Consider the following 144,179-nt stretch of genomic DNA (forward strand, 5'->3'; position numbering starts at 1 on the left):
CGGTCCGGCCTCCCTGGATGACGCTGCAGCTTATGTGACCGCTGCAGCCTGTGATTGGCTGCAGCAGTGGTCACATGGGATGTAACGTCATCTCAAGAGGATGGACTGGACAAAGAAACACAGACTTCTGGGTGAGTATGCTTTTTTTTCTCTTTTTCCTTAGTTGCGATTTTTGTGGCATAATACGCCGCAAAAGTCGCACCACTTGGCTTTCTGTTGCGGGATTTGCATCCCCATTGAATTCCCTGGGGAAAAGTCACAACGGAAAATCCACTAAAACGCAGCATAAATTGACATGCTGCGGATTTAAATTCTGCACCACAGGTCAGTTTATTAACGTTTACACTGCGTTTTTTTTTCCACAGCGTGGGCATGAGATTTACTAAATCTCACCCACTTTGCTGCTACTGTAAATGCTGCAGAATTTCCACACAAAATTCCATTGTGGAAATTCCGCAGCATTTACACTACGTGGAAACTCGGTTTTAAGCTTGACTTAAGCTGCATTGCATCCTATTAATGTAGTGAGGTCCCCATAAGGGACCATGCTTCCCTGCTTATGACGATCCTGTCAGTTTAGCTGATGGTGGGTATCTGTGTTTCTATGAAGATCATAGGAATAAAAAATGTCAATGTTGCTAACCTAATGTGGCAGATTCCCGTCACCAGTGTCCTCTCAGTTAGAGTTAACAGGCTGCCATGAAGACATCTGCAAAAAAATTATCTTCAAAGGGGTTGTCCGGTTTCTAGCAAAAGTATCATAAAGATATTAAACCCCCCAATAGGGGTCTGATAGGGCATTTCGACAGAGGTTGTCTTCATGAGACTATCCCCATTAATATGTACAGTACATTGTGTTCCAGATCTAAAACACTTTTTTACTCTGGTAAAATTTTGTTGTCTGACATCCAAAGAAGAAGTTTCTGCAGCGTGGTCATAGATTACTTTATCTTGTATGTCACTTAACTCTGTTCCCTCCCTGCTGTTTTGTCCTACTGTAATTTGAGGGGCCACTCACTGGGTGGCTTCTATGGGTCCTTATAGATGTCTGTAAGTGTAAATGTATTCTATACATCAAGTCTTAAAGGTATCTCTAACAAAGCAGACACTTTTAGTCATGGGCAACTATTAGAGCAGCTAATGGATGTATTTGAAATCACTAAATGGTTTAAGAACAAGAATCAACAGTGTGCCCAATTTTTCACACCTCCCATTAGCTTCATATGGGCTTGTTCACTGCTGGACTTCATGGATCCTGTATTGTTGTTTGGTTTTATACTTGTGTCAGAACTTTGGATCCTGTGGCCATCTGGTAGGCTGGGCTGACGCTGAAGGTATGTAAGTTGATTCATGGATGCAAACTATATGACTGGGACTCTTTCATTGCTTTATAAACAAAAATACTTCACAATTTGACTGTAACAATGCTGGTTCTCAGATCTGGAATCCAATAGGAGTAGCAAACGATATAGTTTTCAATTATAGTCAGATGTAATGCACAGGGCCGCCATCAGGGGGGTATTAGGGGTAGTGGTGTGAGGGGCCCGGCCAAAACTAATTGAAAGGGGGGCCCGGCAACTGCCTCGACATTCTTTTGGTAGGAAAAAACGGGCCCCTGCAATGGGGCCCGTTTTTTTCACCAAAAGAATGTCGTGAGCTGCTGCTGCTGCTGCTGCGGGCCCCCTCCCCTCGTCATGGGGGGCCGTCAAACAGTCCGCCCGCGCGCGCACCCGATCGCGCGCACAATGAAACTGCCGCGCGTGCGCACTCGCGAGCGCGCATCCACGAACGCCCGCACTGGAGACCGCCCGCGCGCGCACCCGCGATCGACCGCGCGCGCACCCGCAAACGAAGCGCGCGCACCCGCGAACGAAGCGCGCGCAGCCGCGGACACACATGGACAAAACTTACCTGGAGCCTGGCTGGAGGTGAAGGACTGGACGTCTGGACCGAAGACCTCCCCTGGAAGACATCGCCGGAAGAGGACTGGAGTGGGAGCAGCTCTTCTGACACAGTGAGTAAATTATCTCAAAGTGCTGTTTATGTATGGCCCTGTTTACACAGTATTTTGCAGGCAAAAAAAAATCTGCCTCAAAATTCCTTAAAGAATTTTGAGGCAGATTTTGACCTGCCCACACTATCTTGCCGCGTTTTTTTGCTGCGTTTTTTGCTCGCGGCGATTGAGGACAGCAGACAAAAAACGCAGCGAAAAATGCATTTTCTGCCTCCCATTGATTTAGATGGGAGGTCAGAGGCGGAACCGCGGCAAGAAAGGACGTGCTGCTTTTTCTTTTTTCCGCGACTGGCTCCCATTGATTTCAGATTAAATCAATGGGAGGCGGTTTTGGAAGTTGTTTGGTGCTGATTCTGACGCAGTGTCCGAGTCAATATCAAGGCCCAAAAACTCTGTGAACTGGGCCTTATTGTTAGGGCTTATTCAGACGAACGTGTAATACGTCCGTGCAACGTGTGTGATTTTCACGCGCCTCGCACGGACCTATGTTACTCTATGGTGCCGTGCGGACTGTCAGTGATTTTCACGCAGCGTGTGTCCGCTGCGTAAAACTCACGACATGTCCTATATTGGTGCATTGTTCGCGCATCACGCACCCATTGAAGTCAATGGGTGTGTGAAAATCACGCCCAGCACTTCCGCAGCTGTATAAACTATGAATGAAATTAGAAAAGCACCGCGTGCTACAAAAATACAAACAGAGTGTCATAATGATGGCGGCTGCGCGAAAATCATGCAGCCGCGCATCATACGCTGCTGACACACGGAGCTGTTATGGACCTTTTGCATGCGCAAAACGCCACGTTTTTTGCGTGTGCAAAAAGCACACGCTTGTGTAAATCCGGCCTTAGGGTAGGAACACACTAGGCATGAACACTGCGGATTTTATGCAACACATTTTATTGTGGATAATCCGCAGCGTATCACAGTCGCAGCAGAGTGGATGAGATATGAACAAATCTCATTCACACGCTGCAAAAATAATGGACCTGCCGTGTGGCTTTGGCTTTTTAAGTCGCAGCATGTCAATGTATTCTGTGGAATCGCTGCTCCTCTGTTGCGGAAATGCTGCGGTTCTGCCGCAAAAATCACACAAGAGAAGAAAAAAAAGGTACTTTTTTAAATTGATAAAGTTTAGACTTGCCCCGGCCGTAGTCCTGGTGACGCGATCCTCTATTCTTAGCGCAGCCCCGCCTCCTGTCATGACGTTTCATCCCATGTGACTGCTGCAGGTCACATGGTCTACAGCGTCATCCCAGGAGGCGGGGCTACGTTCAGAAGAGAGAGATGCGTCACCAGGACTACGGCCGGGGCAAGTCTAAACTTTTTTTTCCCTGCAGGATTCCCGCAGCGGACACGCCTCACCAAACCTGCGCCACTATTTGGTGCGGTTTTGCTGGCGGAATTCCCTGCGGCTCCCGGGATAAGCTGTGTAGTTTTACTCAGCATATCCGCCTAGTGTGTCCCTTATGATGTCGCTCCTGGAGCTGCTGCCGGTCTCTAAATAGGCAGTTGGTCCAGTAGAATTTGGAATTATTTTTTTTTGTGAACCAGCTTAAAAAAATACAAAACTTTTGTGTTAGGGCCTGTTCACATCACCGTTCGCTTCCGCTCCGGGGTTCCTTCTGAGGTTTCTGTCGGGTGAACCCCGCAACGGAAAGTGAAAGTGATAGCACAGCTTCCGTTTCCATCACCATTAGCGCAGTCGACTGCGCTATTAATTCCATCCAAAAACCAGCCGGAATGGTGACGAACCACCGCTCCGGGGTTCCGTCTGAGGTTTCTGTCGGGTGAACCCCGCAACGGAAAGTGAAAGTGACAGCACAGCTTCCGTTTCAGTCACCATTGATCTCAATGGTGACGGAAACATCGCTAATGGTTTCCGTTCGTCACCATTCCGGCTGGTTTTCGGACGGAATTAATAGCGCAGTCGACTGCGCTAATGGTGATGCAAACGGAAGCTGTGCTATCACTTTTACTTTACGTTGCGGGGTTCACCCGACAGAAACCTCAGAAGGAACCCCGGAGCGGAAGCGAACAGTGATGTGAACAGGCCCTAACACCAAAGTTTTGTATTTTTTTTAAGCTGGTTCACAAAAAAAAATAATTCCAAATTCTACTGGACCAACTGCCTATTTAGAGACCGGCAGCAGCTCCAGGAGCGACATCATAAGGGACACACTAGGCGGATATGCTGAGTAAAACTACACAGCTTATCCCGGGAGCCGCAGGGAATTCCGCCAGCAAAACCGCACCAAATAGTGGCGCAGGTTTCGTGAGGCGTGTCCGCTGCGGGAATCCTGCAGGGAAAAAAAAGTTTAGACTTACCCCGGCCGTAGTTTAAGTGACGCATCTCTCTCTTCTGAACGTAGCCCCGCCTCCTGGGATGACGCTGTAGACCATGTGACCGCTGCAGCAGTCACATGGGATGAAACGTCATGACAGGAGGCGGGGCTACGCTAAGAATAGAGGATCGCGTCACCAGGACTACGGCCGGGGCAAGTCTAAACTTTATCAATTTAAAAAAGTGGCTTTTTTTTTTTTTCTCATTTGTGATTTTTGCGGCAGAACCGCAGCATTTCTGCAACAGAGGAGCGGCGATTCCACAGAATACATTGACATGCGACTTAAAAAGCCAAAAAGCCACACTGCAGGTCCATTATTTTTGCAGCGTGTGGATGAGATTTGTTCTAATCTCACCCCCTCGGCTGCGACTGTGATACGCTGCGGATTTTCCACAATAAAATGTGTTGCATAAAATCCGCAGTGTTCATGCCTAGTGTGTTCCTACCCTAAGGCCGGATTTACACAAGCGTGTGCTTTTTGCGCGCGCAAAAACGTGGCGTTTTGCGCTTGCAAAAGGTCCATAACAGCTCCGTGTGTCAGCAGCGTATGATGCGCGGCTGCGTGATTTTCGCGCAGCCGCCATCATTATGACACTCTGTTTGTATGTTTGTTGCACGTGGTGCTTTTCTGTTTTCATTCATAGTTTATACGGCTGCGGAAGTGCTGGGCGTGATTTTCACGCACCCATTGACTTCAATGGGTGCGTGATGCGCGAACAATGCACAAATATCGGACATGTCGTGAGTTTTACGCAGCGGACTCGCGCTGCGTGAAAATCACTGACAGTCTGCACGGCACCATAGAGTAACATAGGTCTGTGCAAGGCGCGTGAAAATCACACACGTTTCACGGACGTATTACACGTTCGTCTGAATAAGCCCTAACAATAAGGCCCAGTTCAACGTTTTTGGGCCTTGATATTGACTCGGACACTGCGTCAGAATCAGCACCAAAAAACTTCCAAAACCGCCTCCCATTGATTTAATCTGAAATCAATGGGAGCCAGTCGCGGAAAAAAGAAAAAGCAGCACATCCTTTCTTGCCGCGGTTCTGCCTCTGACCTCCCATCTAAATCAATGGGAGGCAGAAAATGCATTTTTCGCTGCGTTTTCTGTCTGCTGTTCTCAATCGCCGCAGGCAAAAAACGCGGCAAGATAGTGTGGGCAGGTCAAAATCTGCCTCAAAATTCGGTGCGCGCTTCCAGGCGGTCGCCGGTGCGCATGCGCGGGAGTTTGCGTGGTGCGCGTGATCGGTCGCACGGGCGGCGGTGTTTGACGGCCCCCATGCTACCCAGGGCCGCCATCAGGGGGGGTATTAGGGGTACTGATGTGAGAAGCCCGGCCAAACCTAATTGAAAGGGGGGCCCGCAGCTCATGACATTCTTTTGGTGAAAAAAACGGGGCCTGTTTTTTTTCTACCAAAGGCAAGTCGCGGCAGTTTGCCGGGCCCCCCTTTCAATTAGGTTTGGCCGGGCCTCTCACATCAGTACCCCTAATACCCCCCCTGATGGCGGCCCTGGGTACCATGATATAGTACTGGACGGAGTACCGTTAACAGGCGGTGCCACGGTAGGGGGGCCCAGAAAATTTAGCTGTAGGGGGCCCTGAAATTCCTGATGGCGGCCCTGGTAATGCAGTGTTCGGTATTCAAGTGGAGAGATTAGCTGTGGTCAGATGTAATGTAGCATTTGGTATACAAGTAGAGAGCTTAGCCATGGTCAGACGTAATGCAGCATTCAGTATACAAGTAGAGAAGTAGAGAGATTAGCCGTGGTCAGATGTAATGCAGGGTTCGGTATTCAAGTGGAGAGATTAGCCATGGTCAGACATAATGCAGCGTTCAGTATACAAGTAGACAGCTTAGCCGTGATCAGATGTAATGCAGGGTTTTTGGTATTCCCGTGGAGAGACTAGCCGTGGTCAGATGTAATGCAGCGTTCAGTATACAAGTAGAGGGATTAGCCGTGGTCAGTTGTAATGCAGGGTTGGGTACACAAATAGAGATTAGTCGTGATCAGACAAAATGCAGGGTCCGGTACACAAGGAGAATTATAGTAAATAAGCATAGGAAAGCTGGATCACTGACAAACCAGAATAATCAGGCACAGGAAGTACTAGGCTATGGGTTAATATAGGGCAGCAATTCCTGTAATTGGCCACAAGTCATGTGCAATCCATAAACAGTGCAGAAAACACATGGTAATAGCTGGCAAAATTGTGCGAACATTGGCCACTGACAGTGAGCGGTGAGGGGGAGTTTGGTTGCATGCACACGCCACTATTCAGGACTCTTTGGAGTCGAGAGATTGCCTGTAAAACGCCTCCATTACGCCTGAAAATAGGTAGTGTGCACATACCCTAAGCGTTTAAGTTTGACTGGGGAGTCCAGGGTTAAAGTCCAGGAAAGTTCAATTCGTGACATTGACTTTCATTACAGAATAATTGACACATCAAAACTAAACTAGAGAGGTTTCTATTTCCTAATGCTCTTCATAGTATGAATTGTAAGGCTTACTTATCATCTATATGTTTCCGGCTTAATGACCATGAATTTCTACCAAAGTGTTTACTCACAAATGGTGTAAGAATTCTCATGATTCATGTGAAGAAAGCAGCAAAAATAATACGACATTTCTCATTATACTGTAAAAAAAAATAAAAAATCCCAATTTAAGTGTTTCCCTTTTTTAATAATGGCCACATAAATGCTTTAGAATTATTGGCTGCTGTTCAGGGAAGGGCATTGGGGAACGATTGTAAGCCTCAACGTCTCACAAAGATCTGCTTGTTCAACGCTCTAAATCTCATCCTAATTCCACTGTGTCTCTTTTATCCTTCCACACAATGACTTATAGAGAGGCACTGATTTCCACAACTTGGAAAATATCCCTGATTGGCCAATGTGTAGAGAAAGGTTGGATTTGCATGTAAAAGAGCTTAATTCTCATTGAAATTCCTCACATGTCCAAAACAGGGAGAAAGCAAGAACTTTGAAGGAATTAGAACATACGCTAGACAAGTTCAACCAACTTCCCATGGGAGAAACTCACTTGGTGTCTAATCCAGTGTCTTGTACTTTATGGAATAAAAAAGAAAATCAATATCAATGTGTTGACATTATTCCTGCTGAAGATCACCTTGCAAGTTTAAAAGTTCCTTTATCCTACAGGTAAATATAGCATTTTGTGTAAGAGATTTCGACATTGCAGATGTTATGTATAGAGTATTATTGGGATGATGTGGAATAAGAACTATGCCATGCACATGTAAAGGTCTTGAAAGTGGAAATTCCACATAACCTGACATTTAAATGAGGGCTATGTTAAGCCATTTAATGCCCGTTGACTTGTAATTTCAGACCCACAGGGCAACATGCATTGGAATATAAAGGAATGTAAAAAAAAAAAAAAAGGGATTTACCGTATTTCATTTTAGGTTCATATATACAGAATATATACTGAATATATTCTCAGTATTGTAAAATCTTAGGAACTGGAATGTAGTACGTTATTTCATGGTTAGTAACAGTCTATGGGTAGTTGTCATTTTGTATTGCCGGTATATGGTACAGCACTGGGGTGTACATGATGTTGACATTTTGCTAGGACTCTTGATAATTCTGAATTACTCTTCTCCTTTCTTTGGGCCTCTCGGTCATCAGCACAGAAATGCAGCACAGTGATTTTAATTGCCAAAACACACAGTTATATGGTAAATGACCTGAATATTTTATCAGTCGGCAAAGTGGTATGATCCTTAGTGAATGATTTCTAATATCAGTAGATTCAGCACTTGCTGTAGAAGAAAATTGGTATAATTTGGAAAAATTTACCGTAGGAAAATAACGTAAGAATTATGCTGAGTATTAGATTTCATCAATAATATAATGTTAAAAAGTGCCAGGCAAGAAAAGTGACAAGTCACTGTACTGAAAGTTTAATTTCAATCCTATGTATTTACTGTCCATCTGCTATAGAAGCACCCCTTTAACGTTAGTTAAAATTGATGGCTATCTATTGTGATATTTATTTTCCATAAAGGGGTTTTTCAGTCCCTAAAAATTGATGGCCTATCCTCAGGATAGGCCATCCATAGATGATGGGTCGCGGTCCAACTCCCGGGATCCCCGGCGATCAGCTGTTTTGAAGGGGTGCAGCGCTCGTACGAGCACTGCTTCGCCTTCTTTTGTACTTGCTCACTGTGAATCGTCGAGAAAGATGTAGCAGTGATTCTCAGGAGCTGCAGCCGCCTTCTGCCATTGAAGTGAATGGGAGAAAAGGCTGCAATACCTGTGAATCACCGCTAAACGTATGTCAACAACTCACAGTAAGCAATTAGAAATGAAGGGGAAGCAGTGCTCGTACGAGCGCTGCACCCTCTTCAAAACACCTGATCAGCGGGGGGTCCCATGAGTCAGACCCCGACCGATCAGCTATTGATGGCGTATCCTGAGGACAGGCCATCAATTTTTAGGGACTGGAAAATCCCTTTAAATCAGCCTTTTTAAAAAATATCTGAATTAAATTTAGGAAAGATAAAGGAAACAGTTCATCTAGACAACTAGATTTTTTTTTACATTTGGACCATTGATCTGAAGGAGTCAGCCCTTCAAACTGCATGCCATGTAATAGGATAGCAATGTAGAACCTGTCATATATAATAGGTGTATAATGTAATGGGAGAGTAATGTAGCACCTGCCATATATAGTATGTGAATAATGTAATGGGACAGTAATGTAGTACTTGCCATATATAGTATGTGTATAATGTAATGGGACAGTAATGTAGTACTTGCCATATATAGTATGTGTATAATATAATGGGACAGTAATGTAGCACATTCCATATATAGTATGTGTATAATGTAATGGGATTATAATGTAGCACTTCCAATATATAGTTTGTGTATAATGTAATGGGATAGTAATGTAGCACCTGCCATATATAGTATGTGTATAATGTAATGGGATTATAATGTAGTACCTGCCATATATAGTATGTGTAGAATGTAATGGGATTATAATGTAGCACCTGCCATATATAGTATGTGTAGAATGTAATGGGATTATAATGTAGCACCTGCCATATATAGTATGTGTAGAATGTAATCGGATTATAATATAGCACCTGCCATGTATAGTATGTGTATAATGTAATAGGATAGTAATGTGGCACCTGTCATATATAGTATATGTATAATGTAATGGGACAGTAATGTGGCACCTGCCATATATAGTATGTGTATAATGTAATGGGATTATAATGTAGCACTTCCCATATATAGTTTGTGTATAATGTAATGGGACAGTAATGTAACACCTGCCATATATAGTATGTGTATAATGTAGTAGGATAGTAATGTCGCACCTGCCATATACTGTATAGTATGTGTATAATTGAATGGAATAGTAATGTAGCACCTGTCATATAGAACATGTATATAATGTAATGGGATAGTAATGTAGCACCTGCCATATATAGTATGTGTATAATGTAATGGGATAGTAATGTAGCACCTGCCATACAGCAGCGTATGTGCACAATATAATGGGTTGGTGATGAGTGCTGTAACAACCAATTTTACAATCTCCCTAACAATATGAATTTCTAGAGTTAATATATATATACAGTGAAGGAAATAAGTATTTGATCCCTTGCTGATTTTGTAAGTTTGACCACTGTCAAAGTCATGAACAGTCTAGAATTTTTAGGCTTGGTTAATTTTACCAGTGAGAGATAGATTATATAAAAAAAAAAAAAAACAGAAAATCACATAGTCAAAATTATATATATTTATTTGCATTGTGCACAGAGAAATAAGTATTTGATCCCCTACCAACCATTAAGAGTTCAGCCTCCTCCAGACCAGTTACACGCTCCAAATCAACTTGGTGCCTGCATTAAAGACAGCTGTCTTACATGGTCACCTGTATAAAAGACTCCTGTCCACAGACTCAATTAATCAGTCTGACTCTAACCTCTACAACATGGGCAAGACCAAAGAGCTTTCTAAGGATGTCAGGGACAAGATCATAGACCTGCACAAGGCTGGAATGGGCTACAAAACCATAAGTAAGACGCTGGGTGAGAAGGAGACAACTGTTGGTGCAATAGTAAGAAAATGGAAGACATACAAAATGACTGTCAATCGACATCGATCTGGGGCTCCATGCAAAATCTCACCTCGTGGGGTATCCTTGATCCTGAGGAAGGTGAGAGCTCAGCCGAAAACTACACGGGGGGAACTTGTTAATGATCTCAAGGCAGGTGGGACCACAGTCACCAAGAAAACCATTGGTAACACATTACGCCGTAATGGATTAAAATCCTGCAGTGCCCGCAAGGTCCCCCTGCTCAAGAAGGCACATGTACAGGCCCGTCTGAAGTTTGCAAATGAACATCTGGATGATTCTGAGAGTGATTGGGAGAAGGTGCTGTGGTCAGATGAGACTAAAATTGAGCTCTTTGGCATTAACTCAACTCGCCGTTTTTGGAGGAAGAGAAATGCTGCCTATGACCCAAAGAACACCGTCCCCACTGTCAAGCATGGAGGTGGAAACATTATGTTTTGGGGGTGTTTCTCTGCTAAGGGCACAGGACTACTTCACCGCATCAATGGGAGAATGGATAGAGCCATGTACCGTCAAATCCTGAGTGACAACCTCCTTCCCTCCACCAGGACATTAAAAATGGCTCGTGGCTGGGTCTTCCAGCACGACAATGACCCGAAACATATAGCCAAGGCAACAAAGGAGTGGCTCAAAAAGAAGCACATTAAAGGGAATGTGTTGCCAGAAAAACATGTTTGTTTTTTTTTAATTAAACATTTAGTGTGTAGGTGATTAAACATTGTTCAAATTTTTTATATTTTTTTCACGAGTCAGGAAATATTATAAATTAGATTCTAATTTATAATATTTCCCATTGCTGGTCACTAGATGGAGCTATTCCCCAAAATTGCAGCATTGCAAAATTGGGTAAAAAGCCCTCGCTCTAGTGAGCTCTCAGCATCCCCCCCCCTCCTTTATCCTGGCTAGTGCCGGGATAAACGAGGGGTTTGAACGGTCTAACCTCCTACACTGTGTGTCGCCATTTTTTGAGCTAACACACAGTGTAGTAGGTTTACATACAGTAGTAAACGTACACAAACACGAACATACATAGAAATCTCTTACCTGCTCCTGCCGCCGCGGCTCCCTCCGGCCCGTCCGCTCCGTCTGCTGCCGCTGGTCCAAGTGCACAAGTCCGGAAGCCGCGACCGGAAGTAGTAATCTTACTGTCCGGCCGCGACTTCCGGTCCACAGGAAAATGGCGCCGGACGGCGCGCATTTCAAATTGGACTGTGTGGGAGCGGCACATGCGCAGTTCCCACACAGACGGCGTACACAGAAGTGGATGGGACGGGACCCGTTCGCAGTCCCTATGGGACTGTGGCTGCCGTATTCCATGTCTGTATGTGTCGTTAATCGACACATACAGAAATGGAACAAAAAATGGCAGCCCCCATAGGGAAGAAAAAGTGTAAAAATAAGAAAAAGTAAAACACAAACACACAAATAAATATAAACGTTTTTAATAAAGCACTAACATCTTTAACATATTTAAAAAAAAATTGTGATGACACTGTTCCTTTAAGGTCATGGAGTGGCCTAGCCAATCTCCAGACCTTAATCCCATCGAAAACTTATGGAGAGAGCTGAAGATCCGAGTTGCCAAGCGACAGCCTCGAAATCTTAATGATTTACAGATAATCTGCAAAGAGGAGTGGGCCAAAATTCCATCTAACATGTGTGCAAACCTCATCATCAACTACAAAAAACGTCTGACTGCTGGGCTTGCCAACAAGGGTTTTGCCACCAAGTATTAAGTCTTGTTTGGCAAAGGGATCAAATACTTATTTCTCTGTGCACAATGCAAATAAATATATATAATTTTGACTATGTGATTTTCTGTGTTTTTTTTAATATAATCTATCTCTCACTGGTAAAATTAACTTAGCCTAAAAATTCTAGACTGTTCATGTCTTTGACAGTGGGCAAACTTACAAAATCAGCAAGGGATCAAATACGTATTTCCTTCACTGTATATATATATATATATATATATATATATATATATAAAAAGCAAAGCAGAAGCAGCACCGTTTTCTTCAGTGTCTGGTGCACAGGTTCTTGTTCAAAATAGAAAGGGTTGGGCCCTTGGTAGTTGGCAGGTCTAATATACAAAATTGAAAACAAATGCCAAAGGCAGAGAGAACCCTATTTCCCAACTACCGTTAAATTTAGTTACTAATCTTTATTAATCTTTATTATGCTATTGCAGCAAACAGACATACAGACAAAAACAACACATAGGGTTAAAATTTTCAATGCATGGATAGGGATAATAGCCCTGCGTGGCTATGCTAGTATGCACGTGTGCCTGCCGTCTGTATCGTTCGTGGTGGTAGCAGTGTACCGTCTGAATGAACAGTAGCTATATCAGTGAACACATATGTCTGTCGTCTGTATTTGCACACAGACAAGTTCAGCGGTCACCGAGAGCAACAACGGATTGCTAGGCAGTTAGATTTTTAAATTATTAAATGGTATTGCCCTAATTCCAGCATGTGTTAAAATAGAACAGAGAGCCCCCCCGACATGTTTCGCTACCTATGTAGCGTCCTCAGGGGTTCATGGGGCTACGTAGCCCCATGAACCCCTGAGGACGCTACATAGGTAGCGAAACATGTCGTGGGGGCTCTCTGTTCTATTTTAACACATGCTGGAATTAGGGCAATACCATTTAATAATTTAAAAATCTAACTGCCTAGCAATCCGTTGTTGCTCTCGGTGACCGCTGAACTTGTCTGTGTGCAAATACAGACGACAGACATATGTGTTCACTGATATAGCTACTGTTCATTCAGACGGTACACTGCTACCACCACGAACGATACAGACGGCAGGCACACGTGCATACTAGCATAGCCACGCAGGGCTATTATCCCTATCCATGCATTGAAAATTTTAACCCTATGTGTTGTTTTTGTCTGTATGTCTGTTTGCTGCAATAGCATAATAAAGATTAATAAAGATTAGTAACTAAATTTAACGGTAGTTGGGAAATAGGGTTCTCTCTGCCTTTGGCATTTGTTTTCAGGTTCTTGTTCAGACACACGACCAGTGTCCCAAATAGCCAGCAAAAAATCCAAAACACAAGACAGCACTCGAAGTTCAGTGAAAAATAGGATCACTTTAATCACCCCTTGCAACGTTTCAGCCCTACTCAATGGGGCCTTTCTCAAGCAATGCAATATATATACATACACATACATACACACTAGTCCTTCTCAATGAATTAGAATAACATCAAAAAGTGAAACTCATATCATCAGTGGCGTAACTACCGCTGCATGAGGGGGTCCGCGCCGCCCGCCGGCACAGGCCCCCCTCCCATGGCCGGAGGCTCCGCTAGCAGCCGCTATGGCTGCTACAGCGCGACGCCACTGAAGGGGTTGTTGCTACAAAAGACATGCATCCCCTATCCACAGGATAGGGGATACATGTGGGATCGCTGGGACGCCCAGCAAAATGGAGAACGGCGGACCGAAAGTCCCCCGATTTTCTCCATGACAAACCTCGGACTTCAGGGGGCTTTCAGCAGCTCTATAGAAATTAATTGTGCACCGGTCGCGCTTGTGCGCATGCGTGACCAGCGCTCCTTTCATTTTTATGACCCCGGAAGTCCGAGGTTTCTCATGGAGAACTTCGGGGGACTTTCGGTCCCCCCGTTCTTCTTAACGCTGCCAGCGATCACACATGTATACATCTCTTTTGTAGGACAAACTATAGTCAGTTTTAGTTTTTTTTAGGGGGGGGGTTGGGGACTGTGTGGTGTTAACTACAGGGGGGTTTAGGACTGTATGGTGTTATCTACAGGGGGGCTGTATGGCGTTATCTACAGGGGGGCTGTATGGCGTTATCTACAGGGGGCTGTATGGCGTTATCTACAGGGGGCTGTATGGCGTTATCTACAGGGGGCTGTATGGCGTTATCTACAGGGGGCTGTATGGCGTTATCTACAGGGGGGACTGTAAGGCGTTATCTACAGGGAGGGACTGTAAGCCGTTATCTACAGGGAGGGACTGTAAGGCGTTATCTACAGGGAGGGACTGTAAGGCGTTATCTAAAGGGAGGGACTGTAAGGCGTTATCTAAAGGGAGGGACTGTAAGGCGTTATCTACAGGGGGCACTGTAAGGCGTTATCTACAGGGGGCACTGTAAGGCGTTATCTACAGGGGGCACTGTAAGGCGTTATCTACAGGGGGCACTGTAAGGCGTTATCTACAGGGGGCACTGTAAGGCGTTATCTACAGGGGGCACTGTAAGGCGTTATCTACAGGGGGCACTGTAAGGCGTTATCTACAGGGGGCACTGTAAGGCGTTATCTACAGGGGGCACTGTAAGGTGTTATCTACAGGGGGGTACTGTAAGGCTTTATCTACAGGGGGGCACTGTAAGGCGTTATCTACAGGGGGGCACTGTAAGGCGTTATCTACAGGGGGGCACTGTAAGGCGTTATCTACAGGGGGGCACTGTAAGGCGTTATCTACAGGGGGGCACTGTAAGGCGTTATCTACATGGGGCTGTGTATGGCGCTATCTACAGGGGGGCTGTATGGTGCTATCTATAAGGGGCGGTATGTGGCATAATCTATAGGGAGGCACTATCTACAAGGCGGGTTGTGTGATACCCAGGGGAGGGGGCCCCAGTCAAAAGTTTGCTATGGAGCCCAGTCTTTCCTAGTTATGCCCCTGCATATTATATAGATTCATTACACACAGAGTGATCTTTTTCCAGAATTTTTTCATTTAATTTTGATGATTATGGCTAACAGTTAATGAAAACCCAAAATTTTGTGTCTCAGAAAATTTGAATATTGGGTAAAAGTAGAAGATTGTAGACTCATGGTGTCACACTCTAATCAGCTAAGGCTTCGTTTACATCTGTGTCAGGACTCCGTTCCGACCCTGACTGACACAAACTAAAACCAAAGTTTTCCGTTTCCATCATCATTCGGCTATGGTATTCATCCTGTCAAAACGACGGAACCCTTGCACAACGGAGACAAACTGAAACCATTGGCACCGGATCCGTCACCATTGAAATCAATGGTGATGGAAACGGAAACCTTCGGTTTCAGTTTGTGTCAGTCAGGGCTCCGTTCCGACGGAACGTCGGAACAGAGCCCAGACGCAGATGTGAACATAGCCTTATCAACACAAAACACATGAAAAGGTTTCCTAACTCTTTAACCCCTTAAGGAAACGGCCAATTTTGGCCTTGAGGACAGAACAATTTTTTTATATCTCCCACTTTGCATCCCGACGCTCATAACTGTTTTATTTTTTGTACAAAGTAGTATGACGTTGTATGAGACTTGGTTTTTGCGGAACGAGTTGTACTTTATGTAGGTACCATCTTTTGGTGCCAATACATTATTGTTTCATTTATATAAAAAACATTTTTTTCCGAAAGTGCAGAAAAAAAAAAGCAGTTTTGCTGCAGTTTTATTATTTATGTTTTTTACACCATATTCCGATCATCATAAATAATGTTATAGATTTGTTGTTTAGGTTGCTACGGTCGTGGCGATAACAAATATGTCTATATTATTTCATGTTTTGGAACTTATATTTGAAAAAGTTTATTTATTGTGAAAAATATGTATTTTTTTACTATTTTTTTTTATTTAACATAAATTATTATTTTTATAATTAATTTAAAGAGGCTCTGTCACCAGATTCTCAAATCCCTATCTCCTATTGCATGGGATCGGCGCTGCAATGTAGATAACAGTAACGTTTTTGGTTTTTTTTAAACTTTCATTTTTGGCCAAGTTATGAGCTATTTTATATATATGCAAATGAGGTTTGAAATCGACAACTGGGCGTTTTTTTTTCATTATGTCCAACTGGGCGTGTATTGTGTTTTTAACTGGGCGTGTTTACGTGTATGAAGCTGACCAATCAGTGACCAGTCAGCATCATACACTCATCTCCATTGATTTACACAGCAGCGATGTGCAGCCACATAAACAGAGATTAACGTTAATCAAGTGTCCTGATAATGAATACACACGACCTCCAGCCTGGACGTCATGTGTATTCAGAATCCTGACACTTCTGAATCTTTTCTGTGAGACTCCGGCAAGGGAAGCGAAATCTCGCGAGATTACGGAGGTAAACGAGATTTCGTTTCACTTGCTAGAAATCTCAAAGAAAAGAGTCAGAAGTGTCAGAATTCTGAATACACATGACGTCCAGGCTGGATGATCATGTATATTCATTATCAGGACACTTGATTAACGTTAATCTCTGTTTATGTGGCTGCACATCGCTGCTGTGTAAATCAATGGAGATGAGTGTATGATGCTGACTGGTCACTCATTGGTCAGCGACATACACGTAAACACGCCCAGTTAAAAACACAATACACACCCAGTTGGACATAACGAAAAAAAAACGCCCAGTTGTCCATTTCAAACCTCATTTGCATATATATAAAATAGCTCATAACTTGGCCAAAAATGAAAGTTTTTAAAAAAACAAAACTTTACTGTTATCTACATTGCAGCGCCGATCCCATGCAATAGGAGATAGGGATTTGAGAATCTGGTGACAGAGCCTCTAACTTTTTCTTTTTATCCCATAAAGAGATTTTTAATTTTGATTTTGATTTTTAAACTGTAATGTACTGGCATATACCTATATTCCAGTACATTAGCCTGTGTACTGATTGTCCTTCAATGGACCCTAGGCTGTCTGGCCATCAAATTTATGGGCTTTGATCGCATCACAGGAATTTTCTGTGACGCGATCAAAGGGCAGCCCCCCCTCCTCTTATTTACTATAAATGCCGCGATCAGCTTTGATCGCGGCATTTGAGAGGTTAACGGTGGAGAGAAGAGTTTCTCTTCTCTACACCGTTAGAGCGGGGCAGCGCCTGTGTATTACAGCCATTGCCCCGCTCCTGATCGCTCACGGACACAGCTGTAACACAGGACGAGAATGCTCGTCCTAATGCGCAAAGTACCTGCCGCGCATGACAAGTATTCTCATCCTGTGTCGGCAACCAGTTAAATGGTCCAACAGACTGGTTCAGTAGGCAACACAATCATGGGGAAGACTGCTGACTTGACAGTTGCCCAGAAGACAGTCATTGACACCCTCCATAAGGAGGGTAAGCCACAAAATGACATTGCTAAAGAAGCTGGCTGTTCACAGAGTGTTGTATAAAAGCATATTAATGGAAAGTTGAGAGGAAGGAAAAAGTGAGGTAGAAAAAGATGCACAAGCAACAGGGATAACAGCAGCCTTGAAAGGATTGTTAAGAAAAGGCCATTCAAGAATCTAGGGGAAACACAAGGAGTGGACTGCGGCTGGAGTGAGTGCTTCAAGAGCCACCACGCACAGACATATCCAGGACATGGGCTACAACTGTCGCATTCCTCGAGACAACATCAGAAGCGTCTTACCTGGGCTAAGGTGAAAAAGGACTGGTCTGTTGTTCAGTGTTCCAAAGTTCTGTTTTCAGATGAAAGTAAATTTTGCATTTCATTTGGAAATCTCGGTCCCGGAGTCTGGAGGAAGAGTTGAGAGGCAACAATCCAAGTTGCTTGCGGTCCAGTATGAAGTTTCCACAGTCAGTGATGGTTTGGGGAAGCCATGTCGTCTGCTAGTGTTGGTCCACTGTGTTATATCAAGTCCAGAGTCAGCGCAGCCGTCTACCAGGGAATTTTAGAGCACTCAATGCTTCCTAATGCTGACAAGCTTTATGGATATGCCAATTTAATTTTGCCCTGATTTAATTTCACCTGCCCACTCTGCCAAAAGTACCAATACCTGGTTTAATAACCACAGTATCACTGGGCTTGATTGGCCAGCAAACTCGCCTGACCTAAACCCCATAGAGAATCTTTGGAGTATTGTCAAGAGGAAGATAAGACACCAGACCCAACAATACAGACGAGCTGAAGGCCGCTATCAAAGCAACCTGGGCTTCCATAACACCTCAGCAGTGCCACAGGCTGATCGCCCTGATGCCACGCCGCATTGATGCAGTAATTCATGCAAAAGGAGCCCCGACCAAGTATTGAGGGCATATACTGTACATACTTTTCAGTAGGCCTACATTTCGGTATTAAACATATTTTTGAAATTTAGCATATTTAAAGGGGTTTTCCCATCAGGGCCATTTATGACATATTCACAGGATATGTCATAAATGTCAGATAGATGCAGGTCCCACCTCTCTGGAATGGGGCCCCCTAAACCCCATTCAGCCGCTCTGTGTTGTGGCTGAATTAGGTGAATTCCGACCATGAAAAAGCTTATATGGTCGTGAGTTACGAAAACACTGAGCTACGCTGTTTCCGTAAGTCCCATAGAAATGAATGGTAGTTACGAAAACAGCGTAGCTCGCATGCTATGCTGCTTCCATAACTGCTTTTTGATGATATTCTAATTCATTGAGAAGGACTAGTGTGTGTATATATATATATATATATATATATATATATATATATATATATACATACACTCTAGAAATTCATATTGTTATATATTTTTTTAATGTCAGACCTGGATTTTCTTCAAAATAGTATTTGAGATTTACTTAGGGGACAGTCTTGATGGCAGCCTTACAAGAGGAGTTTGTAAAATTGGTTGTTACAGCACTCATTGTGGATAATCTTTTTGTTGCCAGGCACTCATGGAACGTATGCAAGGAAGTAAATCAGGATGAGCTGAAGAGCATAATCTTTCTTCTTTATATTTATAGCTGTGACAATTTCCTCTACTGAATCATTTTGAGAACATTTAATTGTATCAACTAATGAACAAAGTCAATAGCTCTACACTTACACATATTCTACGTATGTCGGATACACACAAGGCATTTATGTAACATTTGTCAATTGTGATATATAAAGTATTGCACCAGCCAGATGTTACATGTTATTTCAGATTTATGAATTACCATTCACACTCTCTTATACTGCACTGTGTGTATGATTCTGGTGATTATGTGGTGGTTTTCCCCATTGACTTTAATGGCTAGAAACAGAAACACAAAACCCAACCACATACTGTATGTGTCTTTTGTGTGTGGGACCACTTGCGCTTTATCAATTATAACCAGTTATAGAAACCTTTTTTAATGCTCCGCTTCTTTAAAAAAAAACAAATAACTAGTACACCAATAACCACATGTACTTTATAGGGGTATTCACATCCTAAATGGGTTGTCAAGAATTGAAGTAAATAGGGCTGACAGCAATATCACACACAACCTATGGACTGGTGTGGCACTGTTCTGGAAGAAATCAGTTTTCTTAATCCTGGATAACCCCTTTTTAAAGTAACGGCATATCATTAGGATATACCATCACTTCATAACCACTGTAGGTCCGACCTCTGGGATCCTTGCAGATCCCTAGAACAGAGGGGCAGAAGTCTCTTTAGAAGTTTATCTTCACAGTGCTTTTCACATAGTATAGGGAATGGGATCTGTAGGGCAGCTTTATCTAAGTGACTGCGGCTGTACAGAAGGTAGACAGGAATAGCGTTATGCAGGGAAACACTGTGAAGGAACCGCAGCACCTAAATTGCACTATACGTAGTCCTTTCATTGTGATGATTCTGGGGGTTCCACTACTCATCTCCTTTGCATTGCCCTTCTAATACTTTCAAAACATATTTTTCTGAGGCTCTGGGTCTGATTGTAGACATTTCAGATGTAATTCCAGTTTAGAGTAGATAGTAATCTATGGTACAGGAATCTAACAGCATGGCAAAATATGACTACTAACTACAAAGTGTTCTTATGTGCAGTTATTGGGGCATATTTATGAAGACTACAATACCACTGTGCAAAATGTCAGTCTGAAGAATAAGGGTATGTTCACATGCAAAAAGGGAAAGCAGCCTCCAAAAATGTCTCAAGAAGTGACATGCACTTCTTTTAACTTCTTTTCAAATGGCCGCATAAAAAACACCCTGTTGGAATGAAATGCAGTTTTTCCCATTGAAATCAATGGGCAGATGTTTGGAGGCGTTCAGCTTTCGTTTTTTTCAGCCGAAAAACGTCTGAAAAGAAGCCGTGTGAACATACCATTAGTCTACCATGCACTGTATTCCTCGACTTCGCTGTCTATTGGAGAGCACAGCGCACACTACTGAATAATGCCAGGTTTGTCAGTTCTACAGGGAAAAGTGGCGGTACAACTTAGAAAATCAATCACATTCCATGTAACTTGGAGCCTGGCTGTGCACCTTTTTTGACATAGTTATTGCAGTGTTCAGGGTGGAGGAAGAGTTAATTTCAAGGTTTTTGGTAAGACAAACAAGATACTGCCCACATTTAGCCTTGTACGTCTTACTGGAAACAGAGTGACCCTTAGAAGAATGCTATGCACATTAAAAAAAGAACAGTGCAGTGAAAACATAGTTATGTAGCGTGTGGAGGAAACAATTCTTATGTGGTCTTGTAACATACATTCTAGTAACACGAATCTCATTACTATATTAACCAATTATTATCTGTAGTCGCCAAAACAATATTCATCTCCTATCAACATATTTAATTAATTTCCCCCAATTGGCTGTATGTTAACTGTGATGCTCTCCATCCAATATAGCGTAGTAATAATATTTTCGAACGGCAGGGGGTATAGTGAACCCACCGTGTCATACAGGATTTCTGGTGGCTAGACCTTTTCACCTCAAACCCTTGTATAGGGTCTTGGTCTTCAGGGTCGAGGAATCCACTGATCGCTGAACCCCCAAAATAGTCTCTCGATACAACAGCCGATAAATAACCAATGGAATAAAAGCGACAAATGGCGCACTTGCTATTTAGGTTGTGAGGGTTTAGCATCAGGAGAGGTTGGTACAGCGGTTTCTTAGTAGCCAGAGACAGGGACACCGTGCATTAAAGTTCATAACAGGGCTTTGCCTGTGTTTTATTCTTGTCAAAGAAACAGCCTCTTGTACCACAAGGCAAAATACAAAATAAATACTGCTCGGCTGAGCACTAACTAAACAAGATATTATCTAACTATACCAAGTGCCTTCCTACCAGGCACTGGACACAAAGTAACACAGGTCTTTACTCACATAGAATACAGGCTACTCCAGACTTAGTAGTCTCCGGTCTGAGTGAGGGGTGAGACTGACACACACTGTGTCTGCACCTTTTTATACACAGGCTGCAGGTGCAGCTAATTGAGCAGCAGCCTTGTCCTACAAACAGAGATGGACTAGGGATTGGGGAACCCGCCCTGCTCTATCCCAATCCAACTCCAGGCCCTTTTTCCGGCTTTTCCTTAAGCCGAGATTGGAAAGCTAGAGCTTTCTATTGCAAAAAATACTCATTCCCTGGAGCCTAGGATACATATGACAGGATTCTAGGGGAAATGTACCTTCCCTCAATGACTTTACCTGTCACTGTCTCACAAGGTGTACAGTCTCGAGTGCGGATCCGTAGCGGTAGTTTTAGGCAGTGGTACTGAAGAATAGTAGGGGTCATGTTCCATGGTCGGTAGGTAGGAGGCAAACAAGGATAATCAATAACAGTCCAATAGATCAAAAACCAGCAGGCACACAACTAGGCTCTAAGAGGGAGCAACCTTATTGCCCTGGCAAAAAAAAACTGCGAGTGAGAGCTTTATATAGGAAAGCAACAGGTGCTGAAGATGACCAATTAGTGCATGCTGCTACTCCAGAGCCAAGGACAGCAGGTGTAGAGAGTTAAGTAACTAGTAGTGTGAGCTGTTCTCAGACTGCAGCCTAAAGTAAATGGAACGGTACCGTGAAGAGGTGAGTGTGATTGTAGGAGAGAGAGGTGTGGTGGTGGCCACTACATTAACTATCTGAGTGCCCATTAAAACTCAACTAATGGAAAAAGTGACATGGGACATTCTCTTTGCAGTTACTTCACCAGATATCCAACTGTACATGCTGGACAGGGGTTATACTGTATCTAAGCAGAATTGATGCTGACTATTTAATCTTTTTATTCCATCTTATATTCAATTATGACATTATAAGGATTTTTTTATTATTAAAATTACATCACATCACCGTTCATTTCCGTTCAGGCGATCCTTCAGAGGTTTCCGTCGTGGAACCCTTCAACGGAAAGTCAAACGGAACACAGCTTCCGTTTGCATCACCATTGATATCAATGGTGACGGAAACACTGCTAATGGTTTCTGTTCATCAACATTCCAGCAGGTTTCTGTTTATGTGACGGAATCAATCAACAATCAGTCGACTGCGCTATTAATTCCGTCGGAAAAACGGAAACCTGCCGGAACGGTGACAAACGGAAACCATTAGCAGTGTTTCCGTCACCATTGATATCAATGGTGATACAAACGGATGCTGCGGTTTCCGTTTGACTTTCCGTTGCGAGGTTCCACGACGGAAACCTCTGACGGAACCCATGAACGGAAAGCGAACAGTGATGTGAACAGGCCCTTACTTGTACAGTTATCTTTTTTTCCATTGTCAAATTTTGCTATTGACTTGTATATATCACTGCTGGTCAGTTTTTGATGTAATAAATTTCTGTAACTAGTGGTCTGGTGTCTGTCTTCTAGCTTAACAGAGCTTACATAAAAGCTCATGGTTAAGAGAAAAACGTGGAATATGTATTCCCCTCCATTATAATTATATTTTGTAAGTATATTCACATTTGTGTTTATGATAATAGGAAAGAAAAATATAGATCCGGAGTATATATAAAATATAACTTTTACTTTGTTTCTTTTTAAAAAAAAAAACATATTTGTAAAAACATACCATGTTTACAGAGAAGTTTCATATGCCAATACTGCTTGCGATTTTTCATATATGCATGATGTGCATTTTCATCATAATTTTTTGAGACAGCAAATAGTCCACTTTTGTAGGGTATGTGCACACACACTAATTACGTCCGTAATTGACGGACGTATTTCGGCCGCAAGTACCGGACCGAACACAGTGCAGGGAGCCGGGCTCCTAGCATCATAGTGATGTACGATGTTAGGAGTCCCTGCCTCGCTGCAGGACAACTGGCCCGTAGTGTAATCATGATTACAGTACGGGACAGTAGTTCCACGCAGAGGCAGGGACTCCTAGCGTCGTACATCACTATGATGCTAGGAGCCCGGCCCCCTGCAGTGTGTTCGGTCCGGGTCTTCCGGCCGAAATACGTTCCGTACATTACGGACGTAACATGGTCGTGTGAACCCAGCCTAAGGATTATAAATCTGTACTATTTTCTTATTTCTCTTTTCTAGAGGTTCCCCCACATTTATTTGTTTTCATTATCTTGCATGGATTACATATAGAGGTAATAGGAAAATTTAGGGGCAATTGCCCTCCTACCCCTTTTTTTTGTTGTTAGTAGTCCTCCATCGATTGTGTCCTTATGTCAAAGACGTGGGTAACCTCTTTGAGATAGCAAGTGATAAATGAATGTTCTCCCAACGCGTTCCCTCCTGACCAAATGATTCCTCAGGGGAGATAGGTGTCACGATGCGGGGTGTGGAACCACTGGGCCGTACCGCGTAGCGGGATGGCAGCTGGCCAAACAGGTAAGTATAGAGTTCAATTAGTTCAGCAAGGGTACCTGAGGCAATCGTAGGCAGTCGTCAGGTGAGGCGTAGTAGATCAAGTGTAGACTGTAGCACAGCAAGGCAATAGCACAGCACAGCAATAGCACTAGGTAGCACGGAAACAGGGTACGGGATACAGGATACAGGAGCAAGGTACACTGGGAAACTGGGAGACCATAAGCACGACAAACAATGGGTAATGAACAACGCTCTGGCAAAGAGCAAGGAGGCAGAGCCCTTTTTATAGCCCAGGGCATCCTGGGCTAGATTGCAGAGTTCCTGCAAAAATGCGCGCACTGGCCCTCTAAGGCCGTGCACACGCGGACGAGTGCGCCCGCTGGAGACACTCTGAATCCGGAAGTGAGTGCAGGCGCCTGACAGGAGGACGACGCTGCAACGAGGTAAGCTGTCCATGGCCACGCCCGTCGAGGTTAACGACCGAACGACAGACCGTGGCCATAGACGTTACAGTATCCCCCCTCTTACGCCCGCTTTTCTTGGGACCAGAGCGGGAGAGAAATTTCCTCACGAGGACAGGAGCATCGATGTTCTCCTCTGGCTCCCAAGACCTCTCTTCTGGACCGAACACCTCCAATCCCCTAAATAAAATGTCCTTCCTCCCACCTTCTTGGTAGCCAGAATCTCCTTTACTTCGAAAGTCCCCGATGAGCCGCCAGGGGTCACTGTGGAGCTAGGAGTCCTGGAGTAGCAGTTCAGAACCACGGGTTTCAGCAGGGAGACGTGAAAGGAGTTAGGAATCCTGAGGGTAGGGGGGAACCACAGCTTGTAGGATACCGGGTTGATCTGTAGCAGAATTTCGAAGGGACAAAGGAACCTAGGAGCAAATTTGCACGACGGCACCTTCAGCCGGATATTCCTAGAAGACAGCCAGACTTTAGTCCCTGGAAGGAACTGCGGAGGCGCCCATCTTCTTGTATCTGCCTTTCTCTTCATGTGGTCCACCGCCAACAAGATAGAAGATCGGGTCTGTTGCCATATCTGTAGAAAGTCCCTGAAGGTTGAATCGGCTGCAGGCACCTGGGACATCATAGAAATAGGAAGAGGTATACGAGGATGTTGGCCGTAGACGATGAAGAATGGACTGGAAGTGGTCGACTCACTGGTGTGGTTGTTATAAGAGAACTCTGCCCACGGGAGCAACTGCACCCAATCATCATGGCGCCTGGAAACAAAGTGACGCAGATAGTTCTCCATAATCTGGTTAACTCTCTCGACTTGCCCATTGGACTGGGGATGATAGGCCGAAGAGAAGTCCAATTTTACACCGAGGAGGCCGCACAGTGCTCTCCAAAACTTCGAGGTGAACTGGACACCTCATTCCGAGACAATATGCAGGGGCAAGCTGTGCAGATCGAAGATGTGCTGTATGAAGAGTTCAGCCAATCGCGTAGCAGACGGCAGGGCGGTCAAGGGAATGAAGTGAGCCATTTTGGAAAATCGATCCACCACCACACAGATCACACTGCAACTTGCAGAAGAAGGAAGATCTGTGGCAAAGTCCATAGCGACATGTTGCAATGGGGCAACGGGCTCAGGCAGTGGTTGGAGCAGGCCAGCAGGTCTGGAGTGAGCAACTTTATTTGCTGCACATACTGTGCAAGAGGAGACAAAGTCCATAACATCTTTGGGTAGCGTGGGCCACCAGAACTGACGGGTGATTAGATCTTGGGTCTTACGAGCACCCGCGTGACCTGCCAGCTTAGAACTGTGACCCATGTGAAGAATTCTTCCTCGGTCAGCCAGACGTACAAAAGTCCTACCCGGAGGAATGTCCCTAACTTGTAGGGGATTCACAGAGAAGATGCAGGATGGGTCAATAATATTCTGTGGAGATTCCATGGCGTCTTCGGTTTCAAAAGATCTAGACAAGGCATCGGCCCTCACATTCTTGTCGGCGGGTCGGTAGTGGAGTACGAACCGGAACTGAGCAAAGAACAACGACCACCTGGCTTGACGAGGATTCAACCGCTGGGCCGTCTGTAAGTAGGTCAAATTCTTAAGAACCGTGAAGATCAGGATAGGATAAACCGCGCCCTCCAGTACATGTCTCCACTCCTGCAGAGCCAGCTTGATGGCCAGTAACTCCCGGTCCCCAATCGAGTAGTTGCGCTCTGCGGAAGAAAACAGCTTGGAATAGTAGCCACATACCCCAGCCTTGCCTTTCGATCTTTTCTGGAACAACAGTGCACCAGCACCCACCGAGGAAGCGTCCACCTCTAACGAAAACTGAAGGGATACATCCGGATGGTGCAGAATGGAGGCAGACGTGAAGGCTTTCTTTAATGATTCAAATGCGGCTTCAGTCTCCGGAGTCCACATCTTGGCATTCATACCCTTCTTAGTGAGGGTGGAGATAGGAGCTGTCAAAGATGAGAAGTTGGGGATGAACAGTCGGTAGAAGTTGGCGAATCCTAGGAAGCGTTGTATGGCCCTTAAGCTTGGGGGCGTGGCCACCCCAGGACAGCCTTTACCTTCTTGGGGGTCCATCTTGAGGCCCTGATCGGAGATAATATAGCCCAGGAAGGATATAACTTCTTCTCAAAAACACACTTCTCCAACTTGGCGTAAAGGCGATTCTCTCTTAGACGGAGCAACACCTGGCGGACATGACTTTGATGAGTTACTGGATCTGGGGAAAAAATCAAAATGTCATTGAGATACACCACAACACAAGCATAAAGGAAATCACAAAAAATTTAATTGACAAATTCTTGAAATACTGCGGGGGCGTTACACAGGCCGAAGGGCATAACTAAGTGTTCGTAGTGCCCATCACGAGTATTAAAGGCAGTCTTCCATTCGTCACCTCGACGAATCCGAATCATATTATAGGCCCCCTGCAGGTCCAGTTTAGACATTTTTTTCGCCCCCCGTATGCGATCAAACAGTTCAGAAATCAAAGGCAGAGGGTACCTGTTCTTCACCGTGATCTGGTTTAGGCCTCGGTAGTAAATGCAAGGTCGTAACGATCCATCTTTCTTTTTAACAAAGAAGAACCCCGATTCGGCCGGGGATGAGGATTTACTAATGAAACCCCTCTCCAGGTTCTCCTTAATGTAGGCCGACATGGACTGGGTCTCTGGCAGGGAGAGAGGGTACACTCTACCACGAGGAGGAGACGATTCAGGGCCAAGGTCAATCGGACAGTCATATGCCCGGTGTGGCGGCAAGGTCTCTGCCTCCTTTTTATCGAAGACATCGCAGAACATGGAGAAACAGGAAGGCAACCCTGTGAAAGACTGAAGCGGAGCAGGTTGTGGCGACTGGATATGACCCAGACAGCTGTCAAGACACTTCGGGCCCCACTGGAGGACATCTCCAGAGTTCCAATCCAGGATGGGGGCGTGCAGACGGAGCCAAGGCAAACCCAGCAGCACGGGGTTGATGGCCTTGGACAGGACGAACAGGGAGATGAGTTCAGCATGATGGGCTCCCACTTGGAGTCTCAATGGCTTGGTTACAGACACAACTGGGTCACAGCCTGAACCTTGGCGGGGTACATGAGGAATTCATGAGGAGTGAGGATTTGACCCAAAAATGGAATCTCCTGTACCCCAAACACACATTTTTCGGTTTTGGCAAACAGTTTATTTTCCCGGAGGACCCCCGGACGAAGGCTCCTCCGCCGAAACGCGCGTCGGGTGTGACGCCAGACAGCTGGATAGCACACCATGGGTAAGGTCTTAAACATTTATTTACATGCCCTCTTCCACACTGAGGTGTGGACTGGTTAGGCATTCCTTCACTCCTTATGTTTACAACTATGCACTATGTTTAAAGACCCTATATATTTATTCAGATTGGACTATCTAGTCCCCTCTGGTGCTATCCTATAGAGTATTTTACTCTTATATTAACACATTGTTGTTTATATTTTCTGTCTGGCTTCCAACTGTTGCCACACTGTGGTAGTCATCCTTGATTTTAACATGTGATTTGTTTTTCATGTTTTATGTTCTGTATCAATAAAAGTTATTTTTTATTAAACAAAGCTGTGTATTGACTCCATTCTTTTAGGTTGTTGTTCTAGTTTATTTTCCCGAAGGACCTGGAGCACCTTCCTGACATGCTCAATGTGGGAGGACCAGTCCTTGGAAAACACAAGTATGTCATCAAGGTACACTACCAGAAAAATCCCCAGGTAATTTCTCAAAATCTCATTTATGAAATTCTGGAAGACCGCAGGGGCATTACACAACCCAAAGGGCATGATGAGGTATTCGAAATGGCCTTCGGGCGTGTTAAACGCAGTCTTCCACTCATCCCCCTCTTTGATGCGAATAAGGTTATACGCCCCCCGTAGATCCAATTTAGAAAACCATTGGGCCCCCTGAACCTGATTAAAGAGATCAGGAATCAAAGGAAGGGGATACTGGTTCCTTACCGTGACCTTATTCAGGCTACGGTAGTCAATGCATGGCCTAAGACCACCATCCTTCTTCCCCACGAAGAAGAAGCCAGCACCTACCGGAGAAGAAGAGGGACGAATGTAACCCTTGGCCAGGGATTCCTGGATATACACTCTCATAGCTTCACGTTCGGGACAAGAAAGATTAAATATCCTACCCTTAGGAAGTTTAGCTCCTGGTACCAATTCGATAGCGCAATCGTATTCTCTATGAGGAGGTAACACTTCGGAAGCCTCCCTAGAGAAAACATCAGCGAAGTCCTGAACAAACTTGGGTAGCGTATTCGCCTCCTTAGGGGGAGAAATAGAATTAACAGAAAAACATGACGTACAACATTCATTACCCCATTTGGTTAGCTCCCCAGTATTCCAGTCAAACGTAGGATTATGCAACTGCAACCAGGGAAGACCTAGAACCAAATCGTACGATAATCCCTGCATCAACAGTACAGAGCATTGCTCCAAATGCATCGAGCCAACAAGGAGTTCAAAAACAGGGGTATGCTGTGTAAAATAACCATTAGCAAGAGGAGTGGAGTCAATACCCACAACCGGGACAGGTTTAGGCAAATCAATCAGAGGCATAGCAAGGGACATAGCAAATTCCACAGACATGATATTAGTAGAGGACCCTGAATCCACGAAGGCACTGCCGGTAGCAGACCTACCACCAAAAGAGACCTGAAAGGGAAGCAAGATTTTATTACGTTTTATATTTACGGGAAATACCTGTGCGCCCAAGTGACCTCCCCGATGATCACTTAGACGCAGAAGTTCTCTGGCTGCAATCTTACGCTTAGGACAGTTGTTCACTTGATGCTTGTCGTCCCCACAGTAGAAGCAGAGACCATTCTTCCTGCGGAATTCTCTACGTTGTTGGGGGGACACGGAGGCCCCGAGTTGCATAGGTATCTCTGAATCTTTCGGGGAGGAACGAAGCAACGGAGCTTCGGGAGGCATCATGGGGGAGTCGGAGGAGAAAACACATAAACGTTCACGTTGTCGTTCCCTGAGACGTCGGTCAAGTCATACCGCTAAAGCCATAACCTGGTCTAGGGAGTCAGAAGAGGGATAGCTAACTAGCAGGGCTTTCAGGGCATTCGACAGACCCAACCTAAACTGGCACCTTAAGGCAGGGTCATTCCACCGAGAAGCTACGCACCACTTCCGAAAGTCAGAGCAATACTCCTCAACAGGTCTCTTACCCTGACTTAAGGTCACCAGCTGACTCTCGGCAAAGGCAGTCCTGTCAGTCTCGTCATAAATAAGTCCGAGAGCAGAAAAGAAACAATCAACGGAGGAAAGTTCAGGGGCGTCAGGAGCCAAGGAGAAGGCCCACTCTTGGGGCCCTTCCTGGAGCCGGGACATAATTATACCCACCCGCTGGCTCTCAGAACCTGAGGAATGAGGCTTTAAACGAAAGTAAAGCCTACAACTCTCCCGAAAGGAGAGAAAAGCCCTCCGGTCCCCTGAGAACCGGTCGGGCAACTTGAGGTGGGGTTCAAGAGGTGCGGTGAGGGGAACTACCAGGGTAGCATCAGGCTGGTTGACCCTCTGAGCCAGGGCCTGGACCTGTAGGGAGAGACCCTGCATTTGCTGAGCCAGGGTCTCACGGGGATCCATAGTAGTGTCAGGGACCAGGGGTAGACTAGGTATGGGCTTGTGATTATGTAATGGCAGGGGGTAGGGAGACGGACAAGTGAGCCCTAATCTACCCGCCACTCTGCACTCCCTGCCTACTTGCAACGACCCGCCCTAGGCGACGGGGTACAACTGGACGGCGGTCCCTGCGCTCAGTAAGTGCACGACAAACACGACAAACATACAAAGGAACACAAGCAAGGAAAAGGGGCCGTTGCCCACGGCAACACCGTGAGCAACCAGAGTGGTGAACGAGCCGAGTCAAGCCAGGAGTGTGCGAGATACAAAACGAAAAGCAGAAGAGTAGTCGGTAAGCCAGGGTCTGTATGGAGCAGGATCAAAAATAGCAGGAGCTGTAGCTGGGCCAGGAAACCACAAGGAAAGAATCACAAGCACCGAGGGACAGGAAGTGCAGGCTTAAATAGACCGAGGGCGGGAGCTAGCTGAGTCTGGCCAGGTTACGATAGGCTCTCCCACTCCTAAGCCTGCCAGCCTGAATGGTGGAAGCAGGAGTCAGTCTCAGGGATGTATTCTCAGGTGCTGACTGATTAGTTCTGGGAGTTAACCCCGAAGCTGTGCCTGGCAGATCCTTTACATGCGCCTGCGCTGTTTCTCCTGGACCGATAATTTTAGTCGGTCTACTTGCATCGGGACCTCGGGCAAAGCAATAGAAGCAGGCAAAAGGGGTTGCTGAAAGTTGGGCGCCAGTCTAGGGCACCGACGCTCCTGACGAACCTCGTGAGATCTTTCCCTCAGCCTTATGTCTACCCGAGTGGCAAGCAGAATCAAGTCGTCCAAGGCAGAAGGCAGATCTCGAGCAGCCAGTTCATCCTTGATCTCGGACGACAGGCCATGCCAATAGGATGCCACGAAGGCCTCATTGTTCCAGGATAGCTCTCCTGCCAGAGTCCGGAACTGGATCGTATGCTCGCCCACCGAGGTGTCCTCTTGGCGAAGGTTGAAGATGGCAGTGGCTGCTGATGAGACTCGCCCAGGCTCCTCAAAAACAGTTCGGAATATTCGCATGAACTCCTGGAAATCTCGGGTCTCGGATCCCTGACGTTCCCAGAGAGGATTAACCCATGCCAGGGCCTTGCCAGTCAGGAGGGAGATGATGAATGCAATCTTGGCTCCATCTGACGGAAATGCTCGAGAGTCCAGGGTAAAATGAATGTGGCATTGGTTCAGAAACCCCCGACAAGCACTGGCGTACCCATCGAACCGAGAGGGCAATGGTAGCGAGAACCGAGGGTCCGTACAGGAACTGCCAGGAGGAGTAATAGGAGGATCGGCTTGAAGGACTTGCATAGAGGCAGGAAGAGAAGCAACTAGCGTCCCTAGCTGCTGCGCCATAGAGTCCACTGCCACGAGGAGCTGATCCTGCCTAGCTCGGAGATCCAGCAGATCCGCCTGCATGGCTTGGGAGGGTGCCAAGCCCTTGAATTGACCAGTGGAGTCCATGGCCAGAGCGTACTGTCACGATGCGGGGTGTGGACCTACTGGGCCGTACCGCGTAGCGGGGTGGCAGCTGGCCAAACAGGTAAGTATAGAGTTCAATTAGTTCAGCAAAGGTACCTGAGGCAATCGTAGGCAGTAGTGAGGCCAGCACGTCCAGGACCAGGCGGCGAACAGTCGTCAGGTGAGACGTAGTAGATCAAGTGTAGACTGTAGCACAGCACGGCAATAGCACAGCACGGCAATAGCACTAGGTAGCACGGAAACAGGATATGGGATACAGGATACAGGAGCAAGGTACACTGGGAAACTGAAAGAAACTGGTAGACCATTAGCACGACAAACAATGGGTAACAAACAACGCTCTGGCAAAGAGCAAGGAGACAGAGCCCTTTTTATAGCCCAGGGCATCCTGGGCTAGATTTTAGAGTTCCTGCAAAAATGTGCGCACTGGCCCTTTAAGGCCGTGCATGCGCGGGCGCGCGCGCCCGCCATGGACACTCTGAATCCGGAAGTGAGTGCCGGCGCCTGACAGGAGGACGATGCTGCAACGAGGTAAGTTGTCCATGGCCACGGCCGTCGAGGTTAACGACCGAACGACGGACCGTGGCCATAGACGTTACAATAGGTCAACAGATCAGCTTCATCTAAGTTCATTGGAGGCGGCTTAAAGATTTCTGTGGCTGTCTATTTTATAGAAAGAGGGCTTTCCAGTGAAAGCATATTTGCAGTGGCAAAATATAGACCTTCCCATCCCGGAAGTCAAAAACAGCGCTCGTTTCAAGCGTCCGACGTCACTACACTGGGATATTCCCTGTCCTTTTTATATCCGGTAGCTCCCCCCTCCTCCCTCCCCCTCCACACACCCCTCCCTGTGACGTTTGGGGGAGTGTGCTAGATACAGGCACGGCAACTCGCATTGCGACCGCAGCCAGACCGAGAGCAGACAATAGTCTATCTCCCAGCATGTGCCGCGATCTCGCCGCGAGCCGCCGCCCCCTGCCACAGCAGTATCGTGCGCATCGCTCTCTCTCACTAACGGGAGATGAATGGTGTCTGAAAACAGCGATTGTGGTTGTTCGCTGTTTTGAGATGCGTAGTCTGGGGAACTGGTTAGGTGACGAAGCAGCTGAACATTGGCCGCAACGTTTCACCAACTTCTTACTCATTGGCCGAGTTCCCAGCTTCTCGAACAGGCGCTGCCGAGCTGTGCCAGAGTAGATATGCACAGGTAAAACCTGTCTTTATGAGAGCGATGAGCCCGATCGGCGGGCCAGGGGAGGGGAAGGGAAAGGGGGGGCCTAGAGAAGACGAGACATAGGTATGGTGTATGAAAAGTCGAGGTAAAGATACCTAGACTGACATCCATGCAACCCCCATGTAAAGATAATGTCTTGAAGCCACAGATTGGACTTGTTTATTTTTATAGGAATCTATTATTATATGATAATGTAGATCTGTGTTGAAGATACTTATTGGCAAAATGTCAGACTATAAGGCTGGGTTCACACGACCTATTTTCAGACGTAATGGAGGCGTTTTACGCCTCGAATTACGTCTGAAAAAACGGCTCCAATACGTCGGCAAACATCTGCCCATTGCTTTCAATGGGCTTTACGATGTACTGTGCCGACGACCTGTCATTTTACGCGTGTCGCTGTCAAAAGACGGCGCGTAAAATTACAGCCTTGTCAAAAGAAGTGCAGGACACTTCTTGGGACGTTTTTGGAGCTGTTTTCTCATAGACTCCAATGAAACCAGCTCCAAAAACGGCCATAAAAAACGCAGCAAAAAACGCCACGAAAAACGCGAGTTGCTCAAAAAACGTCTGAAAATCAGGGGCTGTTTTCCCTTGAAAATAGCTCCGTATTTTCAGACGTTTTTTGTTAAGCGTGTGAACATACCCTAAGACTGTCTCAAAAAGCAAGTGTAGGTTGCCAAGGTGGAAAGTTTTGTTTTAATCCGGAAGGGGTCATAACGGGATTATTAGGGAATTAATTTTGAAAAATGGCTACAAAGTTACATAGTTACATAGTTAGTACGGCTGAAAAAAGACACATGTCCATCAAGTCCAACCAAGGGAAGGGAAAAGGGAAGGAAAAATTTCTACACATAGGAGCTAATATTTTTTTGTTCTAGGAAATTATCTAACCCTTTTTTAAAGCCATCTACTGTCCCTGCTGTGACCAGCTCCTGCGGTAGGCTATTCCATAAATTCACCGTTCTTACTGTAAAGAAGCCTTGTCGCCTCTGCAGCTTGAACCTTTTTTTCTCCAGACGGAGGGAGTGCCCCCTTGTTTTTTGAGGGGGTTTTACAAGGAACAGGATATCACCATATTTTCTGTATGTGCCATTAATATATTTATATAAGTTAATCATGTCCCCCCTTAGTCGTCTTTTTTCAAGGCTAAATAGGTTTAATTCTTTCAATCTTTCCTCATAACTTAAATTCTCCATGCCCCTTATTAGCTTCGTTGCTCTTCTTTGTATTTTTTCCAACTCCAGGGCATCCTTTCTATGAACTGGAGCCCAGAACTGAACTGCATATTCTAGATGAGGCCTCACTAATGCTTTGTAAAGTGGCAATATTACATCTCTGTCCCGCGAGTCCATGCCTCTTTTAATACACGACAATATCTTGCTGGCCTTTGAAGCAGCTGATTGACACTGCATGCTGTTATTGAGTTTATGATTTACAAGAACACCCAGATCCTTCTCAACAAGTGAATCCGCCAGTGTAGCTCCCCCTAGGACATATGATGCATGCAGGTTGTTGGTACCCAGATGCATAACTTTACATTTATCTACATTAAACTTCATTTGCCAAGTGGACGCCCAAACACTTAGTTTGTTTAAATCTGCCTGCAATTCACAAACATCTTCCATAGTCTGAACTATATTACATAGCTTGGTGTCATCTGCAAAAATAGAAATAGTGCTATTAATCCCATCCTCTATATCATTAATAAATAAGTTGAATAATAGTGGTCCCAGCACTGAACCCTGGGGTACACCACTTATAACCGGTGACCATTCAGAGAAGGAATCATTGACCACAACTCTCTGGATACGGTCCTTGAGCCAATTCTCAATCCAATTACAAACTATATTTTCTAAACCTATAGTCCGTAATTTACCCATTAGGCGTCTATGGGGGACAGTGTCAAATGCCTTTGCAAAGTCCAAAAACACTAAATCCACAGCGGCCCCTCTGTCTAGACTTCTGCTCACCTCTTCATAAAAACAGATTAGGTTAGTTTGACAACTTCTGTCCTTAGTAAAACCGTGCTGGCTGTCACTTATAATGCTATTTATTGTCACATAATCCTGTATATAGTCCCTCAATAGCCCCTCAAACATTTTCCCCACGATGGATGTTAAGCTTACTGGTCTATAATTACCCGGGGAAGACCTAGAGCCCTTTTTGAAAATAGGCACCACATTTGCCCTGCGCCAGTCCCTTGGCACTATACCAGTCACTAGAGATTCTCTGAATATTATGAAAAGGGGGACAGAAATAACTGAACTAAGCTCTTTAAGAATTCTAGGGTGTAACCCATCTGGTCCCGGAGCCTTGTGCACATTTATTTTATTTAATTTAGCTTGGACCATCTCTACATTCATCCAATTCAGCATATCAGCCGATATATTAACAGCACTGGCACCGGCTACATCAGCTGCTCTTTCTTCAGTTGTATATACAGAGCTAAAGAACCCATTTAGTAACTCTGCCTTCTCTTGATCCCCTGTGATCAACTCCCCATTACCATTATCTAGGGGTCCTACATGTTCAGACCTTGGCTTTTTTGCATTTATATGCTTGAAGAATTTTTTAGGATTTGTTTTACTATCCTTGGCCACCTGCCTTTCATTTTGTATTTTTGCTAATTTTATTACATTTTTACAGATTTTATTAAGCTCTTTATATTTTACAAAGGCTACAGCTGTACCCTCAGATTTGTATTTTTTAAATGCCCTTTTTTTGTCATGTATTGCCCCTTTCACAGAAGGTGTAAGCCATGTGGGGTTTAATTTGAGTCGTTTATACTTATTACCTGTAGGAATAAATTTTGCACTATAATAACTCAAAGTAGATTTGAAAATCTCCCATTTATCATTTGTTCCATTATTTGACATTAGTTCTTCCCAGTCCATATCCTGAATTGCAGCCCTCATCCTGGGGAAATTGGCTTTCTTAAAATTAAATGTTTTTGCCCTCCCAGCCTGCGTTTGTTTTTTACAGTATAGGTAAAATGTAACTATATTGTGATCACTGTTACCGAGGTTTTCACGAACATTGACATTCCCAACAAGATCTGCATTATTAGAAATGACCAGATCCAACAGAGCTTCACCTCTAGTCGGGTCTTCCACAAACTGGCCCATAAAATTTTCCTGCAACAGGTTGAGGAAATGTCTCCCCTTTGCAGTTGAAGCCGAACCATGACACCAATTAATATCCCGGAAATTAAAATCTCCCATTATCACTACAGTACCCGCCTGTGCAGCCCGCTCCATCTCTTTATATAGCTGAACTTCCATCTCCTCAGTTATATTGGGGGGTCTATAGATTACACCAAAAGTAATTTTTTCAGTGTTTACCTCCCTTTCTAGTTCCACCCACAAGGTTTCAACCTCCTCACAGTCTTCACCCACTATTGTCTCTTTCACACTCGCCTTCATATCACTTCTCACATACAGACATACACCACCACCTTTCCTATTTGTCCTGTCTTTACGAAAAAGTGTAAAACCCTGTAGATTTACAGCCCAGTCATGTGAAGAGTCCAGCCATGTTTCAGCAACACCAACTATATCTATATTTTCTTCCAGTATCAAGGCCTCCAGCTCCCCCATTTTACTTGCTAGACTTCTGGCATTTGTGAACATACACTTTAACTTGCCTGTCAGTTTTTCACTTTTATTATCAGAAATGTGATTTGACATTAATCGGTCCTTTTTATTTACACTGATGTTTTGTAACGAAAGGATCTCCTTATCCTGTTGCCTAGTCCTCTCCCCACCGTCTGTTTCTCCCCCCACCAATATAGTCTGACCCCTCTCTAACCTGGCTACCCCTTTTTTTTCTACATTGACCTCCCTCCTCAGCCCTAGTTTAAATACTCCGCCACCCCAGCTAGAATTCTCTCCCCCAGCACAGCGGACCCCCTTCCATTTAGGTGCAAATCATCTGCAGAATACAGTTTGTACCCCAATGAAAAGTCAGCCCAGTGCTCTAGGAACCCAAATCCTTCTCCTCTACACCAAGACTTCAGCCATGCATTTAACTCCCTAAGCTCCCGCTGTCTTTCCTGTGATGCGCATGGCACAGGCAGTATTCCTGAGAATACAACCTTGGAGGTCCTTCCCTTCAGCTTGTAGCCTAGTTTCAGAAAAAGCATGTAAAATCAAGCTGTTCATTGAGCCCATTTGGTACAATTGATCCTAATTTGAAAATCCATTTTGACTCTCTATGCAAAAGTACTCTATCGATGTTTCCACCTCTTATTGATGGTTGCAACCATTCTATTACAGTAAATTTTAGACGACTTGGGTCTCTTTTATGTTTTAGATGAACATGACCGGGTATAGGTTTGTCCCTTTTGTGTAGGATGTCGCCTATGTGCTCAAGGACTCTGTTTTTGAACTCCCTGGAGGTATTCCCGACATAATCTAGAGGGCATGGATAGGTAATTTTGTACACTACATTTTTTGTATTACAGTTGGAGACATTTTTTATGGGGTAACGGATTCTTGTATGAGCGCTATGAAAAACTTTAGTTATCTGTATAAACGTGCATGCTATACAGTTTCCGCATCTGAAGCATCTGTCTAGCCAGCAACCTTCCTTTTTCTTGCTGTCTAAATGACTATGTGTGACTTGGTCCCCTATACTTCTTCCTTTTCTATAGGTTATTTGTGCCCTCGATGTTATTATTTCCTTTAGGTCTGCATCCATATGAAGAATCTTCCAATGCTTTTGTAATATACCCTTTATCGTATGATCTGCCATATCATACGTTCCTATCAACCGTATTGGTTGATTAGTGATTTGATATCAATGGCGATGGAAACACTGCTAATGGTTTCCGTTCGTCACCGTTCCAGAAGGTTTCTGTTTATGTGATGGAATCAATCAAGCAGTCGACTGCGCTATTAATTCTGTTGGAAAAACGGAAACCTGCCGGAATGGTGACAAACGGAAACCATTAGCAGTGTTTCCATCACCGTTGATATCAATGGTGATGCAAACGGAAGCTGCGGTTTCCGTTTAGCTTTCCGTTGCGAGGTTCCACGATGGAAACCTCTGATGGAACCCCTGAACGGAAAGCGAACGGTGATGTGAACAGGCCCTTACTTATACAGTTATCTTTTTTTCCATTGTCAAATTTTGCTAATGACTTGTATATATCACTGCTGGTCAATTTTTGATGTAATAAATTTCTGTAACTAGTGGTCTGGTGTATGTCTACACCACATTCCAAATTATTATGCAAATGTTATTTTTCGCTGATTTTCTTAAATAGTCGATGCAAATGACAGTCAGTGTAATCTTCAAGCCATCAACCGTTGGAGTATGATGCAAATTTTATTGAACAAATCTCCTAATGATAACAGATTTTTTTTTAGAAGTAAAAAACTCAAAATTCATGGTTTCAAATTATTATGCACAACAGAGATCAAAACATTTTAAAGGTTGTAAAGAGAACTAAAATGGTAATTTGTTGAATTTGCAGCATCAGGAGGTCATATTTACAGAAAACAAAAGCTCTTTCAATCAAAAAAAAACTTAGCAGGCCAAGTTGCATGTTAACATAGGACCCCTTCTTTGATATCACCTTCACAATTCTTGCATCCATTGAATTTGTGAGTATTTGGACAGTTTCTGCTTGAATATCTTTGCAGGATGTCAGAATAGCCTCCCAGAGCTTCTGTTTTGATGTGAACTGCCTCCCACCCTCATAGATATTTTGCTTGAGGATGCTCCAAAGGTTCTCAATAGAGTTGAGGTCAGGGGAACATGGGGGCCACACCATGAGTTTCTCTCCTTTCATGCCCATAGCAGCCAATGACACAGAGGTATTATTTGCAGCATGAGATGGTGCATTGTCATGCATGAAGATAATTTTGCTACGGAAGGCACGGTTCTTCTTTTTGTACCATGGAAGAAAGTGGTCAGTCATAAACTCTACGTACTTTGCAGAGGTCATTTTCACACCATCAGGGACCCTAAAGGGGCCTACCAGCTCTCTCCCCATGATTCCAGCCCAAAACATGACTCCGCCACCTCCTTGCTGACGTCGCAGCCTTGTTGGGAATGGTGGCCATTCACCAGTCATCCACTACTCCATCCATCTCGACCATCCAGGGTTGCACGGCACTCATCAGTAAACAACACGGTTTGAAAATTAGTCTTCATGTATTTCTGAGCCCACTGCAACCGTTTCTGCTTGTGAGCATTGTTTAGGGGTGGCTGAATAATAGCTTTATGCACACTTGCAAACCTCTGGAGGATCCTACACCTTGAGGTTCCCGGGACTCCAGAGGCACCAGCGGCTTCAAATACCTGTTTGCTGCTTTGCAATGGCATTTTAGCAGCTGCTCTCCTAATCCTATTAATTTGTCTGGCAGAAACCTACCTCATTATGCCTTTATCTGAACGAACCCGTCTGTGCTCTGAATCAGCCACAAATCTTTTCACAGTACGATGATCACGCCTAAGTTTTCTTGAAATATCCAATGTTTTCATACCTTGTCCAAGGTATTGCACTATTTCACACTTTTCGGCAGCAGAGAGATCCTTTTTCTTTCCCATATTGCTTGAAACCTGTGGCCTGCTTTGATTGGGCACACCTGGCAAACGAATTATCACAGGTGTCTGAGATTGATTACAATGATCCAAATAGCCCTAAGACACAATACCATCCATGAGTTTAATTGAAAAACTAATAATTAAATGTTTAGGACACTTAAATCCAATGTGCATAATAATTTGGAACACGGTGTATAAAAGCTCATGGTTAAGAGAAAAAGGTGGATTATGTATTCCCCTCCATTATAATTATATTTTATAAGTATATTCACATTTGTGGTTATGATAATTAACATGTAATGAACATATACAAGGTATATAAAATGTTATTTCATGCAGCCATGTAAAGCAATGTGCCCTTTTTCTATTGGATAAGTGATCATTGTAATTGTTTTTCTGTTGTATTTTGCAGATTGGAACTGAAAGTCCATGGACTCTCCTGTTGCTGAACCATTTCTTGAAGATCCCAGCACTAATCTTAAAGGTGAACAATCAAAGAAAGTAGCTTTGATTTTTTTTTTCAAAATGTTTTTATTGTGATTTTCACCATAAACAACTCTTTTACAATGAAACAGAAACATCAAAGTGACAAGAGCATTGTGATAGTAACAATGAGCGATATTATAGCAGAAAATGCATCAAATCTTGTGCACAAAAATCAGAATTATAGAGGCGTCTACCATGTCTAGCTTTGATTTTTATACTATCACGTTTGTGTATTTGTATAAAATCACAGAGGCACAATAAAGTCTAGTTGATTTCAACGGTAGAACCACAAGCATAACTCGAAGATGTTGAAGTCTTACCCTATTATGGCTCCACACAAACTCAGAGTTGTATGGAGCCAAAATATCCACTCAAAAACTGGCCCGTCTGTACCTCCGTATGATTCTGATTACATACGGCGCTATATAGAGGTTTTTCCTGTATTCTGTATGAATAATTGTAGAGCCGACAGTCGCGGACTGCCTGCATCTACCTTCCCTCGGTGGCCGCGCTTCCGCCAGCCTGTATGTACATACCGCCGGCGTCCCCTTCCTTCCTACATGGATCGCCGGCGGTGAATTTCATGAAAAACTCTGCCAATAAGAAGAGAAGGCCACCTCCCCAGTACCTTTCCCGGAGTTGGGGGTATGGTTATCTTAAAAAAAATATTCACCTGAAAATTCCCTCCTACAAATTTGCTCCTAGATTTCTCGGTCCCTTTGAAGTCTTGCAACAGATCAATCCTGTGTCATACAAGCTACGTCTACCTACTACTCTAAAAGTTCCCGATTCCTTCCATGTGTCCTTCTTGAAGCCTGTGGTCCTCAACCGGTACAGTAAGTCCCTTGGTTCTTCTACTGCTCCTAGAGATTCCGCTGATGTGTTTGAAGTTAAAGAGATTCTGGATTTCAAGAAGGTTGGAGGGAGGTCCTTTTATCTGGTGGAATGGAAGGGTTTTGGTCCTGAAGAGAGGTCCTGGGAACCTGAGGAGAACTTTGATGCTCCCACTCTCATCAGAGAGTTCCTCTTACACACTGGACCTAATAAGAGGGGGCGTATGGGGGGGGGTATCATATATACCCATGTATCATATATCAATAAAGAAGCAAACACAGTGATTTGCACTAAAGATCAGTTATAAGACCAAATAAAATTAGTTTTAAATGTATACACTTTACTTGAAGAGGTTGTCCGGATATTTTTTATTGATGGCCTATCCTTGGGATAGGTCAGTAGTATCCGATCGTGGGGGTCTGACTCCCGGCATTCCCGTCGATCAGCTGACTAAAGAGTCCTTGTTGTCGCCGCCTCTTTAGTGTTTACCTTGCACAGCGCCGTACATATCGGTAGCGGATGTGCCTGGGATTGCAGCTCAGTCCAATTCACTTGAATGGAGCCAGAACTGCAATCCCAGTCACAGCCACTCTGGATGTGTATGGCGCTGTGTCTGTAAACTGTGAAAAGGCTGCGGCAACAAATGGGGGTGCCGGGATTCGGAACTCCACCGATTTGATATTGATGACCTATCCTAAGGATAGACCATCAATAAAATTTGTCTGGACAACTCCTTTAAATATGTTTGTGTGAGGTGCAAGTGGTTGGTGCGACTTTTATTGTCAGAAAAGGACCTATTGTTTAAATAAAGTTTTTAAATTAAACGTATTTTTTACATTTTGGTGGTGAATGTTTTTATTTTCCATGTCACTATGTATATTTAGATAATAAATCCGGAAATATTTCAGTTTTCAAACTGACCACTGAGCCTCACAACCTGCATATCTCACTGAGCGTGCCCACAAAACTCTTCCATAGAAGTCAATGAATCATTGCCAGATTCCAGTTTCCTACTGTACAGTTTATTCACATGGCTGCTGTAAAGCAAAAAGGGAATTGGAGCATAGGAAAGGCCAGACAGGTCCAAAGGTTGAGAATACCGAACAGTGGGTTTTCTTCCGGGTACTTGGGTTTTCAATATTGCAGATCTGGTTCACAGAATATTGAGAGGGGCTGGTGAAAGCCCAGCGATCATGGTGGAGAAAAATTGAGGAAAAAAAGGAATTGAAGGATTCAATCCAAGGCAAGAAGTTTAAATAAGTTATATGTTTAATGGATAAGAATGCTTCTTCTGGGTGTTGTGCTCTTAGCACAACACCACAAGGTAAGCACAATCGCTTACCCCCGACCCTTTGTCACTTTAAACAAGAGATGATGCACGATGTGCGCCGGGTGTTTTTTGTTTTTCTTTCCTTGTCTACAGTGATCATGGTGGACATTAGCCCCAATGACAAAGCTAGAGGTTGGTGGAAGGTCCTTAGAGATGATTTTGGTATAGTAAGTTTTAGGCAAGGACCTTAAATATAGTATTTTTGGAAATTCTACCTACACCGCATGCCACATAAGAGAGGCAGCGGGAGATTAGGGAGGTAAGTAAATGGCTAAAAAAAATTGGTGTAGGAAGGGGGGGTTTGGGTTTTTGCAGAACTGGGCCAACCTCTGCAGGCTACAGACTCTACAGTAGGGATGGGCTGTACCTTAATTTGGAGGGTGCAGCTGTATTGGGGGAGAAAATGTGAAACATTTTTCTATGGGGCTGCAAATGAAATAAACAAAAAAAGTAATACTTACCTATCCTTGTCCCCGGAGATCCAGCGCTTTTATTTAATAGTAAAACACTGGGTTAAACTGCCACTGAGACTTGGGGATATTTGGTGGAATGTAAACGTAACTTTAGCAAACCGTACTAGGAAGTTGCTGCCAAGGCAAATAAAATCATGGGATGAATCCAAAGAGACATAGCTGCTCATAACAAGAACATGGTTTTGCTTCTATACGAATCGCTAGTCAGACCTAGTTGGATTGCAGCACCAAGACAGGTTATCAAACTTCCGGTTATACAGTTTGGAAAATAGGACAAATTAGGGGCAATATAATTACAATTTACAAATATATGAATGAACAGTAAAGAGATCTGTCTAATAATCTTTTTATACCTAAGCCTGTAACCATTACAAGGTGGAGGGGGACGAACCTCTAAGACTGGATGAAAGAAGGTTTCACCATACTCATAGATGGGGATTCTTTACTGTAAGAGCATAGAGTCTATGGAATTTGCTGCCAACAGTTGTTATAATGTTTGATTAATTTAACATGTTTAAGAAGGGCCTAGATGCCTTTCTTAAAAGATAAAATATTACATGTTATGGATACTAGATTCCTAGAGATGGGATGTTGATCCAGGGATTTCTTCTGATTGACATAACTGGAGTTGGGAAATAGTTTTTACCCCTAATATGGGGCAATTGGCATACGCCTGATAGGGGTTTTTGCCTACCTCTGGATCAACATGGTAGAATTCTAGGTTAGACTTGATGGACCTGTGTCTTTTTTCAACCTTATTAACTATGTAAATCTCTGAAATGCTGTTCACAAAGCAGAGTAGCAGCTCAGACAAGATAGCTATCCCCTAATCATGTACAGAAAATAGAATAAAAAAATTATTTCATAAAATACAATAAGAAAAAGAATATATTTCTGTATCTGGTTTTAAAATATAAATGATACATTCTGGTTTAAATGCCTCACTGATTCAAAATGAGCCAAAAGTTTTTGGTTAAAGAGGCTCTGTCACCAGATTTTGCAACCCCTATCTGCTATTGCAGCAGATCGGCACTGCAATGTAGATTACAGTAACGTTTTTATTTTTAAAAAACGAGCATTTTTGGCCAAGTTATGACCATTTTTGTATTTATGCAATGAGGCTTGCAAAAGTCCAAGTGGGCGTGTTTCCAGTAAAAGTACAACTGGCGTGTATTATGTGTGTTACATCGGGGCGTTTTTACTACTTTTACTAGCTGGGCGTTCTGACGAGAAGTATCATCCACTTCTCTTCAGAACACCCAGCTTCTGGCAGTGCAGACACACAGCGTGTTCTCGAGAGATCACGCTGTGATGTCACTCACTTCCTGCCCCAGGTCCTGCATCGTGTCGGCCACATCGGCACCAGAGGCTACAGTTGATTCTGCAGCAGCATCAGCGTTTGCAGGTAAGTAGCTACATCGACTTACCTGCAAACGCCGATGCTGCTGCAGAATCAACTGTAGCCTCTGGTGCCGATGTGTCCTCGCTCGTCCGACACGATGCAGGACCTGAGGCAGGAAGTGACGTCACAGCGTGATCTCTCGAGAACACGCTGTGTCTGCACTGCCAGAAGCTGGGCGTTCTGAAGAGAAGTGGATGATACTTCTCGTCAGAACGCCCAGCTAGTAAAAGAAGTAAACACGCCCAGATGTAACGAACACAATACACGCCCAGTTGGACTTTTACTTTAAACACGCCCACTTGGACTTTTGCAAGCCTCATTTGCATAAATACAAAAATGGTCATAACTTGGCCAAAAATGCTCGTTTTTTAAAAATAAAAACGTTACTGTAATCTACATTGCAGCGCCGATCTGCTGCAATAGCAGATAGGGGTTGCAAAATCTGGTGACAGAGCCTCTTTAAACTACTGTTTTGGGCTTATTATAAGCTTTTACAGCCAGGAAGTTAGAATCACATCTCTGGCTACGGAAGCCCTTCCCTGCTTCGACTTGACTATCCTGCAGGTAAAGAGTTAATAGCAAAATAAGTTGTATAAATATTTGTACATTCTGTACAACTTTGGCTTCCACTATATATCTATAATGCGTGCATATTCTGTGTTTTATAGAGTAAATAATGTATTTTGTATTTAGTAACTATGAGCATTTTCACCATAAATTTTGCCGTACTATTATACCCAAATGTTCTGTCAAATGTTCTATTCATAAATGGCGTTTCATTTTGCAGAAGAGAAATTATGGACCACAGTTGCCGATGGATCAGTTCGACTGCGGATTGACTCTTCTTGTCCTCAGACTCCTGTAACTGTGCATGAAATGTTTTTGGAATGCATAGATAAATATGGCTCTCTAAATGCACTTTCAAGTAAGAAGGATGGTTTATGGGAACATATTAAGTTCAAGGAGTATTATCAGATGTGTCGTCAATCTGCCAAGGCTTTCCTGAAGGTGAGATAATTATTAGTGGTAACTAGTAGTAAGGAGCATAAAGTGAATCTAACATAAGTAACGCTATATGTTATATGTATAAATAGCATAGTCGACTACGCTATTGATTCCGTCGTTTTGACGGAACCCTTGCACAACGGAGACAAATGGAAACCATTGGCACTGGATCCGTCTCCATTGAAATTAATGGTGATGGAAATGGAAACCTATACTTTCCATTTGTGACAGTCAAGGCTCCGTTCTGACGGAAAGCACAGACAGAACGTTGGAACGGAGCCCTAAATTGTACATTGCAGAGTAGTGAAGAGTACAAAAGATAAGTAAGGTACACCAAGCCAAAAAAGAACAGTGTAGCCAAGATAAGCCTGGCCAAAAAGGAATGTTTAGTACTCATTTTAGGAAAGCACATTCAGATGCGCTGGTATAGCCCAGATAAAGCAGAAAAAAACCAGTAATTTATTCCAATTTTATTAAAGATGTTCCAGACTTCTTAGTTCTCATCAGTGCAAAGTATGGAAACCATGGCTCTACAGAGTAGAGCTTTTGGCCCACCCAGTATGGTAGCCAGGGGCATAACTAGGAAACACTGGGCCCCATAGCAAACTTTTGACTGGGCCCCCCTCCCCTGAGTGCCACACACAGCCTGGCCTTGTAAATAGTGCCCCCTGTAAATAGTGCCATACAGCCCCCTCCTTTAGACAGTGCTATACAGCCCCCTCCTTTAGACAGTGCTATACAGCCCCCCCTGTAGACAGTGCTATACAGACCCCTGTAGACAGTGCTATATAGCCCCCCCAGTAGACAGTGCTATACAGCGCCCCCCATGTAGACAGTGCTATACAGTGCCCCCTTGTAGACAGTGCTATACAGCCCCCCCTTGTAGACAGTGCTATACAGCGCACCCTTGTAGACCGCGCTATACAGCGCCCCCTTGTAGACCATGCTATACAGCGCCCCCCTTGTAGACAGTGCTATACAGCGCCCCCCTTGTAGACCGTGCTATACAGCACGCCCCTTGTAGACAGTGCTATACAACGCCCCCCTTGTAGACAGTGCTATACAGCACCCCCCCTTGTAGACAGTGCTATACAGCGTCCCCTGTAGACAGTGCTATACAGCGTCCCCTGTAGACAGGGCTATACAGTCTCCCCATACAATGCTATACAGCTATCCCTGTAGACTGGGATATACTTTCAAGTATCACAAATAGGGAATTTTTTTTCTTTTAAGCCACGCCTCTAATCTCACCCAATCCCGGCTCATACATACTCGGTTCATACCACACAGTATAATCCCCCCATAGCTGCCACCATACAGTATAATGCCCCCATGCAGTATAATGCCCACACAGATGACCCCTACAATATAATGCCCACATAGATGCCCCATACAGTTTAATGCCCACACAGATGCCCCTTACAGTCTAATGCCCACAAAGATGCCCCATACAGTATAATGCCCACACAGATGCCCCATGCAGTAAAATGCCCAAACAAATTCCCCCATGCAGCATAATGCCCCCACAGTATAATGACCCCCATAGCTGCCCCCACACAGTCTAATGCCTCCCATACTTCCCCCACACCGTATAAAGCCTCCCATAGCTGCCCCACACAGTATAAAGCCTCCCATAGCTGCCCCCACACAGTAAAAAGCCTCCCATAGCTGCCCCCACAGTATAATGCCCCCATAGCTGGCCCCATATTATAATGCCCCCCACAGCTGCCCCCACAGTATAATGCCCCATACTGTATAATGCCCCCCATAGCTGTCCCCACAGTATAATGCCCCATAGCTGTCCCCACAGTATAATGTCATCCATAGCTGTCCCCACAGTATAATGCCCCCATACAGTATAATGACCCAATAGCTGTCCCCACAGTAAAATGACCCCATAGCTGTCCCCACAGTATAATGACCCCATAGCTGTTCCCACAGTAAAATGCCCCCATAGCTGTCCCACAGTAAAATGCCCACATTGTTAGGGATCTGCCAGGTACTTCATCTAGGTATACTCCTGGGATTAATCAATCCACACCTGAGGCCAGACCTGTTCGACTGACACCATCTCCCACCAACCAGGGTGGCAGGCTCAGGAGTGGGTGAGCCTATCGCGGCCTGGTCTGTCGGAGTTAGCTCCGCCCCCTGTCCTTTATTACCTGCCCTGTTCTCTCCCTCAGTGCTTGTAATTCTTTTGGATTCCTGGCCCCACTGCTGCTTGCTCCAGCCTGCTTCTGCCGTGCTTCTGCCTTGCTGCAGTTCTGCTTGACCTGCTTTGCTTTGCCCCTGGCTTGCTTCTGTCTCCTTGCCCGCTTGGGTGTACTCACTTCGTCCTGGTCCTGACTGTCCGTTCGCCGCTCCGTTTCCTCGTGGCGTTCCGTGGCTACTGCCCCTTCCCTTGCATGTTCCCTGTTTGTTTTCCTGTGCACTTAGACAGCGTAGGGACCGCCGCCCAGTTGTACCTCGTCGCCTAGGGCGAGTCGTTGCAAGTAGGCAGGGACAGGGCGGTGGGTAGATTAGGGCTCACTTTCCCTTCACCTCCTTCCGGCCATTACATAATTACAAGCCCTTACCTAGTCTACCATTTCTCCTACGCTGACGCTATCATGGACCCCCTTGAGACCCTGGCCCAGCAGATGCAGGGCCTCTCCCTACAGGTCCAGGCCCTGGCCCAAAGGGTCAATCAGGGTGACGCTGCTTTAGTAGTACCCCTCACCTCACCTCTAGAACCCGACCTCAAGTTACCTGACCGGTTCTCAGGGGACCGTAAGACGTTTCTCTCCTTCCGGGAGAGTTGCAGACTGTATTTCCGCCTAAAGCCCCACTCCTCAGGTTCCGAGAACCAGCGGGTGGGTATCATCATATCCCGACTCCAGGAAGGGCCCCAAGAGTGGGCCTTCTCCTTGGCTCCTGACGCCCCTGAACTTTCCTCTGTTGATCGTTTTTTCTCTGCCCTCGGACTCATTTACGACGAGACTGACAGGACTGCCTTAGCCGAGAGTCAGCTGGTGACCTTACGTCAGGGTAGGAGACCGGTTGAGGAATACTGTTCTGATTTTAGGAAGTGGTGCGTAGCTTCTCAGTGGAACGATCCGGCCCTAAGGTGCCAGTTTAGGTTAGGATTATCTGACGCCCTGAAGGATCTGGTGGTTAGCTACCCCTCGTCTGACTCCCTTGACCAGGTTATGGCCCTAGCAGTACGACTTGACCGACGTCTCAGGGAACGTCAGCTAGAACGCTTCAGTGTGCTCCCCTCTGACTTTTCTGCGATCCCCCCCGAGGTCCCGTCTCCTCGCCCCTCCACGGAGGACTCGGAGGTACCTATGCAACTCGGGGCCTCCATGTCCCCTCGACAACGTAGGGAGTTTCGCAGAATGAATGGTCTCTGCTTCTACTGTGGGGACGACAAGCATCTACTGAACACCTGTCCCAGGCGCAAGAATAAGAAGCCGGAAAACTTCCGCGCCTAAGTGATCATCGGGGAGGTCACTTGGGCGCACAGGTATTTCCCGTTAATGTGAAACGCAATAAAATTTTGCTTCCCTTTCAGGTCTCGTTTGCTGGCCGGGCTGCCACGGGCAGTGCTTTCGTGGATTCAGGGTCATCTGCTAATATCATGTCTGCGGAATTTGCTATGTCTCTAAAGATGCCTTGTATTGATTTACCTTATCCTATCCCTGTAGTAGGAATCGACTCAACTCCCCTTGCTAATGGTTATTTTACTCAGCATACTCCTGTTTTTGAACTCCTTGTTGGCTCCATGCATTTGGAGCAGTGCTCTGTACTGGTGATGCAGGGATTATCGTCTGATCTGGTTTTAGGCCTTCCCTGGTTGCAGTTGCATAATCCCACGTTTGATTGGAATACTGGGGATCTCACCAAATGGGGTAATGAATGTCTTATGTCATGTCTTTCTGTTAACTCTATTTCTCCCCGGGAGGAGGTAAACACGCTTCCTGAGTTTGTTCAGGACTTCGCCGATGTGTTTTCTAAGGAGGCCTCCGAGGTGTTGCCCCCCCATAGAGATTACGATGGCGCTATCGATTTGGTGCCTGGTGCCAAGCTTCCTAAGGGGAGGATATTTAATCTTTCATGTCCTGAACGTAAAGCTATGAGGGAATATATCCAAGAATGCCTGGCCAAGGGTTTCATTCGCCCCTCGACTTCTCCTGTAGGTGCTGGCTTCTTCTTCGTGGGGAAGAAGGATGGTGGTCTTAGGCCGTGCATTGATTATCGTAACCTGAATAAGGTCACCGTAAGGAACCAGTACCCACTTCCTTTGATTCCGGATCTTTTTAATCAGGTTCAGGGAGCCCAATGGTTTTCTAAGTTCGATCTACGGGGGGCATATAACCTTATCCGCATCAAAGAGGGGGATGAGTGGAAAACTGCGTTCAACACACCCGAGGGTCATTTCGAATACCTGGTCATGCCCTTTGGGTTGTGTAATGCCCCTGCTGTCTTCCAGAATTTTATTAATGAAATCCTGAGAGAGTACCTGGGTAATTTTCTTGTTGTGTACCTTGATGACATACTGGTGTTTTCCAAGGACTGGTCCTCCCACGTGGAGCATGTCAGGAAGGTGCTCCAGGTCCTTCGGGAGAATAATCTGTTTGCTAAGACTGAAAAATGTGTCTTTGGGGTACAGGAGATACCATTTTTAGGGCAAATCCTCACTCCTCATGAATTCCGCATGGACCCTGCCAAGGTTCAGGCTGTGGCGGAATGGGTCCAACCTGCCTCCCTTAAGGCGTTACAGTGTTTTTTAGGGTTCGCCAACTATTACAGGAGATTTATTGCCAACTTCTCGGTCGTCGCTAAGCCTCTTACGGACCTTACCCGCAAGGGTGCTGATGTCCTCCATTGGCCCCCTGAGGCCGTCCAGGCCTTTGAGACCCTCAAGAAGTGCTTTATCTCGGCCCCCGTGCTGATTCAGCCCAACCAAGAGGAGCCATTTATTGTGGAGGTTGACGCTTCCGAGGTGGGAGTGGGGGCCGTCTTGTCCCAGGGTACCAGCTCCCTCACCCATCTCCGCCCCTGTGCTTACTTCTCTAGGAAGTTTTCGCCCACGGAGAGTAACTATGATATTGGCAACCGCGAACTTCTAGCCATTAAATGGGCTTTTGAGGAGTGGCGGCACTTCCTGGAGGGGGCCAGACACCAGGTAACGGTCCTTACGGATCACAAGAATCTGGTTTTCCTAGAATCGGCCCGGAGGCTTAATCCTAGACAAGCTCGGTGGGCACTATTCTTTACCAGATTTAATTTCTTGGTTACCTATAGGGCTGGGTCCAAGAATATTAAGGCTGATGCTCTGTCACGTAGTTTCATGGCCGATCCTCCTTCTGAGAAGGATCCTGCTTGTATTTTACCCCCTGGTATAATCGTCTCTGCCACGGATTCTGATTTAGCTTCTGATATCGCGGCTGATCAGGGTGCAGCTCCCGGGAACGTCCCTGGGGACAAACTGTTTGTTCCCCTGCAATACCGGCTGAGGGTACTCAGGGAAAACCATGACTCCGCCCTATCTGGTCATCCTGGCATCTTGGGCACCAAACACCTCATTACCAGAAACTATTGGTGGCCTGGGTTGCCTAAAGACGTTAGGGCTTACGTCGCCGCTTGTGAGGTTTGCGCTAGGTCCAAAACCCCTAGGTCCCGACCTGCGGGCCTACTACGTTCCTTGCCCATTCCCCAGAGACCTTGGACCCATATCTCCATGGATTTTATCACCGATTTGCCTCCATCTCAGGGCAAGTCGGTGGTGTGGGTGGTAGTCGACCGCTTCAGCAAGATGTGCCACTTTATGCCCCTTAAGAAGCTACCTAACGCCAAGACGTTAGCTTCTTTGTTTGTGAAACACATCCTGCGTCTCCATGGGGCCCCAGTCAATATCGTTTCTGACAGAGGGGTACAATTTGTTTCCTTATTTTGGAGAGCTTTTTGTAAAAAGTTGGAGATTGATCTGTCCTTCTCCTCCGCCTTCCATCCCGAAACTAATGGCCAAACGGAAAGGACCAACCAATCCCTGGAACAATATTTAAGGTGTTTCATCTCTGACTGTCAATTCGATTGGGTCTCATTCCTTCCCCTTGCTGAATTTTCCTTGAATAACCGGGTCAGTAACTCGTCAGGGGTCTCCCCGTTTTTCTGTAATTTCGGGTTTAACCCAAGATTCTCCTCCGTCTCCCCTGGTTGTTCCAATAATCCTGAGGTAGAGGATTTTCATCGGGAACTGTGCACCGTCTGGGCCCAGGTTCAGAAGAACCTAGAGGCGTCCCAGAGCGCACAAAAGATTCAGGCGGATAGTAGACGTTCTGCTAACTCCCGGTTAGTCGTCGGGGATTTGGTCTGGTTGTCGTCCAGGAACTTGCGCCTTAAGGTCCCGTCCAGGAAGTTTGCTCCCCGATTTATTGGACCTTATAAGATCATTGAAGTCCTCAACCCTGTATCCTTCCGTCTGGAGCTCCCCCCATCATTTCGCATACATGACGTCTTCCATGCCTCCCTCCTTAAACGCTGCTCCCCGTCCTGGTCCCCCTCGAGGATACCTCCTGTTCCCGTTCTCACCCCTGAGGGGGTGGAATTCGAGGTGGCCAAGATTATGGACAGTAGGATGGTCCAGGGCTCCCTCCAGTACCTGGTCCATTGGAGAGGATACGGGCCGGAGGAGAGGACTTGGGTACCTGCCCGTGATGTTCACGCTGGGGTATTGATCAGGAGGTTCCACCTTCTCTTCCCCACTAAACCGGGTCCCCTTAGTAAGGGTCCGGTGGCCCCTCATAAAAGGGGGAGTACTGTTAGGGATCTGCCAGGTACTTCATCTAGGTATACTCCTGGGATTAATCAATCCACACCTGAGGCCAGACCTGTTCGACTGACACCATCTCCCACCAACCAGGGTGGCAGGCTCAGGAGTGGGTGAGCCTATCGCGGCCTGGTCTGTCGGAGTTAGCTCCGCCCCCTGTCCTTTATTACCTGCCCTGTTCTCTCCCTCAGTGCTTGTAATTCTTTTGGATTCCTGGCCCCACTGCTGCTTGCTCCAGCCTGCTTCTGCCGTGCTTCTGCCTTGCTGCAGTTCTGCTTGACCTGCTTTGCTTTGCCCCTGGCTTGCTTCTGTCTCCTTGCCCGCTTGGGTGTACTCACTTCGTCCTGGTTCTGACTGTCCGTTCGCCGCTCCGTTTCCTCGTGGCGTTCCGTGGCTACTGCCCCTTCCCTTGCATGTTCCCTGTTTGTTTTCCTGTGCACTTAGACAGCGTAGGGACCGCAGCCCAGTTGTACCTCGTCGCCTAGGGCGAGTCGTTGCAAGTAGGCAGGGACAGGGCGGTGGGTAGATTAGGGCTCACTTTCCCTTCACCTCCTTCCGGCCATTACACACATACTGTATAATGCCCCATAGTGATAAACTAGAGAAAAAGGAGTCCATACATATCAACATATGAAAAAATTAAACATCTTTATTGATAACATAAAATACACTAAATGACAGAGACAGAGAATCTAAAATAAATCCTTGTAGGGGCGCTCTTCTACACCTCTGGGTCACACTAAGGCTGGGTTCACACGACCTATTCTCAGACGTAAACAAGGCGTATTATGCCTCGTTTTACGTCTGAAAATAGGGCTGCAATATGTCGGCAAACATCTGCCCATTCAGTTGAATGGGTTTGCCGACGTACTGTGCAGACAACCTGTAATTTACGCGTCGTTGTTTGACAGCTGTCAAACGACGACGCGTAAATGGACTGCCTCGGCAAAGAAGTGCAGGGCACTTCTTTGCCACGTAATTTGAGCTGTTCTTCATTGAACTCAATGAAGCACAGCTCAAGATTTACGAGCGTCTCAGAGCGTCTCAGACGCCTCGTAAATTACGAGGAGGAGCATTTACGTGTGAAACGAGGCAGCTGTTAACAGTCTGTCTTTTCACACGTAAATGCCTCTCATCGTGTGAACATACCCTAAATCTCCCATACATGGGTAAGTGCATCTATCGCACCTAATTTGGCTTTATGCCGTTTTTCCAAGGCACTAATCACTTGGAGTAGTTACAGGCCTTTTGAATTAGGCATTTTTGTCTATCCTTGCACTGCTTGCACTTTAAATCACTTCTATTTGATGCACCCTGTGTTGGAGCTACATTGAGTTATAATAACCATGCATACCATTAGTGTAATGTATATATATACTGTCATCAATGTATACATCTGTGATCCGTACAAGGATTTATTTTAGATTCTCTGTCTCTGTCATTTAGTGTATTTTATGTTATCAATAAAGATGTTTCATTTTTTCATATGTTGATATGTATGGACTCCTTTTTCTCTAGTTTATCATGTATTGTTAGAGTCTTTATCTCTAATTATTTATCTGGGTGGTTGAGATTTGTCTCCCACCTTGACACGTATATGTCCTGTGAGACTTCTTGTCTAATTATAATGCCCCATAGTGCCTAATAGAAAAATAATAACATAATTACTTACCTATCCCCGTTCCCACGACGGGTGGAGGATCTTTCTCCTCTGGTCTGTGCTGTGTGTGACACAGCGCAGACAGGTGATGAAGTCACTCTTTCGCGCCTGCCTGCTCCGAGCCGCTCACGGTAGAGTGAATGCTGGAGCACAGAGCTGTCAGCTCCTTGCTCCAGCATTCAGGAAGTGGGACCAGCACGGTGAGCGGTGTGTGGCTATAGGGGCCCTGCGGGCCCCCCCGGGTTAGGGGCCTGGTCACAATTGCGATTGTTGCGAACCCTAGAACTACGCCACTCTATACAGTAGCCTATGGCAGAGCAGGGAGATACCTCCCTGCTCTGTCATAGTGTTCAATAGTATCTGCATCCGAAGGACGCAGACACTATTGAATGTGGTGTCGCTGCCGCTGTAGCAGCCATAGCGGCTACTAGCAGAGCCTTCGGGCATGGGGGGGCCGTGCCGGCTTGCTGCACGGGCCCCCTCATGCTGTGGGCCCCGTAGCAGTTGCTATGGCTGCTATAGCGGTAGTTACGCCACTGATAGTAGCTATGTTTACATCTACTCTAGCTTGCTGTGTATGTGAGGTCTTGAAGGGATACCGAGGCTTTAGTCTTTATTATCTCTATTTATTGTGTAGTAGAATGTTATTTCTTGTTGCCTGGAAGCAGCCAATTCAGGCTGGGGAGAGGCTCATTAAAGTATTCCTCAATGGAATTAGGGACAGGAAGTCCAGAAAAATGTGTCACTAACATGATCACTAACTTATCTCATATATTTGCAGTTCTGAAAACCTTTGTCTAACTGCAGTTTAGGTTTAGTATTCAGATCAGGCTATGATTTATGTGAAGACATAGTTTTTCAATATTTTCTGTTTTCATGTCTGAAGTAAAGGTCCTTTTACACCGGCCAATATGGGCTATGAAAACGAGCGCGGATCAACGAGACAGTTAATTGATCGGCGTACGTTTGCTGCTTTCAGAAGGATCAAGGATTGGTTATGTATGGGGGATTATGTAAAATGGCTTGTCCCCATGCATTTGCATGACGTCAGTAGCACATATGCTGCCGACAATGATAACATTTATTGCTGCATAAAAGATGCAATCAGCTATCATCGGATGATCATTGCCCTGTCAACAAAGGGGAATGATCGAGAGCTAGCGTTCTCCTACAAGGGCCATAAGAATATAACCAGCCCTGCTGCTGGTTAGTTGAGCTGTTTTTTCTAGGGATTTGTCATAGAAGTCAGCTATTTGCAGACTTTTATTTTTTTTTCAGAAGGCAATTCTGTGCAATGTGGGGGGCTTGTTCACGCGTTTTATTTCACTCCACCACACTCTAATCATACTGGTTGCAATGTCTTAAATAACAAATAGATATTCCCAAACATTTATTGCAGGCTCCTAAGTATCATGGGGCTACCCACTGCTCCCTCTCCACCATACCCACTGCTCCCTGGTGCCCCGTTCGTCTTCCATGTCCGGGCTGACGTTCTCCTTTCCTCCTGCACCGCTCTGCTCGTTGCCTTCCATGCCACCAGCTCTCTCCTCCTGGCTTTCCTGCTGCGACCCTTAGAACGCGTGAGCGCGGATCCTTCTCCTCTTAAAGGGCCAGCACATGCCAAATTCCACCCAGCTTTCCTGGTTATAAAAGGGTAGCTCCCACTTCGCTCCGTGCCTGGGCAATTCGTTTTTTTTAGTCTAGCTCGATAGTACAGATTTCTTGTTTTTTCTACTGGATTTACTGTTACTGACCCTGCTTGAACACTTGACCATCCCATTTTCCTCATACCATTGACCTTTTGACTGTTTACCCTCATGATCGTCTGCCGCTTGCCCTGACCACTGGCTATGCTAACCGTGAGTGAACATCTGCAGCCTGCCTTGATCTATTCTAATACCGAATCCTGTATCTTCTCTGCTGTTTTTGTACCTTGCCTGTCCACATCGGTCGTTGCCAACAGCGACTACTCTGGGGGTATCTACCTGGGCATACTAGCGGCCAAGTCCACATCTCTGTAATGAGGTTGAAGTTTGAACACCTAGTTATGCCTTAGACTCTGCTCCCCAGTTTAGCCCCAAGACAAATCCATTGACCACATGGTGGGTCCAGACTATCCTCTGTAGGCCTCGTGACATTCACTACTTCTACGAGCCCCGTGAGACTCAGCATATTTTATCCTACATCACATTACCAAGAGGTCTACAAATCGATCTATTGAACATGCACAATCATATGCACAGTCTGAAATGTACTAAAGTGGATATTTGATGTGATTCTGTTCTAAAATTTATTCTTTCTTAGTAGTGGTATAGTTACCTCTATATTAGGTTATTTGTTTTTTTTCTGGGGCTTATTGCTAGAGATACTAGAAGTGGCTGAGCATGCTGTACCCAGTAAAACTGAAGATATTCACAAGAAAATGATTTTCTGTTAGCATTATTATGCATACAGATATAGTTACAGTATATAACTTGCAGAGCCGTTTGAATTATGGAGCTCACTGTATATGATACCATGCCCCATCATTTGCTTTAGTATTCTGCTTTAATAGAAATTGTATTTTTATTTTCAGCTGGGATTGAAGACATTTTATAGTGTTGGAATTCTTGGCTTTAATTCACCAGAATGGTTTATTTCCGCTGTGGGAACAGTTTTTGCTGGGTAAGTACAATTCTTGACTTTCATTATGTATTGGGGACAGTGGGATAGTAGGCACAGTATTGATGGGCAGCACACACAGCATTGAGGTGCAGCAGCACAGCAGGCACAGTATTGGGTGATTTTACATTTTAGCGTATTATTTTGTCATCCAGAACAATCCCCTGAGTGGGAGTGCAGCATTCCGTATTGGGTATTCAGTATTGGGACACCTGAGGCAGCAACATGGCACATTACTCGGGCAGCAGCAGCAGGTATGGTATTATGGTTAGCAGCAGGGGAATAGCAGTAGCAGCAGGAGCTGTATTGAGGGTAGCAGCAGGGACAGTATTGGTCACAGCCGCAAGCTTGGTATAGGGGTCAGCATGAGACACATTATTTTGGATGGTGATGTGTTGCAAAAGCTAGTAGCCAGAGATGACCGGGTGTCAAACTCTTGAGAGACGAGTCATTGCAAGCAGAAGCCTTCATGACAATCTCAGGCAAATGGAGAAGACTAGGAAATGAAATGACTACAATTAGAGAAGTCATCCGTTACTTTATTGTTGTTTATTTTGCTTTTGACAGCTACTGATCAGTACTGTATCCACTTGTCTAATCTTGGATGTTCCCCTGAGGGGAATTTGACATTCACAGTCACATCCTAGTTTATGACTCGGCTGGAAAGTGCAGGAACTTTTAGACGTAAGTATCAGCTACTGGGAACAGCACAGTACTGCGGACAGCAGCATCACAGCATTTATAGTCACTATATTCTATTATGATATGGTAATAATATTTGGTCATGGTATGGTGGTATTATTCAGTCACTGTATGATAGTATTATTTAGAGTTATACTATTATATATAGATTACAGTGTTTATAAAGGAGGCAAATCATTTGGGGGCACAGACGTACAAGTAGGTCCAGAATTATTTGGACAGTGACACAATCTTCATGTTTTGGGCTCTGCATGCCACCACATTGGATTTGGAATGAAACAACTGAGATGGAATTGAAGTGTAGACTTTCAGGTTTAATTCAAGGGGTTGCACAAAAATATCCTGTGAAACGCTTAGGAATTGCAACCATTTTTCTACACAGCCTCCTCATTTCAGGGGCTCAAAAGTAATTGGACAAATTAACATTACCATAAATAAAATGTTGTTGTTTTAATACTTTGTAGAGAATCCATTGCAGGCAATGACTGTCTGAAGTCTGGAAGCCATGGACATCACCAAACGCTGGGTTTCCTCCTTTGTGATGCCTTGCCCGGCCTTTACTGCAAGCGGTCTTCCGTTGTTGCTTGTTTGTGGGTCTTTCTGCCTTAAGTTTTGTCTTAAGCAAGTGAAATGCAGCTCGATCGGGTTGAGATCTGATGATTGACTTGGCCATTGCAGAATATTCCACTTCTTTGCCTTAAAAAACTCCTGGGTTGCTTTCGCAGTATGTGCTGGGTCATTGTCCATCTGTACTGTGAAGCGACGTCCAATCAACCTTGCTGCATTTGGTTGAATCTGAGCAGAAAGTATATCCCTGAACGCTTCAGAATTCATCCGGCTGCTTCTGTCTTCAGTCACATCATCACTAAACACTAGTGACCCAGTGCCTTTGGCAGCCATGCATTGCCTATGCCATCACACTGCCTCCACCATGTATTACAGAGGATGTGGTGTGCTTTGGATCATGAGTCATTCCAAGCCTTCTCCATACTTTCTTTCCCCCCCCCCCCCCATAATTCTGGTACAGGTTGATCTTCGTTTCATCTGTCCATAGAATGCTGTTCCAGAACTGGGCTGGCTTCTTTACATGTTGTTTGGCAAAGTCTAATCTGGCCTTTCTATTTCTGAGGCTGATTAATGGTTTGCACCTTGTGGTGAACCCTCTGTATTTGCTCTCATGAAGTCTTCTCTTTATGGTAGACTTAGATACACCTACTTCCAGGAGAGTGTTCTTCACTTGGGTAGATGTTTAATCTTTCATCACTGAGGTGTGTAAGATTTTTCTCCTGGATGTACAGATAGGCTATATCTTTATGGTAGACTTTGATACTGATACACCTACTTCCGGGAGAGTGTTCTTCACTTGGGTAGATGTTGTGAAGGGGTTTTTCTTCATCATGGAAAGGATTCTGCGATCATCCACCACTGTTGTCTTCCGTGGACGTCTAGGCATTTTGGAGTTCACGAGATCACCAGTGTGCTTTTTTTTTTTTTTTTTCAAGAATGTACCAAACTGTTGATTTGGCCACTCCTAACATTTGTGCTTTCTCTCTGATGGATTTCTTCATTTTTTTCCGATGATGGTCTGTTTCACTTGCATTGAGAGCTCCTTTGACCTCATATTGTGGGTTCACAGCAGCAGCTTCCAAATGCAAATGTCACACCTGGAATCCACTCCAGACCTATTACCTGCTTAATTGATGATGGATTAATGAGGGAATAACCCATGCAGCCCATTAAATAGCTTTTGAGAGAATTGTCCAAATACCTTTGGTCCCTTGAAAAAGAGGCAGCTACATATTAAAGAGCTGTAATTCCTAAACCCTTCCTCAAATTAGGATGTGAATACCCTCAAAATAAAGCTCTGAGACGGCACTTTAAGCCCATATTGATTATATAACTGTATATTCAATATGTTTTGGTAAACGGCTAAAATGCCAAAACTTGTATCACTGTCCAAATAATTCTTGACCTAACTGTATATCAATAGGACAAATTTTTCAACGCACTACTTTTCACCCCCTCTACCAATGTCCCAAGTGTCTCCAGAGTCCAGTAATACCCCTGATTCAAAGACAGAAAAAGGAGTAGTTTTAGTTTTCCCAATCCCTCTTGCCTCTCTGCTTTAGTTCAGTGACAATTCCACCTTGAGCTTTAGGCCTTATTTACACGAGCATAGTTCACATCCGTGATCCGCGCGTGAAAATCACGCGCGTCGCACAGACCTATGTTAGTCAATGGGGCCATTCAGACATTCCGTGATTTTCACGCAGCGTGTGACCGCTGCGTAAAACTCTTGACATGTCCTATACTCAGGCGTTTTTCGCTCATCACGCACCCATTGAAGTCAATGGGTGCGTGAAAATCGCGCAGAGCACACGGAAGCACTTCCGTGTGTCGCGCGTGATTCGCGCTACAGTTGTTAAATAAAGTAGGGAAAAAAAAGCACCACACTCATTGCAGTTTCTAAGCATCGAAACCGCTTGTCATAAGGATGGCATATGCGTGAAAATCATGCAGCCACGCACCATTCACTGATGACACACGGTACTGCAACGCGCGCAAAACACACACTTTCGTGTGAATTTCGCCTTAGGCCCTGAGTTGTTTTTTTTGGTGCTGTTTTTGACGTGGAAACCGCATTAGAAATCACGCCAAAAAGTGGCCGAAAACGCCTCCCATTGATTTCAATGGGAGGCGGAGGCGTTTTTTTTTTCCAGTGAGCGGAAAAAAACACTTGCAGGAAAAAGAAGCATCATGCCCTTTCTTCAGGCGTTTCCATCTCTGGCCTCCCACTGACAAAAATGGGAGCCAGGGAAAGCAGTTTTCGCAGCGTTTTTTGCTCACGGCGCTCAATGGCCACAGCCGAAAAATGCGGTAAAAAGCGCGGCAAGTGTTCTGCCAGCAGGTCAAAATCTGATCCATTTTTCGTCTGCAAAAAACTCTGTGTGAACAGGGCCTAAGACCTTAGTTATCAGAGACAGACTATTTACTAAAGGGGTTCTGAATCTTTTCTGTGAGATTTACAGCAAGGGAAACGAAATCTCGTTTACCTCGTAATCTCGCGAGATTACGCGTGGCTTGCTGGAATCTCACAGAAAAGATTCAGAAGTGTCAGGATTCTGAGTACACATGACGTCCTGGCTGGAGGTAATGTATAGTCATTATCAGGACACTGCAGTAATGTTATAGTGTGTTTATGTGGCTGCACATAGCGATATAACTATATCGCTATCTGCAGTGTAAATGAATGGAGAGAAATGTATGACGCTGATAGGTCAGCGTCATACACTCCTCTGTACAACGCCCACTTGGTCGAAAGTAAAAATACGCCCACTTGGGCATTAAGAAACTCATTAGCATAAAGCTAAAAATCGCTAATAAAGTGGTTTAAAATAGATCGTTTTTCGAAATAAAAAGCATTACTGTCACCTACATTATAGCGCCCATCTCCTTATGTAGGAGATAGGGCACTTATAATGTGGTGACAGAGCCTCTTTAAAATCCCCATCAAAAACGCATCTGAAAAACCGTGTGTTTTTCTTGCGATTTACCACATGCCTTTTTACCGCCAAATTGCACCAAAACGCATCTAAAGAACACATTCGGTTTTTCAAATGCGTTATTCCTTCGATTTTTAACCACACCTCTACCGCTACATGTGAACATACCCTAAAGCAGGCCATACACTAAAGATTTTATACTAATGAATCAATTTTTTGCCAGCTGTCGGTGCCTTTTTGTGACATGAATGTGTCACAGACACCGACTGAAGACTGATATCTGTGGAAAAGTTGATCTGTCATGTTGAATTTTGTGCCCTTTTGGGTACAATCACTGGCAATACTTGGAAAATCATTCATGCCAGATGTGCAGCCCATCAATAGAAGCCCAGACCGGGCTGCACATCAAGCCAGAGATCGATGGGCGATTTGACATTTTAGTGTATTATATTGTCATCCAGAACAATCACCTGAGTGGGAGTGTAGGATTCCGTATTTCTGGAAACAAGTGTGGTGATTTCACGGCTGCCATTTAAAAGATCTCATTATTAGCATTATAAACATTAAAAAATAATGCAATCTGATGGCTCAGGACCTGGTATTTTTAATAGAAGGAATATTGAGGTGCATTTGATTTTGAGAAGTGGCAACTATTTTTGCACTGTTTTTAAACATATTTTCATATCAACAACTAGATCATGGAAAACAGGATTTACCTTTATATTCAACTTAATTTTTTTGCATGGCACATTTTTACTTGCATCTCTAGGTACATTATAAACATATAATAATAATAATAATAATAATAATAATAATAATAATAATAATAATAATAATAATAATAATAATAATAATAATAATTAATAATAATACAAAGAATGAACACAAACAAGGTCAGTTACATAATTATATTGTTTTTTTTATGACAAATACAACCTTAAATTTCCTGGTGCCTAATGAATGATGTCTTTTGAGTTGTACAATATGTCGTAAAGTTATTAACTGCAAAAACAGCAAATGTCACACTTGAATGGACCAATAAGTCATGGAATGCTGCATCACAGGTTATTTAATGCCTATAGCTAACAGACTTAACCAGTTTATTCTGAAGGAATGCAGAGTAGTATGCTGATATACGCAAGACACAAGAAGAGCTCGTTTATCTATGTACGTTAATGCATTTTACTTACACTAACAATAGTTTAGTCCGCATAGGTTATATATATATATACAGGGTGGGCCATTTATATGGATACACCTAAATAAAATGGGAATGGTTGGTGATATTAACTTCCTGTTTGTGGCACATTAGTATATGGGAGGGGGGAAACTTTTCAAGCTGGGTGTTGACCGTGGCGGCCATTTTGAAGTCGGCCATTTTGTATCCAACTTTAGTTTTTTCAATGGGAAGAGGGTCATGTGACACATCAAACTTATCGAGAATTTCACAAGAAAAACAATGGTGTGCTTGGTTTTAATGTTACTTTATTCTTTCATGAGTTATTTACAAGTTTCTGACCACTTATAAAATGTGTTCAAAGTGCTGCCCATTGTGTTGGATTGTCAATGCAACCCTCTTCTCCCACTCTTCACACACTGATAGCAACACCGCAGAAGAAATGCTAGCACAGGTTTACAGTATCCGTAGTTTCAGTTGCTGCACATCTCGTATCTTCACAGCATAGACAATTGCCTTCAGATGACCCCAAAGATAAGTCTAAGGGGGTCAGATCGGGAAACCTAGGGGGCCATTCAACTGGCCCACGACGACCAATCCACTTTCCAGGAAACTGTTCATCTAGGAATGCTCGGACCTGACACCCATAATGTGGTGGTGCACCATCTTGCTGGAAAAACTCATGAAACGTGCCAGCTTCAGTGCATAAAGAGGGAAACACATCATCATGTAGCAATTTCAGATATCCCGTGGCCTTGAGGTTTGCATTGATGAAGAATGGCACTTTGAACACATTTTATAAGTAGTCAGAAACTTGTAAATAACTCATGAAAGAATAAAGTAACGTTAAAACCAAGCACACCATTGTTTTTCTTGTGAAATTCTCGATAAGTTTGATGTGTCACATGACCCTCTTCCCATTGAAAAAACTAAAGTTGGATACAAAATGGCCGACTTCAAAATGGCCACCATGGTCAACACCCAGCTTGAAAAGTTTCCCCCCTCCCAGATACTAATGTGCCACAAACAGGAAGTTAATATCACCAACCATTCCCATTTTATTTAGGTGTATCCATATAAATGGCCCACCCTGTATATATATATATATATATATATATATATGCACTAGAGATCATTAACCTTACTCAAATTAGCAGGTATAGCCACCTTGCATTATGAAATGTCTGTAGTTAGTTGGTGATATCTATCATAGATTTCAAATATCCTGTGTATTATGTCTTGACTTTAATAGATACTAGGCAAATTGAAATCCTCTATATTCATTTGGGTATATTCACACGCAGCGGTAATAGTGCAGCAGATCACTGCACCATTACTGCAACACAAAGTCGCATACAAACAGTTTCACAGTTTTGAATACAATTGGAACAGTGTCTAGTTAAAACCCGGAACAAAAATCACATGTAAATACAGTTGATTTTCTCACCATTTTTCTGTTGTGGAGATAGTGTGCTGATCTGCTGTACCATTACCATTGCATCAGAAGCATACACAAAGGGGTGGGTGGGCTTAAACTTTTCAACAACCGGTTCCCTACGTGGCATGTGGGCTGCTTGTGGTGTAGCATGCCATGGAAAATAATTTTTAAGTTAATAATCAAATTGCCAAGTTAACCCCTCTTATATACTATAACTTTGTACCACGTGAACCCACAGCTCCCACTATGACCTAAAAAATGGTAAGTGAATGCTGGGAGCTGTAGTTTCACAAACAAGAATCGTACCATCCATCATCTCCCTGCAGACTTTACAAGTGAATCCAGTACTGATGCGATGAAGTCAAAGGTAGAATTAACATTTACAATAAGTGACTCAGGTGATGTCTTCTCTGATTGTTATCACTCTCTTTTCTTCTTTGCCCCACTTAACACAGACCTGCATGACGACATGGAATGTAAGAATGGACAGGCTGGGTATGTTATGGCAGGAAGGAGGTGAAGGGAACAAGTGAGCCCTAATCTACCCACCGCCCTGTTCCTGCCTACTTGCAACGACCCGTCCTAGGCGACGGGGTACAACTTGGCGGCAGTCCCTACGCTGACTAAGTGCAAGGGGATACAAACAGGGAACAAGCAAGGGAAGGGGCAGTAGCCCACGGAACACCGTGAGGAAAGGGAGTGGTGAACGAGCCAGTCAGGATCAGGATGTAGTGGAGTATACAAACGCAGAGCACAGAGCAGGAAGCAAGCCAGGGGCAGAGCGAAGCAGGATAAGCGGGAACTGAAGCAAGGCAGAAGCACAGCAGAAGCAGGCTGGAGCAAGGCAGCAGTGGGGCCAGGAATCCAAGAAGAATAACAAGCAATGAGGAAGAGAAAACGGCAGGTATAAATGGACAGGGGGCGGAGCTAACTCCGACTGACCAGGCCGCGATAGGCTCTCCCACTCCTGAGCCTGCCACCCTGATTGGTGGGAGCCGGTGTCAGTCTAAGAGGTCTGGCCTCAGGTGTCGACTGATTAATCCTGGGAGTATCCACAGACGTAGTGCCTGGCAGATCCTTTACAGTACTCCCCCTTTTATGAGGGGCCACCGGACCCTTACTAGGAGGACCCGGTTTAGTGGGGAAGAGAAGGTGGAACCTCCTGACCAATACCCCAGCGTGAACATCTCGAGCAGGTACCCAAGTCCTCTCCTCCGGCCCGTATCCTCTCCAATGGACCAGGTACTGGAGGGAGCCCTGGATCATTCTACTGTCCACAATCTTGGCCACCTCGAATTCCACCCCCTCAGGGGTGAGAACGGGAACAGGAGGTTTCCTCGAGGGGGACCAGGACGGGGAGCAGCGTTTAAGGAGGGAGGCATGAAAGACGTCGTGTATGCGAAAGGATGGGGGCAGCTCCAGACGGAAGGATACAGGGTTGAGGACTTCAATGACCTTATAAGGCCCAATAAATCGGGGAGCAAACTTCCTGGACGGGACCTTAAGGCGCAAGTTCCTAGACGACAACCACACCAGATCCCCGACGACAAACCGGGGGTTAGCAGAACGTCTTCTATCAGCCTGAATCTTTTGTACGCTCCGGGACGCCTCTAGGTTCTTCTGAACCTGGGCCCAGACTGTGCACAGTTCCCGATGAACGTCCTCTACCTCGGGATTATTGGAACAACCAGGAGAAACGGAGGAGAACCTTGGATTAAACCCGAAATTACAGAAAAACGGGGAGACCCCTGACGAGTTACTGACCCGGTTATTGAGGGAAAATTCGGCGAGGGGAAGGAATGAGACCCAATCAAATTGACAGTCAGAGATGAAACACCTTAAATATTGTTCAAGGGATTGATTAGTCCTTTCCGTTTGGCCATTAGTTTCGGGATGGAAGGCGGAGGAGAAGGACAGATCAATCTCCAACTTTTTACAAAAAGCTCTCCAAAATAAGGAAACAAATTGTACCCCTCTGTCAGAAACGATATTGACTGGGGCCCCATGGAGACGCAAAATGTGTTTAACAAACAAAGAAGCTAACGTCTTGGCGTTAGGTCGTTTCTTAAGGGGCACAAAGTGGCACATCTTGCTGAAGCGGTCTACTACCACCCACACCACCGACTTGCCCTGAGATGGAGGCAAATCGGTGATAAAATCCATGGAGATATTGGTCCAAGGTCTCTGGGGAATGGGCAAAGAACGTAGTAAGCCCGCAGGTCGGGACCTAGGGGTCTTGGACCTAGCACAAACCTCACAAGCGGCGACGTAAGCCCTAACGTCTTTAGGCAACCCAGGCCACCAATAGTTTCTGGTAATGAGGTGTTTGGTACCCAAGATGCCAGGATGACCAGATAGTGCGGAGTCATGGTTTTCCCTGAGTACCCTTAGCCGGTATTGCAGGGGGACAAACAGCTTGTCCCCAGGGAGGTTCCCGGGAGCTGAACCTTGATCAGCCGCAATGTCAGAGGCTAAATCAGAATCAGTGGCAGAAACGATTATACCAGGGGGTAAAATACAAGCAGGATCCTCCTCAGAAGGAGGATTGGCCATGAAACTACGTGACAGTGCATCAGCCTTAATATTTATGGACCCAGCCCTATAGGTAACCAAGAAGTTAAATCTGGTAAAGAATAGCGCCCATCGAGCTTGTCTAGGATTAAGCCTCCGGGCAGATTCTAGGAAAACCAGATTCTTGTGGTCAGTAAGGACCGTTACCTGGTGTCTGGCACCCTCCAGGAAGTGACGCCACTCTTCAAAAGCCCATTTAATGGCTAAAAGTTTGCGGTTGCCAATATCATAGTTACTCTCCGTGGGCGAAAACTTCCTAGAGAAGTAAGCACAGGGGCGGAGATGGGTGAGGGAGCTGGTACCCTGGGACAAGACGGCCCCCACTCCCACCTCGGACGCGTCAACCTCCACAATAAATGGCTCCCTTTGGTTGGGCTGAACCAGCACGGGGGCCGAGATAAAGCACTTCTTGAGGGTCTCAAAAGCCTGGACGGCCTCAGGAGGCCAGTGGAGGACATCAGCACCCTTGCGAGTGAGGTCCGTAAGAGGCTTAGCGACGACCGAGAAGTTGGCAATAAATCTCCTGTAATAGTTAGCAAACCCCAAAAAACACTGTAGCGCCTTCAGGGAGGCAGGTTGGACCCATTCCGCCACAGCCTGAACCTTGGCAGGGTCCATGCGGAATTCATGAGGAGTGAGGATTTGACCCAAAAATGGTATCTCCTGTACCCCAAACACACATTTTTCGGTTTTCGCAAACAGATTATTTTCCCGGAGGACCTGGAGGACCTTCCTGACATGCTCTACGTGGGAGGACCAGTCCTTGGAAAACACCAGTATGTCATCAAGGTACACTACAAGAAAGTTTCCCAGGTAATCTCTCAGAATTTCATTAATAAAATTCTGGAAGACGGCAGGGGCATTACACAACCCAAAGGGCATGACCAGGTATTCGAAATGACCTTCGGGCGTGTTGAACGCAGTCTTCCACTCATCCCCCTCTTTGATGCGGATAAGGTTATATGCCCCCCGTAGATCGAACTTAGAGAACCATTGGGCCCCCTGAACCTGATTAAAAAGATCCGGAATCAAAGGAAGGGGATACTGGTTCCTTACTGTGACCTTATTCAAGTTCCGATAGTCAATGCACGGCCTAAGACCACCATCCTTCTTCCCCACGAAGAAGAAGCCAGCACCTACAGGAGAAGTCGAGGGGCGAATGAAACCCTTGGCCAGGCATTCTTGGATATACTCCCTCATAGCTTCACGTTCAGGACATGAAAGATTAAATATCCTACCCTTAGGAAGCTTAGCACCAGGTACCAAATCGATGGCACAATCGTAATCTCTATGAGGGGGCAACACCTCGGAGGCCTCCTTAGAAAACACATCAGCGAAGTCCTGAACGAACTCAGGTAGAATGTTTACCTCCTCACGGGGAGAAATAGAGTTAACCGAAAGACATGACGTCAGGCATTCATTACCCCATTTGGTGAGATCCCCAGTATTCCAATCAAACGTGGGATTATGCAGCTGCAACCAGGGAAGACCTCATATCAGATCGGACGATAATCCCTGCATCACCAGTACAGAGCACTGCTCCAAATGCATGGAGCCAACAAGGAGTTCAAAAACAGGAGTATGCTGAGTAAAATAACCATTAGCAAGAGGAGTGGAGTCGATACCCACTACCGGGACAGGATAAGGCAAATCAATAAAAGGCATTTTTAGAGACATAGCAAATTCCACAGACATGATATTAGCAGATGAGCCAGAATCCACGAAGGCACTGCCAGTGGCAGACCGGCCAGCAAACGAGACCTGAAAGGGAAGCAAAATTTTATTGCGTTTCATATTAACAGGAAATACCTGTGCGCCCAAGTGACCTCCCCGATGATCACTTAGGCGCAGAAGTTTTCCGGCTGCTTATTCTTGCGCCTGGGACAGGTGTTCAGTAGATGCTTGTCACCCCCACAATAGAAGCAGAGACCATTCTTCCTGCGGAACTCTCTACGTTGTCGAGGGGACATGGAGGCCCCGAGTTGCATAGGTACCTCCGAGTCTTCCGTGGAAGAGCGAGGAGACGGGACCTCGGGGGGAATCGCAGGGAAGTCAGAGGGGAAAACATTGAAACGTTCAAGCTGACGTTCCCTGAGACGTCGGTCAAGTCGTACTGCTAGGGCCATAACCTGGTCTAGGGAGTCAGAAGAGGGGTAGCTAACAAGCAGATCCTTCAGGGCGTCAGATAATCCTAACCTAAACTGGCACCTTAGGGCCGGGTCGTTCCACCGAGAAGCTACGCACCACTTTCTAAAATCAGAACAGTATTCCTCAACAGGTCTCCTACCCTGACGTAAGGCCACCAGCTGACTCTCGCTAAGGCAGTCCTGTCAGTCTCGTCGTAAATGAGTCCGAGGGCAGAGAAAAAACGATCGACGGAGGAAAGTTCAGGGGCGTCAGGAGCCAAGGAGAAGGCCCACTCTTGGGGCCCTTCCTGGAGTCGGGATATAATGATACCCACCCGCTGGTTCTCGGAACCTGAGGAGTGAGGTTTTAGACGGAAGTAAAGTCTGCAACTCTCCCGGAAGGAGAGAAAAGTCTTACGGTCCCCTGAGAACCGGTCAGGTAACTTGAGGTCGGGTTCTAGAGGTGAGGTGAGGGGTACTACTATGGCAGCGTCAGACTGGTTGACCCTCTGAGCCAGGGCCTGGACCTGTAGGGAGAGGCCCTGCATCTGCTGGGTCAGGGTCTCAAGGGGGTCCATGATAGCGTCAGCATAGGAGAAAAGGTAGACTAGGTATGGGCTTGTTATTATGTTATGGCAGGAAGGAGGTGAAGGGAACAAGTGAGCCCTAATCTACCCACCGCCCTGTCCCTGCCTACTTGCAACGACCCGTCCTAGGCGACGGGGTACAACTTGGCGGCGGTCCCTACGCTGACTAAGTGCAAGGGGATACAAACAGGGAACAAGCAAGGGAAGGGGCAGTAGCCCACGGAACACCGTGAGGAAACGGAGTGGTGAACGAGCCAGTCAGGATCAGGATGTAGTGGAGTATACAAACGCAGAGCACGGAGCAGGAAGCAAGCCAGGGGCAGAGCGAAGCAGGATAAGCGGGAACTGAAGCAAGGCAGAAGCACGGCAGAAGCAGGCTGGAGCAAGGCAGCAGTGGGGCCAGGAATCCAAGAAGAATAACAAGCAATGAGGAAGAGAAAACGGCAGGTATAAATGGACAGGGGGCGGAGCTAACTCCGACTGACCAGGCCGCGATAGGCTCTCCCACTCCTGAGCCTGCCATCCTGATTGTTGGGAGCCGGTGTCAGTCTAAGAGGTCTGGCCTCAGGTGTCGACTGATTAATCCTGGGAGTATCCACAGACGTAGTGCCTGGCAGATCCTTTACAGGGTAATTTAGTGACGATGTACAGGAATGTACCTAAGTTTTAGTTGTCTTGTAAATATTGTATTTTTTTGTAAAGTTTTATATTTTTCTAATAAAAGAGTACCAGCATGACGACATGTTCCAGCTATGTCTCTTGCCTGCCTCTGCTAGATGTCATTGTCTCTTCATTTTTGCAGCAGATCCGCACCCTCTATAGTAAGACAACCTCCTCACTGTGCCCCTCAGAAAAAAAAAAACGACCACACACACTGTGCTTCCACAAATGTAATACTGCCACACACTGTGCCCCCTGAAAACAAAGCTACCACACACTGTGCCCCTGATATAATGCTGCCACAAGATATGTCCTCTGAATATAATAGGAACATACTGTGTCTGCTGAAAACGGCACTACCCAAATTGTCTCACGCACTGTGCCCCCAGAAATAAATAGGACAATACCCAGTGCCCACTGAAATAATTAATACTATACATCGTACCCCCTAAATTAAAAAATACTTTACACTGTGCCCCCTGAAATAAACAGTACTATACACTCTGCACCCTAAACAATACTATTTGAATAGTATAGCACTGGAGGGCTATAGTGATCGCAGCAGGGAAAATGTCTGGCTAGCGGAGGCTTCACTCAGCAAAATCAGCTGAAAGGGACTGTCTGTGACAATCCCTTTTTAACCATCTGTTCCCCTTTGTTTAGCTGACTGTGGCAGATTATTCTGATCTGTATCCGCACATTGTGTAAATATTTACAGATGCGTCGTTGTTCGAATGTCAATACGCCGAGAGAACTATGACAGGAATACGTTAACAATGAACTAATGTGCCTAGCCATTACCTCCACATAATTTGGCCCCATCCCCAGCCCCTCAGGTAACAGACATTTAAATCTAAAGTTAATATTTATTAAACATTAATATATCAAATCAGTAAATACTCCAAATGTACCATATATTCCTAAATTACTTATGCCTAAAAGAAGATATAAAGCAATACCACCTCAGTGCTCAATTTCATTAATATTGGATCCCCCAAAAAAACCTCGATCTACCAATTAGGTAAAAGAAAAAAACACTTCTGGAATTGATAAACCTTATACAGAAAGTTGTTCCTGCATTTTACATTCTCACCTTAAAATTTAGTCTATAGGTTCATTTTAACCATATCACTATCACAATATTGAGCTGCCCATTAACCCATTAAGTAGAAACCAGAATTCTACTGATGGATTTTCTGGACAAGGGTAGGGAATATGGTGGTTAGGCACCATGTAACATTGAGACTCTCACAGAAATTTCAACATAGTTGCAAATGTTACAAAAATCACGCGTTCTCATGAAAATTTCTCCCAACAGGGAGTAATACAGGTATCATTGCAACCTAAACTTTCATGCTACTCACATGCCACTTTAAGTAGCTGTGAAGCCCCAGCGTAAGGGTACATGAACATGGCCGTATTATGGCTCTGTTTTGTAAGGAGCCGTTATAGGGCTGTCATAGACGTGCGTGAAACTTCTACTGTACAACCCTATGTCTCCGATTTCATACGTTGCATTCTCCATCCGGATTCATGCGAAATTCGATAGAGGCAAAAAACACTTGTAAAATCATAAGAGCTCACTTTTTGGAGCTGTAATGTGCTCACATGCATGAGCACTTAGGGACATAGACAGTGAAAATGTCCCTAAGGGATCATGCCGGAATTGTCTGGAAAAGAAAGGATGGGTTTACACAGCGTTTGCCACAATTGTTTTCTTTTTTTTTTTCAATTACATTTTTACAGGCATTACTTGATCTTGCAAAAATTGAATGCACCAAAACTGTACTGTGTGAACAAAGCATTTGGGCTCATTCAGACGAGCATGTTCCTCGTCCGTGTGCTGTGCGTTGAAATAACTGACAGCACACGGATCCATTCATTTCAATTGGGCTATTCAGACATGCGTGAGTTTTCACGTGGCGAGTGTCCGTTGCGTGAAACTCAATGCATGTCCTATATTGGTGCGCTTTTGCACAGCTAGTCGCCCATTAAAGTCTATGGGTGCGTGAAAACCATGGACAGCACACAGATGACATCCATGTGCTGTCCATGTTTCACCCATCAGTTACAAAGAAATGCAGAGAAATAAAAAAAAAAAAAGAAGTGTTTGCATGGGGGTGAAAAACGCATGCCACACGCAAAGCACACTGATGCCAATACGCAAAGCACACTGATGACACACAGACATGAAATGTAGGAAAAACGCGGTGTTTTTTTACGCGCGCAAATCGGACACACTCGTCTGAATGTAACTTTTCTCCGGGAATAGCAGACAGAAATGATCTATGTATTTATTATATTGCTGTAAATATACTTTATATACTGTCTGTTTCCCTACTATTGTATTATAATAACCCTTAGGGCTCAAGCACACCAAAGCCCCAGTGGCGGATTAAGTAAACCATGGGCCCTGGGCTGTTACCCAAACTTGGGCCCTGCCGCGCCGTAACTATTTTTAAAACTACCTTTTTGGGCAAGCATTAACAAATGGGTGTTACGATTTTTGCGACGTTTTTTCCGTAGACAATGCAGGTTTCTTTTTTTATCATTTTTATACACACCTTTTTTGCTATTTTAGAACTTTCATTCAGAAAGTTTGAAAATAATAGTAGAAAAATAAGCTTTTTTACGTTTCAGCTATTTTTTTTTGTAATATCATAGTTTTACCCTAAAATAGACCTTTTATTTGTAATCGTCATTGTTTACCATAAATTTTAATATATTACATGTCTATATTAGGGTAATTGGGTCAGCGCCAGCGTTACAACAATGATTGGCGGGGGGGAACGTTTTTTTTTGGGGTGGGTATTTTATGTGTTTATTGTTTAATTTTTTTTTGCGCTTTACTTTACTATTTTTATATTACTATGGTCTGTCCCTCAAAGGTCAAAAAAGACCTTTGGGGAACTTTATATATTTTTTTTCTTTCTTTTACACCATGTTTTTCCAATGTAACTGGGGCTGCACTGTAACCTCAGCGACGGTGACCACCCGGCCCGGCTCTTCTCTTCCAGCTTCTCTTCCAGCTTTGGAGTAACAGAACAGCCGTCCGTCGCTATTCTGTTACTCAATGGCGGCGCCCGGAGTGTTAGAGAGGCGTGTCCTAAGCACTAGCAGACGTGCTTAATGCCTGATTCCTACCCCTATCCCGGCCAATTTCCTGCTCCTTCTCCCCATCTCCGTAGCGGCAGTTAGCAGCGCTAGCGCACTGAATAGTTTTATAAGACTATGTGTGGTTCGGGCTGCCATGGGCCCCCTGGGAGCCTCTGGCCCCGGGAGGCCGCCCAAACCGCCCATATGATAATCCGCCACTGCAAAGCCCTTTATCAAACCTGTAATATCAGTTTTGTTCAAATGTAACAAAAATGTAAGAAAGCTGCTTCATAAAGGTATAAAAAAAGGATACGTCTTGTTTTATTTTCCCCTTACCCTTTAGGGGGATTACAACCGGCATTTATGCCACCAACTCCCCTGAAGCATGCCATTATATTGCAAATGACTGCAAGGCAAACATTATTGTGGTTGAAAATCACAAACAGTTGGAGAAGATTTTACAGGTAAATATTACATCTTCTTTTTCTCGTTTCTTCCTTCAGTCAGAAGGTCCATGACGTATCCAATGTTAATCAGTAGCATCTCAAGTGCACACTTGACCTTCAGAAAGATGCAGCACTTGTATTTAGCCAAAGTCTAGGAGACTCTATCAATTCCTTAGGAACCAATGACATCACTGAGGCATAAAAACACACCGATATTCATTATTTCTTTTCAGATCGGCATTACATTTGTTGATACATTCTGCTGAATACTGGCCAAATCACTGTCTCAATTGTGGCTATACTTAGAACCAACCTTTGCCATTTCCTCTACCAAAAAAAGACAAATCGTTCTTTGCCAGAAGAGCTGTAGTATAAGACCATGTTTAAAGGGCATATCTTCAGGCGTACTTCAGGGCGTAAAACGCTCATATTATGCTCCGAAATACAGCTTCAGATTTATTTCAATGGGAAATACGTTGTGTAGTTCATATGAGGCGTATTTTTATGCTGCTAAATAAAAAAATGCCTTGTAAAAAATGCAACTGGCATGTCACTTCTTAAAGAGTTATACAAGCAGATTTTTCCCATTTCCTAATAACACTTGAAAATATATCTCAAAATATACTTTAATAACACTTGCAAAAATAAAAAGGCTTTGAAAATCAGCCCCAAAAGCATCTGGATTTCCAAGTTTGTTTTCTCTTGAAATCAGCCTCATATTTTTCAGCCTGAATGTATGCCGTGTGAACATAGCCTAAATAAGCACTGGTCTTCCAAATACATGTTAAATAGCATTTCTCCTACATTTCCCCCAACCCATTTCTGGGGTTATCCCAGTCTAAAAACTGTTGGTTTTATAAATGGGGCAACCACTAATGTCAGCTACTGCACGGCCAAAAGTGTCCTTAACACAACTACAAACTACTGTTCTACCTTTGCTAGTGTGACAATAGTTATGGCATTATGTTAATTCTTCTAATTGGGGAGTTCTGCGGTTCTTAGAACTGAGAATAGTCACAAGAAAATAAATAAAAATGATAATATGGATATCATTGAATGTGATTATTACCAGTAAGTATCTATGTATCTAAGAGGGTGGCTCCAATAGCGCTTTAAGAAAGAACGTCCATATAATCTGGAGCTAGCCAAAATAAACAGACACAATTCTAAGCATTTGAGTACATACTAGACTGCATATTAGTCATTTTATTCATATTCGACAGCATGCAAATGAATCAGACATTGCTTGTGTGATGTCTCCATAGAGATGTGCTATTCAGAAACATAGACAATGAATGTATTAATGCTACCTACACTGTAGACGAAATTACAATAATATCCATGTTCATTAGAATGTAATCTAGAAGATACTTAACATATAAAAAGGCAAAAAATGGCAGCACTCCGGTAAGTTCAATGAAAAAGTAAGTTCACTGTATTCACCTCTGCAAAGTTTCAGCTCACACACTGGAGCCCTTTACATAGCCTTTAACATGAGTCTACACAAATAGGGAAATATGCTCCTTTTGGATAGCTGATAGATATGGTAAAAACTAAAATACAAATCTATATTAAAAATATTTTATCCACAAAGGGGTTAAAGAAAAATAACACAAAAATATTGAATTTGCCTGTCATACATATGTCAATGTGTTGTAGTGTATGTTTAACGTACACTTTTTATATTAAAGGGTAACTAAACATTCAACAAACTTCTGACCGGTCATAGTGACATGTCAGAAGTTTTGATCGCTGGGGGCCTGAGCACTGAGACCCCCAACGATCACTAAAACGAAGCACCAGAAGCGCTTGTGTGAGTTCTGAGCCACTTGCTTTCTGTTTGGCTTTTCTCGGAAAGTCGAGCAGTTGGTGTATGGACTCAATAGAAAGTTATGAGTCCGTACACCGCTACATCGGCTTTCCGAGAAAAGCCGAACAGAGACGAAGCGGCTCAGCGCTCACACGAGCGCTTCTGCCGGTTCATTTTAGCGATCGGTGGGAGTCTCAGAAGTTTTGATTACTAGGGGTCTAAGCACTGACATTTCACTACGATATGTCAGAAGTTTATTGAACGTTTAGTTATCCTCTAAGTTTCACATTTATGTGTGGCTGGTCATATTCTTATGGGTATATATTTGGTATAATTCATGTACAATGACAATGTGTATTAACAATTTTTGTAGGTAGCAAATAAAACCTATTTTAATAACATAAATTAATTTATTCACAGATATGGGAAAAGTTGCCACATCTTAAAGCTGTTGTGCAATATAAAGGCAGTTTACAAGTCAAGCGCCCAGATCTATACACGGTAAGTCATACATTTATAACATCAAGGGAATCAAGGTCATACAGTCCGTTGACAGCAAACAGTACTAACATTGTTATGTTCGCTGTATTAAGATAACATAGTTATGTTAGCTGTACTTACCTTCAGTATTTATTGTAATTATTGATTGTTTGTTTTTATTAAAGATGTCATAATAAGAATCAGTGACCCCAGAAAAATAGAATGATACATGACTAATTTGACATAACTCATCTCTCTGAAAATAAGGCAGAAATCCGTACTTCAATCACGATGCAACAACTATGACAATTTGCGTGGCTGCGATTTACTTTACGTGATATAGAGACATGTAAAAGGTTGGGATCAATTAGAATTCAAGTGCTGAGACTATTTTTGATCACTAAAACAAAGGTTCTAAGTCTCATACCCTTTCATCTCCCGCTAGTTTTCCTCAACTCTTCTCAGAGAGCTGTACACAAGCAGTAAACTGTGTATGTAAGATATAGTAGATTATATATAAGAGTATATATACTGGAAGACAATAAGAGAAAGTCTATATACCCTAAAGCCTCCTTTACATATGTCCGGCCGGCCTTTGTTTCTTTAGCGTAGTACAAACACAAGGGAGGGAAACTGATGACAAAACGGATCCCATATTTTTCTATAGGCTCAGTTTTGATTCTATAAGGCTTCGTTCACATCTGCGTTGTGCATTTCTGTTCTTCTGCCCTGACCAGGCAATTTTTTTAAAATCTGACATGAGGCACTTTATGTGATAATAACTTTGGAATGCTTTTGTTTTTTCAAGCGATTCTGAGATTGTTTTCTCGTGACACATTGTACTTTAAGTTAGTGGTAAAGTTTGGTTCATACATTCAGTGTTTATTTGTGAAAAATACCCAAAAAATAGTAATACCACACAAAATATTTACTAGTTAACATTTCCCATATGTCTAATTTATGTTGGCATTGTTTTTTGAACATTCTTTTATTTTTCTAGGACGTTACAAGGCTTAGAACTTTAGCAGAAATTTCTCATATTTTCAAGAAAATTTCAAAGGGCAATTTTTTCAGGGACCAGTTCAGTTCTGAAGTGGCTTTGAGGGCCTTATATAATAGAAACCCCCTATAAAACACCCCATTTTAAAAACGGCACCCCTTAAAGTATTCGGAACAGCGTTTAGAAAGTTTCTTAACCCTTTTGGTGCTTCACAGGAATTAAAGAAAAGTGGGGGTGAAATTTACAATTTATTTTTTTTCTGTAACACAGAAGGTTTTACCAGAGAAATGCAATATTTATTGCCGAGATTCTGCAGTTTTTAAAAATATCCCACATCTGGCCCTAGTGTGCTAACGGACTGAAGCACAGGCCTCAGAAGCAAAAGAGCACCTAGAGGATTTTGGGGCCTTCTTTTTATTAGAATATATTTTAGGCACCATGTCAGGTTTCAAGAGGTTTTGTGGTGCCAAAACAGTGGAAACCCCCCATTTGGGAAACTACACCCCTCAAGGAATTCATCAAGGGGTATAGTGAGCATTTTAACCCACAGGTTTTTTGCTGATTTTAGTGGAATGGAAATTGAAATTGAAAATTACATTTTTTCTGATGTGGAAATGTTCACTTTTTACAAGGAAAAAAGGTGAAAAAGCACCCAAACATTTGAAAAGCAATTTCTCCTGATTACAGCAATATATGTGGTAATAAACTGCTGTTTGGACGCACAGCAGGGCTCAGAATGGAAGAAGCACCATTTGTCTTTTGAAGCTCAAGTTTTGCTGGAATGGTTTTTAAGTGTCATGTGGCACTGTTTTGCAAAGCCCCTGAGGGACCAAAACAGTGGAAAAATCCCCCAAAAATTACCTCATTTGGGAAACTAAAGCCATCAAGGAATTTATCAAAGGGAATCGTGAGCATTTAGACCCCACAGGTTTTTTGTGGAATTAGGCCGTGAAAATGAATATCAACATTTTTTCCACTAAAATGTTGACATTTTTCATTTCTACAAGGGTTAAAGGAGAAAAACCCACCCAACATTTGTAAAGCAATGTCTCCCGAGTATGGCAATACCCCATATGTGGTCATAAACTGCTGTTTGGATACACGGCAGGGCTCAGAAAGGCAGGAGCTCTACTTGGCATGCATATTTTTCTGGAATGGTTTTTGGGTGCCATGTCGCATTTGCAAAACCCCTACCGAAACAAATCAGTGGATAACCCCCAAAAGTGACCCCATTTGGGAAACTACACCCCTGAAGGAATTTATCAAGGGGTATAGTGAGCATTTTGACCCTACAGGCTTTTTGCTGAATTTAGTGGAATTATGTTGTGAAATTGAAAATTACATTTTTTTTTTTACAAAACGTGGAAATTTTCAATTTTTACAAGGAATAAAGGAGAAAAAGCACGCCAAAATTTGAAAAGCAATTTCTCCCGATTATGGCAATACCCCATATGGGGTCATAAACTGCTGTTTGGACACACGGCAGGGCTCAGAAAGGCAGGAGCGATATTTGGCATGCAGATTTTGCTGGTTTTTGGGCGCCATGTCGCATTTGCGAAACCCTGAGGTACTAGAGTACAGTGGAAGCCCCAAGAAGTGAGCCCATTTTGGAAACTACACCCCTCAAGGCATTTATCATTTTCCTGGACATATGACAGGGCTCAAAAATGAAGAGCACCATGCGCATTTGAGGTCTATTTTGGTGATTTTCACAGCATTGGCCCACAAATGCAGGGCTCTGATGTCAAATAGTAAAATAAACCCCCAAGTAGTGATGCCCTTTTTTGAAACTACACCCCTTAAGGCATTTTAAGGGGTGTAGTGAGCATTTTGACCCCACAGGTGTTTTTCGTTAGAAATTAATGCACAGCAGATGGTGCAATGTGAAAATTTCCATTTTCCACTGATATGCCATTTTAGTGCACAATATGTTGTGCCCAGTTTGTACCACCGAAGACAAATACCTCATAAAATGTTAAGCTGGTTCTCCCGGGTATGGTGATGCCATATATGAGGACGTACACTGCTGTTTGGGCACGCTGTGGGGCTCAGAAGGGAGGGAGCGCCATTTGGCATTTGGAGAGCAGATTTAGCTCGGTGGTAGTTCAGTTTGGAATTTTACTGGTATTTCAGTTTATAATGTGGGGGCATACGTAATCTGTGCGGAGAACATCAGGGTATAATAAGAGGGTATAATAATGCGGTATATAAATAATAATCCGCAGATGTGTGGCCAGTCTTATCAGTCCAATGGCACCCAATCTTATCAGTTTTTGGAACGCTTTGCACATTTTGTGTTGAGAGGCAGAACTTTTTATTTTTTCCCCATCGGAGCTGTGTGAGGGCTTATTTGTTGTGGGACAATCTGTGGTTTTCTTTGGTACCATTTTGGGGCGCACACAATTTTTTGATCACTTTTTATTCAATCTTTTTTCAAGCAAGGTGACCAAAAACCAGCAATTCTGACAATGTTTTTTATTCTTTTTTTTCACAGTGTTCACCGTGGGCTATAAATGACAATTTTACTTTATTCTGCGGGTCGATACGATTATGGTGATACCAAATGTATATCGTTTTTTTACGTTTTGCAGCGTTTGCACAATAAAATCACTTTTTTTTTTATTTCTTTTTTGGCACCATATTCTGAGAGCCATAACTTTTTTATTTTTCAGCAAAAAAGCTGTGCATGGGCTAGTTTTTTGCAGGGCCGGTTGTAGTTTTTATTGGTACTATCTTGGGGTACATACCATGCGACTTGCTGATCACTTTCTATTCCATGTTTTGGAAGAGGTGGTGATAAAAAAAAAATAGCGATTCTGGCATTGATATTTATTTGTATTTTTTTGTGGTATTCACCTTGTGGGAAAAATGACATTATAGTTTGGGTCATTACGGACGCGGTGATACCAAATATGTGTACGTTTTTTAACATTTTCCTTTTTTTCCTATAATAAAGAGCTTATTATAGGAAAAAAGACAGTGTTTGTTCTTATTAACGTGAAACTTTTATTTTTACACTTTTATTCAACTTTTTTAAACTTTCGACATAGTAAAATGCATTAGAGCTGTCAGTCATTCAGTCAAGCCTATTAGGTCCCGTCTCTGGACGGGGCCGAATACGAATAGGCTATTGTAGGTGGCAGACCAGGAAGCCATTGTTAGTCCTCCGGTTGCCATAGTAACAATCGGCATCCTCACGATCACATTGTGTTGCTGCCGATCGCTACAAACCACTAAGATGCTGTGATCGCTTTTGATCGCGGCATCTAAGGGGTTAATGGCAGGGATCGGAGCTAGCTCTATTCCCTGCCATTACAGCATGTGTCAGCTGTAACATACAGCTGACACACATGGCTGATGTCGCAGACTCAGCTCCCAAGCCTGCACCATCTTTCCTTTGCGGCCGAATGCCTTTTAGGCCCCGTCTCTGTGCGGGACCTAGCGGGCTTCTGCACTTGGCAGACAGGAGGCAATTGTTAGGCCTCCGATCTGCCAGAGCAGTCATCGGAACCCTGCGATTGTATTGCGGGGTTTCGATCTGCTAGGAAACACCATAGATGCAGCTCTCGCTTTTGAGTGGTTAATCAGCCGGATTATTACTATAAAAGGCACTAAATGTTTGCAGACCGTTATTTAGAGTCAGAGGAGGAGTTGAGGACAGGGGATAACGCCAATGAACATTTGACAGCAGCGGCCAGCGAGGGGTGAGTGGAGTTCAATAGGTGAAATGCTGGTGACAGGTTCCCTTTAAGTCCTTAACGACAACAACTTATTAGTATGTTGGATGTCGTTAAGTGGTTAAATGGTTTTGTTTTAGCATCAGTTGTGCTCAGTTCTGCCCGATTCTGCCAGGATTCAGATTTTTTTAACTGAAGCAATAGCCTAGTCTACTGCCCGATTTTTTTCTGTACAAAATGAAAAGCTTGACCAAAATGAGCTTTCCTTTTTTTTAAAAAAAATTGAAGTCAATGGATGACTGATACAAACCTATATGCCTTCCTTTTGTATCCGTTATGCATGACATTTAATGGATCCATTATTTTTTGTTTAAATGAAAATGCGCAGAATAAAAAAAAAAAAAATACTGAATAAACTGAGCATAACTGATGCCAAAATGAAGCAAACGGAAGTGCCAAAAGGAATATTTCACCTTCCATTGCTTTTAGTCAGGAATTCGTTATAGTAGGCACAACGCAGATGTGAACGAAGCCTTAGCAACAGTTTTGCCGTCAAAAGACTCCCTGGACAAAAATGTTGCATGCAACGTTTCTCTGTCTGGCTTATTGGGGCGAGACGGGTGCATAAAGTACACAACTTTTTGATCAGTGTTGTACTGCTCACACAAAAAAACAGCTGGCCAGACACATTTTAGGCCCTGTTCACATCTTTGTTGTGGGTTTCTGTTGTTTGCAATCTCTGCCAGATCTGCGATGGAGGCATCTAATTGAGCCTCCAATGCAGATATGAACAGAGCCTTAGATACAAATTTTAGTGCATATAGGATATACAAGATAATATTTATAGGATATACAGTGTATGTAAAATATGCAAGATTGTGTATATATTATAAGAGTGCATATAGTACAATATACATGATACTTAAGACATTGCACAGTATACAGATCTGTAATACACCCCCTCAGTAATTCTGCTTTTTATAAAATTCCAGTGGAAAGAGTTTATGGAACTGGGGAATGATATCAGTGATGAGCACCTGGATGACGTCATACAATCTCAGAAACCCAACCAATGCTGTGTCCTTATTTATACCTCCGGGACCACTGGAAACCCAAAAGGAGTGATGCTGAGTCATGATAATGTATGTAGAAAATCTCATCAGAATGTAATTCACTGTAAACAGTTCTATTTTTCAGCCTAACTGAGATCCACGGTGTGAATAAGAGAGATCACAGGCACCTCTTCTAATCAGAAATGTTCAATGCTGCACTATGAGATATTACTAATTGTAGTAACCCGATTCTTCCCTTTTCTATAAGACCCCGGCAGTACTGTCATTTCTACAGGGAGAATGGTTACACATCTCAGTAATCATACGTGTTAATAAAACATATTGCTGCCTGTATATGTCTAGCGTTTGAGACATCTTATCATATTTATAATGAACTCTGTATCTACTTGACCTTGTTATGGAATGTCAGCCAGCCACTCAACTGTCCTTCATCCATAGACATAACATACACATTTAGCGGAGCTGAACACACATATTAAGTGGATATGAAGGGTGATCACTGTAAAAACAGCAGGGTCTAGGCATATTTAGTCTTCATTCTCACACTTGTATAATTAAAATAAAGATTACATGTTTGGCACTGACACGTCATCCTGTTTTAGCAGTTTTTCAGTCCAAGGGCTCATGTATGCTGCAGTGCCCTATACTCGGAGCCTGTACTGCAGTGCACAGAAGTTGTATATGGCACCCTAGAAGCCATACAGTCTCCATACAGTCTCTGCACTGCTTTAAAGGCTTCACATGTACAGAGATATTCTCCTCTAGACAGTGGCGGATTAAGAAGACCATGGGCCCTGGGCTGTTACCCAAACTTGGGCCCCCCTTCTCCACCGCCACCCTGCCGCGCCGTAACTATTGCTAACACTACCTTTTTGCACAAGCATTAACAAATAGGTGTTATGATTCCCCTTTCACAGGGCTGTGTCCCTACATACTGATAGTATCACACTGTGCAGGGACACATCCTCCTGACAAGGGGAATGGTAACACCAATTTTTCTATCAGTCCTGGACTGCACAAAGACGTTATGTGGAATACAAGGATTTTCTCTAATAAACATGTCAGGAGAGGGGACAGATTCTCTACAAATCTAGTGACTCACAGGTGACGACGTCTCAGATGCTAGTAGTTTTTTTTCGTCTTTTCTTCTCCACCCGGTCCAGAGCTCATGACGACTTCTCCTGGCCATGACCCATTTCTGCAGCCGTTAAATATAATATCACCATGCACTGCGCCCCTGAATATAATTGTGTCACACACTGTAAAGTAAAGCACCACATACACAGTGCCCCCTGTAGGTAGCGCCAACCCCCCCATGTAGACAGTGCCACACACACACACACACACCTGTAGATAGCGCCACACACACAACCCCCTGTAGAGAGCGCCACACACACAACCCCCTGTAGAGAGCATCACACAGCCCCCTATAGATAGCATCACACAGCCCCCTATAGATAGCACCACACAGCCCCCTATAGATAGAGCCACACAGCACTCCCCCTTGTATATAGTGCCACACAGAACTCCCCCCTTATGTATAGTGCTACACAGCATCGATACAGTGCAGCCCTGGGATGTCATTTTATCCAATATGACTGCTGCAGTCTGTGATTGGCTGCAGCGGTCACATGGAGTGAAACATCATCCCAGGAGGCCGGCCCGGACCAAGTAACAGAATTCTGGGCAAGTACAAGATTTTTATTTTTTCTAAATTGCGTTTTTACATAACATCTGTTATTTGTTGTGGGTTTTACCTCCCCATTGAATTAAATGGAGAAAACCCGAAACAAATGAGCAGCGTTAACGCAAATACAATTGACATGCTGCGGAATAAAAAACTGCACCGCAGGTCAATTTCGGAGCTTTTTTTCCGCCCACTTATCATTCACGCAGCGTGTGGGTGAGAATTGTTCACATCTAATCTACTCTGCTGCTACTGTATTAGGGCTTCTCCACACTTAACGGAATTGCTGCGTATTTTCCGCCCGGAAAATACGCAGAATACAGTAGTGGCAAAGTGAGTGAGATTTACCAAATTCATCCAGACGCTACGTAAAATTTCCGACCAGACATTTTGTCCTGCGGTGCGTATTTCTCGTACTGCAGCATGTCAATTCCTGCTGCGGAAAGTGGACAGAATTGCTGCGTTTTTTTAAGGAGATGTCACCATCTCCCAACATTGAGAAAAACGCGGAAAAATACGCACCATTTTCATTTTCTGCAGCAAAAACGCAGGAAATGGTGCTTTTTTTCTGCAGTGGAATTTCTGCTAGTTTTTGCGGAATTACTGCAGAATATATATACACACACATGCATACATACATACATACACACACACTATACATATGTATATATATACATACATACACTCACTATATACACACACACACACACACACACTATATACATACATACATATGCACACTATACATACACACACACACACTATATACATACATACACATCACAGACACACATGAGTATGCACATTATACACATATCAAGTACACATTTGTAAACACACGAGTATGCACATTATACACATATAAATTACAAATTGTAAACACACGAGTATGCACATTATACACATATAAAGTACAAATTGTAAACACACGAGTATGCACATTATACACATATAAAGTACACATTGTAAACACACATGAGTATGCACATTATACACATATAAAGTACACATTGTAAACACACATGCACTTACCTTTTATGTAGGATATTTGTGAAGGGCATTCAGCAGGTTGATGTGTTGGGAGTCTTCACACAGCGTTTCTCCTGCTCACAGCCTGACACAGAGCCCGCAGACAGTCTCCCCTCCCCCATCTCCCGACTGCTAGCAGCAGTAGTAGAGATGGGTAGAGCAGGGAAGGGGGGCTGGAGTGGGAGTTTCAGCACAGACCACGGCTGCTAAGTAGGACAGAAACTCACCTCGCCTCATGACAGGTGCGGTCCTGGCACCGGGGCTCCCTCCGGTGCTAGCGACGCCACCGGGCATGAGGGGGTTCGGGCGGCCATGGGCCCCCTGGGAGCCTTGGGCCCCGGGCGGCCGCCCGAACCGCCCTAATGATGATCCGCCACTGCCTCTAGAAGCAATGCTTCTAGGGAGAGTATTTGCATACAGTCCGTACGGTGTCCATATGTGCTATGATGTTTTTTCTGTTGGATCTGTATCTATATTGCTGCCCTATTAAGCCTTGATACAAAACAAATCTGCGTGTATGAGTCTTTTTTTGCATTGTAGTAAAAATTGCAGGAAGAAACACGCCAAAAATTCAGAGTAAATGGCAGATAGCCATATAACAAGATGACGCTATGGAATAGTGCAAATACACATAGTCAGTTGGTTATTCACCTTGTGCAGAATGTCTTTGAACTAATGTGGGGTCATGGTTAAGATGTATGTGCTCCTTTATATATCTTCTGACATGTGATTGGGAAATTATAGAAGATACTATCAGTGGCCTGTAAGTAAAGACCCCAACTGATCGCTGGAAGGAAGAGGACCACAGCACTTTAGCTAATACTGTGTCCCATCAACTTCACTCAGCTATTTTTTTGGAATGAAGCTGATGGGCCATTACAGTCCTATTCATTTTGTTCAAGCAATCGGTTAGCAGTCCCCATCAATAACATTTCACATGTCAGAAGATATTTACATTTATGCACATTCTCTTTAAAACTAAATCGTATTGCTATTTTGGCCTAAAGTTGCATTATCGCACACAGATCACCTGGACAGCTGCTCATGCCAGTTGTGTCGGAGAAATGCAGCCTGCAGAAATCAAACAGGAGTCTATTGTCAGTTACCTACCACTTAGTCATATTGCTGCTCAAATATATGACCTGTGGACAGGGATCAAGTGGGGAGAACATGTGTACTTTGCAAATCCAGATGCTCTAAAGGTATGTCCGAAAGTATAACCTTTCATTAAACTCAGAGCATACTGCTGTAGTAACCAAACCATTCAGACCAAAAGTTCTGCCACCTGCTGTCCTATAGCTAGAAATTGAAAAGAATTGCTTACATTTTTCTAGAACATAATCATTTTACATACTTAACACGAATGTGCAGTCGTGAGCTCTAAAATTATCTGTAAGGGTATGTGCACACGAGAACTGGCTTTTACGTCTGAAAAGACAGACTGTTTTCAGGAGAAAACAGCTGCGTCGTTTCAGACGTAAAAGCTCCTCCTCGCCTTATGCGAGGCGTCTTTGACGCCCGGAATCTTGAGCTGCTCTTCATTGACTTCAATGAAGAACGGCTCAAATTACGTTGCAAAGAAGTGTCCTGCACTTCTTTGCCAAGGCAGTCAATTTACGCGTCGTCGTTTGACAGCTGTCAAACGACGACGCGTAAATGACAGGTCGTCGGCACAGTACGTCGGCAAACCCATTCAAATGAATGGGCAGATGTTTGCCGATGTATTGTAGCCCTATTTTCAGACGTAAAACGAGACATAATACGCCAAATTTACGTCTGAAAATAGGTCGTGTGAACCCAGCCTAACTCCTATTAGTACCTATAGGTGATGCTTAAGTGCTATGTATATTGCTGTTGCTTTTTAGCTCTCCTCCATTAAGGCAGAGCTGTAATCTGCGAGTGACTACAGTTTAGCTACAGTGTCTACAGGGAGTAAGTGGAAATGTAAAAACACACCCCCTGTGTCATCATTGGTTCAGGCTGCTGCTCTCTCCCTCCCCACTGCAGCTCCGCTTCTTCAGATTGGCTGCTGTGTATAATAAATACCTATCTATCCCGCGCTTACCAGGAAGTCTGTACGTAAATCGCAGATTTCCATTACAACATAAGTAGAATGATTATAAAGTACAAACTACTAAGGCACTAGTCAGAAAAAAAGGTTGCTAGGTAAATGCAACAGATATACTGAGGAAAATAAGCCCGAGTATGGGGGATCATGGAGAGTGGCTTTAACTGGTTGCTGACACAGGACGAGTATGCTCGTCCTGAGCGGCGAGCACTTCGCGCATTAGGACGAGCATACACATCCTGTGTGACAGCAGTCTCTGCGTGCGATCGAGAGCGGGGCAACAGCTGTAATACACAGCCACGGCCCCGCTCTGACAGCGGAGAGGAGAGTAACATCTTCTCTCCGCCGTTAACCCTTTGAACGCCGCGATGAAAGCTGATCGCGGCGTTCAAAGAGGGGGGACTGCACATTGATCGCGTCACAGAAGATAACTGTGACGCGATCAAAGCCCATAACTCATATGGCCAGACAGCCCAGGGTCCATTGAAGGACCCCAGCGCTGTCTGAACATATTTCCTGTTGTTAGGGCATACTGAGGTATGCCCTAACAACTGCCTGTGTACAAAATCAAAATCAAAATGCTAAATCCCTTTATGGGATTAAAAAAAAAACTGAAATGAATGTAAAAAAAAAATTATGATAAATAAATTAATAAAAAGTAAAAAAAATACACAGAAAGACACATTTTTTATAATAAATATTTTTTTTAAAATATAAGTCCCAAAACATGAAATAATATAGACATATTTGGTATCGCCACGACCGTAACAACCTGTACAACAAATTTATAACATTATTTATGATGATCGGTGTATGGTGTAAAAAAAAAATATTAAAACTGCTGCACAACTGCTTTTTTTCAGCATTTTCTCCAAAATAAAAATTTCTAGAAATTAAACGATAATGTATTTGTACCAAAAATGGTACCTACATAAAGTACAACTCGTCCCGCAAAAAACAAAGTCTCATACAACTACGTCGTACAAAAAATAAAAGAGTTATGAGCGTCGGGATGCAAAGAGGGAAATGTAAAAAAATTGCTCTGTCCTCAAGGCCAAAATTGGCCGTGTCCTTAATTTCATATTGTATTGGATGTATAGTTATGAGTCTACTTTTCTGTATTATCATCCATTTAATGTTGACACACACATATATTTACTTGAGAGTGATAAAGGTTTATGTTTGCTTTGATGCTTGTTTTCTTCTGGTTACACTTAAAGAGGCTCTGTCACTTGATTATAAGTGCCCTATCTCCTACACAATCTGATTGGCGCTGTAATGTAGATAACAACAGTGGCTTTTATTTTGAAAAACGATCATTTTTGAGCAAGTTATGAGCTAGTTTAGATTTATGCTAATGAGTTTCTTAATAGACAGCTGGGCGTGTTTTAACTTTTTATCAACTGGGCGTTGTAAAGAGAAGTGTATGAGGCTGACCAATCAGTGACCAATTAGTGTCATCCACTTCTTATTCTTCCAGCCCAGCTTCTTTCACTGCACAATCACACTGTAACAATGGCTGGAACAATGAGAAGTGTATGACGCTGATTGGTCACTGATTGGTCCCTGATTGGTCAGTGTGATACACTCCTCTGTACAACGCCCAGTTGGTAAAAAGTAAAAACACTCCCAGTTGTCTATTAAGAAACGAATTAGCATAAATCTAAAATTGCTCATAACTTGCTAAAAAATGATTGTTTTTCAAAATAAAAAACACTGCTGTTATCTACATTACAGCGCCGATCAAATTATGTATGAGATAGGGCACTTATAATGTGGTGACAGAGCCTCTTTAAGTCACAGATCTTGAGGGTATATTTTGTTGTTGCATCTTGACAAATGTGGAGACTTTTCCTCCAGTTTAGCTGTCAGATTTTAATACTTTTTCAACAACTTTTTTTTTTTCCTACCCTCCACCATTCATTCCTCTCCAGATCTTGGTACTTCAACCTGTCCTTTATTCGTATCCCTGATAGTAATTGAAAAAAAAAATAATCTAATTGATCGCTTTATATTTTTCAGATTATTAAAGTGTGTTCTGTTCCTGTAATATTATGTTATACATGGATATCAAATAGTTAAATATCTACAAACCAACATTTTTATTCTTCTCTTTTTGCCCTGTTAGAAAACGTATCTATACTATGTAAGTGTTCACCCAAAATCCGCAGAAACTCGAGAGAATGATAGATTTGACCCTTTAACTCTTTACAAAGATTCACCTTAGCAGTGTGGGTCCCTACTTTTGTCTATTATTCATATTCATATTACATATGTAACCGCCCTTTTCTAGTTCTGTAAGTTGTTCTACAAATACATTTTAATATATTACTCTTATTGGAGAAAATATTTTCATGACACAACTCTTAGGCTATTCTGTTTTAGTGGTAAATGTGCTCTGTGGTGATAACAGGGGACCCTGGTGGACACACTGAAGGAGGCACAACCCACATCTCACATGGGAGTCCCAAGAGTCTGGGAGAAGATCATGGAGCGCATTAAAGAAGTGTCAACGCAAGCAGGAATAGTCAAGCGAAAGATGTTGTCCTGGGCAATGTCCGTCAGCCTGGAGAGAAACTTGAGTCCATCAAGGAAGTAGGAGATAAATATAAACAACTTTTTTATGGAAAGATTATCTTCCGTTCAATACATAACATCTATTTGCTTTCTTAGAAAGGACCTACAGTCGTTGCTAAAAATCTTCATGTGGCTTTAGGTTATTTTGTTGAAAAAAAACTACGGTTTTATTATAAAAACAATGTTTTACCTGATTTTCTATCTTTTTCACACCCAGGCTTCTAAAGATTAGGCCCTGTATTCAATTCAGCATAAATTGTAAGAGGAGGAACTACAAAGTGAGAGAGGAGATAACAGGGACTATGCATTTCTGTGACAGCTGGGTGACTGAATGACTAAACGCTAGCTACCATAGCAGCTAAAAATGGCTTGTATAACTTAGCTATTTTCTGTATCTAGCTACAAGAGGAAGGAGTGGTCAGGAGTATAAATGGTTGACATAGGAAGAACACACACACAAACACAGCAAAATCTTGATTTCTGACCTGTTTAAGTGCATCGTAAATGATTTGTTTTCTCAATTTGTTTGCAACTGTTCTTTGTACATATAGGGGGGTATTTATCAAAGCAAAAGTGGAATAGTTGCCCAAAGCAACCAATCCGATTCCACCTTTCATTTTCCAAAGGGCTACTATGGGCAACTAATCTACTTTTTTTTTTTTCTTGCACCAGTTTTGATAAATCTCCCCTATAGTCTTCTAATGGAAAACCTGTTTATTTCCAATATATCCATCCATCCCCATTTACTTCCATACTTATTCCTGTCGTTTATCTTTTCCTCAATACAGTGGTAGATTATCTGCTTATAAATGGCTATTTTTAGTCATCCATCAGAGGTTTTATGACATCTGAATCATTCCTTAGTATAGGGTTCAATGAGCCGTAAAAGTTGTGAACCAATTATTAATGTTTCTTTCACCAGTCTATAGTTGGCATTTTAGTGCAGTCTTTGTATGTATGTTTTTTTTTGTTTGTTTTTTTTGCGACAACTGGAAATTTTTGCAAAACATTGAAAGCTTCCTCTTAATCCTCATGCATTTCAGTGGGGTCATGCATACTGCCATATAAAATACAGTGCTAATGGCATAGGTAGTGGTATAGACAGAATATTGCAGCATACTCAGATACCATATATCGGTTTGGAGTACAGCACCCTATAAGTAACTTTGTGGCCCCCAACAGAATTCCATATTATGAGCTAAAGCATGATGTCTTATGCCAGTTGCACATGACCGTGTGCCACTGGGGCCATTTTTCACGGCATCCGAGATGCACCCGTTAGATTTCACTGACCCATTCACTCTAGCGGGTGAATCGGATCTGTGAAAGCGGACCAGACTCTCCGATCCGTGGAAAGATAGGATATGTCCTATCTTTCCATGGATCACAGTCGGAACCCGGCCGGCACACACCATCGTGTGCATTAGGCATTTGGGTCTGATGTAAGTGAAAACCACGGGTAAAACATTTTTTTTTAGAGAAAGTTCTTAAAGGGTAACCTTCTCCTTAACCCTACCCTGGAATATAATTCTGCTTTTTACTAAATATAAAAAAGTGCAAGACCAGTTTTAATAATAAATTAACAATAATTTGTAAATCTGGCCGTACAGATCCTTGACACTGCTCACACTATTTTTATCTATCAAACTATGACTGCTCTTTATTGCTAGTTTCCTCTTTGAAGATTTAAGTGGACCCTTTAGCCCATAAAGGGTTATGAGCCTCTGTATGGCTCCAGGGCAGAAATCGTTATGCATATTATTGATAAGCCCATAACTGGTGATTTTTTCATGTGTTTTTAGTGGTGAACTGAAGCCGTTTCTCCCTGCTGTGGCGGATTTCTTAGTCTTGTCTAAAATTCGCAAGATGTTGGGTTTTTCCCACTGCCAGAAACATTTCTCAGGTGCGGCTCCAATTTCCGCAGAGACGCTGGAATTTTTCCTGGGACTCAATATTACTTTATATGAAGCATATGGCATGAGTGAGACCACGGGGCCCCATGTAATGTCTGGCCCTCACACCCATCGCTTCCAGTGGTAAGAATGCTTTTTTTATTTCTAACATTTCTTTATTGCTATCATGAGGTGGTATAAACGGCTGACCTTTAGCCCTTTAAATATGTTGTAATGCTAACATTAATTATCATAATTGCCATACAATAAAAATTGCTTCTGAGCAATCTAATCCATATCCCACATATCAACACGGAGCTTTGTTCAAGGCTAAAAAAACAGTAGCAGAACGTTTTTCTATCAACAAATTGGTTAAAGGTTATGTCTGGATTATTTTAGTAATCCATGATTCAGTAGCTTGATTATAATTTCATTTATGGTCGGGCTCATATGGGGTGCCCACACCTTGAAGGCTATGTAAACCTTTGAAGCCTTTTTTTTCTTTACTAAAATAGTGTATTTTAGTGTTTTGTGCCACTTTGTAATTTATTTTTATTTAAAATGTATTTTTACTTTTTCAGATACAGCTTCTATGTATGTATCCTGGATACATAGAAGCTGTATCTTGTGCTGAAACCTCAATCCGTCAGGTCACGGGAGTGAGGGCTTTGGTTACAGCGGGTCCTGAGTGTCTCTGTCACGTAGGATCCACTTGTCATCGATCACATCTAAGTTATGGATTTGGATGTGATCGCTAACAGCTTAATGACACGCAGGACCCGCTGTCACCGAAGCTATGTCATCCAGGATACATAGAAGCTGTATCTGAAGAAGTCAAAATTATTTTTAATAAAAATAAATTACAAAGTTGCATAAAACACTAAAATACAGTAAAGAAAAAAAAGGCTTCAAAGGTTTACATAGCCTTTAAACTAAGGTAACACCTATCTAACGTATTAATGGTGCCAGTCCTCTTTTTTGTATGTGGCTCTGATTTTAACTATTCTGCAAAACTTTTATACATGTTTTATTTCTGTACACTTGCAATGAGTTCCAAAAAAGTTTCAGTACTTATGTAAAGGATAGCATTTGTCCTTGGATAAGATCAGATTTCTAACTAACCTGTAGATGACTCACTAGTTTCTTGCACATGCGGGCCCACTAGATTTTTTCTATGCACATGGACTTAAAACGACTTTGTTTGAACAGGGCCTTACAGTTCTGTACAATGCAGAGTTTTTTGGCGCTGTTTTTGACGCGGAAACTGCTTCGGAAACCACGCAAAGAAACGGCCAAAAACGGCTCCCATTTATTTCCATGAGAGGTGGAGGCGTTTGTTTCCTGCAAGCGGAAAAAAATGCTCGCAGGAAAGGGAAGCGTCATGCCCTTTCTTCAGGCGTTTCCGTCTCTGACCTCCCATTGACATCAATGGGAGGCAGAGAAAGAGGTTTTCGCTGCGTTTTTTACCCGCAGTGCTCAATAGACACTGCCAAAAAATGCAGCAAAAAACGCGGCAAAGAGTGCAGGCAGGTCAAAGTCTGCCTCAAAATTCCTGAAGGAATTTTGAGTCCGATTTCTTCGCCTGCAAAAAGCTCAGTGTGAACCGGGCCTAAGGCTTAATTCAGACGACTGGGTGTCAAATCAGCCGTGAAAAACGGCCAATTTGCACCCATGAAGGACCTGTTTTCACGGATACCTCATAGACTATTCATACTATTAAGGGATCTGGGAAAACAAGCAAAAATAGGACATGTCCTATTTTTTTCCCGGGCCATTCAAAGAATGTCCGTTAATAGAATCGCTGTGTGAATAGCCCCATACACATGCATTCATTTTAATGCAGCTGTGTGACGGCCGTTAAAAAAAGTCTGTCACATGGCCGACAAGCCCTGTCGTCTGAATAGGACCTAAGAGTCGGTTCACACTGAGTTTTTTTGGCACTAATTTTGATGCAGAAACCCCGTCAGATTCAGCGCCAAAAATTGCTCCCCCCCAATTAGTTTTATTGGGAGGAAGGTGTGTTTTTTTTCCCAGGCAGCGTTTGCTTTTTTTCCACCTCTGACCACCATTGAGTTCTGAGCGTAATTTGCGGCGGAAAAAAAAAGTGTTGAAACTACGCTGACAGTTTGAAGGAATTCTAAGGCAGATTTTTTTCTGCCTGCAAAAAAAACTCAGTGTGAACTAGGCTTAAAAAATGCAGTTCTTAAATTAGCATTTACATAGCATTCAAAGGAACCATGTGAGGTTGTTGAAAGTCTATGAACATCCATCCGGATATTTTTTTTAAAATACTGTAGTCTTCGTTGGCATCATAAATGTGTATGAATTCTGATGGCTTCTGCACACGGCAGAGTGAAGGCTGTACGACTCCCCAGTACGGAGTCACAGCATGTTGCCATACAAGTTGCATCAGGTTCTATATGTATAGAGCTATTCTTTATTAGAAGTAATGCTGCTATGGAAGAGTACCACTACATTATGTCTCAGATGAAGCATTGCAGAAATATATATATATATTTTTTTATTTCACACTAGGTCTGACAGAAAGAGCCTATGTATGAAAATGGAGCCATACAGAGGTCCCATACACCGCCATAGAAGTCCTAATAGGCCCTGTTCACACTGAGTTTTTTCCAGACGTAAAAATCTGCCCCAAAATTCCTTCAAGTATTTTAAGGCAGATTTTGACCTGCCTACACGCTGTTTGCTGTGTGTTTCGGCCGTGGCCATCGCCGCAGGCAGGAACCTGCCGCGAATACCGCTTTCTCTGCCTTCCATTGATGTCAATGGGAGGTCAGAGATGGAAATGCCTGAAGATTGGACATGTCGCTACTTTTTCCTGCAACCGTTTTTTACCAGGAACAAAAACGCCTTCGCCTCATTTTTGGCGCTGTTTCTGATGCGGTTTCCACTCGCGGAACAAAAACGCCTCCGCCTCCACTTGATATCAAGGAGAGGCGATTTCGGCATCAAAAACAGCACCAAAACTACCCCTAAAAAGGGCTTTTTTAAAAAAATAAAAATTTAACCACTTCCCACTGCAGCCACTTTTGACCTTCCTGACAGAGCCTTATTTTTCTGACATTTGTCACTTTATGTGGTAATAACTTAGAATCGCTTGAATAGGTAAAAGCGTTCCAGAGATTGTTTTCTCGTGACAAATTGTACTTTAAGTTAGTGGTAAAATTTGGTTGATACATTCAGTGTTTAATTGTGAAAAACGCCAAAATTATGTAAAAAATTGCAAAAATTAGCATTTTTTAAATTTATATGTATCTTCTTGTAAGACAGATAGTAATACCACCATACTTCCTAATTAACATTTCCTATATGTCTACTTTAGATTGGCATCGATTTTTGAACATCCTTTTATTTTTCTAGCACGTTACAAGGCTTAGAACTTTAGCAGAAATTTCACCCCATTTTAAAAATTGCATTCCTCAAAGTATTCAAAACAGCATTTAGAAAGTTTCTTAACCCTTTAGGTGTTTCACAAGAATTAAAGCAAAGTAGAGGTGAAATTTACACATTTTTTTTTTTTGGGCAGAAATTCATAGTTAGGGCTCATTTACACGAGCGTCGCACAGACCTATAATAGACTATGGGGCCGTGAAGACAGGTGCGTGATTTTTACGCAGTGTAAGTCCTGCTGCGAAAAACTCACGACCTGTTCTATATTTGTGCGCTGTTCGCGCATCACGCACCCATTGAACTCAATGGGTGCGTGAAAACCACTCATGTCACACGGAAGCACTTCCGTGGGACAAGCGTGATTCGCGCAACAGCACTGAAAAGGATGAATGAAAACAGAAAAGCACCACGTGCTTTTCTGTTTACAAACATCCAAACGGAGTGTCATAATGATGCCGGCTGCGCGAAAATCACGCAGCCACGCATCATACGCTGATGATACACGGAGCTGCTAAGTGCCTTTTGCGCACGCAAAAGGCCGCGTTTTTTGCGTGCGCAAAACACACACGCTTGTGTAAACCCGGCCTAAATCTATTTTTTTCTGCAACACAGAAGGTTTTACCGGAGAAACTCAACTCAATATTTATCGCCCAGATTCTGCAGTGTTTAGAAATATCCCACATGTGGGCCTAGTGTGCTAATGGACTCAAACACAGGCCTCAGAATCAAAGGAGCACCCACTGGCGTAGCTATAGGGGTCGCAGCGGTCGCAATTGCGACCGGGCCCCAAAGCCAGGGGTGCCCACAGTCCCCCACACCACATCAATAAAAAGTTACTATGGTAACTCGGGCCGCGGGCCCCTGTTACTATAGTAACAGACTTTACTTACCTTCCTGGTTCCGGATCGCAGCGGAGGTCCTGACGTCAAGCGCTGTGCGCAGCGCATGACGTCACAGCGCTATGCGCCGCGCACAGCATCGAGACGACAGAACTACCGCCGCGGCTGAAGAGGAAGGTAAGATTAGCCCTGACTGGCGGGGTCCGACTCCCGGGACCCGCCAATCAGCTGTTTTGAAGGGGCCGCAGCACTCGTACGAGAGCTGCTCCCCTTCATTCTGGTCACTTCATTCCGGTCACACTGTGAATCGGTGTCGGCGATTCACAGTGTGAGCGAGTAGTGAAATGAAGGGGAAGCAGCTCTCGTACAAGTGCTGCGGCCCCTTCAAAACAGCTGATTTGCGGGTCCCGGGAGACGGACCCCGACACATCAGCTATTGATGGCCTATCCTGTGGATAGGCCATCAATGTTTAGGGACTGCACAACCCCTAAGCCTATGATGTAGCAGGCTTAGGTGGCCCATGAGACAGGATCACAGATTGTGTGATCCTGTCTGCTGGGCCCTGTATCTAAGCCAATCACATGGTAGGCTTAGATACAGGGCCCATGTGTGATCCTGTCTGATGGGCCCTGTATATAAGCCTACCACACTGTAGGTTTAGATACAGGGCCCCAGCACACAGTAATCTTATACTGTATAAGATTACTGTCTGCTGGACCCTGTATCTAAGCCTACCTTGTGGTAGGCTTAGATACAGGGTCCCACAGACAGTATCACACATGGGCCCTGTATCTAAGCCTAACACGTGTTACTAATAGTTTTTCTTGTGTGTTTTCTTACAGGTTCGGTCGTTGGACTACGGCGGATTCCAGGACTACTCCGATGACGGCTTTTTTTTTTATTATCAATAAAATGGGTAATGAGGGTTGTGTGTTTTTTTTTTTTTATTTCAATAAAATATTTTTTCTATGTCTTTGTGTTTTTTTTTTAAACTATATTACTACCGCCTTTAGTAATGGCCGCCGGCTGATTGACAGCATCCATTGCTAAGGCGGGGCTTAGTGTTAGCCGGTGCAGAGGCTAACACTAACCCCCATTATTACCCCGGTACCCACCGCCACCAGGGGTGCTGGGAAGAGCCGGGTACCATCCAGTACTTGACCATCTGTAGTGATGGTTGGCCACTGGGGCGGCCGCAGGCTGGTAGTATCAGGAGGGGAAAGGCCAGATACAGTGGCCCTTCCCACCCTGGTAATGCTAGGCTGCTGCTGCTTTATTGTATCTGGCTGGTTATGAAAAATGGGGGGACCCCACGTCATTTAAAAAAAATAAATGGAAAGAACGATGTCGGGTCCCCCCCAATTTTCATAACCAGCCAGATACAACACAGCAGCAGCAGGCAGCATTACCAGGGTGGTAGGGGCCACTGTTTTTGGCCTTCCCCAGCCTAATACTACCAGCCTGCCGCCACCCCGGTGCCTGCCCATCACTACAGATGGACGGGTACTGGTTCGTACCCGGCTCTTCCCAGTACCCCTCTTGGCGGTGGGTACCGGGGTAATAATGGGGGTTAGTGTTAGCCTCTGCACCTGCTAAGATTAAGCCCCGCCTTAGTAATGGAGGTTGTCAATCAGCCAGCGGCCATTACTAAGGCCGTGATAATAAAGTTTAAAAAGATACAAGCACATAGAAAAAATATTTTATTGAAATAAAAAAACATAACCCCCATTAACCATTTTATTGAGAATAAAAAAAACGCCGTCATTGAAGTCCTCGAATCCGAAGTCCAACAACCGAACCTGTAAAAAAAACTCAAACACACAAAAATAATCAGTAACACATAAAGAAGCAAAATTATTATTCTTACCTTTCCTGGGTCCAGCGCTGGAGCCGCAATGTCAGCGAGCTGAGCCCTGTATCTAATCCAATCATGTGTGATGCTGTCTGCTGGGCCCTATATCTAATCCTATCATTTGTGATACTGTCTGCTGAGCCACTGTATCTAATCCTATCATGTGTGATACTGTCTGCTGGGCCCTATATCTAATCCAATCATGTGTGATACTGTTTGCTGAGCCACTGTATCTAATCCTATCATGTGTGATACTGTCTGCTGAGCCACTGTATCTAATCCTATCATGTGTGATACTGCCTTCTGAGCCACTGTATCTAATCCTATCATGTGTGATACTGTCTGCTGAGCAACTGTATCTAATCCTATCATGTGTGATACTGTCTGCTGAGCCACTGTATCTAATTCTATCATGTGTGATACTGTCTGCTGGGCCCTATATCTAATCCAATCATGCGTGATACTGTCTGCTGAGCCACTGTATCTAATCCTATCATGTGTGATACTGTCTGCTGGGCCCTATATCTAATCCAATCATGTGTGATACTGTCTGCTGGGCCCTATCTCTAATCCTATAATGTGTGATACTGTCTGCTGAGCCGCTGTATCTAATCCTATCATGTGTGATACTGCCTTACGATCCACTGTATCTAATCCGATCATGTGTGATACTGTCTGCTCAGCCACTGTATCTAATCCTATCATGTGTGATACTGTCTGCTGAGCCACTGTATCTAATCCTATCATGTCATGTGTGATACTGCCTTCTGAGCCACTGTATCTAATCCTATCATGTGTGATACTGTCTGCTGAGCCACTGTATCTAATCCTATCATGTGTGATACTGTCTGCTGAGCCACTGTATCTAATCCTATCATGTGTGATACTGTCTGAGCCATTGTATCTAATCCTATCATGTGTGATACTGTCTGCTGAGCCACTGTATCTAATCCTATCATGTGTGATACTGTCTGCTGAGCCACTGCATCTAATCCTATCATGTGTGATACTGTCTGCTCAGCCACTGTATCTAATCCTATCATGTGTGATACTGTCTGCTCAGCCACTGTATCTAATCCTATCATGTGTGATACTGTCTGCTGAGCCAATGTATCTAATCCTATCCATAGTTTATAGGGTCGTAGTGCTATAGATATGCTATGCTGTCTCCTATACACACTTTTTTTTTTGGGCAGACACATATGTATTGGGGCTATTTCCCCTGACATTTTAAGGCCTGAGGGTATGTTCACACAGCAGCGTCCATTACGGCTGAAATTACGGTGCTGTTTTCAGGAGAAAACACCGTAATTTCAGCCGTAAAGGCATGTGCAGGCGTTTTTCGCTGCATGCATTACGGACGTAATTGGAGCTGTTTTTCCATGGAAAACGGCTCCATTTATGTCTGAAGAAGTGACAGGCACTTCTTTGACGCGGGCGTCTTTTTTACGCGCCGCCTTTTGACAGCGGCGTGTAAAAAAAATGACCGTCGGCACAGAACATCGTAAAACCCATTCAAATGAATGGGCAGATGTTTGCCAACGATTTTGATCCGCATTTTCGGACGTAATTCAATGCTAAAACGCCCGAATTCCGTCCGTAAATAGGGTGTGTGAACCCAGCCTTAGTGACGCCCCGGCTGCTAGTGCTGCATTGTTGGGTTACTTAGGAGACCCAGCGATGCAGCTTAAAGCTGCGGACCGTCGGCCATGAGTTTGCGGGGGGGGCAATAAGAACTTTTGTATCGGGCCCATGAGCCTTTAGCTACGCCCCTGGGAGCACCTAGAGGATTTTGGGGCCTTCTTTTTATTAGATTACATTTTAGGCATCATGTCAGGTTTGAAGAGAACTTGTGATGCCAAAACAAAGAAAACACCCCAAAAAGACCCCATTTTGAAAACTACACCCACAAGAAATTAATTTAGGGGTGTAGTGAGCATTTTTACCCCACAGGTGTTTCATAGATTTTATTAGAATTTGGACATGAAGATGAAAAATGTTCATTTTTTCCAATAAGATGTAGTTTTAGCTAAAAAAAAAACAAAAAACAACCATGTCCACATGCAATAAAGAAGAAAAAGCCCCGTAACATTTGTAAAGCAACTTCTCTGGAGTACGGAAATACTCCAAATGTGGGCATAAACTGCTGTTTGAGCACACGGCAAGGATCAGGATCAAAGGAGAGCCATTTGGAGCACAGATTTTGCTGGATTGGTTTCTCTGCACCATGTCGCATTTGTAAAGCCCCTAAGGTACCAGTTCAGTGGAAACTAGCCAAAAGTGACTCCATTTGGGATACTACACCCCTTGAGGAATTAATCTAGGGGTGTAGTGAGCATTTTGATCCCACAGGTGTTTTATAGATTTTATTTGAATTGGCATATGAATTGGCAGTGAAAAAAAAAAAAATTCCAATAAGATGTAGATTTAGCTCAAAATATTTCATTTTCTCAACAAATAAAAGAGTAAGAGCACCCCAAAATCTGTAAAGCAATTTCTCCCGAGCACAGTAATACCCCATATGTGGTGATAAACTGCTGTTTGGGCACACAGTAGGGCTCAGAAGGACCGCCATTTTGCTTTTGGAGTGCAGATTATGCTGGATTCGTTTCTGGTTGCTACGTCGCATTTGCAAAGCCCCTGTGGAACCTAAATAGTGGAAACCCCCCCAGCAGAGGCGTAGCTAAAGGCTTATGGGCCCTGATGCAAAAGTTCTTATTGGGCCCCCCCCCCGCAAACTTCTCATGGCCGACGGTCCGCCGCTTTCAGCTGCATCGCTGGGTCTCCTAAGTTTCCACGCAGATCAACAGTGCAGCATGAGGGGCATTGTACGATCTACAACAGTTGGAAAATATACCCCAATGAACTCCAAACTTACGGTCATTTAAAAAGACAAAAAGCAGTAAAAGGAGTCCTCAGATGTTTGTTGTAGTTATCTGTACTGTAACTTGTTGTAGTTATCTGTACTGTAACTTGTTGTAGTTATCTGTACTGTAACTTTTTGATCTTGCAACTCTAAGAGTATGGTACCAAGTCAAATAAACTGTGTATTTACTTTTCATGCGGCTTCTTAGTTGCCATCGTGCTTTGGCTTAGTGCTGTAAACAACATTTCACAGCCACGGCTACAATGCCCACGCCACAACGTTGCAGAGACGGTGATTTAAATAAACACTCCAGCCAAAAAATATACACAATGTTATGCCTTGCGCAGAGCCTGAGGGGCGGTGCATGACACATGGATTTAGAGAACACCAAAGGCCCTGTTCACACAGAGTTCCTTGACGTGTTTTTTTGACGCGGAAATCGTGTTGGAAAACGCGCCAAAAACGCCTCCCATTTCAATGGGAGGCGGAGGCGTTTTTTCCCAGCAAGCCGGTTTTACCGCTGGCGGGAAAATGTGAAAAAGAAAATGTATGGAAAAAGAAGCGGCATGCCCTATCTTCGGACGTTTATGTTTCTGACCTCCCATTGACATCAATGGGGAGCAGAGAAAGCATTTTTTGTGGCGTTTTTGTGGGCGAAAAATTCGGCAAACGGTGTGCAGGCAGATCAAAATCCCAGAGGGAATCTTGAGGCAGAATTTTCTGCCTGTAAAACAACTCCATGTGAAAATACCCAAAGAGAGAATCCATCTCAGGCATTGCTTCTTGGGCACTGCACAAGGCATTATAGTGTCAGTTTTCCTTTAACAGTATTGCTCACTGGTGTTAATCTACAATGACACTACACTGGCATTAATCTACAATGACACTACACTGGCATTAATTTACATTGACACTACACTGGCATTAATTTACAATGACACTACACTGGCATGAAATATATCTAGCACCAAAAACAGAACTGGATCCCATTAAGACCAAAGGTTTCAACCGATCCAGCACATCTGAATGAGACCGGAAGGTCTTGGATGAATTAGAAGATGGATGAGTTTCTGTCATAAAGGAAACCTTTATCCTCCTCGACTTTCTAGCATCTATACAAGTTACTTACAGGGGGGGATAAAACTCTTGCCAACATGTTGTTGTTTTTTTTAGTTGTGGCAAAGCTGTTCCTGGATGCCAAATGAAGCTTGTAAACAAGGACCTGGATGGAAGTGGAGAAATCTGTTTCTGGGGTCGGACAGTCTTCCTGGGCTACTTTAATATGGAGGATAAGACGAGAGAAGTCTTTGATGATGATGGTTGGTTACATTCAGGAGACATTGGGAAGATAGACGCTGAAGGCTTTCTGCAAGTGACAGGCAGAATCAAAGGTACATTGGAAAGATCACATTTTCTGTATACATTAGCTTGTTTTGTACTTCCAATTATACATCCATTGGCAGGTTCTTTATCTGGAAAATCAAAGAGTGTCCATTGTAATGGTTTTTCTTAAAGTTATCTTTTGTATAAGCAGAGCTGATCATTACTGCCGGTGGAGAGAATATTCCTCCCATCGCCATTGAAGATGCTGTAAAAAGATATTTACCAATTGTGAGCAATGCAGTGCTTATTGGAGATCGAAGAAAATTTCTGTCCATGCTTCTTACCCTCAAGGTATTGTACTCGATAGATAGCGAGACATTCATATTTATAGCATATAATACATTTTACTATATTTCTTATCAGAGCACTGTGGATCTAGATACTTTGGAACCATTGGATAAACTTACCTCAGAAGCAATACAGTTCTGTCATGAAGTTGGCAGCAAGGCAACAACCATATCGGAGATTGTGGGACAGAAAGACAAGGCTGTGTATAGGGCTATTCAAGAAGGCATAGACAAGGCCAACAGCGAAGCGGTGTCAAATGCTCAGCGTCTCCAAAAATGGACAATCCTCCCAAAGGACTTCTCAATAGCAGGCGGTGAAATGGGTGAGATGCCAGTAGTTCATTACATTATCCTGCGAGTCCCTGAACTAGGCATGATCATGATCTGCACAGGCTTGCATTAGACAAAGACACTGGACAAATTTACTAAGCAAAATGTGGCAGAATTCTGGCAGATTGCACCAAAAAAATAAATAAGTAAAAAAGGTACAGGCCGTGCACCAAGTTTATTATGTATTTTAGATGCTTTTTGCAACTTCCTACCTTGAAGACGGTCTAGAAAAAGGAGCGTAACTTAAAAAAAAAAAAAAAGGGGTCAGATTAACGGCATGCACCACTTTTGTATACCAGCCAAGAATTGGCGTAAAAGATAAGAGTCTAACACGATACGCCAAATTTATCAGAATGTGCCACTATGATAAATTTAGTGCAGTTTCTGCCTGTCTGGCTTACTTAAGGCCACTGTCACACCGTAGTATTTTGCTTCAGTATTTCGAAGCTAAAACTAGGATTGGATCCAAACATAAAAAGTACCAATCTTTGCATTATAGTTTACCTCTGTGTAGTTTCCTCTCCTGATTTTAGCAAACAAATACTGAAGCAAAATACTGACCAAATACTGCTGTCAGAAAGTGGCCTAGGCTATGTTCACACGGAGTATTTTGGGGGAGGAATATCTGCCTCAAAATTCCGTTTGGAACTTTGAGGCAGATATTCCTCTCCCTGCACGCCGATTTTCGCGGCGATTATCGCGCCGTTTTTCGCCCGCGGCCATTGAGCGCCGCGGGCATAAAACAGCGAGAAATACGCTTTCTCCTGCCTCCCATTGAAGTCAATGGGAGGTCAGAGGCGGAAGCGCCCGAAGATAGGGCATGTCGCTTCTTTTTCCCGCGAGGCAGTTTTACTGCTCGCGGGAAAAAGACGCCGACGCCTCCCATTGAAATCAATGGGAGGCGTTCTCGGCCCGTTTTTGCCGAGTTTTGCGACGCGGTTTCCGCGTCAAAAAACTCGGCAAAATACCCCGTGTGAACATAAGGGTGTATTCCCACGTGCAGGTTTTGATCAGGTTTTTTTTTTTTTCTATGTGGTTTATGAAGCCAAAACAAGGAGTAAATTCAAATAAGCGAAGCAGAATCTGTCCTTTCATACTTTCTCTCCCTTCATGATCCACACCTGGTTATGGCTTGAAAAAGTGCATTAACCAGTTCAGGACCAGGCTATTTTGAGCCTTCAAGACCAGACACCATTTAGCCCGTGTTAGGCCGGATTTACACGAGCGTGTGAGTTTTGCACGTGCAAAAGGCACTTAACAGCTCCGTGTGTCATCACCATACGATGCGTGGCTGTGTGATTTTCGCGCAGCCGCCATCATTGACACGGTTTATAAACAGAAAAGCACGTGCTTTTCTGTTTACATTCATACTTTTTACTGCTCTTGCGCGAATCACGCGTATCCCACTGTGATTTTCACGCACCCATTGACTTCAATGGGTGCGTGATGCGCGAGAAACGCACAAATATAGGACATGTCGTGAGTTTTACGCAACAGAGGAGCAGCGATTCCACAGAATACATTGACATGCTGCGGCTTAAAAAGCCACACTGCTTTTTGTTCAATTGTTCACATCTCATCCCCTCTGCTGCGACTGTGATACGCTGCGGATTTTCCACAATAAAATGTGTTGCATAAAATCCGCAGTGTTCATGCCTAGTGTGTTCCTACCCTAAGGCCGGATTTACACAAGCGTGTGCTTTTTGCGCGCGCAAAAAACGTGGCATTTTGCGCATGCAAAAGGTCCATAACAGCTCCGTGTGTCAGCAGCGTATGATGCGCGGCTGCGTGATTTTCGCGCAGCCGCCATCATTATGACACTCTGTTTGTATGTTTGTAGCACGTGGTGCTTTTCTGTTTTCATTCATAGTTTATACTGCTGCGGAAGTGCTGGGCTTGATTTTCACGCACCCATTGACTACAATGGGTGCGTGATGCGCGAACAATGCACAAATATAGGACGTCGTGAGTTTTACACAGCGGACACACGCTGCGTGAAAATCACAGGCTGTCTGCACGGCCCCATAGACTAATATAGGTCCGTGCGAGGCGCGTGAAAATCACGCGCGTTGCACGGATGTATATCACGTTAGTCTAAATAAGCCCTTAGTTAAATGGCTATAACTTTTTTATTTGTTGCGCTAACGACGTGATTTTTGCAATGTTGTTTTCCGTAGACCATGCAGGTTTCTTTTTTTTTTTTTTATCGTTTTTATACACATCCTTTACTATTTTTTTTTTTTATTACTATGGTCTGTCCCTCAAAGGTCAAAAAAGACCTTTGGGGAACTTTATATATTTATTTTCTTTCTTTTACACCATCTTTTCCACTGTAACTGGAGCTGCACAGCAGCCCCAGTTACAGAGGAAATCAGCCCTCTCATAGTGACTATTGTCACTAATAGGGCTGTGCTGGGTCTAGTAAGACCCAGCATCAGTTTGCCACTAACGGCACCCGGCGATCATGTGACCAGTCACATGAACACTGGGAGCAATAGAGACAGCGCCGCTGCTGCTGCCTCTTTTCCTATACACAGCGTTCATTGTGTGCTGTGTCCAAGTGATCAGAGAAGAGAGAATCAGTGAAAGCTGCTTTTATTTTCTCCTCAGGGTCCCCGGCAGTCACTGACAGCCGGAGACCCGACATTCAGCTGCCTGATCGCTCGGGCAGCAAGTTAAAACCCGAGCCGTAAAAAGTCTATGGCTCTGGTTTTAAGGGCCCTGACCGCTTGCCGTAAAAACACAGCCAGCGGTCGGGAACCAGTTAAAAGAAAACTGAACAATGGTCGTCACAAAGACTCATGTATTTTAATGGGGCCGTTTACAACCATTGTTTCAATGGAGCGTGCGAAGGGTCAGTGAAAAAAAAAATAGGATGTGTCCTATTTTCCTGCGTGTCACGCACCCCTCCATAGACTCTAGTCTGCAGTTTTTCACGTCCGAGGTTAGAGACGCTCGTCTGAATGTAGCCCAAGACAGTGGTTAAGAAATCTTGTGTGTTAGATGTTGATGGACACATTTCAGTATTCTATACTTATATAAACTTTTTCCCTCAACTGTTTAGGACCCACAATGAAGATAAAGCGACATGCCATCTTAGAAAAGTACAATAAAGACATAGAAGCCTTCTATTTACAAGAACATTAGAAATGCTGCTCCAATATGAAGACAAAGTGCTGTCCTATTTTTGAAGAGCGCAATGAAAAAAAAAAGTTAGTAGTTTATCTAAAAACACACGTTTGTACACATCTCAAAGAATGCGTACTATAAAGTTAATGTGATCAATAGTTTATTCTTGTTCTAGTATGAGAATGTAATCTAGACATTAACATTTCTACTTCCTGCCCTATATGCCCCACCACTGCCGTAGTGTCTGGGTGCACCACAGATGGAAATCTACCAGGGGGGATTTGGGTCCTTCATACTTCAAGTCCACATTCCGTCTCTAAATAAACATTATAACCTGTTTCTTTGTATGTGAATGCGTGCATGACAGACAAGTGGTACTTGAAGTTTCTTTAATAAATACGGTTTGAAGCCATGACGACATCAGTGCTTTAACCCAAGCTTTACTACAAAGCCAGTTCTGCAAGTTACCGTTACAGATTCACCCGCCTCCGTCCTTAAAATAAATTCTAGCCAGAAGTAAAACAATATCAAATATTTTTTTTGGTACACCGTGCACATTTAATGAATTTGCATTAAAAAAAAAGTGCAATATAAAACACAGAGCAGCAAACAGTTTACATAAGTACAGGGGTGAGCTCCCCAAAACATTATAATAAATAGAGCTTCAAAAATGATAAGATTAAGGCGAGACAAGACATTCATAAAGGTGGGTTCTCATTTGGACTGTGCTTTATCCCACAATGAAACAATGTGCTGCAGCACCCTCTAGTGGTCAATTTCTCAGAAGAATTGATCAAGTCAAACCGCATTTCTTGAACAAAGAGTGTACTCTGATATGGGATGATACTTACAAGAAACCGCCACCTCTATTAGGAGTTACATAGATCAAAGCAATCCAGCGGCAGGCATGAAAAACCAGACTGCCCCCCTTCCCGAATACCTACTTTTGCAAGCCTGCATAAAAAATTTGCCTACGGCTATATTCACACGACAGTGAAAAAAAATGTCCATTAAAAACTGATGAACGGTCAGTTTTTCATGGCCGTTTTGCATCAGTTTCTCTCTAAATTTTCATCCGTTTCCAGTCCGTCTTTAATGGCCGTTTGACATCCGTTTTGCATCAGTTTTTCATGGCCGTTAAAAAAAAACCTGATGAATTTCATTGGTCAGGCTTTTTATGTCCCAACCCCCTGAAAAGACCCAAAGGAAGGTCACATATTCACCTAGACACTATTTACAGCCTCCCTGTAGATGATGCCACACACATCTCCCTGTATATGCCACACAGCCCGACATGAATGCCCTACATACTCACCGATGCAGTGCTGTCTTCACGGGATCTGCGGCGACGCGATGACACTCACCGATGCAGCTCGTCTTCATGCGTGGTCTATCGTCTTCACGAGATCTGCAAAGGCGGCGCGATGACGTCATCACGACGCCTTCGCAGAACCCGGGAAGACGGGAGACCACACCTGAAGAGGTCGGCGCTGCATCGGTGAGTGTCATCGCATTGCCGATAGCCAGTAAGGGAACTAGTAGTTCCCTTGCCAATCCCCATGTCACAGATCCGTTTTTAACGGTTCTTACATGTATTGTCAGCTGTTAAAAATGGATCCATTGACTTCTATGCGGGTCGTCAGGCCGTGAAAACGGCTAAAAATAGGACATGTCCTATTTTTTGATGGCTAGTATTCATGGGCCGTTAAAAAAACGGCCGTGTGAATACACCCATAGAACATCATTGTTCTGAAAAGGTCGTCAAAAGAACGGCCGTCGCACGGCCGTTTTTCACTGCCGTGTGAATAAGGCCTAAAAAGGAGCTACAAAAAGACAGTTTAAACAGCCCATAAAGTCCCTAACTGGGACAGAGAAGGAAAAGGGATGGTATACATAGTGTACTGTTATACAACATTGGAGTGAGTTGAAATGATAGATCAATATGTGATATGCATTGAAGGACAGATAAGATGGAGAGATATTGCAGCAGTAATAATTGAAGGGGCACAGCTTAACCCAGGGAATACATTAAGACCATTAACATGGTTTTAGAACCGATTTGGAGTTCTTCTTTAATATACAAGTAGTGTCAGTTATAGGAATAATCTCCCCTTGTTTTGACTGTAGCACCCTTCAATTGGAATTAACTGCAGTAAATGGCTTTGGTGGTTTTGTATTTTCTTATTTTTTTTCCCTATCAGAGAGATGTCCAGCACGTTGCATCTTTGTACTTTCCATTGCTCACGGTCAATAAAGGGAACAGGTGTTGATAAATGAAATCCGGATCAGCAGAATAAGCATGTGCGTGTGATATCAGCCGGCCTAGCTGGTTACTGGAGTCACCGTAGACTTAGTCGCTATCTCGTATTCTGCGACAGATCTCTTCTGTAAAATCAGAGCACTTTGCGCTTCCACCCAAGTCTTTAGTTATAGTCTGTGAGAAAGGTGGGAGAAAGAAAAAATATTTAGAAAACGTGAAAAACCTCTATCAAGACCTAAAACTTGACATTTAAAGCACCACTGTCATAATGAAAACAACAACAGCAACACTGACTGGAAGAGATTTGACTAACAAGATTCAACTATTGAAACCTCGCTAGCACCTACTTTCCAGAACGACTACGGAAGCAGCGTTTCTACACCTCCGAAATTCAGTTTAGGGAGCTATGCAATTTTTTGCCTTCTATGGGCAACTTTTAGATCAGTATTTCTCAGTGTTCCTAAGCCAAGTACTCCCTACTCAAAATTATATCAAGACATGGCATGTGCCAACGTGGTACACGTACCCTAGGTTATAGATGCCTTTATTTAGAACACCACCGTCTCTTCAAATTCATACCATCTACTTCATACTCTTACCTTGCCGGATTTTATGGTTTCAAAGCAGGCATTCTCTATCTTGTGTGCGTATTCCTGCAGCCCCATGTGTCGCAGCATCAGGACAGCACTTAATAGCAGAGCAGTGGGGTTAGCCAGGTCTTTACCTGCAATGTCTGGGGCAGTGCCATGGACCTAAAAAGAAAAGAATTATAAACTCAGGCCAGTGGTTTCCATTAGTAGTCAAATGCAAGTCATATTCTTGTGCTTGATTAAATTCTTTACATTTATTTTTACAGAGGTTGTATTATTTATATGAACTTTTAGGTTATATTCTATACCCTGTGGTCTGTACAGAGATGCTGCTACAGTATAGGCACCCTTCAGCGTATGCAGCGGGTACATACGCGCTCTCTACATATGTACGTGTGGAAACGCAACATCTGTGTACAGCTGTGGCCTGTGAGTTCAGATCAAGCACAATAAAACATGTATTCCCACATAGTGATCATTTATATGCAGAAACCCTTTATACAATTACCCCGGACTCATAGGGGACAATGAATGCACCCGGATTTATATCAAATATTTAAGGTTCATTTACCGACTCAAAGATCGCCACACCATTAGCACCAATGTTTCCACTTGGTGTAACCCCGAGACCACCGATTAGTCCTGCACATAGATCACTGTGTAGGAAAAAAAAAAAGTGACAGTTAACTTGTGCATGTCAATACATTTACTTATTTTTAAAGACTAATTTTAATTTTGTATTTTAAGATGTGTGTTGCAGGGGTGTGGGTTAGTTGCTGCTGGGTGACAATTATCTGTAGTTAAATACAGAATATTTTTTGGGTGACAAAAGCAGAGAGCGTGTATGCCAGGTCAAAGCGAATAGAGAGTTTGTGCCCATTTTAAAAAAACAGTCTGTAGTATGAGAAACATTTATCATGAGCCGTGTGACATATGTCCCGGATGGATCTCAATCACAGCGCCAAAAACCCATCCCTGAAATACGAATGATAAATCTGCCCCGTTAAAATTGTCCAGGGTGGCTTCTAAGGGCAACCCCAATAAAAGGGGACATTGCATAGCGCAACAAATCCGCCGAGCCATGTCTAAACAAGTGAATACTTGTGCTGTGTACGTATGCTGTGGCATTATGTATGTAATCTGATATTACATGGCATTCTATTTAAAAACTACATATTCCAAAATTCTATGCCTTTAAAAAAATAATAAGGCATCATTCACTCATTGCAGATTTTTAATGCATTTTCATTTTCCAAAACAGGGAATGGATTTTAAAAAACTAATAATAAATAATAATAATAATAATAATAATAATAATAATAGAGGAACAGGTCTTTACTTTTTAGCTCTTCTTCCACTAGGATCCACTCATGATTTTGGCTAAAAAAAAAGTAAATTCAAAAACTGCACTGTGTAAATTAAGCCTAAGCATACATGGACATGGGGCAGCAAAGAGCTGCATTGCACGTTCCCCAGCGATCATACATTAATCACCTATCCTGTGGAGAAGTGATATTTGTCCTTAGTGGGATGTCCCCTTTAAGGCCTTATTCAGACGAACGTGTAACATGTCCGTGTGTCACACAGACCTATATAATTCAATGTGGCCGTTCACACGGACGTTGTTTCAACGGACCGTGTGAAGGGTTCGTGAGAAAATAAGACACGTCCTGTTTTTTCACGCTTCACGCATTCCTCCATAGACGCTAGTCTATGGAGGAATGTGTGATATCGCGTCCCGCAGCGCAGAGCACGGATGCACCTCAGATGTGAAAAACTAACGTTTTTCATGTCCGAGATGCGCAATGCCCGTGTGAATCTAGCCTAAAACGGATTTCCATTTATGAATTATATGGACTGATAAAAAAGGAGTCTGCTGAACCTTGCCATGCAAAAAAATACAGCATAGATAATAATCTAGGTACATGTCAAAAATATAAATGGGCCATATTTAGAAGACATTAAAGACGAACCTCAAGATGTCTCCATACAAGTTTGGCATTACAAGAACATCAAACTGTGTGGGATCCTGCACCATCTAAGAAAGCGAGAGTAAAAGGACACTTGGCATCAGCGCTGCAGTTGAGAAATCACTAAAGAATAATAATACTGGGCATTTTAGTGTGAGATCTTACATTGAGACACACTGTATCCAAATACATTTCATTAAACTTAATGTCTTTGTAGTTTTCCGCAACTTCTCTGCACTTCTTCAAGAAAAGCCCATCAGACATCCTCCTGAAAACAATGACAGTGAACATATCAAAAACTGGAGAGGCAAATAGAACTTCAAAATCTAAGAGAACATGAAAATTTTATTCTATGCGTTTCCATAGCTTAAATATCACTTCTGGTTACAAATGGATCCTAACAAATCATGACCCGTCATATTTACCATGGATCGTGTAAATGCCAGTGTGAACAGAGCCAAAAAGTAAAAGATGACCTGATCTTCTAAGAATATCCCTGTACCCAGACAAGGTATGGGGTGTTTTAAGGAGCCCGTCTTCAGCTAACCCTACCACTCTGAGAAGAGCCGAAGTTATGACATTACAGCCGAAGGGGCACGGTGCTCAGCGGAGCGCTTCTGCCTTTGCTTTAGCGATCGGTGTTGAGTCTCAGAACCCGGACCCCAACTGATCAAAACTGCCAACATTTTACTATGACATTTCTAAAAAAAAAAACCTTTGCCTATTTTTTCCCAAAAATAAAGTAATAGGAAAAAAAAACAAAAAAGTTAGCATAACTGGTCTCGCAGCTTCCATATAATACTGAACAATTACAGTAGAACGTTATTTAACCTGCTCAGTGATCGTCGTAAAAAAACAAAATTGCTGGTTTTTGGTCACGTTCGCAACCCACCCAAAAAAAGAAATGCAGTAAAAAGTGATCAAGAAGTCGCATGGTACCCAAAATGGTAGCTATAAAAACTATAGCGCACCCCGCAAAATCGACATAATTAAAAATGTATCGCTCTCAGAATATTGCGACCCAAAATTCTGTAAAAGATAAACTTCGTATCGCTGTAAGAGTATTAACCCGTAGAATAAAGTGCACATGTAGTTCTTACTGCACGATGAGCACCGTAAAAAGGAAACCCCCAAAAAATGGTGCAATTGCTGTATTTTGCCCACTTTACCCCACAAATACGTTTTTTTCCTTTTCCCAGTACGCTATAAGGTGCTATGACAAGCAACAACTTGCCCAGCAAAGAACAAGCCCTCATACGGCTTGGTCAACAAAAAAAAAAAAAAAAAAAAAAAAAAAAAAAGGATTGGCTTTTGGAAGGCAGGGAGGAAAAAGCCAAGATTAAAAAATTTTTAATTGGCCGTGTCCTTAAGGGGGTTAATGTACTTCACATAGAATCATAGAAAATATTTTGATGCACACAGGTATTGGTAAAGCATCCCTCTGGATATCAATCATAAAGAGTAGGTCCATTCTCAGAAAACTAACTAAGAATGCCTTCTCATATAAAGCAGAGGTAGAAAGGCAATTTCCACGTTTCCACCCACATGATATTGGCTTTGTGCACTGCGGTCACTGTGCTTCTTTGGTTGTTCCGCGCATATTCAAAGGCAAACTCCGCAATTCTGTGGCTGGCTTGCTCCGTAATCAGCTTAATGCTCTGCACTACTCCTTCCACGATCTAGAGGACACCAATAACATAGCATTAGGTACGCTTACATTCAAAAAGTACAAGAAAAAAAGGAACTGAACAATACAGTGGGGTTCGTAGAGATTCAATTATCTGGATCAGAGTACCCCAGAGAGAATAAGAGGCTATGGTAATACATACAGGCCACATAATAACATGCGTATATGGCCCTGTAGAACACTATTACATGAGTTATGCAATGTAAACTACACTTTATGCTCTAATATAGTGGCTTCGGCGGGCCAAAAAGTAGTCAGTGATTATGTAGCCAAAAAAGAAATCAAGGAAAAAAAAAAAATCTGCTAATTTACTCTTTATAATGATTAGTGCCAATGTAGTAATGAAGATGATCTACACTTCATGAACAGCGATGACCATTCCCTATTGACTACAAAACAGTGACCCTCACCACATGTTCAATCCCACTGTATTCTCCTTCAGTGTTCTCTCGTATGGTAACCAGGTCCACGTCAGTGTAAGGCGTTTTGTGACCCTCAATGGAGACACATGGGCGCACGTTAGCATAAAGGTCAAATGTTTTCCGAAGTAATAGGTTCATGGATGGATGTCCAGCAGCAATTGGTGTCTTCAAAGGCCCTGATGAAAGCACAAGGTGAGAGCCATTAAACTATGGTGTGGAACTGAATGCAGAATGTGTCATTGCAATTATTATTATTTAAGAATTGGAAGCTACCTTTAAGTCCCATCTTATTTTTATCCATGGACTCTTTGGCTTCTGGAGGGATCATCCACTTGCCACCAGGCCCCTTAATAGCCGTCACGTTCCGCTCTTCCCATTGGATAGGTGCCTGGAAGAACAGCAGGGAATCAATTACATTTACCCTCAATATATCAAATAAGTCATCAAAATAAATGCACCGAATACATACAAAGTTCTGAAAAACACTTACCACTCTCATAAGTTTGACAAAACAAAAGTCATTGAAATGTAAGGCTACGTTTATACATAATGGATATGCTGCCAAATACAGTAGCTACAATGTGGATAAGATTTGAAATCTCATCTACATGCTAGGGAAACTTTCCACCCGAAAATCGAGCTGCAGATCTGCAGCAAAATATACACAGTCAAGTCACATTATTATGACCACCTCTAACTTTCGACGTCAGCAGCGCATAGCCCATGAATGAAGTGATGTGTCGTGGCCTGGCTTGGTGGGTATATAAGGTGTGCGATCGGCTGTCTGAACACATATCACTTGTTGTTGCCATGGGTAAAAGGGGCGATCAGAGTTGCAAAAAGGGTGGCAGTATTTATCAAACAGCGCAGTTTGTGAACTGTTCGCGTGCTGCTGTGGTGAAAGTGTATAGTGAGTAGACAAATGGCACCATTGGGAATAACCGACGTGGAAACTGCAGAGCACCACGTGCCATTGATGTGAGAGGTGTACGTCAGCTACGAAGGTGCGCGAGGGCCGAACGACACGCTACAGTGGAGAAGCTCACTGTGAAAATCATCCAGGGGCTACCAGACGTGTGTCTAAAACAACAGTTCAGCAAACTCTACTGCGTATGAGGCCATGAAGCAGACGGATGGTCACTGCTCCTATGCTAACAAAGGTGCATCGGGAAAAAAGGCTTCAATTTGCATGTCAGTATTGGAATTGGACCTCCGATGATCGTCAGAGGGTTGCCTTCTCCGATGAGTCACGTTTTCTGCTTCATCGAACAGATGGACATTGGTGGGTCAGGCGAGAAACATCAGAGAACAAACACCCGGCAACCATTGCTGGAAGAACACAAGCTGGTGGCGGCAGCGTTAGGGTCTGGGGAATTATTCCATGGCATTCTCTGGCCCCACTCATCCATGTGTAAGGCACTCCGAACCTATTTGGGTATGAATCCATTGTTGCAGATCACGTCCACCCATACACACTGTTTGTCTTCCCTGGAGCAGATGGAATCTTCCAACAAGACAATGCGACATCTCAGATGGCTAGAAATGTCCGACAGTGGTTGGAAGAGAACGACCAAGACTTCCAAGTACTTCCCTGGCCCCCTAATTCAGCAGACTTGAACCCAATTGAGCATTTGTGGGAACACCTCGATCGTCTTGTTCGCTCTATGGATCCTCCCCCACGCACCCTCCAGTAAATGTGAGATGTACAGCAGTCAACATGGCTCCAGATACCGGAGACAACCTACCAGCACCTTATTGTGTCACTCCCAGCCCGTCTAGCTGCTGTCCATGCTGCACACGGTGGTTACTCTGGATATTAGCTGCTGGTCATAATAACATGATTCGACGGTTTACAAGTCCAGATAAGATTTAAAAAAAAAATTAATAAAAAAGATTTATAATGTAACATGTCATCACTGAAGACAGGGTGTACAGAAACTGGTGGGAGACCATGGAAGCACAAAGAGGGGAGTAAAGAGTTTTCTTTTTTAGACGCTCGGCCATCTTGGTGCGGATTTGGCAGACTCAGTTGGAGTGGATAATCCCTTCTCTAAAGCAAGCCTGCTCGGCAATGAGCAGACCACCGCAATACCGGCAGCTGAGGCCCCTGGCTATCAGCAACTGAGGGGTAAGAAGGTATGGGCAATGAAGTATATATTTATAACCTGCTCTGAAAGTAAATTTCTAATCACTAGTAGAGCTATACCTTATACAACTGAGAGTAGGTCTTTATATACAAAGACATAAAAACACGTGAGCGATTAGAAAATAAGGACGTGCATCGCACTAAGTGAGACTTCTGAAAAATAAACATACCAATTCCGCTTAGGTGACTTGTGCACATACTATAAATACTTTTGTCTTCAGTATAAACATATGTATAACATGTACAAATATGTATGTACAAATATGTTCCCGAGCTCACGAACCTAGTGGAAAATACTGCTGTAATGGGACGAATGCATGCTCGAAGATCTAATACATTAACTAAACTTAGTTCTTCTTGGGAACCCTGGACCCAATAAATGGCCTCCAAAACTCAAAGGGGACTGTTATATCCATCACTAGAAATTATTTTGTGACCACATGTGTATTGTTTATCGATCAGAGATATCCTTCTAATAGTGAACATATCGGATACAGCCAAGGTGGACATGTTCAATATGTTTTTTTGTTGTATTTTACTTTCTTTTCTCTCGCTTAACAATTCTCGGGTTATGGTTTGACCCAATATATGGTGCTGGAATGTATAATGCACATTTATTTACTACATATTAAGGATTATGTGTAATACTTATTGGCAGACTGTTCCATTTTTTTTATGTGAGATATGTAACTCTGTATACTGTTGTTCATTTTGGGACCATTTAAATTTTCATTGTTTGCATACTTTATATTCTGGAGACTTAAGGATATAGACGTCATAAAAGGAGGTACATGCTTGTTGGGACCTCCACCTACGAGTAGAGCAGAGCACCTCTAAAAACAGCTGCTCTCCCTCCGGAGCACTCGATGCAACGATGTATTACATGGTCACCTATTTATTTGAAATAAGTAGATGCAAACAGCTTTCCCCAGAAAATTAGCCGATTTATGGGAGGTTAGAGGAGCAATACTCGCAGTTAGAATTAGGCCACTCTGTGACCAGCTGATGAGAAAGGGCTGTACTTTAAAGTCTAAATCCACTCAAAACATGAAAATGTATGTGTCACTAGTCCTTGACAACAGTAGTATCCCGCTCCTCAATGTTAAGACCCACAGGGGTCCAGGAAGCAGAGATATGGCTATTAAAGGGGTTTTCTACGACCGGACAACTGATGACCTATCCTGTGGATAGGTAAACAGTATATGATTGGTGCAGGTCCGACAGCCAGACCCTGCACCGATCCGCCGCTCAGTCCGCCCCATGGCACTGGATGTTTTGAACGGTATGCAGTAGTTAGAGCTGGGAGCAGACCCCGCACTGATAGGTCATAAGTTTATGATCGGTGGGGGTCCACACCTGGACCCCGCCCTGATCAGCTGCCGGATGTTTTGAACGGTATGCTGTAATTGGAGCCGGAAGCAGATGGCTGCGACTACTGCATAGCGGCCGTTCTGCAGTAAAGCAAATCTGCTCCTATTCACTTGAATAGGAGCAGAGCTGCATTACTGCCGCTCATCCGCTATTCAGTGACCGGAGCCAACTGCTTCCGGCTCCAATTACAGCATACCGTTCAAAACATCCGGAGCAGCTGATCAGGGTGGGGTACGGGTGTCAGACCCCCACCGATCATAAACCGATTACCTATCCTGTATAGGTAATCAGTTGTCTGGTCGTGAGCAGTTGCTCATCTAGTCACCCCTCTGCGCCTAATAAGCCCAATTATTGACTCCCTGACCCCGGTGTTTACCAGCGTCTGAATCACCACATAAGATAAGTTGCACCAAACATCAATAAAGTTTATACGTTCACACTGTCCCTATACTGTCCGTACTCAATATTTAGCGTAAAAACTGATAACTGCTTCTCTAGCAATATCAGTTACACAATATAGTCATATCGATGAAATTTTCCTTATAATCACTGTTTAATGCAAATTTGCGTGAAGGTGGTATGTATACATTATTACGTTTTTTTGTATATACGAAATGCTGTGCACGCCAAAAAAATTTGATTTGGTAAGCACAGTAGCTGTTTGCAGAATAGATTTTAACAGATTTGTGGATGATGGTCAAATACCTATGTATTGCCTTTACCTGCGCTCTACTATTAAGGATTAATAATACATCACATTAGGCAGACCTGGCCTGGAGGCCTCCAGCTGGCATTACAACCGTCTGGCCCCCGTGATTTCGTCAGGGGGGGGGGGGGGTTGGCGATCAGGGGACAGATCTAACCGCTCAATCGGTGGTATATATGAATCCTACACATATAAAACTTTTATTTTTAAAATGTGTGGTGCATCTAATTTTCTGCTTGGGTCACACTTTTAGCCACAGATATCAATATTTATACTTTATTGTTATGAAAAATTACATTTCTAAAATTGCATGATGGTGCCAGCGTGTATAAAGCGCTGAGTGGCATTTTGACAATGTGCCAGGTGTCCACTTAAATATAAGTGAATATATCTAGGCATGGTACGGGTGTTTAGCATGAACTTTTATTTTGTAATTTAGTTTATATTTGAACATGTCAAAGGTGTGAAAATTGTTTAAAAAAAAAAATCCAGGCAGTAAAAGGCTTAAAAGGGTTGTCCAGGATTTAAAAAAATAAAAATAAAAAAAAAAAGTGGGTAAGAGCAGAAAATGTGATTTAAAAAAATAAATGAAAAAAAACCGTGGTTCCTATCCGTCCTTGCTGACTGTTTCTAAAATTATGAAGTGCCGCTCATGCACGTGACCGCTGCAGCAGTTACATGCACAAGCAGCACGTCATCACTGCAAAGACGACCACCTAAGAGCATGATGCCTATGCAAAAAACCTAACTTTGAATAAAATTTTGTTTCTCAGTTTTATTGCCAATACCTGGATCAAGTGATTAGAAGGCGAACAAGCGCGAACATACACAAAATTGCTTGCAAGCATTTCAAAAGCGTTTCGTGTCACACTTACTTTGGCAGTCTCAAAAATCTTCATGACTGCAGAAGAAATCTCTGGTCCGATCCCATCGCCTGGTATAAGCGTGACAGTCTGCACCTGTAACGAAAATGCGGGTAGTGAAATGTGATCTAATAGCATCTGGGCAGATAAAAAGATCATACACTATGTAACCAAGTTACAGTCTCAATTCACATTAGTGTCATGGTTTCTGGAACGGAGCCATAATATCTATGCCGGAATCATTTTAAACGTCAAGTGAGGTTCTGTCTGACGCCATTGACTTATAATGGGGCCTGTCAAATATCCGTCAGGGTTTTCAGTCATTTTGACAGCAATAATAGTGATGCAGACTGCGCTTTTCTTACTATCAAAAATACTGAAATCCCTGAGGAAAATGTAAAAACGCAAATGTGAACAGAGACATGGATCTGTTATTCATGTATCAAGTAGCATATGGTAAGGTTCCACAATCCCAGTATGCATGAATGTGACCTCACAAGGACAAGACATGACACCAGATCAATTGAACAGCGGCGAGCTGGGTGAAATGGCAACCGGCGATAAATAGGTTATAAATGCAATAATTATACCACATTTTACTATCCGTTTTAGTTAACAAGAGACCAGCATAAAGAGACACTTTACCCATTCCCTTTGTTCTATATGGGAGTCAACCATAAATCAACCACTGAAGGCATTGAAGGGGTTTTCTGGGACTTAGGATAGGTCATCCATATCGGATCAACAGGGGACTGACTCCCGACACCGACCTGATGACTGAAGGGGCCGCGGCCCCTCAATAGTTTACCAGGCACAGCGCTGTACATTTTCATCGAAACTGTGCCTGGGATTTCAGTTCTGGTCTCATTCAAGTTATTGGGACTGAGCTGAAATCCTAGGAACAGCCACGGGCCATTCAGGCAGCTCATCGGTGGGAGTGTCGGGCGTCAGGCCCCCACCGATCTAATATTGATGACCTACCCTAAGGACAGGCCATCAATATAAAAGTCCCAGAGTACTTTTAGGTTAGGGACCGTTAGTAACACACCAGACTGCCACATGTATACTCACATGATTAGAGAATGCTCGGACTCCATTCTGGGGAGTATTGAGGACTCCTGCCAAGCGACTGACCTGTAAAAATACATCACAATGTAAGCACTCCATAAACAGAAGGATCCCACAAAACACACAGCAAATTCTTGCATTTTCTATTTAAAGAGGACCTGTCAACTGCCCGAAAAACAGTTGACATCTCAGATCGCAGGCGCCTCATAGATTCTAATGCTTTTGATATTTTTCTTCTAGCCCCCACCGTTCCTGAGATATTGGGGCCGTTAGTTTTGGTGTCCAATATGCAAATGAGGCCTTTGACGGTCATGATATTTTGGGGGAATCTTGCAAGACACTTCTATTCTACATGCATTTCTTGTCTGGCGTACAGTATTTTGAACCAAAAATGTGGCGCACGCCATTAATAAATCTGGCGCATTTTAGGACTCCACGTAGCCCCGACCCCTTTTCAGAACTATCTGGGGAAGTGGTGCAAAGGAACACATGCAGGAGGAAAAGGCTACAAAAGCATTGCCAAAGACCTGGGTGCACATCAAATCATGGAGAGACAAGTGGTCTACAAATGGAGAAAACTCAGGATGGTTGCTACACTCCCTAGGAGTGGGCGTCCTGTTCAGATCCTTCCACGAGCACAATGGCACTCCTAAAAGAAGGGGGACCGAACCCAGGGGTAGCAGCAAAAAAACTACTGAGACCCACCAGATGTTCCACAATGCTTCCATTAGCAGAAATGCACAACGGTATGTTTTGAAGAGAAGGAACGCTGCACACCAACACCTCTTTCCTAATGTGAAGCATGGTGGAGGGAGTATCATGGTTTGGGGACTGGAAGCCTTGCAATCATTGAGGGAACAATGTAAGGGCAGCGGTCCACAACCTCAAGCTGAAGAGGCATTGGGTGATGCAACAAGACAATGACCCAAAGCACAAAAGTAAATCAACTAAAGAATGGTTGACAAGGGAGATTTGTGCTTTGGAATGGCCAAGAACCTATCACCTCCCCATACATGTGCGGCATGTAATGGGGAGGGCTGCACAAACCTTGGGGCACTTTACATTTTTTTCCTTCATTTAGACAATGGTGCCGTTATATTTGGCACTCAATATTTAAATAACACCCTGAACTGTCAATGGGGCGTGTAACATCGCTGTGACACAGTCCAATCAGCTACGGATAGTGCCACAGCAAGGGATGGAGAGAGGAGAGCGGTGAGGGATGCCACTGCTTGGCATCAGTCACGGGGCATCCTTTTAACATACATACAAGTCATGGCTTCTCAATAGCTTTTCATGGCATTGTGGCACTTTCGGATGCCGCAATAGCCTGTGGGTGACGGGGGTCTAACTGTGGCATCCTTCCCCCATAGACTATTCAGAGGTCTGTTTGACAGATACGTCATGTAAAGGTCATGAGAGTTCATGTCGTATCTGTTTAACAGATCCCTTAATAGTCTTAGGTGATGGGTGACACTTAGACCCATGCACATGACCGTTGATTTTATCCGTAATTACGGACCCATTAATTTCTATTGACGACAGACACTTTCTCGTATATTTACAGGAAGGCGTCTGGGCCGTAGAAAGTTTCCGTAAAAAATAGGACATGTCCTATTTTTCTTTTACGGACAGTGCTTCCATACTTTATAATGGGTGCATGGCTCGCAAACGAGGCTGACTGTCCACGGTCGGCCACACCTGTAATCACGGACTGTGATTATGTGCACGGTCCTGTGCATGGGGCCTTCACCTCTGTTCACACTTCTGTTAGATCTTTTCCGTTAAGTTTCAGTTGCTTTGGATGGTTAGAATAGCGTAAAGAAAATGTCTGATGGAAACAGGACTGATCTATTATAAGTCAATGGAGAAAAAAAATGGATCCAGCATTACTGATCTTGACAGATCATAATGGGTCTGTCATATTTGTCATGGCTGCTGTGAAAACAGAAATCATGACACAAGTATGAATAAAGCCTTAGGGCCCATTCACAAGAATGTGATTCTCGTCCGTGTGCTGGGCGTTGAAACAACGCACAGCACACGGCGCCATTGATTTCAATGATTCACACATGCGTGAGTTTCCACGCACCGCACACTGATGCACATCCATGTACTGTGCGTGATTTGCACATCAATTACTTTGAAAAAAAAAAAAAAGTGCTTTTTTTCTTGCCTTCCTGTCAATAATCCCACTGAAGAACACAGTGGTGACTTATCCAGAGTCTGGCGAGGATGCTCACAGAGAACAATAGCATAAGGTTAGGCAGACTTTAGGGTCCTAACTCGTTGGAATATTAGATCCCAGCAGAAGTCAGTGCGGTCTCACGACAGATATCAGCGTCAATACTAGGCGCCTATACATTGTCTATAGGGTCAGGATCTCAGCAGAGGTTGAAGATCGGGGATGCACTGACTTCTGACGTCATGATTAAAGTCCACATAGAAAGAGGTTTTACTGGAGGGAAGTGGTTGTGGTTGTATTCCCTACCAACGATAGTGGACAGTAGGAAAGCTTCCCATAGAAGTGTAACGTTTCCCCAGGGCACATATACAGGCTGGCAGAGAGCCTGGCATGCTTCAGCTTGTTAGGAGAGCTGCAGTGTGCATGTAGTAGCAGCTCCTGACTACTGCCCGCCCACATGTGTACTGTACACTGCCAGCCTACAGCGTGCCCACACACTGTGCCCCACAGACAGCTCATCATAACCTTGTCGCCCACAGACAGCTCATCATAACCTTGTCATCAGCTCTCTAGACCTACCCAGCCGTGCCATCCCTTCTTTACCCACCCCAAAACCCAGTCTTCCGACACAAGACCCGTACCCACGCCTAGAAGGTCAAACTACACGTGCACAGGGCGGTCACTGTACCCGCTGACTTCCTCCATTACAGCTACGTCTCACTTAAACCATCACTTACCAGTGACCTCCAGGCGCTGCCAGCCATGTTCATGCGGAACCGCGAAGAGGAGGAGCAAAAAAAGTGACGTTTCTAAGACACACCCACACTTGACAGGAAGCTGCTTCAGCGCGCCGGAAGTGTATGTTGCTTAGTTACTAGAGGGATTAGTTAGCAGCGCCGCGGTTATGTGTGGATGGGGGCGGTTACAACTATCACGTGTATGTTATAGTCGCCTACTATCTGGATGTGAGGGGGTGCGGGTGTATGGCAGAGATGGAGCGCAATATAAATGCGTCATTGGCTTTAGTTTTTTATAAAGTTACAAATTTATCAGAGGGGGGTCTCATAACAATAGACCAAGTGGCGCACCCCCCTCTTCTCATCACCTGCTGGAGAGATAAGGGTGGTATAACCTTACAATGCATGCCTTCTGCTTTGTTTGGTAATGTTGTGATGCGTGTGAAAAGTATTTGGCCTTGTTCACACATTGCAGGTTTTGCATGTATTTTTTAAGCCAAAACCAGGAACAGAAACAAGAAATATATAAAGAAAGGCCTTATAGGTCTTCTCTCCTGGATACAATTCTGGTTTTTGCATAGAAAATGTATGCAAAATCTGCGCTGTGTAAACAAGGCCTTATGGGTGAAAAACATGAGCTGCCCTTCCACCACCATGGGTCCCATTGCAGCTGTATTTGCCATGTATGGTACGGCCCTTGTCACGATTCCTTGGATAACAATATGTCTTTCTCTACAGGTGTGAATATGTTTATGAAGCATGCATCAGTATTATTATAAAATAGCACAGAACACAAGTGCAAAAAACCGCCAATATAAAATTCTAACAAAATCGATTAATATAACTGTCAGGCCTTATTCAGATGAACGAGTGTAAACGCGGACGTGAAAAACGAAAGTTTTTCCACATCCGAGTCGCACCCATGCAGGACCCAGTGTCACGGATCCCTCATAAACTTGAGTCTATCGAGGGATCTGTGAAAAGGGACAAAAAAAAGTACGTCCTATTTTTTCACGGGCCCTTCACATGGTTGGTTAAAACAACGGCCGTGTGAATAGCCCCATAGAAATACATGAAGCCGTGTGATAACCGTTAAAAAAACAGCCGTCACACAGACTAAATTTACGTTGGTCTGAATAAGCCCTTAGGCTTCAATTTTATGCGACAAAGCCCGTCCTCCAGCGGTCAACTGAACCAAGCTCAGACCACCTTACAACCCTTTGGGGATCTGAGTTCAGTTTAGCTGAACTCAGATCCGCGCGCACGTTCCGGTGTGCGTCCATAACACTGACACTAGAATACAGTCATATTACTAGCGATAAAGAGGCCTTAGGTGTTATTCAGACGTCCATAAGGCCCGGACCTCCCACGGTTCTACTAAACCGAATTTAGCTCTAGGCCCCTATGGTAATCTAAGTCTAGTTCAGTAGAACCGTGGGAGCTCCGGAGGTTATTGTGGCCGTCTGAGAGCAATCTCCTGATTGGTTATCTCGGCAGAATCTTGTGAAATTCCACTTAGCATTGCCGTTTTGCGCTATAAAAAAGTGCTTGGTTTTTAGATTATTTGTATTATCGAGAATCACGGGTCCACATCGATATGACGCTGTGTGCGACTTAGGGTAAAAGCACAAAACTACTTCATGTGTTTTCCATATTTATGTTGTGGTTTCACTGCGAATCCCAAGCGAGGTGTGTAGTCCTAATCCTGATCCAATAATCCAGAAAATCGGATCAACCGTGGAACTCTATAATGCTGTTAGTTTGGGTCATTAGCCCCGTAGTTAGGCCGGGATTTGTAGCTGTAGTGCGGGCGATCGCTCGTATTATACGCTCTTAAATAATCATTTAAAAAAAACGGCCTGAAAGGAATTTCACTGTAATTTCGTTTTTCCTAATCCACCTCACACTTGCTCCTCAGAGGTTGGAGATGAATACACATGTTCCCAAATTAGTATTAACATTGAGCCATTTCCAAAAGCTGAAAATGTCAGTCATAGGGAATTAATGATTATCCTTGGATCTACAGAGAAGGAGAAGCTCTGGCATGCTGTGAAGGTTGGCACACATTGTAGTATGTTGGCATGGAATTACGCTGACCTTTATGATAAGGAAGATGTCAAAGTCCTAATACCATGCTGCTTACCTGCGGCCTGTCATGGGGATTTCATAACATGGGCTGTATTCACATCCCGCTTGGCACATGTAGTTGATGTATACTGTAAAACATACTGCAAATAATAGAGGAAAGTGAGACAGCACTACCAAATGAGTGAAAAAAGTGATCCTGTTTAATTCCACGTGCAACGTTTCAGCTCAGTGTGAGCCTTTCTCAAGTGAAAATGTACGAAGCCGGAAGCAGTTGGCTCCATACACTGCATGGCGGCCGTGCTGCAGAACTGCTCCTATTCACTTGAGCAATCTGCTTCCGGCATCGACGTCCGGTGCCTGGAGAAGCTCATCGGTCCGGGTGCCGGACGCCCACCAATTATATACTGATGACCTATCCAGTAGATGGACCACCTCCTCAAGGCCAGGATCACACACACAGATTTGATGCAGTTCTTGGGTATGTTCACACGGCTTATTTTAAGCCTTTTTTCGGGCCGTAAACGCCCCCCGAAAAACAGATAAAAATACGGAGGCTGAATGCCTCCAAACAGCTGCCTATTGATTTCAATGGAAAAAACGGCGGAAAAAAAAAGCCCCGTAAAAAAAAGTGCATGTTACTTCTTGAGCCATTTTTGGAGCCGTTTTTCAGTGCCTCAATAGAAAAACAGCTCCAAGAACGGCCGTAAAAAATGCATCAAAAAACGTTTGAAGCATTAAAAAACAGCTGAAAATCAGGAGCTGTTTTACCTTGAAAACAGCGCCGTATTTTACAGCCGTTTTTAGTTTGTCGTGTGAGCATACCCTTTGTGGCAGTTTTTTTTTAACCAAAGCCAGAAGTAGATCCAAAAGGAATGAGAGGAATAAAGAAAGACTGATGCATCTCCTTTCTTTTTTGACCACTTTTTTGGCTCAAAAACTGCCACAAAAACTGCATCCAAACTGTGTGTGTGATCCTGGCCTTATATACATTTAAAGAGGCTCTGTCACCACATTATAAGTGCCCTATCTCCTACATAAGGAGATCGGCGCTATAATGTCGGTGACAGCAGTACTTTTTATTTAAAAAAACGATCTGTTTTCACCACTTTATTAACGATTTTAGATTTATGCTAATGAGTTGCTTAATGCCCAAGTGGGCGTATTTTTATTTTTTTTGAAATTCTTTATTTTGTTGACCCTAGAGGTCCATTTTATAACATAAAGGGAACATACAACAAAGTAATGTACATTTAGCATACATAATCCAAAGGCAAATGTACAGAAAAAACAATAAGTACATTGTTATATAATGGCATACTGAATGAAAAAGAGGGAATAACGACAAGGGAACAAGAATCTCTAAAGTGTGGTTGGAGCTAGGCTCCCAGTCAAGAGAATGAGGAAAGAAGGGGAGAGCGGAAAGAAAAAGGAGAGAGGGGGGGTACCCTCCACAGCATCCCATAGACCAGGGTGTTATTACGGCTGGTTAAGGGGATGTGGCTCTCAGATGATGTCTTTATAGGAGTCCGAATCCTGAAAAACTATCCATTGGGCCCAAGTTTGGCAGAACCTGGAGCTTGAGTCGTGGATAACGGATGTCAAGTCCTCCATGTGCATGATGTCGTTAACCTGTGAAACCCAGAGGGACAGTGTTGGGGGAGATGGATCCTTCCATCTTAGTGGGATGCAATGACGAGCTGCCATCACTAGGAAGTGAAGCAGGGAACGCTTATACTTGTTCGCTGGAATGTCGCAATGATGAAGAAGAAACAGGGCCGCATCCATAGTTACATTTGTATTTGTAACTTCCATTATCACCCTTTTTACACCTTCCCAAAATGGGGTAAGGAGAGGACATGACCAGAAGGTATGGAGGAGGGTACCAATGTCTTGCCCACATTTCCAGCACATAGGGGACACTGTGGGGAAGATGTTATGTAGGCGGGCTGGGGTCCTATACCAACGTGAGAGTAGTTTGAAGCTTGCCTCTTGGTATCTTGAGCAGATGGAGGTTTTTTGAGCCATAAGGAGTATACGCTGCCCTTGTGTGGGGGAGAAGGATATCCCCAGATCCTCTTCCCATTTTGACATGTATGTAGGAGTGGGCATATCTGGGGGGTCCATGAGAATTTTGTAAATAGCGGACAATGTATGTCTAATCAAGTCAGAGCCTGTACAGAGGGTCTCTAGTGGAGTTTTTTCCTCCTGGTAGGACCTAGGGGCTGGGATAGACGTCAAAAAGTGTCGCAGCTGCAGCGAACGCCAGTGTCCCAACGGAGGGAGATCAGCAATCTGGGCCAGATCTGCAGCAGAAAGCCATTCACCGTCCTTTAAGAACCGATCTGCACGATACCATCCCAAGGATTGCCATATACGGAAAATTGGGTCCGTCAAGCCAGTGGAAAAGGATGGATTGCCCAGTATCGGAAACATAGAGGAAGGGACTGGCAAGCAAGATGCCCTAACCGAGGGGAGGGAACAGCATACTAGTGTTGGGCCTATAGTAGGGTGATGATGGAGATGTCTGAGTTGGCTACGGTGCAGCCATGGAAGGGCTGATATTGGAATAGAGTAAAAACTCTGCTCCAAAGACACCCAAGACTTAACGGTCGCATGTCTGCACCAATCAACTACCCGAGCAAGATGAGATGCAATGTAGTAGGTGCGGATGTCAGGTAGTGATAGACCTCCCGATGCCCTAGATCGGCACAATAACGTGCGGGACAGACGTGGAGTCTTACCATTCCATACAAACTTAATCTGAAGAGAATTGACCGTTTTAAAGAACTGCGTTGGGATGGCTATGGGAAAGGTTTGAAATAAATATAGTAGCCTTGGGAGAGCATTCATTTTGAAGATGTTGCAACGGCCCATCCAAGTAAAGGCACCTTTGGCCCATCTGGCACAATCTGCCTTAAGCTCAGCAAGGAGTGGGGGAAAATTTAGTTGGAAGAGATCTCTAAGGTCTGCTGTTAAGCGAACCCCAAGGTATTTCAAAGCTGTTGGGCTCCATTTAAAACTGAAAGATTGTTTTAAGGTTGCGGAAAGATGAGGTGAAAGAGAGATGTTCAGGGCCTCGGACTTAGAGAAATTAATTTTAAAGTTGGATAAACTTGAAAACCGTTGGAATTCCCGCATAAGATTAGGAATGGAGACAGTTGGATTGGTCAGGAAAAATAACAGATCGTCTGCACAGGCCGCCACCTTGTTAGCTGAGGTATTCGTTTCTAGTCCCTTCACATCCGGGTTTGCACGTATATGGCGTAAAAGGGGTTCTAGTGTCAGTATAAATATCAAGGGTGAGAGGGGGCAACCCTGTCTGGTGCCGTTGTGTATAGCAAATTCATCTGAGAGAAGGCCATTTACTCGAACTCGGGCGGATGGGTATGAATATAGTGACATTATCCATCCCAGCATATGTGATCCAAGGCCCAGACGTGAGAGGGTTTCTTCCATAAAGGTCCAGTTAACTCTATCAAACGCTTTTTCCGCATCTGTAGATAAAAGCATAAGAGGTATATTGGAGATTTTGGCCTTGTGGATCAGATTGATGGCTCTAGTTGTGTTGTCTCGTGCCTCTCTACCTGCCATGAACCCTGCTTGGTCCGTATGTACGATTCCTCCAATCAGTGGTGCGAGACGATCCGCTAGAATTTTAGCAAACAATTTGATATCTGTATTGAGGAGGGATATGGGTCTGTAGCGGGCACATTGTGTAGGGTCTTTCCCAGGTTTGGGGATCACCGTGATATGCGCCCTAAGGGCGTCAGGAGGGATGGGGGAGGAGGCCGAGTATGAATTAAAGGAGGCTAGAAAATGTGGGCCTAGGGACGTCAGAAACTTTTTATAATATTGAATTGTAAATCCGTCTGGGCCAGGTGCCTTTCCTGTTCGGGAGTGTTTTAAAGCGTATGAGAGTTCTTGTGTGGTAAGTGGTTCTTCCAGGCTAGTAATGTGATCTTCCGATAGGGCCGGTAGACCAGAATCCGCGATATATTTAGAAATGTTAGACCTGAATTCACTGGATGCCACAGACGGATTGGTAGAGTCAGTATTATATAGGGTAGCGTAGAAATCCCGGAATGCGGAAGCTATGTCCAACGGCAGACGAAGCCGTGTTTGTGAGGGGGATACTATAGAGGGTATGTAATTCTGGGTTTGTTGGGTCCGCAAGGCTCTAGCCAGAGACCTACTACTTTTGTTGCCATATTCGTAGTAATGACGTTTACATCTAGAAAGCGTAGCCTTGGCTCGAGCCATCAATAAGGTTCGCAGTTCCTCTCTTTTACGGAGGAGGGCAATCCTACACTCCGGGTCATGGGAACGTTTATGTGAGATCTCAAGTACCTCAATTTCAGACAGCAAACGGACCGTGGCCACCGCCCTTTATTTTTTCCGGCGGGCACCATGTTTAATAAATATACCCCTGATCACGCATTTATGCGCCTCCCAGATAATGCGAGGGTTAATGGTCTCTGTGGCATTAGTTGCGAAGTAGTCAGCTATATTACGTTGGATATCAGCAGTAACCACTGAATCCGAGAGAAGTGTTGGGTTCAGTTTCCACTGAGATTGGCGGTATAGAGGGGAATGTAGAGAGAGGGTCAAGGTGACTAATGCATGGTCTGAAAAGGAAATCGAGTCAATGTCGGCCGAGTGTATATAATGCAGCGAGTGATGTTTGACGAAAAAAAGATCAATTCTGGAATATTTGTCGTGTACTGCGGAGTAAAAGGAAAAGTCCCTATCTGCTGGGTGTAGGAGACGCCATGTGTCCACTAATTGGTGTTCGTGAAATGATTTCATAATGCGGCGCAGATGTGCCCTCGAGAATGAAGAAGAACCTACGGAAGTGTCTAGTGCGGGATCTAGCGCAACATTGAAATCCCCTCCCAGAACAATGGTACCCTCCCCAAACTCCTCCAGGGCATTCAAAAAGCCAACAAGGGCTGTGCATTGACCAGAGTTGGGTAGGTAAAAAGAGGCAAAAGTGTATACTTGAGAGTCAATAACTCCTTTGATCAAGAGCATCCGTCCCACTTCATCACTGCGAGACCCCCTGAACTCCCACGGAAGAGATCTAGAGATCAAAATGCTTGTCCCCCTGGATTTCGTGTCCGGAGAAAGACTATGATATGCATTGGGGAACCATGCGTTAGAGAGTTTAAAAGGTTTTTGCTGACATAGGTGCGTCTCTTGGAGGAACGCCACCTGTATATTTTAAGTGGGCGTATTTTTACTTTAGACCAAGTGGGCATTGTACAGGGGAGTGTATGACGCTGACCAATCAGCGTCATGCACTCCTCCATTCATTTAGGCAGCGCATAGGGATCCTGCTAGATCCTTATGTGCTGTCTTATACTAACACATTAACAATACTGAAGTGTTTAGACAGTGAATAGAAATTCCAGAGGCGTAGCTAGGTTCTCCAACACCCAAGGCAAAGATTCAGTTTGGCACCCCCCCAACCTCTTTCCCGACATCTCTTTCCCCCTCGCCATGTTTGTTTTCCCTACCAATCAATGACGTGTCATTTCTTTTCCACGTTTTTTCTCAAGCATAAAAACATTTGTACATTTTCATTTTACAAGCAATATAGTTCTATACACAACCAGAACCCAGCTCATTACATATATACAGCACCAGAACAAAGCTCATTACATATATACAGCACCAGAACACAGCTCAGTGCATAAATACAGCATCAAAACAAAGCTCAATACATATATACATCCCCAGAACCAAGCTCAGTACATATATACAGCACCAGAACAAAGCTCAGCACATATATACAGCACCAGAACAAAGCTCATTACAAATATACAGCACCAGAACACAGCTCATTACATATATACAGTACCAGAACCAAGCTCAGTACATAAATACAGCTCCAGAACCAAGATCATTACATATATATAACACCAAAAAATAAATTATATCATAATCATACCACCCATCATCTCGCTGCAGATTATACAGTGACTACAGTACTGATTAGAGGCAGAATAAACATTTACATTAAAGAGACTCTGTCACCACATTATAAGTGCCCTATCTCCTACATAAGGAGATGGGCGCTGTAATGTAGATGACAGCAGTGCTTTTTATTTAGAAAAACGATCTATTTTTACCACGTTATTAGCGATTTTAGCTTTATGCTAATTAGTTTCTTAATGCCTAACTGGGCGTGTTTTTACTTTAGACCAAGAGGGCGTTGTACAGAGGAGTGTATGACGCTGACCAATCGGCGTCATACACTTCTCTCCATTCATTTCCTCAACGCAGAGATCCTGCTAGATCAGTATGTGCTGTCTTATAATGACACATTAACGTTACTGACGTGTCTTGACAGTGAATAGACATTCCTTCCAGCCAGGACGGGATGTCTAGTCACAATCCTGACACTTCAGTAACGTTTGTGTGGGATTTACAGCAGAGCAAGCATAATCCCGCTGTAATCTGTCATTTACAGCGTGATCTCGTGAGATTACGCTTGCTCTGCTATAAGTCCCACACAAACGTTACCGAAGTGTCAGGATTGTAAATAGACATCCCGTCCTGGCTGGAAGGAATGTCTATTCACTGTCTAGACACTTCAATAAAGTTAATGTGTCAGTATAAGACAGCACAGCGTGAACAACGCAGTGTCACTCTGCACGGAGTAAATTAATGGAGAGAAGTGTATGACGCTGATTGGTCACTGATTGGTCAGCGTCATACACTTTTCTTTACAACGCTCACTTGGTCTAAAGTAAAAACACTCCCAGTTAGGCAACAAGAAACGAATTAGCATAAAGCTAAAATCGTTCATAACGTGGTCAAAATAGATCGTTTTTCTAAATAAAAAACACTGCTGTCACCTACATTACAGCGCCCATCTCCTTATGTAGGAGATAGGGCACTTATAATGTGGTGACACAGCCTCTTTAAGTGACTCACCGGTGACGTCTCAGATTCTAGTTATTTTTCTCCATCCGGTCCAGACCTCTTAGACTTCTCCCGGCCACAGCCCATTTCTGCAGTTTGCCTCTCAGATGTCTTCAGCTTCTCACTTTTCAAACATTTCTACACCTATAAACAAAAATAAAGTTCTCATTATCCTTCACACTACGCCCCTAAATATAATAGCGCCATACACTGCACCTCTAATTATAACAGCACCATACACTGTTTCCCACACATACACCAGGCCCCCTGTAGATAGTACCTGCCATAGAGCCCCCTGTAGATTGTGCCCCCCATAGAGCCCCCTGCAGATAGTGCTCCCCATATTGCCCACCCCTGTATATAGTGTTCCACATATAGCTCCCCTTATAGTGCTCCACAGATAGCCCACCCCTGTATATAGCCCCCCTGTAGATATAGCCAACCCCTGTATATAGTGCTCCACCTATAGCCCACCCCTGTATATAGTGCTCCACAGATAGCCCACCCCAGTATATAGCCCACCCCAGTATATAGTGCTTCACATGTAGCCCACCCCTGTATATAGTGCTCCACATATAGCCCACCCCAGTATATAGCCCCCCTATAGATAGAGCCCCCTGTAGATAATGCCACCCCCGTAGATAAAGCCCCCCTTGTAGATAAGGCTCCCCTGTAGATAAAGCCCCCCCGTAAAGCCCCCCCTACTGTAGCTAAAGCCCCCCTCGTAGATAATGCCACACACTTTTTTATTAGGATAAAAAAACAAACTAAACAAAGTCACCTTAATCTTGTTCCAGCACCGTCCGGCGGCAACGGAGACCTGCTCTCATCTGCGCAAGTCTCCTGGGGTTGAACAACGCAAGCAGTACGATGACGTGATCGCGACGCTTGCGTGTATGAAACGCGCTGATTGGCAGGGCAGAATGACTTTCCCTGTCAATCGGCGGGACATACCCCCGGCCGCCCGGGACAATGGGACACCACGCGGAATACGGGACTGTCTGGCTGAATCCGAGACTGTTGGGAGGTATAAGATAGATAATAGATAGATATGAGATGGATGGATGGATGGATGGATAGATAGACAGACAGACAGACAGACAGATAGATAGATAGATAGATAGATAGATAGACAGACAGACAGACAGACAGACAGACAGACAGATAGATAGATAGACAGACAGACAGACAGACAGACAGACAGATAGATAGATAGATAGATAGATAGATAGATAGATAGATAGATAGATAGATAGATAGATAGATAGATAGATAGATAGATAGATATGAGATAGACAGATAGACAGACAGACAGATAGACAGACAGATAGATAGATAGATAGATAGATAGATAGATAGATAGATAGATAGATAGATAGATAGATAGATAGATAGATAGATAGATAGATAGATAGATAGATAGATAGATAGATAGATAGATAGATACAATGCAAAAAATAGGCAGCACTCCGTTCAGGTAAAGGTGAAAAAGAGGGTACTTTATTGTCCCATAAACAATAGCAACGTTTCAGCTCCTTCCACTGGAGCCTTTCTCAAGCTTCAGAAAGGCTCCAGTGGAAGGAGCTGAAACGTTGCCCAAGGCAGGACGTAATAGGCTCAACTGTCAGTTGTAAAGTGACAGTTACAATACACTGCACTACATCAGTACATACAGAAGTAGTGCAGTGTATTGTGCAGGGGATCAGAAGATCAGATCTTCCAGTCCCCTAGTATGTGTAAAATAAAAAGTAAAAAAAAAGTTTTAGATAAATAAATAAATACAAGTTTTACGTAATAAAAACAATAATCGCCTTGTTTCCCTGATCAAGCCTTTTATAATTAGAAAAAAAATGAAAAAAAAGACAAAAACTAGACATAATAGGTATCGCCGCGTTCGTATCGGCCTGACCTAAAAAAATATCATATTATTTATCCCGCACGGTGAACACCGTAAAAAAAATACCATAAAAAACAATGGCAGAATTTCCTTTTTGGTCACGTTGTTTCCAAAAAAATGGAATAAAAAGTGATCAAAAAGTCGCGCGTAGCCAAACATGGTACCAATAAAAACGACAGTGTGTCACGCAAAAAATGTATATACTCCGCACAGATTACATATGCCCCCACATTATAAACTGAAACACCAGTAAAACACTAAACAAAACTACTACCAAGCAAAATCTGCGCTCCAAAAGCCAAATGTCGCTCCTTCTGTGCCTGGCAGTGTGCCCAAACAGCGGTTTATGACCACATATGGGGTATTACCGTACTCTGGAGAACCGCTTAATAATTTATGGGGCGTATGTCTCCAGTGGTACAAGCTGGGCCCAACGCATTGGGCACTGAAATAGCATATATGTGGAAAATTTCAATTTTCAATCTGCAACATCCACTGTGCACTAATTTCTGCAAAACCTTTGGGGGTCAAAATGCTCACTACACTTCTAGATGAATTCCTTGAGGGGTGTAGTTTCCTAAATGGGGTCACTTCTCGGGAGTTTTCACTGTACTCGTACCTCAGCGCAATGCAACATGGCGTCAAAAACCAATTTTGTAAAATCTCCACTCCAAAAACGAAATTGCACTTTTTCCGTTTAGACCCTTGCCGTATGTCCAAATAGCCGTTTACAACCACATATGGGGTATTTCCGTAATCAGGAGAAATTGTGTAACACATTTTGGGGTGTCTTTTCTCCTGTATTCCTTGTGGAAATGAAAAATTCTGAGCTAAAGCTACAGGTTATTGGAAAAAAAAAATGTTTTCATTTTCACGGACCAATTGTAATAAAATCTATAAAACACCTGAGGGCTCAAAATGCTCACTACACCTCTAATTTAATTCTTTCAGGGGTATAGTCTCCAAATTGGGATCACATCTGGGGAATTTCTACTGTACTAGTACTTCAGGGACTCTGCAAATGCGACATGGCCCCCAGAAACCAATTCAGCAAAATCTGAGCTGCAAAATCCAAATGGTGCTCCGTCCCTTCTGAGTCCTGCCATGGGTCCAAACAGCAGTTTATTACCACATAATGGGGTATTTCCGTAATCAGGAGAAATTGCTTTACAAATGTTGAGGTGCTTTTTCTCCTTTATTCCTTATAAAAATTAGAAAATTCTGTGTTTTTTCCAAAAAAAAGTCTCTTTTCATCTTCACAGACTAATTCCAATAAATTCAGCAAAAAACCTGTGGGGTCAAAATGATAACTATACCACTAGAAAAATTCCTTGAGGGGTATAGTTTCCAAAATGGGGTCACTTTTGGGGGCATTCCACTGTTTAGGTCCCTCCAGGGCGTTGCAAACGTGACACGGCACTGAAAACCATTCCAGTAAAATCAGAGCTCCAAAATCCAAATGGGGGTTATTCCCTTCTGAGCCCTGCTGTGGGTCCAAACAGCAGTTTATTACCACATATGGGGTATTTCCGTAATCACGAGAAATTGCTTTACAAATGTTGGGGTGCTTTCTCTCCTTTATTTCTTGCAAAAATTAGAAATTTTTACGTTTTTCCAGAAAAAAAGTAGATTTTCATTTTCACAGACTAACTCCAGAAAATATAGCAAAATACCTGTGGGGTCAAAATGCTAACTATACCCCTAGATAAATTCCCTGAGGGGTGTAGTTTAGAAAATGGGGGTCACTTTTGGGGGTTTCCACTGTTTTGGCACCACAAGACCTCTTCAAACCTGACATGGTGCCTAAAATATATTCTGAAAAAAGGAGGCCCCAAAATCCTCTAGGTGCTCCTTGGCTTCTGAGGCCTGTGTTTCAGTCCATTATCACACTAGGGCCACATGTGGGATATTTCTAAAAACTGCAGAATCTGGGCAATAAATATTGAGTTGCGTTTCTCAGGTAAAACCTTCTGTGGTACAGAAAAAAATGTATTACATATGAATTTTGAAAAAAAAAATGAAATTTGAAAATTTCAGCTCTACTTTCCTTCAATTCCTGTAAAACGCCTAAAGGGTTGAAACACTTTCTGAATGCTGTTTTGAATACTTTGAGGGGTGCAGTTTTCAAAATGGGGTGTTTTATGGGGGTTTCTAATATATAGGGCACTCAAAACCACTTCAGAACTGAACTGGTCCCTGAAAAAAATCGCTTTTTGAAATTTTCTTAAAAATATGAGAAATTGCTGCTAAAGTTCTAAGCCTTGTGAGGTCATAGAAAAATAAAAGGATGTTCAAAAAAACGATGCAAACATAAAGTAGACATATGGGAAATGTTAATTGGTAACTATTTTGTGTGGTATTACCATCTGTTTTACAAGCAGATGCATTTAAAATTGGAAAAATCATAATTTCTTCATATTTTCGCTAAATGTTGGTGTTTTTCACAAATAAGCAATGAATTTATCGACCAAATTTTTGCACTAAACTAAAGTACAATATGTCACGAGAAAACAATCTCAGAATCAATTGGATAGGTAAAAGCATTCCGGAGTTATTACCACATAAAGTGATACATGTCAGATTTGAAAAAATGGGTCTGGTCCTCAAGGCCAAAATGAGCTGGGTACTCAAGGGGTTAATGATGTACCACTTTATGCCTGGCTGGCGTATTGGAGCGTACACTACTGTATTTTCTCAAAATGTTAATAAAAACTTTTAAATTGGAAAAAAAAGAAAGTCTATTGTGAAATATAAAATGCACTACACACAATTGAAATTTTAATTCGTACCGTTTTTGAGGCCATTTTCTGGTCAGTTGGCGTTTTTTTTCCAAATGCAGCATGCTCTAGGCTTCACTATAGGACTTCAAAAACGCAAGAAGAAAAACCATATACAAAATTACACTAAATGAAAAGCGGCACTAAAAACTCCATAAAAAAGACTGTTACATTTTAATAATGCTTTTGGAACCTTTTTTTTAAGCAGTTTAAAATTCTGTGTGTGAACGGGCCCTTGGCCTAGGGCTACACTGAGACTTTTTGTAGCGCTACTGATTGATTTTAGCTATTGAGTGACAGCTGCAGTCCACAAGATTGCACGCAACTCAATATATTCATCTGTCTTATATTGATAGCCTAACCTAAGGATAGGTCATCAATTTTAATAACGCGGCTAACCCCTTGTATGTATTCACACAGTGCGTTTTACCTTATTTCTTGCTATGTGGCCACTGCATGTGTTTTTACCGCAATTTGCAGAGGTTTTGCAGCTAGCCCGGTGCCGTTTTCTGCCACTCGGCAAAACCAAATTGTTTGAATACACCCCAATAGAACTGATTTTCAGTCGCAGAATTTTTTAAACAAAGTCTGCCTCATGTGACTTCACACAGTGCAGTGATTTTTCATGCATTTTTTTAATCCAAAACCACAATTGGATCCAGGGGAGCAGACCTATAATGCCTTCCTTTATATATTTCTTCTGTTTAGGTTCCATTTCTAGTTTTGGCTTACAAAATACATGCAAAATTTGCACTGTGTGAATAAGGCCTAACAGTTTATTCTACCCTCAAAAATGCACACACATATGCTCAGGGCTGCCATCAGGGTACTCCCGTCAGGCCAAAAAAATAAAGAACAGGGGCCCGCCTGCCGGCACTGTCCACCGCTGCCCAAAGTTCATTTGGAGAAAGGAACGCGCCCTATTATATTGCAGGGCTCGTTCCATTCTAACTAATGCTGGGCTCTTCACAAGACTGACACTGGGTAGCGACATGACTTTATATGTGATGGAGTGCACATAACGCTGTGACGATACCCAGCATCAGTCTTGTGAAGAAGAGCCAAGTGTTAGTTACTCTGGAGAAGGGAACGGACCCTGCAATATAATGGGGTCCGCTCCTTTCTCTAAATTAACTGTGGACAGCGGGCGCAAGGTACATCAATCCAGCTCTCTAGATAGTACTGCAGATTTAATTTTATTTATGCATTTTTCCTTCCCCTGATTGGAGTTACCTCTAGCAGGGTGGCAGTGGGAGTCAGCGGTTCATACCTTCTATGTGCTATCAAGTAGTGTTGTACCTATGTCAGCAAAACCCAGTGGCGGATGATATAGACCAGAGGCCCTGGGCTGTTCCCCAAACTTAGGCCCCCCTTCTCCACCGACACTCTGCTGTGTCATGTCGATAGTCAATACCACCTTTCTGTGCGAACATTGACAAATAGGTGTTACGATTCCCCTTGTCAAAGGGCTGTGTCCGACTAACATTGGGAATGGTAAGACTCAGTTGTCTATTAGTCCTGGGCTACACAAAGACTTTTTGTTGAATACAAGGATTTCTGTCACGGTTTGTGGACCCACTAGGCCGCACCGACGTAGCGGGGAGGCAGCTGGCCAAACAACAGGGAACCCCAGCAATACAAAGTCCCGCACAAGGGTACATGGATAGTCCAGACAGTGGCCACAGCTCTGGCACAGATGGAGGTGGGGGCAGCAGGTAGCACCAGACGTGGCGGATGACAGCAGGTGCCGCAGGTTGCGCCAGACGTGGCGAATCACACTGTACGTGGCAGATGGAAAAGGACGTGGCAAACAACAGGTGCAGTAGACACAACTCCAACTAGTAGGCACAGGAACAAGAACACAGCACGGGATACAGGAACAGGTAACAGGGCACGGGTAACAACTGGAATGGGAAACACTAAGGGACCATTTGCAAGACAGACTTGGGATATACTAACTACGCTCAGGCAAGGATCAGAAGGGCTGGGGCCTTCTTATAGTCCAGGAAATCATGTGAGTTGATGATGATGATTGTCACACGCTCGTGGCCCTTTAAGAGTGGGCACGAGCGTGTGCGCGCGCACCCTACGGGACACAGCGGACCGGAGCGGAAGTGAGTGCTGGCGTCTCCTAGGAAGGAGATGGGGACCAGCGCTCACAGATCCATGGCTGCGGGCGTCAGGAGGTGACGGCCCGCGGCCATGGATGCTACAGTATCCCCCCTCTTACGCCCCTCTCATTGGGACAAGAGCGAGAGAGGAACTTCTTAACGAGAGCACGGGCATCAACGTTTTCCTACGGCTCCCAGGAACTCTCCTCAAGACTAAACCAACAGTCCACCAAATAGAAAGTCCTTCCTCCTACCCTTTTGCAGTCCAGGATCTCCCTCACTTCGAACACATCAGAAGAAACGCTGGGGGCAATTGTGGAACTGGAAGTCTTGCTGTTGAGGTTCAGGACCACTGGTTTCAGGAGGGACACATGAAAGGAGTTGGGGATTCTGAGGGTAGGAGGCAGGCGCAGTTTATAGAAGACAGGGTTAATCTGTTGCAGAATCTCAAAAGGACCGAGGAACCTGGGAGCAAACTTGTATGAAGGCACCTTCAAATGAATGTTCCGTGAGGACAGCCAGACTTTGGTACCTGGAAGATACTGAGGAGGTTCTTGTAAAGGACCTGCCAGACACAGCTTCTGTGTCGACGCCCGTGGGTAATCAGTCTGCACCTGCTCCTATGTCTGTGAGACTGACTCCAATTCCTCCACTCAGGATGGCAGGCTTAGGAGTGGGAGAGCCTATCACAGCCTGGCCAGACGGAGCTAGCTCCCGCCCACTGTCTATTTATACCTGCCTTTCCTGTTCCTCCTTTGCCTGTGATTCTGCTCTGCTTGTTTCCTGGCTCTGCTGCTGCTGCTTGAACTACTGATCCTCTGCTTGTTATTGACCTTGGCTTTACTGACCACTCTTCTGCTCTGCGTTTTGTACCTCGTACACTCCTGGTTTGACTCGACTCGTTCACTACTCTCGTTGCTCACGGTGTCTCCGTGGGCAACTGCCCCATTTCCCTTGCTTCTGTGTACCCTTGTCTGTTTGTCTGTCGTACACTTACTGAGCATAGGGACCGTCGCCCAGTTGTACCCCGTCGCCTAGGACGGGTCGTTGCAAGTAGGCAGGGACTGAGTGGCGGGTAGATTAGGGCTCACCTGTCTGTCTCCCTACCCCGTCATTACAGTTCTCTTCTTCTTGTGTCAGCCTTCCATTTCATGCAGTCGACTGCCATTAGGATGGAGGATCGAGTCTGCTGCCAGATCTGTAGGAAGTCTCTAAAGGTGGAGTCAGCCGCTGGAACCTCGGAAGTATCGGGCACCGGGAGTGGAATTTGTGGGTGCTGGCCGTAAACAATGAAGAACGGCGTATTCCTTGTGGACTCACTGGTGTGATTATTGTAGGAGAATTCTGCCCATGGGAGCAACTGCACCCATATTGGATGGATGCCAGAAAAGATATATATTTTTGTAACACAAGCAAGGTGTGCCGACTACAAATTCTTAACCTATACCCGGGTTGGGACCCTACCTCGAGCACCCAAAAGAAACCAGTGCCATCTGAACACAACCACATAAGCAACTGCACCCAGTCATCATGCTGCTTGGAAATGAAGTGGCGTAGGTATTTCTCCAAGATCTGATTGATCCTCTCGACCTGACCATTGGACTGAGGATGGTAGGCTGATGAAAAGTCCAATTTCACACTGAGGAGTCCGCAGAGAGCTCTCCAGAACTTCGAGGTAAACTGAACCCCCCGATCAGATACAATATGCTGCGGCAAGCTGTGCAGGCGGAAGATGTGCTGGATGAACAGCTTGGCCAGCTGAGGAGCAGAAGGAAGACCGGTCAGAGGAACGAAGTGGGCCATCTTCGAAAATCGGTCCACCACCAACCAGACAGCACTGCATCCAGCAAAGAGAGGCAGGTCCGTAAAAAAGTCCATAGCTATATGCTGCCAGGGAGCATCGGGTACAGGCAATGGCTGGAGCTCAAACTAGAACCTGGTGTAATGGCAGGAAGGAGGTGAAGGGAAAGTGAGCCCTAATCTACCCACCGTCCTGTCCCTGCCTACTTGCAACGACCCGCCCTAGGCGACGGGATACAACTGGGCGGCGGTCCCTACGCTGTCTAAGTGCACGGGAAAACAAACAGGGAACACGCAAGGGAAGGGGCAGTAGCCCACGGAACGCCGTGAGGAAACGGAGCGGTGAATGAGTAGTCAGGACCAGGTTAAGGTGGAGTATACCCAAGTGAGCACGGAGGAGGAAGCAAGCCGGAGGCAAAGCAAAGCAGGTTAAGCAGAACAGCAGCAAGGCAGAAGCACGGCAGAAGCAGGCTGGAGCAAGCAGCAGTGGGGCCAGGAATCCAAAAGAATTACAAGCACTGAGGAGGAGAACACAGCAGGTAATAAAGGACAGGGGGCGGAGCTAACTCCGACTGACCAGGCCGCGATAGGCTCTCCCACTCCTGAGCCTGCCACCCTGGTTGGTGGGAGAGGGTGTCAGTCGAACAGGTCTGGCCTCAGGTGTGGATTGATTAATCCCAGGAGTATACCTAGACGTAGTACCTGGCAGATCCCTAACAGTACTCCCCCTTTTATGAGGGGCCACCGGACCCTTACTAAGAGGACCCGGTTTAGTAGGGAAGAGAAGGTGGAACCTCCTGATCAATACCCCAGCGTGAACATCACGGGCAGGTACCCAAGTCCTCTCCTCCGGCCCGTACCCTCTCCAATGGACCAGGTACTGGAGGGAGCCCTGGACCATCCTACTGTCCATAATCTTGGCCACCTCGAATTCCACCCCCTCAGGGGTGAGAACGGGAACAGGAGGTTTCCTCGAGAGGGACCAGGACGGGGAGCAGCGTTTAAGGAGGGAGGCATGGAAGACGTCATGTATGCGAAAGGATGGGGGCAGCTCCAGACGGAAGGATACAGGGTTGAGGACTTCAATGATCTTATAAGGCCCAATAAATCGGGGAGCAAACTTCCTGGACGGGACATTAAGGCGCAAGTTCCTGGACGACAACCAGACCAAATCCCCGACGACAAACCGGGGGTTAGCAGAACGTCTACTATCCGCCTGAATCTTTTGTGCGCTCTGGGACGCCTCTAGGTTCTTCTGAACCTGGGCCCAGACAGTGCACAGTTCCCGATGAACATCCTCTACCTCAGGATTATTGGAACAACAAGGGGAAACGGAGGAGAACCTTGGGTTAAACCCGAAATTACAGAAAAACGGGGAGACCCCTGACGAGTTACTGACCCGGTTATTAAGGGAAAATTCAGCAAGGGGAAGGAATGAGACCCAATCGAATTGACAGTCAGAGATGAAACACCTTAAATATTGTTCCAGGGACTGGTTAGTCCTCTCCGTTTGGCCATTAGTTTCGGGATGGAAGGCGGAGGAGAAGGACAGATCAATCTCCAACTTTTTACAAAAGGCTCTCCAAAATAAGGAAACAAATTGTACCCCTCTGTCAGAAACGATATTGACTGGGGCCCCATGGAGACGCAGGATGTGTTTCACAAACAAAGAAGCTAACATCTTGGCGTTAGGTAGCTTCTTAAGGGGCACAAAGTGGCACATCTTGCTGAAGCGGTCTACTACCACCCACACCACCGACTTGCCCTGAGATGGAGGCAAATCGGTGATAAAATCCATGGAGATATGGGTCCAAGGTCTCTGGGGAATGGGCAAGGAACGTAGTAGGTCCGCAGGTCGGGACCTAGGGGTTTTGGACCTAGCGCAAACCTCACAAGCGGCGACGTAAGCCCTAACGTCTTTAGGCAACCCAGGCCACCAATAGTTTCTGGTAATGAGGTGTTTGGTGCCCAAGATGCCAGGATGACCAGATAGAGCGGAGTCATGGTTTTCCCTGAGTACCCTTAGCCGGTATTGCAGGGGAACAAACAGTTTGTCCCCAGGGACGTTCCCGGGAGCTGCACCCTGATCAGCCGCGATATCAGAAGCTAAATCAGAATCCGTGGCAGAAATGATTATACCAGGGGGTAAAATACAAGCAGGATTTTTCTCGGAAGGAGGATTGGCCATGAAACTACGTGACAGGGCATCAGCCTTAATATTCTTGGACCCAGCCCTATAGGTAACCAAGAAATTAAATCTGGTAAAGAATAGTGCCCACCGAGCTTGTCTAGGATTAAGCCTCCGGGCCGATTCTAGGAAAACCAGATTTTTGTGATCCGTAAGGGCCGTTACCTGGTGTCTGGCCCCCTCCAGGAAGTGCCGCCACTCTTCAAAAGCCCATTTAATGGCTAGAAGTTCGCGGTTGCCAATATCATAGTTACTCTCCGTGGGCGAAAACTTCCTAGAGAAGTAAGCACAGGGGCGGAGATGGGTGAGGGAGCTGGTACCCTGGGACAAGACGGCCCCCACTCCCACCTCGGATGCGTCAACCTCCACAATAAATGGCTCCTCTTGGTTGGGCTGAATCAGCACGGGGGCCGAGATAAAGCACTTCTTGAGGGTCTCAAAGGCCTGGACGGCCTCAGGGGGCCAATGGAGGACATCAGCACCCTTGCGAGTAAGGTCCGTAAGAGGCTTAGCGACGACCGAGAAGTTGGCAATAAATCTCCTGTAATAGTTGGCGAACCCTAAAAAACACTGTAACGCCTTAAGGGAGGCAGGTTGGACCCATTCCGCCACAGCCTGAACCTTGGCAGGGTCCATGCGGAATTCATGAGGAGTGAGGATTTGCCCTAAAAATGGTATCTCCTGTACCCCAAAGACACATTTTTCAGTCTTAGCAAACAGATTATTCTCCCGAAGGACCTGGAGCACCTTCCTGACATGCTCCACGTGGGAGCACCAGTCCTTGGAAAACACCAGTATGTCATCAAGGTACACAACAAGAAAATTACCCAGGTAATCTCTCAGGATTTCATTAATAAAATTCTGGAAGACAGCAGGGGCATTACACAACCCAAAGGGCATGACCAGGTATTCGAAATGACCCTCGGGTGGGTTGAACGCAGTTTTCCACTCATCCCCCTCTTTGATGCGGATAAGGTTATATGCCCCCCGTAGATCGAACGTAGAAAACCATTGGGCTCCCTGAACCTGATTAAAAAGATCCGGAATCAAAGGAAGTGGGTACTGGTTCCTTACGGTGACCTTATTCAGGTTACGATAATCAATGCACGGCCTAAGACCACCATCCTTCTTCCCCACAAAGAAGAAGCCAGCACCTACAGGAGAAGTCGAGGGGCGAATGAAACCCTTGGCCAGGCATTCTTGGATATACACCCTCATAGCTTCACGTTCAGGACATCAAAGATTAAATATCCTACCCTTAGGAAGCTTGGCACCAGGCACCAAATCGATGGCGCAATCGTAATCTCTATGGGGGGGCAACACCTCGGAGGCCTCCTTAGAAAACACATCGGCAAAGTCCTGAACAAACTCAGGAAGCGTGTTTACCTCCTCCCGGGGAGAAATAGAGTTAACAGAAAGACATGACATAAGACATTCATTACCCCATTTGGTGAGATCCCCAGTATTCCAATCAAACGTGGGATTATGCAACTGCAACCAGGGAAGACCTAATACCAGATCAGACGATAATCCCTGCATCACCAGTACAGAGCACTGCTCCAAATGCATGGAGCCAACCAGGAGTTCAAAAACAGGAGTATGCTGAGTAAAATAACCATTAGCAAGGGGAGTTGAGTCGATACCTACTACAGGGATAGGATAAGGTAAATCAATAAAAGGCATTTTTAGAGACATAGCAAATTCCACAGACATGATATTAGCAGATGAGCCAGAATCCACGAAGGCACTGCCAGTGGCAGACCGGCCAGCAAACGAGACCTGAAAGGGAAGCAAAATTTTATTGCGTTTCACATTAACGGGAAATACCTGTGCGCCCAAGTGACCTCCCCGATGATCACTTAGGCGCGGAAGTTTTCCGGCTTTTTATTCTTGCGCCTGGGACAGGTGTTCAGAAGATGCTTGTCGTCCCCACAGTAGAAGCAGAGACCCTTCATTCTGCGAAACTCCCTACGTTGTCGAGGGGACATGGAGGCCCCGAGTTGCATAGGTACCTCCGAGTCCTCCGTGGAGGGGCGAGGAGACGGGACCTCGGGGGGGATCGCAGAAAAGTCAGAGGGGAGCACATTGAAGCGTTCAAGCTGACGTTCCCTGAGATGTCGGTCAAGTCGTACTGCTAGGGCCATAACCTGGTCAAGGGAGTCAGAAGAGGGGTAGCTAACCAGCAGATCCTTCAGGGCGTCAGATAATCCTAACCTAAACTGGCACCTTAGGGCCGGATCGTTCCACCGAGAAGCTACGCACCACTTTCTAAAATCAGAACAGTACTCCTCAACCGGTCTCCTACCCTGACGTAAGGTCACCAGCTGACTCTCGGCTAAAGCAGTCCTGTCAGTCTCGTCGTAAATGAGTCCGAGGGCAGAGAAAAAGCGATCAACAGAGGAAAGTTCAGGGGCGTCAGGAGCCAAGGAGAAGGCCCACTCTTGGGGCCCTTCCTGGAGTCGGGATATGATGATACCCACCCGCTGGTTCTCGGAACCTGAGGAGTGGGGTTTAAGGCGGAAATACAGTCTGCAACTCTCCCGGAAGGAGAGAAACGTCTTACGGTCCCCTGAGAACCGGTCAGGTAACTTGAGGTCGGGTTCTAGAGGTGAGGTGAGGGGAACTACTACGGCAGCGTCACCCTGGTTGACCCTCTGGGCCAGGGCCTGGACCTGTAGGGAGAGGCCCTGCATCTGCTGGGTCAGGGTCTCAAGGGGGTCCATGATAGCGTCACCGTAGGGGAAATGGTAGACTAGGTAAGGGGCTTGTAATTATGTAATGGCAGGAAGGAGGTGAAGGGAAAGTGAGCCCTAATCTACCCACCGTCCTGTCCCTGCCTACTTGCAACGACCCGCCCTAGGCGACGGGGTACAACTGGGCGGCGGTCCCTACGCTGTCTAAGTGCACGGGAAAACAAACAGGGAACACGCAAGGGAAGGGGCAGTAGCCCATGGAACGCCACGAGGAAACGGAGCGGTGAATGAGTAGTCAGGACCAGGATAAGGTGGAGTATACCCAAGTGAGCACGGAGGAGGAAGCAAGCCGGAGGCAAGGCAAAGCAGGTTAAGCAGAACAGCAGCAAGGCAGAAGCACGGCAGAAGCAGGCTGGAGCAAGCAGCAGTGGGGCCAGGAATCCAAAAGAATTACAAGCACTGAGGAGGAGAACACAGCAGGTAATAAAGGACAGGGGGCGGAGCTAACTCCGACTGACCAGGCCGCGATAGGCTCTCCCACTCCTGAGCCTGCCACCCTGGTTGGTGGGAGAGGGTGTCAGTCGAACAGGTCTGGCCTCAGGTGTGGATTGATTAATCCCAGGAGTATACCTAGACGTAGTACCTGGCAGATCCCTAACACCTGGTAAAGAACAGCGACCACCTGGCATGACGAGGATTCAGCTGTTGGGCCGTCTGGAGGTAGGTGAGATTCTTGTGGTCCGTAAAAATTAGGATGGGATGAGCTGCGCTCTCTAGTAGATGTCTCCACTCCTCCAGGGCCAATTTGATGGGCAGTAACTCCCGATCCCCAATCGAGTAGTTGCGTTCTGCAGAAGAGCAGAGCTTAGAGAAATATCCATATACCATTGACTTGCTCTTGGAACCTCTGTGGAACAGGTATGCACCAGCACCGACAGAGGAGGCGTCCACCTCCAACTGTAGAGAAACATCTGGATGATGGAGGATAGAGGCTGACGTGAAGGTACTCTTCAGGCTATTGAATACGGACTCTGCCTCAGGAGTCCGCACCTTGGCGTTCATGCCCTTCTTGGTGAGGTTAGAGATAGGAGATGTCAGTGAGGAGAAGTTTGGGATGAACTGTCTGTAAAAATTGGCAAATCCCAGAAAGCGCTGTATGGTCCTCAAGCCTTGAGGGCGTGGCCATTCCAGGACGTACTTTACCTTTTTAGGATCCATCTTGAGACCTCAATTCGAGACGATGTAGCCCAGGAAGGGTATAGCATCTCTCTCAAACACGCACTTCTCCAACTTAGCGTACAGACGATTCTCCCTTAACCGCAGCAAAACTTGACGGACATGTCTCTGATGAGTCATAGGATCTGGAGAAAAAATCAAGATGTCATCAAGATAGACTACTACACAAACATAGAGGAAGTCACGGAAGATGTCATTAACGAGCTTCTGGAAGACCGCGGGAGCATTACACAGGCCAAAGGGCATTACTAGATATTCATAGTGTCTATCACGGGTGTTAAATGCAGTCTTCCATTCGTCACCCTGGCGAATCCGGATTAGGTTGTAAGCCCCCACGCAGGTCTAGTTTGGAAAAAATCTTGGCACCACATACACGATCAAATAGTTCTGAGATCAATGGCAACGGATACTTATTTTTCACCGTGATCTGGTTGAGACCCCGGTAGTCGATACAGGGGCGCAGAGAACCATCCTTTTTCTTGACGAAGAAGAACCCGGCTCCTGCCAGGGAGGAAGACTTCCGTATGAAGCCCCTTTCCAAGTTCTCTTTAACATAGGCGGACATGGACAGAGTCTCTGGTAAGGAGAGAGTATATACCCTACCACGGGGAAGGGATGCACCAGGAATCAGCCTGATAGGACAGTCATATGCCCGGTGTGGGGGCAGCGCCTTCGCCTCCTTCTTGCTGAAGACGTCCGAAAATGCAGCATAATGACCAGGCAATCCTGCCAATGACTCAGGCAGAGGAGGCTG

General features: G+C 44.2%; 2 protein-coding genes across 2 annotated transcripts; one reads left to right on the plus strand and one right to left on the minus strand.

Moving 5' to 3' along the window:
• The first annotated feature begins 1,830 nt into the window (after window positions 1-1,830).
• On the plus strand, window positions 1,831-104,042 carry ACSBG1 (acyl-CoA synthetase bubblegum family member 1). Its single transcript, XM_075857655.1, has 15 exons — window positions 1,831-2,014; window positions 7,334-7,528; window positions 39,757-39,828; window positions 44,657-44,877; window positions 55,921-56,009; window positions 72,210-72,330; window positions 74,543-74,623; window positions 80,272-80,421; window positions 84,094-84,270; window positions 87,550-87,731; window positions 89,516-89,749; window positions 99,748-99,965; window positions 100,109-100,248; window positions 100,321-100,567; window positions 103,639-104,042. Exons 3-15 carry the CDS (start codon window positions 39,774-39,776, stop codon window positions 103,719-103,721), a joined length of 1,998 nt encoding a protein of 665 aa, XP_075713770.1. The 5' UTR covers window positions 1,831-2,014; window positions 7,334-7,528; window positions 39,757-39,773; the 3' UTR covers window positions 103,722-104,042.
• A 195-nt stretch (window positions 104,043-104,237) lies between these two features.
• IDH3A (isocitrate dehydrogenase (NAD(+)) 3 catalytic subunit alpha) lies at window positions 104,238-119,809 on the minus strand. Its single transcript, XM_075857656.1, has 11 exons — window positions 119,709-119,809; window positions 116,790-116,852; window positions 115,731-115,814; window positions 110,906-111,020; window positions 110,621-110,808; window positions 110,069-110,202; window positions 108,689-108,791; window positions 108,527-108,591; window positions 107,125-107,209; window positions 106,563-106,715; window positions 104,238-106,137 (listed from the first exon to the last, which is right to left on the minus strand). The coding sequence occupies exons 1-11, from the start codon at window positions 119,739-119,741 to the stop codon at window positions 106,054-106,056; spliced, it is 1,107 nt and encodes a 368-aa protein (XP_075713771.1). The 5' UTR covers window positions 119,742-119,809; the 3' UTR covers window positions 104,238-106,053.
• Between the last annotated feature and the right edge of the window lie 24,370 nt (window positions 119,810-144,179).

Source organism: Rhinoderma darwinii, chromosome 3 (genome assembly GCF_050947455.1).
Source record: "Rhinoderma darwinii isolate aRhiDar2 chromosome 3, aRhiDar2.hap1, whole genome shotgun sequence".
Lineage (NCBI taxonomy): Eukaryota > Metazoa > Chordata > Amphibia > Anura > Rhinodermatidae > Rhinoderma > Rhinoderma darwinii.

Bases quoted from the DNA above. Each gene is read 5' to 3' on its own strand.
- ACSBG1 (XM_075857655.1), top strand. From the start codon at position 39,774: ATGGACTCTCCTGTTGCTGAACCATTTCTTGAAGATCCCAGCACTAAT. The intron at 56,010-72,209 runs GTAAGTACAATT...CTTACCCTTTAG, and splicing joins GTGGGAACAGTTTTTGCTGG to GGGGATTACAACCGGCATTT. The intron at 74,624-80,271 runs GTAAGTCATACA...ATAAAATTCCAG, and splicing joins AGCGCCCAGATCTATACACG to TGGAAAGAGTTTATGGAACT.
- IDH3A (XM_075857656.1), bottom strand. From the start codon at position 119,741: ATGAACATGGCTGGCAGCGCCTGGAGGTCACTG. The intron at 111,021-115,730 runs GTAAGTGTGACA...CTGTTCTTCCAG, and splicing joins AGATTTTTGAGACTGCCAAA to GCACCTATCCAATGGGAAGA. The intron at 107,210-108,526 runs GTTCGTCTTTAA...TTTCCTACACAG, and splicing joins TTGTATGGAGACATCTTGAG to TGATCTATGTGCAGGACTAA.